Genomic DNA, 142,654 nt, shown 5'->3' with positions numbered 1-142,654 from the left:
GGCTCAGTAGGGTTGAGCATCTGACTCTGGATTTCGGCTCAGGTCATGATCTCACGATTCTCGGGATGGAGCCCCATGACCGGCTCTGCACTGAATACACGGAGCCTGCTTGGGATTCTCTCTCTCCCTGTCTCTCTGCCCCTCCCCCTGCTCATGTGTGCACTCTCTCTCTCTCTCTCAAAATAAATAAACTTAAAAAAAAAGAGTACACCTGTCACGATCATGATGAGCACTGAGTAATGTATAGAGTTGTTGAATCACTATATTGTACCCCTGAAACTAATATAACACTGTACATTAACTATACTGGAATTGAAATTTTAAAAAACAACTTTAAAACCAGGGGATACCTGGATGGCTCAGTCAGTTGGGCATCCAACTCTTGGTTTCTGGTCAGGTCAGGATCTCATGGGTCATGAGTTCAAGCCCCACCTCAGGCTCCACACTATCAGTATGGAGCCTGCTTGGGATTCTCTCTCTGCCCCTCCCTCACTCTCTCTCTCTCTTTCAAAATAAAAAAATAAACTTGAAAAAAATTTTTTTAAGTTTTTAAAAAGGCATTATGGGTCCATGAGTATTCATTATATTATTTTCCATTTTGCCTAGATGTTCAAATATTTTATGAGATTTTTTTAAAGCTTTATTTTTAAAAGATGCACATGAATTAACTACGTTTTAATCTAAAACATTTAAAAAATAAAATAAGATAAAGTAAGAGAAAAGAACTAATGAAGAAAAAAGCCAGGATTAATGAAATGCAAAGCGTATATGAGTCTAAACATTTGTTCTTTGAAAAATGTAGTAAAATAAGAAATCACCTGGCATGACTAATTAAGTAAAAAAGAAATAAGGTAAAAAAAAAAGAAAACATTAGGAATTAAAAAGACAATGTAAAACAAGGAGTGATTACAAGAGAATTTCATGTGCTATTCCGTGTTAATAAATTTGAAAACACAGATGCAGATATAGGCATAAATGTTCATGACCTTACTTTTTTTTTTGAGAGAGAGAGAGAGAGAGAGAGAGAGAGAGAGAGCATGTGCACAAGTAGGGGAAGGGCAAAGGGAGCAGGAGTGAGAGAATCGTAAGCAGGCTCCATGCTTTATGAAGAGGAATCTAGAAATAGCAGATCAGAGGGAGAAGAAGGGAGAGACAGGAGGAGAGCCCTGAGAAGATAGAATATATCTAGAATACTCAGCATGGAGCCAAGATGCAGGATGGGAGAGAAAGGGCAATGGGAGGCCTGTGTCAATGAAGAGAATGGATCCTGCTGCAAACTTTTTTCTTTTTCTTTTTTCTTTTTGAGAGAGAGGGCATGAGCAGCGGAGGGGCAGAGAGAGAGAGAGAGAGAACACTGAGAGCCTGACATGGGGCTCAATCTCACAATCGTGAGGTCAGGACCTGAGCCAAGATCAAGAGTCGGATGCTCAACCAACTGAGCCACCCAGGCGCCCCTTCATGACCTGAAATTAGACAATGGTTTCTTAGATATGGTACCAAAAACACAAACAGCAATAACAAGAACTAGATATATATAAATAAAATTAGACTTCATTGAAATTTAAAGCATTCATGTTGCAAAGGACACCACCAAGAAAGTAAAAAGGCAACCCAGGAGTGGGAGGAAATATTTTTAAATCTGATAAGGAACTTGTACCTAGAGTGTATAAAAATTCTTGCAACTCAGTAGTAAAATCCAACCCAGTCAAAAAATGGGCAAAGTGTCTAAACAGACATTCCTTCAAAGAAGATATTGTGGTCAATAAGCACAAGAAAAAATGCTCAATATTGTTACTCATAAAAGAAATCAAACTCAAAATCACAATGACCTATCATTTCATACCCACCAGGACAGCTTTAATAAAAAGACATAGATAATAGCAAGGGTCGTTGAGGATGTGGCGAAATTGGAATTCTCATACGGCTGGTGGGAATGTAAAATGGTGCAACTCTTTTGGAAAACAGGCTGGTAGTTCTTCAGATGGTTAAACATAAGGTTTAGCCAGCAATTCCAATCCTAGGTGCACACCTAAGAGAAATGAAAACATATGTGCGCACAAAAACTTGTGCATGAATGTTTATAGAAGTATGATTCATAATAGCAAAAAGGTGAAAACAGCCCAAATGTCCATTAAGAGATGGACAGATTGTTTTTTTAAATGCACATTTGAGCAATGGAATATTATTCAGCCACAAAAAGGAATGCTACAGTATTGATGGACCTTGAAAACATCATGCTAAGTGCAAGAAGCCAGCCACAAAAGTCCACATATTACATGATTCCACTCATATCAAAATCCAGAACAGAGAAATTATAGAGGCATAAAGTAGATTAGTGATTGCCAAGGACTGGGGAAGGAAGAAAAGGACCCAGGGGAGTAATAGTTAAAGTGTACGGGGCTTTCTTAAGGTAATGAAAATATTCTAAAATTGACAGTGGTGATGGTTGCACATATTGGTGAATTTACTAAAAGTGATTTAATCGGGGGCACCTGGGTGGCTCAGTCGGTTGGGCATCCGACTTCGGCTCAGGTCATGATCTCGCAGTCCGTGAGTTCGAGCCTCACGTCAGGCTCTGTGCTGACAGCTCGGAGCCTGGAGCCTGTTTCGGATTCTGTGTCTCCCTCTCTCTCTGACCTTCCCCCATTCATGCTCTGTCTCTCTCTGTCTCAAAAATGAATAAAGGTTAAAAAAAATTTTTTTAAGTGATTTAATCATACACTTTACATAACTGAGTTGCATGGTGCATGAATTATATCTCAATAAAGTTTTTTAAGAAAAATTCTCTCCTGGTAATTTATAAGATAAGTAGGGGGAAAAGTCAGGGTAAAGAAGGTCCAAACAACACTATCAACCAACTTTTAACCTAATTGACATTTATAGAATACTCCACACTACAGCAGAGCTCTTTCTTTTTCAAGTGCCCGTAGAACACTCACTAAAGACAGATCATATTCTCACCCATTAAAAAAAAAAAACTCAACAAATTTAAAATGTTTGAAATCATGTATGGTATATACTCTGACCACAGTGGAATCAATCTAGAAATTGATGACAGAAAGATGTCTGGAAAAAAATCCCTTCAAATATTCAGAAATAAAACAATATAGTTCTAGGGGTGCCCAGGTAGCTCAGTCAGTTGAGCATCTGACTCCTGGTTTCAGCTCAGGTCATGATCCCAGGGTCATGGGATCTAGCCCTGTGTCAGGCTCCATGCGGATCTAAGCTCCATGCGCTTAAGATTCTCTCTCCCTCCCTCTGACCCTCTCCCCTGCTTGCATGCTCTCCCTGTCTCTAAAATAATTTTTTTTAACAATAATGAAACAATATAACTCTAAACAACTCATGGATAAAAGAGGAAATCATGAGGTGAATTAGAAAATATTTTAATTGAAGAAAAATGAAAATACATGTAAAACCCACGGGACATAGCTAAAGCAGTACATTGAGAGAAATCTATAGCACTGAATGTTTATATTTTTAAAAAAAGAAGCATCTTAAAACAATGGTCTAAGCTTCCACATTAATAAAGTAGAAAATAAAGAACACGCTAAATCCAAAAATAAAAGAAAGAAATAATAAAGATAATAGAAATCAATAAAACAGAAAACAATGAATGAACTAGAAATTGGTTCTTTGAAACCATTAGTAAAATTAATAAATGTTTCACTAGACTGATCAAAATAGCAAGAAAATACACAATTTGCCACTATCAGGCATGAAGGAGGGGTCATCACTGCAGATCCTGCAGACAAAAGAATTTATAAAGAACTTAATGCCGATAGTCTGGTAACTTAGATTAAATAAACAAATTCTTTGAGAGACATAAAATACCAAAGTTCACTCAAGAAATATTGTGTCTATTAAAACATTTGAATTTGTACTTTAAAATCTGCCCACAACAAAAACGTGGGCCCAGAAGAAATTACTAGAGAATTCTACCAAATATTTAAGGAAGAAATAATACCAATTCTACACAAACTCTTCCAGAAAATGGAAGAGAGAATATTTTTCAACTCATTTTTATGGGGTCAACATTATCCTAATAATAAACTAAAGATACTTCAAGAAAACTATAGAGCAGGGGCACTTGGGTGGTTCAGTCGGTTAAGCATCCAACTTCAGCTCAGGTCATGATCTCGCAGTTCATGAGTTCAAGCTCTGCATCAGGCTCTGTGCTGACAGCTCAGAACCTGGACCCTGTTTTGGAATCTGTGTCTCCCTCTCTCTCTCTGCCCCTCCCCCACTCATTCTCTGTCTGTCTCTCTCTCTCTCTCTCTCAAAAATAAATAAACATTAAAAAAATTTTAAAGAAAAAGAAAACTATGGACCAATATCCCTTACAGAAACAGTTTTTAGATTTTTAACAAAGTATTAGCCAATTGCATCCAGAAATATATAAAAAGGATAATGTATCATGACCATACAGGGTTTATCCCGGAATTCAAGGTCGATTCAACATTCAAAAGTCAATCAAAGTAATTTGTCATATGAGCAGACGGAAAAAGAAACAGCTATAATTATCTCAACAGATTCACAAAAAACTTTTGATATAACCAATGTCCATTCTTAATAAAAATTCTGAGCAAAATAGTAATAATGGAAAAGTTCTTGACCCTAATAAAGTATATCTAGGAAAAATCTTTGGTTAACATTATATGTAAGGATCAAAGATTGAAATTCCTCCCCTAAGACTGGGAACAAGGCAAGGTTGTCTGCACTCACTACGTTTATTCAACATTGTACTAAGAGCCTAACCAATGTAATAAGGCAAGAAAAAGAAAATTTAAATGTAATCAACACACCAAAATGAATTATATTTCTATATCTTATCAACAAACAAGTAAAAATTAAATTTTAAAATACCATGTACCATAGCATCAAAAAACATGAAATAGAGATAAATTTAACAAAATGTGTTCTCCAATCTACAAAACATTGCTGAGAGAAATAGAAGACCTAAATAAATGGAGCACCATACCTTTTTCATGAATTGGAAGACAACTATATCAATAGGTCAGCTCACCCCAAATTGGTCTACATCTCCAATGCAATCTAAAATTCCTACTAAGCTTTTTATAGAAATTGACAAGCTGATTCTAAAATTTATGTGGAGAAGCAAAAGTCCTGGCATAACCAAAACAATGTTGAGAAAGAACAAAGTGTGACTCAAAACAATTCAGTCTCAAGATTTACTACAAAATTATAGTTTCAAGATTTACTATGAAACTATAGATAGTGTGATATTTGTGTACGGGTAGGTGTGTGCATCAGTGAAACAGAACAGAGTCCAGAAATAGACCCACACATACATGGTCAAATACTTTTCAACAAGAGGGCCAAAGTAACTCAATGGAGAAAGAATTTTCTTCTCAGAAAATAGAACATGGAACCTTACTTTACCCTCTATATATGCCCATGTTCTACCTGTCAAGGAGTGGGAAAGGTAATATCATATCCCCCTGCCCCTCCAAATAGAAAAGACGTACCAGAGATAGGATGGCCAACAGTCCCAGTTTGCCTGGAACAAAGGAGATTCCCAAGATGCAGAAGTTTCACTTTTAAAACCAATAAAGGCTGGGCCAACCAAGACAAGAAGGTTTACCCTAAGCAGAGATATTACCAGTTTACCCATAATATCCAACTTCCCTTCTAGCTCTGCCTTCCATAGCTCACCACTCTGAAAAGTAGCAGCCTTACCTTCTCCATGACCCCAGCTTCTTAGCTCACAGATGTGAACGAGAGCTGGGCCAATCAGATGCCCACTGAAAGGAATCTAAACTAAGACAAAAAGGGTGGGGTCATTTGATGATAACAGATCTTGGAAGTGGAAGGCCACCTAGAATTCAGACCTGGGATAGCATTAGAAGGGTTGCGTCCGCAGATGAATAGCACTGGGAGGTGGCCTGTAGGAGCAAGTGTGCAGAAAAAACACCAAGAACCCAGGAGAAAAACAACTCTGGCTACAGACAGCCTTCTGATTCCAGATCGTACTTGCCATTCTTGGATCCTGAGGGGTAGCTTGCAAGGATCCCCCTTTACCCAGCACGTCCTTACCAAAGTGTCTGGCCACCGCAGCCACATGGAGGACTTCTAGCATCTCTCACAGTAGATGCACACAGTAGGTGTTTACTACATGTGGGTAGAATCAATTATAAGCTGTGATGGTTAATTGTATATGACGACATGGATAGGCCATGTGCCCAACTGTTTGGTCAAGTACTAGTCTAGGTGTTTCTGTGAAGTTTTTTTTGTAGATGTGATTACCATTTACAATTGGTTGACTTAAGTAAAGCAGATTACTCTCCGTATATAATGTGGGTAGACCTCACCCCGTCAGTTTAAAGCCTTAAGAGCAAAAAACAGGTTTCCCCAAGAAGAAGGAATTCTGCCTCAAGACTGGAACATAGAAATCCTGCCTGAGTTTCCAGCCTGTCCGTGTGCCCTACAGGCCTGCCAGTCCCCACAGTCAGTAGCCAATTCCTTAAAATAAATCTAAATAGATAGATAGACAGACTGATAGATATACAGATATCTCTGAAGGGTAGGGCCACTTCTGATGAAATGGTGCCTTTCAATGAATCCTACACGGAGGTGGCTGCCCCAATAGCTGGTGCGTTCTCTTTATACAGGTGCTTTTTATCCTAAGCTGTGAACTTTAATCTTCTGGGAAAAACATACAAACAAACAGAAAAGAGCTCCACGAGGTGAGAAATGTGCTTTTGCTAATGTTTATCAGGTACTGGGAGCAGCTCGTTTCATCTTGCCCACAGATCTCTGATACAGGTCCTATTGCCATCACCCCCAACGTACGTAAAAAGAAACTGAGGCTCAGGAAGGCTTGAATAACTTGCTAAGGTGAAATTAATAAGTGGAAGACACCTGCCGTTAGACATTGGTCAGAGCCGCTGAACTCAGGCCCTGTGGCCGCCGTACCACTTCCGGCACAAAGTGGTGAAAGAAGGTCGTGAAAGAAGGTCGGCATGGTGTGGGCATAAGGTACGTTGTCAATAATCAGGCTGCTTTATGCCGTATTCAGAACTGGGTCAGCGACACACTTGGAGTCAGGTCACACTAAACCCACACACACAAACTCGCTTTAAGCTTGTGAGTGTAAAATGGCTCCTGAAGTAGCCCCCCCCCCCCCCCCCGCCCCAGGCTCCAGGCCACATTCTTTCAGAAGGCTTGCCCCCTGCTGTGAGAAGAATAAGGGGCAAATCCAAGAACTTCCACCAAGACCATAATGCCCCATGTATGTTAGGACTTGGTGTCATCGTCACTGGGAAATCCGTAATGCCCCACCTTCAACCCCACCTCCCCTCAGTACTGACACAGCCCAGCCAATGTGCTAGGGAGGTCTCTGGACCCGAGTCTTACTTCTGTTCCTTGTCAGCCACGAATTTTTATCTAGAACAACATCTGAGGCACAAAATAACTTAATTTGTAAAAGGAAGGGGGTGCACAAGTACCGGGGGCACGGACCCGACGTCCAAAATGTTTAGCATCTCACACAGCCCAGCTGCAAGAACCCAACCCTGGTGACCAGAAAATAAACACATCTGTGAAATGATAGGATAAAAATAACTAAGGTCAGGTAATTTTACAAGAACATGGGAGAAATAGGTATGAAAATGCCCTCAAGGAATTTAGACCCCAAAGTCGAATGCAAAATCCGGTTCCAACTGGGAAAACCCTAAGAAGCTTTGTTAATTTTTATGTGAGAAAAACCTGGAAAGCAGTAATGCTAGCCGCCCGGAGAGATTAGCTGAGGGACAGGCAGCCGTCTGCAACCTGTTACTCTGCGCTGGAGCTGAGACCTGGGGTCGGGTTACAGGGAGTCGGGAGATAAGCAGCTGGTGGCCTTTCTCAGAAACTGTCCCTGCTGACCTCCAACCCGGAAGGGGAAGCAGGGAGGTGGCAAGCATGGTCGCCCCTGATGCAAGGGGAGAGAAATTAAACCTGAGCAGCTCGCCAGGCATCCCCCTTTCAACAGGCAGGACAGGGGCTTCCCTCCATCCAGAGCGGAGCCAAACTCCGTCTGCTCAAAGCCCCTGAGTTTTGGCAGCAGCCAAGAAAGGGCAGGGAGCTACCCAGAAAGCCAAGTTCTCTGCTGGGCCACTGACCGCTGGCCGGCTGCATGGCTCCAGGCATTGGTCTTCGTTATCTGCCCCATCCCAGTGGGCCCAAGCTCCTCGGGAACCAACAGAAATAATAGAAAAGGACAGGCACTCTGTCCCTCTTTATACGTCCCTTCAGCCATGTAAGAGAGAATATCTCTTTTCCTGGATCCTCATCAACATTACCACTGTCAAACTTCTTTGACATTTGCCCATCTCATTGTTACAATTTGCACTGGCGTGATTTACTCGTGATGTCGGCCTTTTCCCTTTCTAAAAGTGCTACCACTAGAGACGGGAGGGCCATGGACCCCAGCGCCATTTGCCAGATGGAGCTGCCTCAGTCAGCACCGTATCTCCAGGCTTGGGGAAAGGCAGGGGCCAAGGCGGGGAGCTGCAAAGGAACCAGAGGCCCCCAGCCAGTGCTGTGCAAGCAGAGTTGGCTCGTAACTTTGCACGGTGGCTCCGGCATCCTCGCGGCCACTCGGAAACCCCCTCCCCCATTGCAGATGAGGAACTGAGCTGCAGGGAGGCAGTGTGGCATCTCCACTAGGAGCTCACTCACCAGCACAGCTGTCCCACCTTTCTGTCTGCCGCGTGCCGGCAGGACCTGGGACTAGCAAGCCAGAAAGTGGAGCCCCGTTAGTGCACAAGCCTGGATAGAGCACCTACCGGTGGAAGGCCCATGCTGGGTGTCACCGTTCAGGCAGGTGGAACAGAAAAGCCTGGCCCCAGCGCTCCCCCACCCCAAAGTACCAGCAACATGAATACCATTCCCATACCCACACACATGCACACACGGCTCTCAGAGACCCCTAGCTATTTTTCCCACTGCCTTGCCCAGGACAAGGCCCCATGCCCAGCCACACAGTCACAGCCGGGATGGTCCCAGGCCACACAATGCTGTGCCTCCAGCTATCAGCAGACAACAGCGATTCCCCGCAGACTAGTCCCGCATGCACTATAATACGACGTCTGAGGTCTTTGCCTGATCCGTAGGAAAGGTGTTTATCAGCATCCCAAGAACCAAGAATAAAATAACTGCATTTCCTCTCATTTATCCCGCAAAATAAAACCACACAAGGGGTGATGATTTGACAGGCACAGCCAAGGCAGTACCTCCCTATGGCTGAGACTCCAGAAAAACTGAGGTTGGCCGGGCCGTGAGGCAGCTGGTCCCTAGCCTAGGTCTAGTGGTGGAGCACCAGGAAAAGGCTGAGCCAGTTCCAAGAGGAGCTGCCATCGGAGCTGGGGGGGGGGGGGGGGGGAGAAAGGGGAGGAAAGGAAGGCGAGGAGTATAATTAGGTGCCCGACATGGCGGCAGAAGCTTTTCTCACTTGTCGAAGAAGCTTTGTGAATCCTCCCAACGACTGTTGAGAAAGGGTTGTTATTCCCCTGGCGCAGGCGACTTTCAAAGGTCAAAAGAGAACCAAGATGAAAACCCAGTTGACCTGGTTCCATTCTACCATGCTAGAGGCATTTTGAAAATAACGTCAACCCAACCAAAGTGGGAAGAACTGACTGGTGACTGTTGTTCCCGCCCCCCCCCCCCGGGCACCGCAGAAAACAAACTAATGGAGTGTCCCTTCAAGGGTGAAAATCTAGAAGAATGAACATGGTCCGCCTGCCCCCAAATATACCCCGAGGGCTGCAGGTGCCAACCTTACAGGTCATGGGTGCTAAGACGCCTTTCCGGGCTCAGGTGGACAGCTCTGGGTCACCATACACACGCTTCTCATGACGTTCCTCTTGCCTGACTTCAGGGCTCCCTAAGAGGCTTGTAGCACCCCCACTGCTCATCTGCTACCCGAACTGACCCCTCAGACTCACACTCAGCCCCAATTTACCAATTATCTTGGCACAAGGGACTTTCTACCTCTTGTTTACACGGCACTAACTAGTGTCCCCCGCAGGCTGGACACCCTGTCCCACCCCCAGACACCTCTTCTCTCCTCATCACATATATTCAACCAAAAAAAACCATCAAACATTCCCCTCCCCAGAACTGTTCCTTGAAAATTTACATATCGACGGGAAACATTTTCTTAACAAAAGGAATGGGCACAAATGGCAGGTAATCTGGTGCTGGGAGATCCAAAGGGGAGAGCCTGTCAATGGTCTCCCCAATGCCCTCTTCCCACAGCGCTGCCCTAGACGCTCTGTCCCTGGTACCCAGGAAAGAGGCCATGAGCAACAGCTCCGACTACAGTTCAGAAACCCGGGGCACCCTCTCTCCAGTGATCCTATGTGGTCATCGCCTCCCACGTCAACTGAAAAACTATTGGACCTAACAGAAAAATTCAAGAAGGAAGTTGAAGGAAGTCAGCATGCCAAGATCAATGGGGTCCCACCACATTATGTGAGCAAGAACAGGATGCAGCAGAAGTCAGTGTCAAGCGTGGGTTTCCCTTGATGTTGAGTGACTTTTTTTTTTTAATATGAAATTTATTGTCAAATTGGTTTCCATACAACACCCAGTGCTCATCCCAACAGGTGTCCTCCTCAATGCCCATCACCCACTTTCCCCTCCCTCCCACCCCCTATCAACCCACAGTTTATTCTCAGTTTTTAAGAGTCTCTTATGCTTTGGCTCTCTCCCTCTCTAACCTCTTTTTTTTTCTTCCCCTCCCCCATGGGTTTCTGTGAAGTTTCTCAGGATCCACATAAGAGTGAAACCATATGGTATCTGTCTTTCTCTGTATGGCTTATTTCACTTAGCATCACACTCTCCAGTTCCACCCACGTTGCTACAAAAGGCCATGTTTCATTTTTTCTCATTGCCACGTAGTATTCCGTTGTGTATATAAACCACAATTTCTTTATCCATTCGTCAGTTGATGGATGTTTAGTGACTTCTGTGTGACGTGCTGAGAATCCCCATGGTTGGGGTGTACTGCTGGCTTGGTCAAATCACTTGTGCCATGGGGCGAAGGGGGAATAAAACATTGATCGCTTTCCCCTCAGAGGGAAAAAACATGTAGGGAGTAATGACACAGCTATCAAGTGGACGTAATGTCCAAATAATTAGTTATTATGATTCGATTAAGAAACTCCTATTGCAAGCCTAAAATGTAAATCGTGAAATAATAAATAAGGCAAATAAAATCTATCTCAAATTCTTGATTAGAGGAGCCTGGGTGGCTCAGTCCATTGAGCATCCAACTCTTGGTTTCAGCTCAGGTCATAGGTCATGATCCCAGGATCGTAGGATCAAGCCCCACGTTGGGCTCTGCACTGAGTGTGGAGCCTGCTTGGGATTCTCTCTCTCTTCCTCATTACCACTCTTCCCCGACCTCTCTCTAAAAACTTTTTCTAAAACTAATAAATAAATAAATAAATAAATAAATAAATAAATAAAATTCTTGATTATACCAAGAAAATCATGAAGAAAAGTATTTTAAAGTCCTTATATTTCTCATCTTCAGGACAAAATACTTTAGCCCTGATAAAGATAGATAAAATGGGTTCAAGTACATTTTTTAAAATAAGGTTTTTTTTATATTTATTTATTTAAAATAAATATTTATTTATTTAAAATAAATATTTATTTATTTATTCATTCAAAATAAATAAATATTTATTTATTCATTCAAAATAAATAAATATTTATTTATTCATTCAAAATAAATAAATATTTATTTATTCATTCAAAATAAATAAATATTTATTTATTTATTTAAAATAAATAAATATTTATTCATTTAAAATAAATAAATATTTATTTATTTATTAAATATATTATTAAATATTATTAAATATTATTAAATATTTATTTAAATATTTATTTAAAATAAATAAATATTTATTTATTTATTTTAGTAATCTCTATGCCAAATGTGAGGCTCGAACTTACAACCTTGAGATCAAGAGTCACACGCTCCACCGACTGAGCCAGCCAGGCACTCTCCAAAAATAAGTTTTGAGATGGCATATGCTATTTCATATACATTTTCCAATAGGCTCTCTTAAAACAAAATGGTACCAAAAGGCTGGAGGGAAAAAAAAAAACAGATGGAGGCAAATACACACTAAGAAGATGCAAAGACAGAAAAGGTCATATTGGTCAAACTAAAATCTAAGTCAAAAACCTGAAACAAGGAATGAAACTGAAGTGAGTTCTAAGTCTGAGAAAAGGTGACAGAATTGCCATTACTTCTATGTTATTATAGATCATATTTCAGCTCCTATGTTACTATAGATCATATTTCAGTCACACAAATATATTGTGACTTTCATACTTGCACTGAAGATTCTCGACTTCTAGAGGAGAGGTCACACCGCAGAGCGCACAGGTTTCCATTCAAAAAAGAGACCCTTTAGCACCTGTCCGTCTGGTCCAGCTCTTGTTGACACAGCACATGTGCAAGCTATGCGCCCACGTCCCCAGCCGCGTCCAGATGCCGGCACCAAAGCCAGGAACGTCCGTGGCCTCACGGCGCTTTCAGGCTAACGGAGGAGACAGACCATGAACAAGCAAACGGAAACGTAAGGAAAAAAAAGAAGGCAGCAAATCCATAGAGAGAGAAAGCCGACCAGGGGGTGCCAAGGGCTGAGGGGAGGAGGGGATGGGGGGGTGAGGGCTTCATCCATCGATAAAGGGTTTCCGTTCTGGGATGAAAACGTTCTGGAGCTGAAGGCGGTGGTTGCACAACATTTTGAATGTACTGTCACTGAAACGGACACGTTAAAATGGTACATTTTATGTTGTGTGTAATTCACCACAATTAAAAAAAAAAACAACAACAAACGATATCTGTAGATGCGGCAGGTTCTGTAGAGAAAATTAGGCAGGGTGTCGTAAGAGAGAGAGAGATAGGGATGGGACTCGTGGAGAGTGGGTGATCGGGGAAGCACCCAGCCTCGTGAGGATCTGGGGAGAGAGCATTCCCCGAAGAGGGACACAGATGCGTGGAGATGAGGTTGGAGAGGGGGCAGAGGCCAGCAAGAAGCGTTCTATTTTCTTTGTATTGGAAGCCACTGCGGCGGGAAGATGAATGAGCTAATCAGGTATTGCAAAATTTCTTTGGCTGCTGTGCAGAGAAAGGGTTGCTGGGAGTGAGCGTGAAGCAAGGGGACCACCCGGAACATGGCCATGCGGGGAACGTCTGCAGGAAAGTACAGGGTTCCAGGCAGGGCTGGTTTTCAAGGTCGACATTCCCATGGGGGTCAGGGGGGAGGGAACTCACTGAGGCTAGGAGGGCCCAGGCCTAGCAGGCGAGGTTGCCATGGTTACCAGATGGTTCCCAGGAAACAGGGAGAAGGCAGATGTCCCATGAAAAGGAGCGTGTCACACAGCTGTCATCGGGGCCTGGACCAGACCCACGTGGGCCACCGAGGCCGGGGCAGATGTGCAGCAGGAGTGGCTTAATTCTGAGACACAGGGAGGATGCTGAGGAGGGTGTTCTAGAGCTGCTCCTGGTTGCTGCCCAGGTGAAGCCAACAGAGAGAGGTGGGCCTAGGATGATCCCAGTGGCGGGGGATGAGGCAGAGGGGGCTGGAGCAGACCAGTGAGCCGACACAGGAAGATGTGGGGCTCTCTGGCACGGAGCTGGCCAGGTGGTGAGAACTGCCCCTTCCATGAGCGCGCAGGCTCAGTTCCCAGGGTGGCCAGGGTCGGCCACATTCAAGAAGCAGGCAGGAAGCGGGGGGGGGGGGGGGGGGGGGGGGGGGAAGACATCTGGCTCCCAGACAAAGGACATCCAGATGGCTATGGAGGAAGCACTTGAACCCGACACAAACTGTCGGTCACGGCAGAACGGACAGGTCCAGGTGGGAAGCTTCCTGGGTCATAGCGGCGGTGCGACCACATGTCTCCTGAGTCCTCGTCCCAGGCAACACCCAGCTTCAAGCCTAAGAAACGGGGTGACCGAGCAAGCACGGAAGGGGCCGGAGGTTGTGAGGCTCTACAACCCCTGACGTGTGGCATGGGCTTTTGTGGAGAAAGGGCCCTCAACAGGGGAAGAGAGGGTGAAGGTCATGGTAACATCGGATGGGCTTGGTTTAAATCTAACAGGCACCTAGTGTTACAGCATGCCTTGCCAGAGTCCTGTCAGACTTCGGATTTTCTCAGAAATGGGACAAAACAGCAAACGTGATGGTATAAAGGATTGAAGCTGAGGGTCTGTATCTTCCACAACGGGGCAGAACATCGGAAGATTCTCACCAAAGTATGAAGTGAAAACCAACAAACAAAAAAACGTGCCTGCGTGGTCAGGGGAGTGATGTGTGCACAGCCATGACCGTCACTGTTACCCCAGCTCATTTCCGTGTGGTCCCCAAAGGTGTGTTCAAGGATCACACCCCCCGAGGGTGTGTTCAAGGATAAAACCCCCCGAGGTTCTGTAAAATAGAATGATCCGTATCACCAGTGTTTACTACCCCCTCTCCAGCCACAACCGGATAGTGGCAAAGTTCTCAGGGACAGGGAGCACCATGCCCGGCCCCGCCCTACAGGGCCTGAGCCCTACAAACAGCAAGGTCAGGTCTGCTAGGAGCTGGGAAGTATCCCCAGAAAAGAGATGGTGGGAGGGAGGCCTTAGGGGACAAGACAGGACTGGGGCAATGGGCAGGAGCAGGCAAGGCATCATCTAGACTCATCAGGTACCGGGTAAGTTGTGCTCAGGGATCCCCAAGGGGCACGCACCTCGATGCAGCATAGCAGATCCTTCCCTCAGGACATGTGGGGGTGGGGAGTGGAGGTAAGGAAAAGATCCAGCCAGTGGAACACGTCCCCACTTACTCCTGCCCTGAGCCACCATGAGGCTGCTGTGCCCCAGGCCTCACTCCTGGCACACCAGTCTGCTGTGTTCCCTGTGATCTGTCCACCCCCAGTCTCAAGGGCCAAAGCTCTATGCGGTTCGCCAAAGTCAGCACTTAGTCGCGTTGCACAAGTGAATGAATAAGTATTCACTTATTCACTTACATGAATGAACAAATGAATGCATGCACAGATCATTTGTTGAATTAAAGTCTGAGTTCAGAAGCAAATGAATGGAGGGGGCACCTGGGTGGCTCAGTCCGTTGAGCATCCGACTTCGACCCAGGTCATGATCTCACGGTTCGTGAGTTCGAGCCCCACGTCCAGGTCTGTGCTGACAGCTCAGAGCTTGGAGCCTGCTTCAGATTCTGTGTCCTGCCCCCCCCGCCCCTCCCCCATGCTCGCTCACTCTCTCTCTCAATAAATAAACATTTTTTAAAAATTAAAATTAAAAAAACAAAAAGGAAGTGAATGAATGGACATCAGTCCCCAGACCCAAGGCCAAAGTCAAGGGATGTTCTTATCAACCCCACTTCTTAGCATTTCGGTGACTATGGATGGATTGAGTCACTTCTGTGAGCCGTGGCTTTCCCATCTGAAACGGGGTCACAGGGCTAGGGGAGCATTCAGTGAGGGCAGGCATCTGATAAATGTATGATACTCACAGATCAGATGGGGGTTTGTTGAACCCTTCATCATGATCCCAGAACAGGAAGCAGACACTGTGTGTCCCAGTCCCTGCAGAAAGCTCTGCGACCTTCCAAGGCAAAGCCAGCCCCCCAGAGCCTCGACACGGTCCACCCAGGCCCTTCTGCAGGCAGGACTGAAGCAAAGAGCTGAGATTTGAACGAGATCCTGACCTGGAATACACACAGTCCTCAGTGTGTTTCCTCCTCTTATCCATTCTTTATAAATCAGAAAATTAATTACCCGGAAAAGAGTCTTCTGCACCAGAAACCCAAATGAGTTTAATGTATAATTTACACACGAAAATGTAGATGTCAGTGTGTGACAAATTGCCATAAAAATGTTTTTGCAGTTAAATTTTGAGGCATCTGTCTTCCTCCCAGAAGAGCCAGCCTGCAGACGGTGTGAGGCCCCAGGGCTCAGGCCGGGTGGGGCTGGAAAGGCAGCCTGTCCTCGTCACCAGCTCGTGACGGCAGCTGCCAGCGCAGCCCGGTCCGGAAGGCCCGGGCCTGGGTACCAGCCAGGCGCAGCCAACTCAGAGCTCTCCTCCTTGGGGTCCAAAACAGGGATTTAACTGCGTGCCAGCTCTCTGTTAGACCCAAGGTTGGAAGACAGAATGCAGCCTGCTCTCATGCTCCAGTGGCTTTGGGACCCCTGGGAGAGCCAGGCAAGCAGATGATAAAGGATAGACAGTGTGTCGAGTTCTCGAGCAGGGGCGGGCGCTACACTCCTGCAGAGGAACAAGTTCTTCCCTGCACAAGGAGCATCCCCTAAAGACTCCAGTGGGTGGGGACTCGTCCTGGAGGAGTTTGTCCGGAGGCTGAAGGTAGGGGGGCGTTTCTAACAGGAAGAACTCCTTGTGCTAAGACAGAGGCTCGGGAGAGCAAGCGTGTCCCCATGGGTATGAGCGTGGCCTGTGGCACGTGGCAAGGACTGTCCAGCAGGGAGCCCGGAGTGGAGAGAAGGAGCCAGGCCACCAAGGGGCCTGCATGCCCAGTCCAGATGCTGGACTTGGTCCTGGATTGAAAACTTTAAACAGATCAAGTCTACGTTTCACTCTGCTGAACAGTATGGAGGTCAAGGGGAGGGTTTGGGGGTGGGGAGCGAATGAGAGAGGAGATGAAGGGGCTTGGCAAACCACAAAGTGCAGCGTCCACAGAGAGTACTGTCCCCAGCAGGACCCCCGAGCCCTGTCCCGAGACTCAGCAACCCGACAACCTCACATGTATCTTCATCACGGGGGCACCGGTCCACGGGCGCATGACCACATAGAAGCCACGCGAAAGGCAGGTTGGGCTCCTATTTCTTTTCTGCCGCTGCTACTGCCATTTGGGGCTGGTCATTCTGTGTGCGGGACATTCCCTGACACCCTCACTCCAGATGCCCGGCAAGGCTCGAGGCACAACCCCGAGCATCCTCTCACGCGAAAATAGGGAGGACAGACAGGGTGTGCTGTGCCGGCCCCAGCTGAGAGCCACCGTGTGCACGCACAAGGGAGGGAGGAACTGTGTGGCCCTCCATCCTAGAACCACTGGGAAGGTCAAGAATATGCCCTCTCCCTCACCAGGCAATTACGGAGCGACGTCTGAGCCCAAACCGAGATCCCAACGGTGTCTTCCCAGAACTTAGGCCTCCCACAACAAGACAGAGCAAGTCCCCACTCCCCAACCCCATCAGGGGCTCCGGAGATCCCCTCTGCAGCCTTGGAGCCTCGCAGACTTCGTCAAAACACAGAGGCCGGGTGAATGGGGCCAGACACTCACAGGACAAGGATTTCAAGTCCCCAGCCCTCAGCACACTAGTGCTCGTTTTAAAGAACGCAGCCTGGCATCAGGAGCTTTTCCACCTCCTGGGAGGCCAGGGGGTGACCCCTCGGTGACTCCCAGCCACATACCTCGCTTGACTTTCGGGGGCCTGAGGTCCTCTGCCTCGGCCAGGGCCTCCCAAGCCTCGCGCTCCCTCCAGCGCCTCAGCTGCTCCTCTCGCATTTTGTAGAAGAGGATGTGCTTCTGCACATCGCTGAGCTCGGCGAGGAGTTCAGGGTCGATGTACATGTCATGTAGGATCTGCTGCAGCATGGTGTCACCTGGGGTGCACACACCAGAAGGGCGGCCAGCCAGGGAAGCCCTGCCAGGCAGGGTGCCCCAGGCTACTCCTCACCCCTGGCTCCTCACTCTGGGGCCACTCGGGGGGCCCCCTTCTCTGTGCAGCATCGTCACTCTGCCTCAGCTCCCAGCCAGTGCCAAACTCATCGCCTCTGCCCAGGACAGCAACAGGGGCCAGGCAGCAGGAAGCCAAGAGGCAGCAGGGAACCTGAAGGGGGGGTGGGGCAGGCACCCGGAGCAACCTAGTCCTTCTGACGGGTCACCAACTGCCGCATCCCAGCAGCGCTTGTGTCTCGGGCTCCCCTGGGGTTCAGGGACAATGGGGAGGGTCAAAGCCTTGGCTCTGCAGGGCATCGCGGGACCGGCCCTGCCTGGGCCGACAGGTGTCGAGTGATCTGTTAGTGGAAGGTAACGATGACACCAGCTGTATCGATGACACTGCCCCGGGCCAGCCAGGAACTGATCTCTTCCGCGGGTAAGAGGAGGAGGGGGCAGCTCTGCCTACTAATTCCATGTCTTTTGAGCCAACTTCAAACAGGCCAGAGGGGCCAGCCAGGAGTTTCTAGGCTCCTCAGCCTCTCCCTCTGCCTGCTCCACCTTGCCAACCTTCTTTTCCAAGACATGTGGCATCCTGAGGTAATGCGTTTAAAACTCTGCCTTCTAACTGTGTTAGAGCCCAGCAAGACCAAAAAAAAAAAAAAAAAAAAAAAAAAAAAAAATCGACAGGGACAAGGAAGGGGCTTTCCCATGGAATTCAAGGACACAAAGGAGGCCAACTTCCTCTCTGCTTCCCTAGGATGAGGTCCTAAAGCCATGCGTGTGCCTCCAGGGGTCAATTTGGGTTGCTGTCATTGATCTTTTTGTTTGTCGCAGGTGTCTGGAGATCACCGAACAGAATGGTACCGTGTTTTCTCGGAGCCCTGAATCCGAAGCACCCTGGACAGAGTGGGTGTCCTACCACGGGGTAGGACTGGGGCCCCAGACCCTGTATTCCCACAAGGTAGCTGGGCTTCAGAAGGTAAGTAACCTGCCTGTGGCTACCCAATCCACGAGTTGCCACCTTGGGACTCTACCCAATTTTCAAATTTAACATCCACCGGCAACTGTGACTCTTTCGATGGCTTAAAAATGTTACCCCACCAGGAGAAAACAACAGAACAGGGTCTGGCACCGGGGGCTGGTAGGACTGGTGGCCTTCATGTCCCCTTTCCTCCCCCCAGAGGACCAAAGGTGGATCAGACACCCAAGGGTGACGGAACGCAGGTGTGAGCGGGTCCTCTTCTCCCTCTGCTAGGTTAACACACAACAGAATAATTAAGCTGTTGGGATGAGCTTCAAGCCACAGGGTCAAAAGCAAGTGCGAAGGGCCAGGCTGCCCCGCCTTCAGGTCTAGCCGGCTTGCTGCAGTGTGACCCCGACCTGGCGGCCTCCACACAGAGGCTCTGGCCACGCAGAGCCCTGGGCTCCCACCCCGCCCTCTTCTCTGTGCTCCCGGCTCAGACATTCCGGCCACTCCCCGACCTGTGTCTTGGTTCCCTCGGTGTCTTACACCGACAGCCTTCCCTTGCCTGGGGCACAGCTCTCACCGCCCTAGCCGGCGCTGGGTGGGAGCGCGGAGTCCAGAGCAGGGACAAGGGGGATGGGGCCGCGAAGAGAGTCCAGCCTCCTGCTGGCAGCCTCCTTCTTTCTTCGGGTAGGGGGGAGGGCAGGCGCCTACAACGAGCGGGGGGCGGGGAGGGGCAGGGGGGGCGGGGAAGTACGCAGAGCAGGAAAGGGCTGGCTGCGAGTGCACCTCCGGCGGGGTGGATCTGATGGCGTCCTCGAGGCGGCCACCCTGCCGGGAGAGGGTGGGTGGCGGCCGGAAGGAATGACCCCCGCTAGAGCCCCGTCTCCTGCCGCAGGGGGCACGGTGCTCCGAGGCAATCCCGGGTCGGTGGGGCGGCAGACTGAGCCTCCGAGCGCAGCCCCAGCGCCACGGGATCGGCTTTCTGGAAAGACGCGCTCGCCAGGAGCTGGTGGGAGCCGCTCGGCCCGCTCCGCGCCACCTCTCAAGAGCCCCCTCACCGGCGGAGGACGCCGCTCGGCCCTGCCTGGAGCGCCCCCTGGCGGCCGGTGTGGGCGCCGCGAGCAGCCGGGGAGCCAGCCTGGCTGGGAGCCCAGGGTACCCGGCGCGAGGTGACGCCGGGATCTGGGTGGAGGGGCATCCCTCCCCCACCCCCGACGCCGTGCAGCGGGGACACGGTGGCTGTCAATGGCCGCTACCCCAGGGGCAGGGGCCGCGCAAACGAAAGGAGTACTGGCGACTAAAAACGAGGCGAGGGGCCCCCGGGTCTACAGTTGTCTGACGCTTTTCAACTGCCCTTAGTTTTCCTTGGTCATTGGCCGATGTGATGTGTTTAATATTGCATCCTAACGCAATTCCTTCTGGGGCGGGAGTACACGCAAGCAACGCTGTGCAAGGGACTGGAAACCACCCGAATGTCCCTCTATGGGGTGGGGTCTCCCCAGTACAGAACACTACACCTGTCACAAAGGATGGGTCGAGGATGTCCGCTTTGGCGAGAGAAGATGTCCACGGCAGATAAAACAAAAAGGTGACCCGCAGAACGCTGTGCACAGCGTAAGCCATTGTTTCAATTCTGTATGTGATTACTTTTGTGTAAACAAAGGAAAAATATGGAACACACACGTGGTTTCTTGCTTCTTGGAAGGGGAAGGGAGGCCGCTATAGACCATTCTGTATTGTTTTAAGATAGATGACTGAAACTAAATGTATTTCAAAAGTCCTAAAATGTGGTTCCAAAACATTGGCCTCCATACCCGCCCCCACCCGCAGGGCGGAGCGGAGGCAAAGCCAGAGCTCCCTGACCAGGAAGGCTACAGCGTGGGGATTGGTAAACTGATCAAGTCACCAGAGGTTCCCAAGCCCCTAAACCACTTGGAGGCATTTTCTCAGCTCTGGTGCTGGTGCGGAGAGGAGTCTGGAGAGCAGGTGGCAGGGAGGATAGTCAGCGGACTTTGGCCAAAGTCTAGGAGAGAAGTGATAAGGACTGTACGGGAGCTGCCAGTGGGGACTAAGGAGGGAAGACTTGGGAGACATTTCTTGTCCCAGAGCCTATCAGGTTATCTCCACATCTGCTTAAAGTCCTTTTCAAATTTAAATCAGATTGTGACATTCTCTGCTCAGAGCCTTGCGCTGGCTTCCATTTTACTCAGAGTCCAAGCCCAAGTCCTTATAGGGGCCCACCGGGCCCTCCAGGATCTGCCTCTCCACACCCCACCCCCAGATTAGCCCTCCCACCCCTCTCCCTCCGCTGGCCTCCCCCACCTTCCACAAACACACCAGACATGCCTCTTCCTCAGGGTCTTACCTTCCTTCTGTCCGGAAGCCACAACGGCTCATTCACCTCCTTCACCTCTTTGCTCAAACTTTTAAACTCCTCTCTATACTCTTGCTCGTCTTTTATTCAACTCAGTTTTTTTTTCCCTTATTACTTACTTTGTAAAATACCATTTTACTTGTGTTTTTATCTCTACCTATTAGATAGCCCTCAGTGCCTCTATTACTGCTTAGCATGCAGCAGGTGCTAGATAAATATCTATTGGAAAAGAGAATGGGGACGCCTGGGTAGCTCAGTCAGTTAAGCATCAACTTCGGCTCAGGTTGCTCAGTTTGTGGGTTCGAGCCCCGCGTCGGGCTCTGTGCCGACAGCTCAGGGCCCCAGAGCCTGCTTCTGATTCTGTGTCTCCCTCTCTCTGCCCCTCCCCTGTTCACGCTCTGTCTCTGTCTCTCAAAAACAAAACGTTTAATTTAATAAAATAAGGAAAAGAGAATGAAGGAAGGAACTTACAAGGTAGAACTGATTACAGCCTGTGCAAATCCTGGGGAGGTGTCCAGAACAGCACTCTGAAGGGAGGTTGCTGGAGACTTGGACGTAGGAGACATGAGCAGATTGGCTAAATCTATGGGATATTAGGTAGACTGATTGCTATAGGCCACCTGCCCTGGCTGTCCCCCCATGCCCTAATCACATGGTCCCTTGAAGGCAGAGTCAAGAGATGGCCAGAGAATCCCATCATCTTAGCCTCGGGAAAGCCTGGGCACAGCCATCACGTAAGGACTGGCTACAGGAGGGTTCTCCTATTCTACTCACCTCCCCTGGCACAGACACTTGGGGAAGCTGCTTCCAAGAGCACACTTAGGATCTCAACTTGGTCTCAGTTTTGCAATCCAAGGGCTCAGTGAAAGTCTACAGTAGTTTCTGCCTTGTCACCAGCTAAGCACCACTGAAAAATTGTGGCCATGAAAACCGACTTTTAACTCCTCTAGTAAAAGTGTCCCTGAGAAGTGCAACAACTACTTAGAAAATACAATGTGAAAAAGATCCCATTCACAGTAAGAACCAGAGATGAGATGCTGGCAATGGATTTTACAAACGGATTTGACATATGGGTGGGGACCCATATGAGGAAAAGTAAAACTCCTCCCTGAGGATATGCCTAAGATTTCTGGGGCTATACTGCCAGAAAATGTCTAATTCATCCGTGTCAGTTGGCCTCCAGTGTGGCTCCCAGTGACTCCCTGCTTCCTGGTATTCGTGACCTTGGATAGCATATGACCCCGTAGCATTTGACATATGACCCCACATATGTCAGCATTGGTCTGTGCCATCACTAGAAACCACCAGAGTGGTGATTTGTCACTTTTGACATTAGGGTATAAAGGACATTCTGCTTCCCCTTCGGGTTCTCTTTCTCTCACCACTTTGGGGCAGGCTTGTGAGCCCCACGTGGTAAGGAACTGCAGTCTCCCACCAGCAGTCACGTGAGCGAGGTTGGCAGGGAGATCTGGGTAGGGGAGGCTGCAGCCGGGTCCTGCACTTTCACTGCGACCTCACCAGAATCACCCAGCTAAGTTGTTGCTAGATTCCTGACCCTCAGAAAGGGTATGAGATACATACGTGTTGTTTTGAGCTACCCAACTTTGGGGTATTTTGTTATGCAGCAATGTGTAATGAATGCAATATCAATTTATACATGTCCTACAATTTCAGGCCAGCTCTGAAAATCAATTGCGAAGTGGGGGAGAAGCTTGATACAATAATTCCCAAGTTAGACAAAAGAGTGAATAGATGAGAACAGCCTAGAAGACACAGAGGCATACTGAACTCTGCACTGCCCAATTCAAACTTATCAAGCAAATATCTCTGTTCTGACGTAGGAACAGGCAGATTGAAGTGGGAAAGCCCAGACACATATCCAAATATATATGTAATTATTTGGTACACAATCGAAATGGCAGCTAATAATGGGGGGAGGGAATAATTAATTAGACCAGGAATAATTAATCAGCTAGATCCTTGTCTGTTACCTGGGATCCTACCAGGACATCCCTCAGTGGTCATGAACTCTGGGGGTTCTGTGGCATACGTAAGAGTAATTACTGCAGCATTAGTCACAAGAGCAAACAGTTCAACGTAATTGATGGGTTCAATATATAAGGTTTGGATTAGCAAATCATGGCAGATCTATAGGACAGAACTGCCACTGAGAATATTTGTTGGCGCACAAGGGTGCTCGTTATGTGTTGCTAAGGCAGAAAGCAGGGTGGTATGGTCTCAGTTTTATGAAGGAGGAAAAGAATATTTCAACCCTTACTGCCTTCTAAGAGGAGACTAAGCAGGTCCGGTTGAAAGGAAAGACCCAAGGTGGAAACCTTGCCAGGTCTCGTTCGCCCATTTGGGAGGCCGCGCTGGGGCGAGCCGAGCGGCTGCACGTAACACAGGCCAGACTTCAGGTTCCGCAGGAGCAGAGATGACAGGGGAAGGAAGGAGGCAGACGGCCACACAACCCCAGGCTGTGGACCACCGTGTCTCAAATCATCACCAAAACGACTGAATCCTCAAAAGGCTTGCCGTGAGGGGATTTTTACGGGAAAAACAAAATAATAGACCAAAGAACCCTTAACCTTTATCCAATTCTGTCAGGACAGAGGAGGGACAAAACAGAGACCACTAAGGGGCACAGGAGTTGGAGGCACATGGGAGCGTGGGTCCCTGGCATTAACTGAAATCACGGGGAGGGGCTTGGGGCTTTCTCTACCATGGAATTGGGAGGATCTGAGTACCTCTGAAGGGCAAGGACACCCACGCTGACATTGGGAAACAAAAAGACAACAGTATAGACACAATCACACATTGATAATTACGGCAGGCGAGCCCAGGCTCGCAGCCGGCCAGGCCTGACCTCTGGGGCACTGCCTCTCATTTCCACGACTCATTTTCCTCTTCTGTGTATGTGGAAGTGATCAGGGCGCTACACGGGGCTTCTGTCAGCACTAAACACGTAAGGGGAGTCATGTCAGAGTCGGCCAGGCACACAGGAGGTGACCATGTGAGCTCTGTCTCCCCATTCCTTAATCTGGGACCTGATTCTTCACTAAATTGGGGAATCAAAATCTTAGGTGGCTGTGGAGAGCCGTGGCAGCTAATGCTGTCTGCCCAGCGAGCTGCCCCCAGACCCCTTGTGGTGTCAAGGAAAAGTCCTGAGTCCCAGACCCATGTGTGACTCGGGCCTGGGACTGATATACCCATACTGGGAGAAATGGGCTGACTTTCTGGCACAGTTCTGACTCTGGGCCGCTGGTCTTCCTGCTTCCCCACAGGGGAGAAGGTCTGCGTGCAGTAGGAGAGCACGGGGTCAGCATGCGGGGAGAAGCAGAGATGCTGACGGAGGGAACACCCTGGCCATGTGAAGTCCCGTCCAGGCCCCCAAGGCCTCACTTCCTCTCTTCTCTGTCTGAGAACGTCCCACTGTCCCTCCCTGCCCTGGGCACCAATAAACCCCTCCTTTTGCTTAACCTTGCTTGAGGTGAGGTCCCTGCAACCCATGTGTCCTGACCACCCCAGAGGCTTGGCTGTCTCTGCTTTTGTCTTGCCAAGGATGCTTCAGAGGTGGACAGGACAGGACGTCAGGAAGGGGAGGCACCCGGGGCAGAGCCTCAAGGTCGACTTCTCACAGGAAGTCCTCCCAGACCCCAGCTCCCTCTCTGAATGCAGCCCCAGTCCAACTTCCTCTGTCTCCCTCCAGGAATCTGGTGACGCAGCAGAGAAAGTGGCAGTTTCCAGAGGAGGCCGAGTCCCTCGTGCCCGCACACAGCTAGTGGAGCAGGACACTCTGGGTCCTCGGGGTGGAGAAGGTATCGAGCCAGCTGCTACCTCTGCACCTGCCGTCTGACAGACGGATGACCTACACTCGCCTGCACCCCTGCCCCCTAAATCTCTCCTAAAGCCCCAGTCCTGCTAATTAGAAAATATTCCGCTCCATCCAAATTCCCCTGGAACGAGGCCACTCGGCACAAAAATAACAGATCGGCTAAGTCACGGCCCAGGACTGGCTCTTATTAACTCAAAGGGCAAGAGACAACTCTGGAGCCCCAGATGGCAAACAGACTTACACTTCGGGCAGCTGCCCACGAAGCCCTCCCAAGGTCCCCTGGTGCCTGCTAAAGACCACACAGTCTGTCAGCACTGCCTGGGGCGCCTCTCAGCTGCAGACACAGCCACATCCAAATCACAGGCCCAGCCACACCAGGCCCCGAGACCGCCCTGACCCGTGAAGAGAAGCAGTGTGTGCTTGCCTCGCAAGCAGCTTAGAACTCCAGGTGAGGCTCTCCCCAGGGAACCCTGAGCCCCCACCCCACCCACCCTCAGGCCCCATGCCCTCCTCAGAGAAGGGAAGGGCTGCTAAGATTTCCTACACGCCCACTGGACTGTGCCACGCGCTTTCCTACCCTATCTCCTTTACCTCTCCGAGCAAGATGATGAAGCAGGAAATTGTCTTACCCCAAGGTCAGCTTTCTTGTCTAGGCCAAACAGCTGCCAGCGGATCCAAGACTTAAACCCATCATGCTGAGCCCATAACGTGTTCCTCCCCTCCCGGCCCACACGCCGGGCTCTTGTCCTGAGTTGGACAGTCTTTCGAGGGCCATGCAGCTGTGCCCACACCTCCCCAGGGGTCAACCCGGAGGGCACCAAGAGTTCAGTGTGCCATGTGACCCCCCTGATCTGCTCCCAGGCCACATCTCGGGCCCTGTGGAGCCCACACACCTGCCCAGCATGGTGAGGTGCCCACAGCCTCCAGGCCAATGAGCAGTGAGGTGGCTCAGCAGAGGCGGTGAGCTGGGCAAGGCCCTGGGTTCCTTGCAAAGGGAGATTCTGGAAGTCAGGAAATCCGGTTCTGGTCTTCATTGCCCCAGGCGGTGGGACTTGGGACACAGACCTCCGGTGTCCTTCCTCTTCTTCCTGGGCATGAGGCTAGAGTTTTGCTAGCCCCTTGTTTGTTTCGCTTTAATCTTTTAATTTTTTATTTTAGAGAGAGTGTGTGTGTAAGTGTGAGTGGGGGAGAGGGGCAGAGGAAGGCAGAGAGAAAAATCCCAAGCAGGCTCCATGCTCAGCATGGAGACCGACGTGGGGACTCAATCCCACAACTCTAGGATCATGACCTGAGGAGAAATCAAGAGTCAGATGCTCAACAGACTGAGCCACCCAGGCGCCCCTTTACCAGCCCTTCGTAATTCAATGTGGCACCTGAGTTCTGGCCAAATGGCATGTGAACACAGGTGGTGTGCAGGCCACTCGGGCTTCAGTCCTAAGATTCCCCCTCCCTCCCTCCTCACCCTCTTCCCCCCTCCACCCCCCACCAGCTGACCAGAGATACTCCAAAGGATACTTATCTTTCAAAGTCACCAAAGTTCAGATGCTTGCTCTCGTGTCTAGTCTCTTCTGACTCTACCCTCGTGCAATGGTCCTCAAACCTAAGCATGCATTAGCATCACCCAAGAACTGGTTAAAAAGATTACTGGAGGGGCACCTGGGTGGCTCAGTCGGTTGAGCGTCCGACTTCGGCTCAGGTCATGATCTCGCAGCTCATGGGTTCGAGCCCCGCGTCAGGCTCTGTGCCGACAGCTCAGAGCCTGGAGCCTGCTTCCCCTTCTGTGTCTCCCTCTCTCTCTGCCCCTCCCCTGCTTGTGCGCGCGCACTCTCTCTTTCAAAAATAAACCAACATCAAAAAAAAAAAAATTTTTTTTTTAAAGATTACTGAGTGCCATTCCCGAGTTTCTGACTCCACAGGCCTGGAGTGGGACCACAGAATGTGCACTTTTGACAGGCTCCCAAGTGATACCGCAGCTGTTGGTCGAGGGACCACACCTTGAGAACCCCAGCACCATTGCCTAAGCTGCGGTGGAAGTAAGATCCCCAGTTCACCGAGGACACGGGACCGGTTCCCGGCCCCTCCATTAGCGCTGTGCTGCCCTGCTGATCCATTACGGAGCAAATCGAGAATACCACCAGGGCCCGCCCACTCCCTGCAGCTTCCTAGAATCACTTTGAGATGCACAGGGAAGGGAGGTAAACTCACTTCAAAATGCAGTTATGCTTGAAAAGAGACTCAAATGTACACCTTACAAACAAGAGGAGTCCCAGGAATTGTGCAGAAGAAAAAAAAAGGGAGAAAGACACTGAAATCTGCCACGGTGGTTGTTCCAGGGAGTGAAGCATTGAAGATGGCCTCCTGGTCAGAGGAGGGGTTTCTTTTACGACGGCTGACCTTGGCTGGCCAGCTGGCGTTCTGTTGACTGCAGGGGAGCTGATGGCATGCTCAGAACCCAAGTGATGCCCACCCTCTTGGATTTGGCTGCTGGGTGGGTGGCGGGGCCCTCAGCTGAGATGGGGGAAAGTGGAGAACAGTTTGGGGTGTGGGCGGGACTTGGTCCTGGGGGAAGAAGACTAATTCAGTTTTGGACGTGGCTCCCGATGTGTCTGCAGGAGTGGCCGGGGAGACGGGCTAAAGCAGCTTTGCTGACGCGTAGGCTCTCAGGGCAGCAGACACGGCCTGAGGACCTGAGCCAGCCAGCCAGCCAGCCATCGCTGAGAAGGCAACCCGTGCCCCCAGGACGCCTCCCACAGTGGCTGACCTTTACTTAGGGCATGTAGGAGATGCTCTAACCCCCAGAATCCATTTCTCACAGCGAGAGATTGGCTCCTTTGGATTCCCTGCCCGGGTCCTATTTTCAAAAGCGAGCTGTGCCAGAAAGACAAGAGGCGCAAGGAAATCTTTTTTGGAATGAGGGAAAAAAAGATTCTGGGCGTCTCTGGCAGAAAACCCTGCCTTGTTTAGAGCACAGTCGTCCAGTTATTTGATTCTAGGCTTTCATTACCTTTGAGCTGCTTTACAACTGTTATGAGTTAACACAAAATACTTCTTGTCTACGGACGTGCCTAACTGTACGTATGAGAATGAGGCCCAAGAAAAGCCAATCCCAAAATTCCTTTACTCCATATAGATCTACGTGATTTCTCTTTCAAACTGTTAATCTTACCAGCTTCCTCATTTAAATAAAATTTTTGATACGTGCATATGTAATATTATATAAGTAATGCTTTTGGGGGGGGATTATCTCTAGCAAAAGGCACACTAAAGACCACCGCCTCTCTCAGAGATGGGAAGACTGATGGTGGTCCATGCAGCACAAAACCCATTCTCAGTCCCACCCGTATCACCCCTACCAGGAGGTAGGTATCCAGCCTGGGCTCACATACCTCCAGGGACAGGGTGCAAAGTCCTTCCTAGAGGCCACTCCATCTCTTTCCATATAGGACAACAGCTGTGATTTTAGAAAGCAGGGGGAAAAAAAAAAAAAGGATCTAAAACTACAGGAAAACACAAGACCTGGGCCCAGTCCCCACAGACAGATGAAGGGCTGCGTCCCAACAACCATCTACAAACAGGGCCGGCAGTCCTGGCCTTGCAGAGGCACAGAGAGGCTGAATCAGCTGGGCAGGGAGGGTGAGGGCTGCCGAATGTTTTTTGATGCAAAGATCTCCTGGGAGCAAGCAGAGCAGGGGCCCATGCACTTGACTTACATGCACAGCCACATCCCTTTTCCCTGGCTCCTGGTTTCCATCCTGCTGAGGCTGCCCCACCACGTGGAAGAACACCCTCACGTGTCAGAGGTGGAAGGGACACAGACAGCCTCCTGGCCTCGGGCACTCGCTCTGAGGCCTCGGCGGGCCCCAGAGTTTCCCTGGGTGTCTGTTCTTACCAGAGTGGGACCAGATGGGGTCCAGCCCATCCAAATGTGACGTCCTGCCGTGTGTGCAGCTTTATCTCCTGCAAGGACTGCTTCCGGGCACTGTCCTGTTTCCCATCCCAAGCTCCTCGAACCCCTTTCTGCCCATGTCATCCCTCCTGGGCCCCCTGAGGGCAGGCTGCACCGCTAGGCTGACTCTCCCGTGGGGCCCCAGTCCCTGTGAGGGGGAGGGCCGCTCTGCTTCCTCTGGGGGCTCCAGGGACTTCTGGAGTTGTGGTTTCCAGAAGAACACACACTCCAGGCAAGAAGCAACACACTCTCCTTCCCCACCCTGTATGCACACCTGTATGCACAGGAAGCAAACAGACCTTAACCTCCAAATGCCTGCTGAGTCTCCCTACGGCCCTCCAAGCCTAGTTCCTGACAGGACAGAGGGTCGGCAGGACGGAGACAGGACAGGCAGCTCAGCCTGGGGGGTGAGGGCAGGGGTGCACTGGCAGCTACAGTAACTGTAGCTTATCAGCAGTAATTTTGGAGCCACACACTGAGTAATCCGGACCTATGTTAAAACCCTCACCCACCTCATCTAATCCCCAAGGCAGCCCCGTGTGGGGGTATTATTATCCTCATTTACGAAAAAAAGGGCCCAAGGAGGTTAAGTGACTTGCCCAAAGCCACATGGCTAGTGAACAGTAGGTGGCTGGGGAGTCACAGCTCTTCAGTAATTAACTGAATATTCCGGGACACCCTGTGACATGAAGGCAGTCATCTCTACTTCTCAAATGAAGAAACCAAGGCATTAAGTTTTAGTGGGGTTTTTTTGAGCCCACACTCAAACTCAGGCTCAGCCCTCTTCCTGCCACAGCACAGGTCCTAACCCAAAGGAATCCGGGTCCAGGATTTCCCCTCCTGTCACGTAATGGCTTTGGTTTTATTACCTGGCAGACAGGGGAGATGGAGGAACCCATCCCTGTCTCCACTGGGGATGCACGTCCACAGAGCCAAGACCTCCCCTCTTCCTTCCCCATGGATCTTGGCTTTGCCCCCCAGCTCGTACCTGCCTCTAGGGAAGTGGCCAAGCAGCAGGCGGCACCCAGCGTGGGTACTGCCCTTCTCCAGGAGCACAAGCCACTGAGCCGCCAGGGGGCAGCAATCAGGCAACGAGCTGTCTGGACCCCGAAGCCCTGTCCCAAGGAACCGGGGCATTCAGTGAGATGTGGCTGCCCCTCGACTCTGCAAGCGTCAGGTCACGTCCTAGAGCTTCAGCCAGGCTGGCCAGGTGCCAGGCTCGTGTCTGCCCAGACTCTGCAGCTCCCTCCCTGCACAACCTCAGGGACAGCACTGAATCTGAGTGCTTGTCCTCACTTAACAAGGATGCCACCCAAAAACGAACACTTCCCACATGACCAGCCATCTCCCGAGGCAAAGACGGATGCCTAGGGCTCCCTTGCCCCTCTTGCTCAGCCTCTCCGTAGGGCTTGTGCTGTTATAAGGCCACAGGCTACTTACTCGGAGTCGTCCTTGGAGAGACATCAATCACCCCCCCCTTCCATCTACCCCCTGACCCAGAGCCAGGACCATGCTGGCATGCCCCAGCCCCCAGGACCCGATCATTACAGTATTAGTCCACCTCCCTGGAGAACTCCTTTAAAAACATGTTTTTCTTGCAAACCCTTCTAAGAAGTTATTCTAACAACAAAATACCGTAGAGTTTTTATAAGCCCTTGTAGTAACAAAATACCATACCAACTAAAACATCTACCCACAGAAGCGTCATGACTGTTGGCGGCCTCCTCCATGCTCACCCCCTTCCACAGGAGTCTGTCGCCCGGCCAGATGGTTTAAGTGGGAAGGACAAGTCCAGGGGGTCCTGGGGTGGGGATGGGGGGCCTTCCCTCATGGCTTCACCACCGTGTCCCCATGACAGTAGGCCCGAGGGTGTCTCTGACGGGTCTTCCCTCCCTCTACCTTGGCTGATGGGGGCACCATGGAAGGCACAGGAGAGAATAAAAGAAACCAGATCCTGTCGGCGTCACTGAGCCACTTGGATCAAAACAACCCCGAAACTCACCCCACCTCTGGACTTTCCAGCTTCAGGAGCCAAAAACCTCCCCTCATTGTTTAAACCAGTTTGAACCGGGTTTTCCGTTACCTGTGACTGTAAACCTACTCCCCTGGATGGAGCAAGGTTCATTCACACGCTGGCAGTCCCCTGATGGGCAGTGCGACCATGAAAATGCACCGTGGCTGGGCATACACTTGTGGACAAAGATTTCTGAGATATATTAGGTAAATCAGTTGTGAATGCTACATAAAATTGATTCTCATTTGTATGAGAAAAGATACTTGACCATGCATAAACATTTTCTGGAAGGGTACTTAAGAGTGGCACACACACACACACGCACACACACATAATGACTAGTTTTAAGGTCGTGGGAGGTGATAAAAGTATAGTCCAAGGTGATCATTTATTTTGCTACTTATTAAACCATGCCTTTGAAGCCCCTGCGGAAATACGAGATGCAGAGCACAGGAAGAAAGCGGAATGAAGAAATAATGGTCTCAGACCTCTGTGAGTTCTGCTTTATTTTCCTCCTCCTCCAAAGCTGGGCTCTCTAAAATTGGTAACTTCACCAGGCCAGTATCCACTTACAGGTAGCCTTGACTTTTTCTAAGTTATTCCACAGTCCTTATTCTACACCGCCCATTGCGGGTTTCCCTGGGTCACCCCGGAGACCCCAAAAGCACTCTGAGGATGAACATACCTTTCCACTGCAGCCTCAGAGGAGGAAACGCCAGGTCTCGCTGAGTTCCCAAAGAGCCAAAATGGCGCCAAAGGTATACGGTTCTCTGGATTAGAGAGCGCCCAGATGAATGAGAACTGCAGGAGGCCCAGTCAGCCCTGGAAGGCCAGGCAGCAACCTCTTGAGGAACAGACACAAGCCTGTGGAAGCATCTTTAGCAAGATCCATCATTTGGGACAAGTCACCACAGTTTAGGGGCAGACAACCCTGTGGCCCGACACCAAGCGGGACCCTAGAGCTGGAAACGCCCACCCGGGAAGGTCACACAGCCATTCCACTCAGCCGGTACAGCTGAAGGCACCGCACCTCCAGGTGACAGGGCCAAGCAATTGGTGCCTGGGCAGGACCTTCCTAGGACAGGAGGGTGCCTTGGGTGCTGGGACTGTTGCAAAGCACCTCCCCTTTCTCCCTGCCTCTGCAGTCCGGTGCTCCGATGCTGCTGACCAGGGGCAAGCAGGTGGCCCCGGCTACTGAGACTGAGGCCTTCCCTTCTCTGCTGGCTCTGACCCAGCCTCCTCTTCTGGGAAGCTCTCCCCCCAGGCTCCCTAAGATCGCAGAGGCCTACACTCACGCATGCCCATTACCACCCCAGCAGCAGCTCCCACATAGTATCCCTTGGAGAGAAGGCCATGTCCGATGCCTCACTGCCCAGCACAGAAAGCCCTCTGTGGGCCTGTTGGGTGGAGCAGCTCTGGCCTTACAGAGAAGGGAGCCTGCTGCCCATGGCCAGGGCCTCAGGGGCAAGGTGGGGCCGAGCACCTGGAAGACCTGTACTTGCATAAGGCTGAGCACCACATTCTCCCAAATCCAGGTGTGGAAGCATGAGCGAGCACTCCCCTGCCTCGTCCAAACGCCTGTTGACCTACGACAGAGCCCCGCTAGTTTGGGCAATCTTCAGGAAACTGCTCCTTTCCGGGCTTGCCCTTGGTGTGATTTTGCTCAGCAGGAGTCGGACATTCAGCCAGACATTCAGAAGTCGGGGCTGGTAGACGCCAAGCCTATTTTAATAGGTACAGGTTCTGGGGGGCAGGTTTCCAGAGTCTGAATCCAGACCTTCCAGATCCTCAAAGGGAACTCCCCTTTCTCGGAATCTCACATGTCGGGCACAAAAATGGCTTCCTCAGAGCTGTTCTGGTGACTGAATGAGTTTTTTAACCGTTAAGTACCCGGAGCACTTCCTGTGTCCCAGGACCCATTAACGTTTCGTCATTCATGCAGGGAAACGGAGCACAGGCTTCCCACGCACCAGCACAGATGGTTTTCCTGCTCAGCTCCCAGCCCTGCCCTTTGAGTAGTGGGAACGCCCGGAGACTGGTGAGCTGGGCAGTGGCAGGCGAGGCTGGCTGGAGGTGTGATGAGAATGGGCAGGAGGGGGTCAGAGACCTGGCGAGCCTGGGCCACAGAAGCGGACGATGTTGAGAAGGGGCTGGTCCAGAGTGCCGGGAGCCGCAGAGGCCCGTGGAGTCTGGTGCCTGGGCGAGCAGCCTTCAGTCAAGGAAGGGAGCGGTGGGGAGGGGAAGGAAAGGAAGGAAGGCGAGGGGGCCAAGGCAAGCTTTCTGAGACGGGGAAACATGTAAGAAACGGTGTGCGAGGGAGATGAGGTGGGAAAAAAAATAACGCAGCGAAGTCCTGCAACGGTGTGAGCAGGAGGGGGGCACAGGAAGGACAAGGAAAGACCCGGAAACCTTAAAGTGGGAGTATACGGGGGGTTAAGAGGGGGAGTGCAGAGGTCACACTGGCCTCTACGCAGCGCGGCAGGGCAGGGAGGGAGTAGGCCGTGCGGGGAATGACCAGGAGGCTGCGCTGTGGCTTCGTACAAGTCGTTTCCAGTTCACTGGAGACCGTCACGCATGCACCACTTCCCCTGGTTTCCTTTCTCTCCTCTTATCCAGCTACCCCGAGGCCGAGGAGATGGCTGAAATGGCCAAAGAGTTTTGTAAGCTAGTCGAAAACCAAACTGAACTTTGAAAAGTCATGGCTAGACTTCCCCCTGAACTGGGCTGTGACCTGTAGAGACTCACAAGGGGTCCAGCCACCAGGTCGACCTGGATAGATTGGGGGGGGGGGGCAGGCACCATCGCTCCTGGGTGTCCACGCGCCAGCATCGAGGGTCTGGCGTCACCGTCTCCCCCCAGGGCAGGATGGGTCAGAGGTACGTGGCCAGGTGGGCAATGCTGCTCAACCTTCACAGACGGGCCAGCGGGTCCAAGACAGCAGTGCCCAGATTCCGACCCAGCGTCCCCAAGTGCGTTTGCCTGGATCGTGCTGCCGGGGGGGGCGCTGCACAGAGAGAGCCTAATGCTTTTTCTCCTGGCTCTACAGAGTCAAAGCTCTGCCTCTCGCTGTAAGCAAGCCACAAGCCAGCTCGTTCCGGTTATAACCTCCATATAAAGGATGACTGAAAGCGGCACACAGAATCTAAAAAATCACAGGGTGCCTGGGTGGCTCAGTCAGTTCAGTGTGTGACTCCTGATTTTGGCTCAGGTCGTGATCGGTTTGTAAGATCGAGCCCCACGTGGGCTCAGCGCAGAGCGTGGAACCCACTCGGGATTCCCTCTCTCTCTCCCTGCCCCTCCCCCACTTATGCGCGCTCACACTCTCAAGGTAAATAAACTTTAGGAAAAAATCTAAAAAATCACTTGACGGAAGTTATTTCAGAAGGTGCCAACCATAAACTGGCTTTACCGTCCACCATCCTGTCGTGCCCAGCCACACCCAATCCCCCTGGTTCCCGCAGCAGCCGAGCTTACCACAGAGGTACTTAATGCCATCATGATGTCACTCAAAACACAAACAGCCAAGACAACAGCATTAATACAAAGATATATTCCATAAAAGAGTTTGGCGGTCAAAGAAAAGCATTACACTTCCTGAAAACACAAGCATCCTTCTTCCTCTAGTCTACAGAGAAAACTGTAAAAAAAAAAAACAAAACAAAAAAAAAAAAAAAACTGTATCATAACATCATCAACAAACATCCACCAGGATACACCACACTAGCATGTACACTTCTGCGAGTAAGTGAAGGTAGCACTCGATCCCTGAACAATGAGGACAGAACGGGCACGAGATCCAGAGAAGCGTTAGAAAGTAGCCCAGAGACGCACAAATGCCCCAGCTGTCCCTGGGGGGGGAACCATTCAGTACATCAGACAGACTTCATTTCCAAGAGCAAGCCCCAGGATAGCCCTGCCAGGAAGGGTAGACACGGTCACCACAGATATCCTGTTTGGGGACAGTGGGGGGAGGTCATCACAAAAGTTGGGGGGGGGGAACCATCCCGAGCTTCTACACAGCTGCAGGCTGGGGTCTGCGGCTCCACGCAGGAGCCGGGCTAGATTCACTCCAGGGGGAGGCAAATGCCAGGCCGGCCAGCGGCCCTGACCACGTGGCCTCGAAAGCTGCCCTGGTCAAAGGTTCCGGGCCGGCTCTCTCTGGCTGGGGCTCCTTGGCCTCGCAGCGGGGACGGGGGGAGGTCAGGATTCAAGTTCCGGATGACAGTTTCAGTAGCACCAAGACCAGAAGACAGTGAGGCCAAGCAGGGGAGGGGCGCGGGTGCGTGTGCTGGGGGGTGCACGGAGGAAGGGGGAGCGCGCGTGTGCACCTGGGTCATTAGGGATGAAAAGGAGAAGCTGATGGGGTTGGGTCTTGAGACACTCAAAGGAACTGAAAGGGATGGCTTCAGTCCCAGACACCGCGTAAGGCTGCTTAGAGGGAATGCCAGAGGAAATGAAGAAATGGTGTGAGAACATTCTTATCCCTATAAATAAACTATTTACACACTTTAAGAAAAGAAGAGCCGACTCTCAGAGGAGAACCCTGCCCATGCACCCGTGCCATCTGGGCATAATGCTATTGAGACGAGGGGCGGTTCCTGCCCTGGAAGGGGCGGCAGAGGAGGTCCTCCGTGGCACCGGTCCACACATGGCTCAGGCTTACTTGAACGTGGCTGAGGATCCTGCAAACATCCCCGAGTCGTGCAGACACCACAGGCTCCGCTGGCATGGTCCACTTGTGTCCCTTCCCCTCCCCAATTACAGGCAGCACCCTTCTGCTGCTGGGAGAAGCCTTGTCCGTGTCTTCTGGTCCACCCCCACCCCCCCACTCATGTCCCACTCACAGCAGATGGCTGCCCTCCGGGCCGGCACCGATAACATGAGTGGGGCGGTCAGGATGCCCTGCAGACACAGTCAGTCTCCAGGAGAACTGAGTCAGGCCCCCTTCACAGCCACAGGAGCCTTCTGTCCCTCAGTCGCCAGCCCCGCTTAAAGACATGTTCTCCGTCTCTGGGTAGACCCCAAGTGGTGGCGGGGGGAGAGCGTCTCGGTCACAAGTTTGTGTGGGTTAGAGGGGGGGGCCCCTCAGTCTTCAGCACCAGCAAACAGAAGCAGAGAGGTCGTGTCACGCTGATGCTGAAGACAGGGCGCCGGCTCTGGCTGGGTGCATCCACTTCCTCCCTCTGGACATGGAGTTGACAACGGGGAAGGGCTCTGGCCTCCACGGCGTGGCTCAGCTCTGCTTGCTCACCTCTGTCCCTCAGAAGTGATGGCCTGCCTTCACTGCCTCAATGTCCGAGATCAAGGTCTTCGCCAGGAAGATGCCAAATATCTGAAAGCAAAGCCGGCAGAGGCTGTCAGTGGTGGGGCCCGATGGGGGCGGGCAGGTGCAGAGGGCAAGGCGGGCCCTGCCGTGCACATCAGTCCCACGTCCACTCTGCAGAAGCTCAGGATGCGGCAGAGAGACAAACAATTGGGCCTGTGGCAAAATAAGACCAGCCCACCAGTAAAAACGGAGCCCTGAGGTCTACTTTGCTATATCCCAAGGGCCTAGAAGGGGTCAATGGCAGGCACCACAGAAGCAAGACGGACAGTTCACCCTGCCTCCAACATGACCATGCATGTCACATCCCATAAGCTGGGACACACTTTGTACCCAAAGTTAAACAGAGCCACCTGACTGGATTTGATTCAAAACAATAAATCTTGACATTTCCTGTAAAGCTGGATTTCATAATAAAAACAAGGTTCTCCCTGATTTTAGCTGTGCTGATATCTGACCTTGGTGACTGGCGTAATCAGGCGGGAAGACTGTTTTTCTACCAGGAACAGACGAATGTGAACTCAGAGACCTTCAGAATGTTGCTTTTTATTTCCCCTTTAAATTCTCATTATGGTTTGGATTTCATGAGCCAGCCTTTCTGAAGTCTGACTTCTTTGCTTGTTTTGCAAGTACATTTGTTTTTTCCTCTTCTAGATGCTTCTGTGTCTAAGCTTCCCTTTGAGATCATTCAACACACACTCGCGGAATGAAGGAGGAAGGAGTGTGTGGACAGCTAGCGGCCCCGGGGCCACTTCAGTCACCCTCTTCATGGCAATGTCAGAGCCAAACATTTTCTAAACAATGCACTTTCCACACAGGAGCAGCAGCCGCCCCAGAGGCCACCTGGGAGCTGCCAGCGTCTCTTCCCAAGCCCTGCACACCCCGGGGAACTCCTGGTTTCTCTGATGCGCTGAGTTCTTGGCTTTCCCCCACCCGTTCTCCCGGCAGCCACGAGCCAGCCTGCTCACTGCCTGGCCACCAAAGTCTTTCCAGGCCTAAAATCTGGCTCAAACGAACAGGCACAGCCCACAAGGACAAAGGAAGCCACAAAGGGCAGGGAGAACGCACCTGTAGCAGGGAGATGGCGATAAAGACACCGGCCACGATGTAAATATTGCGTGGAAGCCAGCCCTCCAGTGCCTGGATGCACCCTTTTGTGAAGATGGACTCGTCCCACTTGCTCTTCAGCTGCAGGGAAACACCACTGACCTGAGCCCAACACATACCGGACGTCCCCACCCCGGCTCCCCAGAGGGCTCCTGTCACGGGCAGGGCGAAGTTCGGTGGGAGCCAAGGTGCTGCAAGGCGGGTGCCAAGGACAAACAGAACTCTCCGGGAGAAACGCACCTGCCTGCCTCGGTCTCTGCCCCCTCCTCGGGCAGTTTGCATTTTTCACCCTGCCCAACCGAAGACTCCCCGGCGGTGGCCTGCACCCACTCCTGTCAGGGCCTCCCCAGACTGAAAGACAGACTGGTTTGGCACCCCTCCAGAGCCCACACTGGAAGGGCGGGGAGGGGTCTGAAGGCTCCGAGAAGGAAGACGCGCCATTAAAGAGAAAACTGGAAGGATGTTCAGCATCTTCTGAGTCAGAGGAGTTGGCCGGAGAAGGAGGGGACCGTGGCTTCCCAGGGTGTGGCCCCCACCCAGGGAAGCTTGGCTCCGCGAGCCAGAGCCAGCAGGAACAGTCATAAGCAAAGGGGCGCCTTCCAATACTGACCCCTAGTGGAGGCTCAGTAGGCACACAGGATGTCTCCACAGCACACACAGCACGCCCTCACCCCCACCCACCCACATACAGCCTCACCCATAGCAACACTGATGGAAAAGTCATTCATTTCAGCGGTGGTAGGGGCTGACCTGTGGCCCCCTAAAATGCAGATATTGAAGTCTTAATCCTCAAGCTCTCAGAATGCGACTGCATTTGGAGACAGGGTGTTTAAAGAGGTAATATAACTCGTAACCCTTACCTTAACCCTAACCCTAAACTAACCATCTGGTGAGGTCTCTGAACTGCACATACCCTCACAATGTCCCTAACCCCAACCCTAACCATTATTTTGGCCTGAAACCCAACCCTAATCCTAGATCTGAGGAAAGACATAGGTAAATAATTATGTATAAAAGACATACGTATATCTATACATCCATATAATTGGAATACTATTCAGCCATAAAAAAGAATGAAATCTCGCCATTTGTAACAATGTGGATGGAGCTAGAGTATTATGCTAAGCAAAATATGTCAGAGAAAGACAAATACCATATGAAAAAAAGCAGGGGGGGTGGAATACATTGAAATGAAGTTATCAGGGTGGGCCATAATCCAATATGACTGGTGTCCTTATAAAAAGAGATCAGGACACCAAAAGACACAGAGGGGAGACCATGTGGGGACACACACAGGAGACAGCCACCTACAAGCTAAGGAGAGAGGCTTCTGACCAACCCTTTCCACACCTTGATCTTGGACTTCTAACCTCCAGAGTTCCAAGAAGACAAATCTCCATTGTTCAAGGCACCGTCTGTGGTACCTGATTATCACAGCCCTGGACCCCCCTGAAAGCGGCATTGAAACTGACAATGTGGGGAACAGGCCCATCCCTATGCAATAGAGGTCACTGTGGAAGGGGCTTCAGACCTCCCAACCTGGAGGGACACATCCCTAGTGTCCATGGCCAACAGGAGGGGTGCCTATGGACTCCCCAAGGTCCACCCTCCAGAACTACAGTCATCCATATCGCCAAAGGCCACTGAGCAAGGTCTGGGGGGAGGTCAAGGGGAGACTCCCTTCTCTTCACATCCAAGTGCACACCCGCTGTGGCCTGAAGAAAGCTCTGGAGGACTGAGCCTTTCTCCCACCCCGAGACCCGTCTCCCTCCTTATTATCACCACCGCCTCTACACGGAGGTTAAGCCAAGCCATGTGCTCGAACTCCTATATGACAGACACCTTCTGGGACTCCAAGGAGCCATTAACAAATGTTAGCGTTTGTTCCCAAAACTTTCATCTGATCTCTTTCCCCTCATGCAGCAGCTGCTAGATTTTGTGACCGTGGTTGCTGGGGCTTGGCATCATGCCCATCACCGTTCCCGTGAGTCCTGCCATCAGCGAAGGAGGCTCTTCAGCTCGTTCCCAGCTTAGATGGCACCTTCCCTAGATTCCTCACTCCAATTTGCACTTGTGCTAAATCAGGAAGTTGGACCATAGGGGATAAACCTGACAAACTCAAAGTTGTATGCATAGGCGCTCACCTGGGTCCTGACATCATATCCGCACTGCGTGTTCACAACTTTTTGCTGTAAGAAAAGCAGAAAAACACTGGTCATTTTTGTTCTCTTGAGAAGCCAGTGGTAGAAGGCTCTAGAAAAGTCACAACCAAATATCAGCAAACACCTGTACAAATTCCACCATAGCTCACGGCCTGCAATCCCGATGCCAAGTAACCTTTCATGCTAGGACAAAGGTTGCCAAACTACGTGTGAAGGGTTAGATCATTATTTCCGACCCGCCTACGTAGCAACTACTCAACAACTCTGCTCTTGTAGCAGGAAAGAAGATGTTGACGATATATAAAGGAATGCGTATGGCCGTCTTTCAATAAAACTTCATTTATTATGGACACTGAAACTTCAATTTCCTACAACTTTCGCCTGCCACAAAATATCCTGCTTTTATTGATTTTCAACCATTTGAAAATGGCTGAAACCATTCCTGGCTCACAGATCACCTGAAAACACAGAGCAGGCCAGACCACGGGTCATAGTTTGCCAATGCCTGCGCTAAGGGGTAAGAGTTCCACTTGCTCAATATTTCACCATCACAGTGGAGACCTCAGGCGCTGGCCGTGCAACCTCAGCACACCGGAGCCTCTCCTGGGCTGGGGGCGTCGGCCATGTGGTCGCGAGGATGCCCTGCCTGCTTGGGAGCCCCGGGGCCCAGTACCAGGCACACGCACCCAGTACCAGTGCACCAAGAGCTGTGAAAGACTCAGTTCTTCTCAGGCTCAGTTCAGGCAAACATTCGGTGCTCCTTCACAGGTCACCCCAGGAGCCCCCATTTCTGGAACCCAGGGACAGGGCCACAGACCGGGAAAGGAAACAGGTGAAGAAGAAAGAAACGGAGAGAATTCTCCACCACCCCCAGATGGTGAGTACTGCCCACCGCCCCCGTGGGCTTCCGTGCACTGGGCAAAGTTTTCTCCAGAGAACAGTGAGGAGCGCGGCCCAGGGCTCACCACGCTCGTAGCATTTTGTCCAGGCACCCTGAGTGACAGCCCCTCGAGGGAGGGACACTACTGGTTTTCTCCTGCCTCACTCAGAAGACTAGAGCCAGGTGGGCCATGCAAAAACGCTCCTGGGACTTTTACACAGAGGATTTCAGAGCAGTGGTGCATGGACAGAGCGCAGGGCACTCTCTTCAGACTGAGTCAGGAACCGCTCCACGCGCCCCGGGGCAGGCCAACTCACCGCAGGGTCCGGCACGCAGCAGGAGAAGGGCACCCCACACTTCTCGCGGCTGTAGCTGGCGCCGCTGCAATTGAAATAGACGTTGAGGTCCCAGTCTTCAGGGCCATAGGCACCGCAGCACTGGTTCTGTGATCACAAAAGCAGAGAGCCATCACGGGCTCTGAGCTGGGGTTGTGGCCGCCCACGGGGTAGCAGACGTGAGAGGTTAAGTGTACCTCCATGTAACACGGAAAAATCAAGGCCCGCCCCACTGACCTCCTGCATGCACCGAGATGCCCAGCGTGGTGACCCAAGTAGCCCTTTAAGAAGGAAACCAGGAAACCTTGGCCATGATCCCAACATGCATGACTGGCTCCCCTCACCTCGGCACGGCACTCAGGTCCAGACCCTCCTCCCCTGGACCTTTCCCCTTACCTCCCCTCAGCCCAGAGCAGAGTCCTCACTCTCCTGAGGCCATAGTCCCTCTGCCGTAGTTCTCCCGGGGGCGGGGGGGGGGGGGGGTACCAGAGAGGGAACCCCTCCTTGTGGGCAGTGAGTGTGTCTTTCTCCCAAGGAAATTTCCAAGCTGGCCCTCGTTCCTTTGTGTGCCTCTTTACAAAAAACAGCTGCTGGACGTCTATTCCCAAGGACAGAACTGTGACTGGGGTCGGCCCCTGACCTGGGGTCTCTGCCCTCGCCTCCCCCACCAGCCCCCATTATCTGGTGTTCTCGCAAAGACCATCCCCACTTGTCTAAAAAAAACGTAAAACCAAACATACGGAAAACAGCTCGGTGAGGTCGATGGCATCCCAAACCGAGAGCAGATTCTGTTTTTACACGTGTCCTTATTGCTGACGTGGGTGTGGCGGTGATCGCCACGCACACAAAACCAGGAATTCTGGTTGTCTTTATGTCTAAGATGAAATCCTATGTCCCCCACCCTCACTCTGCCGTGGTTCCAGCTGCTTTAACGATCACCGTGTATTTCACGGTGAGGAAGCTCTGTGATGTACCGAATCCCTCCGGATAATTGATTTTCAAGAATTTGCAAGGACGGCAGGGGCGAACACTACGATGTCTTTCAGGCCAGTGCAGGGTGAGAGTGCCCCGCACACGGGACAGACACCGGCACACCCGCGGCGATGTGACAACGTCAACACCGCACAGTGAGGGACAGACAGTAGGAAATGGCTGGGATGTGACCTTGCAGACAAACGCAGGCCACTATTACAACACAGGAAGGGCCTCTGGTCACATCAATGGGTTTTGCCGGATCCCAGGACACATGACATGGGGGTAAACAAGTCTTAGTTAACGTGAGAGTAGACTATGGTTATTTTTAATGCTTTCTTGATTATTCTCTTCTCAGAACCAGAGTGTTCCATATGAAGTCCCTGAGGAAGCGAGGTTTTCTGGCAGAGCACAAACAGATCAAACAACAGCCCTGCATAGGCCTGGCCGTGGGGAATAGGTTCTTCCCAGAGTGGGGATGGCTGTGGTCCAAGCCTCCAGGTGTGGCTGCACACAAGGGGACTGAATGCCAGATGGAGTAAAGGCCAAGGCCTGGGACAGCTTAAACACCCCCCTGGAGACATATTCCAGGGAGGTTACATTCCTCTCCATCTGGGGAAGTTTCCTCCAGGCAGCTCTGCCCTCTTAAACAGGAAGGGGAAAAGGTCCCCGGGAGGAAGGGGACAGGAATAGCCTCAGACAGTGAGTCATGGGCCGGTGGGGGGAGACGCTCCACCCCTCGGTACCCATAGCGCCTAGGGACCTGCGGCCGCCTGTGTGGCCAGGGCTGGAGAGATCTGGGCCCCTGGGGGAGGGTGGCCACTGGAGCTGCTGGACTGCCCATCCGATGCAAATGGGGGCGAGCACCCTGCGAACGCGGCTGAGCCGCCAGGCACCCATGAACAGGCAAAGCTAAACCGACCAGAGGCAGGAGCGGCACCTCCCAGGGCCTCCCTGCACTCCCCCCCGCCCAGCCCAGCCTGCACCGCAGGCATAGGTGGGGAGCCCGTGCTCTACTGGGGAGGCCAGCATGGGTGGTGCTTACAGCTTTCTGCAGGGAGTCAATGAGGTTCTGCAGGTCAATGTCGTCCCGGTAGGATCTGATGTTGCTCTCGAAGAACTCCCGGAACCGGTCCCGCACCCAGTCCTGGAAGAGGAAGGCCAGCACGGCCACGGCCAGCTCCAGGAAGAAGATGAGCACGATGGTGCCACAGAACTGCATGGGGACGAGCGTGGGAGAGTCATCACATTTGCAGCCTCCAGGCCAGGCGCGAACCCTCGTCAGACCCAAGGCCACCGCCTGCCGCCAGGAGACCGGCGCTGGAGCCCCAGGGAATCCCATGTTACGGGCTGGCAACCCCGCCCTGCCTGTACACAGAGATAACGCATCCCTACCCACATCCCCGCAGCAGGGTTAAGAGTCAGGTGAGGGAAAGGAAGAGACAGCTCCAAGCCGGTGTCACCCACTTCCCGGGAAGGAGTCTCCCTCTCCCCCGCAGGAAACCCCATCCCGGAAACGAGTGGCTAACCTCCTCCATCAGGCAAGCAGCTCCTTTAGGGCACAGCCTGTGCCCCAGACACAGTACCTGACCACTCTCTTCCCACACGCAACCAACCACGTTGCTAGAAATCTAACCCGTCACCCGCACTGTAGGGACACGGAAACTGAGGCTCACTCGGGCGTGTGGCTTGCTTGAGAGCACACTGCTCACGCAGGACACCTGAGTTCCCTGGCAGGTGTCTTCACAACTCCGGAGTCGCCGACGTTACCACTACCTACTCCGCCCGCGTCAAGACTTCTCCAGAAGCGCAGAGCCCCTGTCTGCGACAGTCGTGGGGCATCCTGCAAGGGTCCACCATAGCCCCACACCCCTCCCATCAGGCAGACCTCTGGCCCGCGGCGTGCGCACACTCCCCCGGCCATGATCATCACTGGTCACACTGAGCTCATGCCACAGTGGATGAAGGTCTCAGAGTTAAGACAGAAGGGAAACAACCGCACACGCACGCATGCACCCTTGCACACGCAGAAGGCCCTCCGAAACCCAACCTCCAGGCACACAGAGGGAAGATACTAAATGCAATATTTTTAATAGAAAACAAAATTAGGGGGAAAAAAACAAACCAACAGTGTTCTGCTTCTTAAATTAAGCCCAAGAAAGAGATGCTTGATCTAATCACTTCGACAAATAATATATTGCAAAACACGATTAGGTGTTTTCCCCACCAGGTGCTATTTAATTTTAACTGAATGCACTTCAACATGAATTTGTATCTAAATATAAAACCAAATTCTTAGTAACTCGCAGTGCTGCCAGGAAATGAAGGATTCTGCATCGCACATCCCAACAGATTCACACACCCTGGAGGAGGGAAATGATTTCCTAACTTTACTGGCAACATCGTCTGATCTTAGCCAAGAAGGGTGAAGGTGAGCGGCGAACAATGCCTTTAGAACTTCTGAGGGAAGTAAAAAGCAAGGGGGGGGGGGGGAAGGAGCCCCCCACTTGGCCATCTCTTCCCTCTAGGAGCTGAAAACCAGAGCGGCCCAACTTCTCCAGGTATGAGGAGCTAGGTCATCTGAGTGCTCCCTGAAATCTTACCATTAGGTGACACCAAAGGTGGCCTCCTGCCCGCACTGCTGGGCCCCCTCCGACCAGATAAGGTATAAGCTTGCCCAGCAGAGCCTGCACCCCTACCTCCCAGCCCTCTCCCACCCCTGTATCCGGGGCCACTCACAAACTTGAGCAGGCAGATGTTCTCCCGCAGGGCCCCCACGCAGCCAGCGAACCCCAGCGTGAACATCACCACGCCCACCATCAGGACCAGCACGACAGGGTCGATTCCGTGCAGCCGGGTCACTTTGGTGAGGTCGGACAGCACCCCCTGAAAGAGGCAGAGAAGGCAGGGCAACATCAGCCTCGGGGAGTCAGGGGTGCCCTGGGGGGCTGGGTGGTGTCCAGAGAGAAAATGAGGGCAGGGACCTGTCTGAGAAGGCTCAATCCTCCTATTAAAAGCCAGACCGGAGCACGCAGCATGACCCCTGCCCACCTCAGCTCCCAGGACCCTCACATGGAGCGTTCCTGGGCTCCACCTTGGCTACGAGTTCCTACCAGGCAGACCCCACGGTTTTTTTGTAGCTTGCAGGGTGCCTATGCCAGACCTGGAGTGGGGAAGGGGTGCCGGGGAACCCTATGGCCTACGGTCAAGGCACCTTAGGGCCAGACCCTCACCCTGGCCTCTGGCCATTGGCAGATTACTCTGCACTCAGTTCAGGGAGAAGCCCACTCTCCTGACATGAAAACAGCTTCAGTATGAACATTCTTGTGGAAAACACCTGCCAAAGGCAGACGAAGGCAGCGCTGTCCACAAAACCTTTGGTGATGATGGGAGGGGTCCTACATCTGCACTGTCCAAAATGGTAGCCACTGGTCACCCGTGCTATTGAACACCTGAGTGGAACTGAGGAACCAAGTTTTCATTCGTGTTTCATTTTAACTAATTTAAATACATACAGTCACATGTGGCTAGTGTGAACCAAAACGGACAGAGCAGTTCTCCAGGATTCAGAGGAGGAAGAAGAAAAGAGCAGGGGTAGCCAGGCCTCTCTGCTCAGGGCTCGGCCAGGGGAGCTGCTGCTGTGCAGGCGGGGGCCACACGGTGGCGCTAGGAGTCATGGTTTGCACCGGCTTGCAGGGTTTGTCAGTAGGGCAAAGTGACATTGCACCTCAGCCCCCGCCCTTCAGGGGTTCACAGGCCACCTTGAAGATGCCCAAACCCAAAGGCAGGCCATATTCAGTTCCTAAGGCCATGGCAAGAAAGCCAGAGATCTAAGCGCCCTGCCTCCTTTCCAGAAAGCAAAGGGAGGTTCCACTGAAGCAACAGAGGGTTCTGGGCCTGAGCCTCAAGAGGATGCCTTAGTTCCCAGGCAGGAGCCTGACCCAGTCCATCTTGCTCCTACTCCCTCCCCTATTCTGCCCTCCCTGTAGTGAGGATCCTCTCCAGCTCTCTTGAACCCCCCCAAGCACACACCCACCCACGGAGCAGAAAGTGGTACCGCAGCTCACGGGGTCTCGTCCCCCCCCTTCAAAGTTTCAACTGTCCCTGTCCTTCCCGACAGTAAGAGCCCACTCCCCCTGCCTCACCTCTCTTGCACAGGCAGGGCGAGGAGGTTCACAGGTATGTAAAGACCTGCCTCTGCCCCACAGGGCACCCAGGGGGCGTGTTAACACAGCCCTGCTCCTTGATCTCAGGACAAGAACTTCAGGAATAAACACAACTGTGTTCAGGGGCCTGCTGGCTACCAGAGGCACAGACAAGAGCAGAAGGTGGCCCCAGGCCGGCCCTGGACACAGCTGCAGACAAGCCCCCAGGGCCATCTGAGGTTTCTGGGAACAGGAGAGAGGGCTCCCCACACTCATGGAGCTCAAATACCCAACCAGCCCAGTCCTGGCCTTGAGCAGCGACCCTACCATGGGGAAGCAGAGCCAGTCACAGGACCCCAGGAGTTTTCGTCACAACTATCTCTAAGAGCTGCCTGTGTGATGATTAATGGCTACAAACCATTACTGCGTGCAAGAAATGTTTGTCGGGGAGGAGTCTGGAATAAGGAACAATTTAAGCTGAACAAACCTGGTCTGGGCTACCTGATGTCCAGGGTCCCAGTAACGGGGATACCTACCTTTTCGCTCCATGCCCACAGTCCGACTCCAAGGAAGACAACTCCAGCCAACTGCAGGGAGGGGGGAAAGGAGGGAGAGAGGGAGAGAGAGTCAGTTAGGTCCGAAAGCAGCACCATGAACGTGCTTCTTAGAGGAGCGTCCACACTGCTAATCAAGGGATGCTCCCGGCTCATATCCATGCAGGCAGTACGAGGGTAAGGCAAGCCCTCCGTCCCTGCAGATGACAGGAACTGCACCCGGGGGCCAACGGATGGCAAGGCATTCTGGCTAACCCACACCTACCTTCCCTGAACATCTGGACAAACTTCAACCCCAGTGGCCCCCGTGCTCCAGAGAACAGAGGTGAAGATCTCAGAGCAGAGTCTGTCCTGGAAAAACTATGCAGTCAGAGACATGGGGCCCTGCCCTGTTTCTTCCACATTCTGAAAGCCCACCAACTCATTTCAATGCACAATCGGGTGTAGAAGACGACGTCGCCCTCTGTGACAGCTCCCCAGGTACGTTCACAGGTCCCCGGAGCAGGTGAGCCTCTCTCCAGAGGACCGGGCACCGCTGTGGGGGACGCAGAGCCCGGGGGCACAACTGTGCTCCGTGTTATTAGTTACTGGGTATTCGTTACTGAATTAAAATAGGCCTGTGCTAAACAGTGCATTCACCCCAGAAAGGGAGCACCCCCCAATCCCACGGGGGCTAGGCTGCCTCACGTGTACGAAGAAAGAGCCCCCCCACCCCCCAGGCACCACACAGGTTCCTGAACCAGAGAAGATTTTTCCATATAAAACAAAACACCTGGTCTCTGAAAATTAAGCTGCCTACTTTTCTGCTTAAGTACTTTATGCTGGCATCCGGCTGCCAGTCATTATTACCTCACGATACACCACAGGGCTATGTCTGTCTAGAACCCACCTTTCCGAGGCATATTCTCACACTTTAAGACACTCCTGCCTCCTATGTTCACTGCTGGCCCCAGGAGGCTGGAGTGGGAAGGAGAGGCCCTTTAAAGAAAGCCCCGGGAGGTCTCAACCTCTGTGGAATCACAGACCACCTTCAGAAAATGCTTACGCATCCAATATTCTGGATGGAATTTCAGAGAGTTCACAGGCTCCTCGAGGCTGGGTCCCACAGCAGTCTGTGGGCCCCCTGTGAAGATGCCCTGCCCGGACCTGATCTGTCTGTTTTACAAAGCAGAACACAGGCCCCAAGAGGGCCAAGATCAAAACACCACGCAGTGCAGAAGGGCCTAGACCCCACGTCATTCAACTAGTATCGCGTGAGTATATCTTCAGTGCCGGGCACCGTCTCAAGCTCTGGGGCCTGCAGGCAGAGCCCCCCTGCCCGGCTGGGGCTCGCACTCCAGGGAGCGACACACAGTCCTGTGTATACCACACGCCGGCTTTCCTACTTTTCAGTCCTCCCACTGAATTAACTAGTTGCTGGAATTAACTAGTTCCTTTCCCTCCCCAGTATCTATGCTGCAGGGGCAGACACGCCCAAAGGTGACACATCACTGCCCATTGAATCCTGCAGACTTCCCTCCCCGCCATTCTGCCAGGTCCCCAGTGACTGACCCTCTTGCCAGAGCTGGAGGTCAAGTCTTTTTTTTTTTTTTCTTTTTTTTTCACTTTATTTGACCTGACCAGACACAGCTGGTCCTTCCCTCCTACGCTAAGGCGCTCAGCTTTGGGGGCACGTAATGCTGTCACTCCTCAGCCTCCCCTGCTGGCTCGTCCTCCTCCAGGCACATCCACACGCTGGCCTCAGCCTGGGCCTCCTGTCCTCCCCGGCGTCCTCTAGGTGAGGCCATAAGTCACATGGCCTGACATAGCATGTCTACACAGCTGACCCATAAATCCCAATCTCCAGCCATAGCGGCTCCCGGGTCAAATACCCTATGTCCACCTGACTTGTCCACATATGATGGGTGACAACCCTTGCTCTCCCAGCCCCAGCCCCTGCCAACTCTTCCCCTTCTCATTAAATGGTACCACGGCCACCTACTCCGTTGTTTAGATCAGAAAACCTACACCTCTCATGCCTGATGCCTCTTTCTACCCGACTCCCATTCACCCTGCCCTCTGTTGGTTGCACCTTCAAAATACTTAGCGCATCCGACGCTCTCTCCCTGACTCTCTGCTCCTACCTGTCCATGCTCCACCCCTGCAGGTCTGGATCCTGCAGGGGCCTCCTCACAGGTCCCTAAGCAACTAGAGCAGTCCTTTAAAAACATACATCGGGTAACTCCCTTCCTCAAAACTCTCCAACTCACTTCCTTTTACACTTAGAATAAAACTCCTTGCCATGGCCCACCAGGGCCTAGGCAGCCAGGCTTTGGCTCATACAACTCTACTCTCCAGGCCAGCCTGGCATTGTTACTGTTTCTGGAACTCGCCAAACTCGTCCCTTCCCTCAGCCCAGAATGTTCCTCCATGTCCCTTTCGGGCTTCCTCCCTCACTTCACTCAGGTCTCCTCATTTCATCTCCTCAGAGACCACCCGAGGTGGACAGCTCTCCATCTTTCAGTCCTGACCTCCTTTTCTGCTTGATTTTCTTCACGGCACTTCCCGTGGACCACATGAGCTGTATGTCTGTCTACTGTGTCTCTCCCACTTAAGCCCAGAGATGTTTTCTGTTTTGCTCAAGGTTGCATCCCAAGAACTTGGAGAAGGACTTGGCTATGTTAGGTACAGACTAGGCACAAGTGAGTGAGTCACCAGGGCTCCAAGACCAGGGTGGTCCTTGCCCGCAGTCTCCGGCTCTCCTCCCAGACATGCTCCCAGGTCTAATTCCCTCCAAATGCATTCAGAGCAAACGAGGGTCAAGCAAAAGCCCAGTGTGGCCCAAGTCCATCATCAAGTCCTACAGAGGCATTAGGATCAGGACAGGGCCTGGAGGCTTGTCCTTCCCTGTGCCCCTGCCTAACCACTTTCCACGACAGCCTGCCTACCACCTGGCACAATGGAGGGCAGTGAGAGAATCCTGCCATCCCCCACCCCCCTGCCAACCCCCGAAGACCCCTGGCTGAGTCATGGCCAGCTCCCTCCACTGAAGCACAGATTTCCTTCTCTCACAACAACTGGGCACTAAGAAAAGGGCTCATGGTTTGTTCCATTCTGTTTTAAAGAAAGAACTAAAGTTAACTTGCATCAGAAAGACAGGAGGAACCGGCAGCGTGGTGGGATCACATGTTAGATCATGGGTTCTGTGAACACTGGCCCCAGGCAGGAACTTTGGGGGCTGATAGTCATTCTAGAGATAAGGAGACTGATGGAGGACCAGACAGGGGAAGTGGCCTGTCTGGGAGCTCACCCGACAGCCCCGTGGAAGAGCCAGGACAGGGCACTGGCCAGCTTAACCCAGCTCCCAACGGGGCCTCTTCTCTGGATCTCTCTGGGGCAGATGGTCCACGGGGCAGGGCTGTCGTCCCTGGCTGCCAACCATCTGGGAGTGACAGTTCAGCTGGGTGCTTTCCAGATTCCGAGTAACCTCCTTTGTCTCTCTTTTATGACCTGATCAAATTCCCTCCCAAAGGATGGGGCCTAATTCCCGCTAAGCCCAAAGGGAGGCCAGCCTTGGACCATGAGGTATGCACACCACTGTGGTCACCATGGCAAGCAGGACCGCTCTTTTCTGTGTTAAACACTTAATACACTGAAAGGGCCCCTTCCACACCCCATAATACTGGCGCTACTACCCCATCTTTCAAGCAGGAAAGCTCAGAGGCAGAACAATTCGGTTCTTTGCCCGAAGTCACACAGCTGGCTGGTGGCAGGGTTAGAACCAGACCCAGGCGTCTCTGACCCTCCTGCCAGCACGTTATCCCACTGACCCCCAGGCCAGAAAGAGCAAGCGGCAGCCAGAGCTCTCCACCACAGGAGCAGGCACGGGGGCCCGATGGCACGGGGGTTCCACAGAAGGGGCTTTGGGCCGTGCAACTCTGAAGCCAACCACCCGTATCCTCGGGTGGTGAGGCTCATTCTGTGTCCCAACTAGAGTGGGTGGCCGGGGAGCAGGGCCTCTTTGGGTGTCACTGTAAATGCTACGGACCTCTCCACCCTAGGCAAAGCCCCCCCCCCACCCCCCTCCCCCCACGGAATTAGGTGAGGGCACCTCTTGGGGCACTCCTGGGCTGGGAGCCACACAGAATCTGCTCACCATGTGAGCAAGCCTGTGGCACCTCACCCAAGCACGTTCAAGTGACAGTGGAAGTGTAGACACCTGGCCAGGCCCGGCTGGACGGGAAGAGGGTGCCAACACCAAGCAGCTCAAAAGCAGCCCCTGATCACCCACAATTTAGCGGCCTTAGCCTCTTGCAAGACTGCATTTCGGTGTGTGTCAACGTACTCTTAGGCAATTCTTGCAGGTCCCAGAGGCCTCTGTGCAGTGAGTTCAAGGCAAACCACCAGCAGCAACGCAACCTTTTCAGGCTCTGCCCACTGGCCTGTGGTTCTTGCAAATCCCCCGGCTGTCAGAGGCTGACATTCACAGGGATGCCTACGGGAGTCCTAGAGAAAAACCCAGAAGGACACTCGAGAGGAAGCCAAACTCAAAGCAGACCAGACCAGTGCTGAACAAACAGCACAACAAGCCAGCTGGTCCTGGTTCTAGTCTCCACTCTGCAACTTCCTGGAGACAGGACTTCATGCCAAGTCCAGGAGCTCTCTGTGCCTATGACTTCCTCTAGAAAATGGGGACGACCCCTCCTGGGTCATAGCAGGGTTCTAAGGATCACACGTGACATGCTCACCCCAGGGCATGGAGCCAGTCCAAGTGAGCCTGGCCCTCCTGCAGGGGAGGGGAGCAGAGCAGAGGCATGGGGGGGCCTTCCAGACGCCACCAGCCTTTGGACTGAAGAGTCTCTGTGCCCAACCCCCAATAGCTCCCAGCTCGAGACTTTGTCCGAAGACAAAGTCCTCCTTTCCAGAGGCATCTCTTTTATCGGGTCTCAGGAGACAACAGTGAATTAGAGTTTAGGGAAACAGGGTCTCTGGAGGCTTTTGAAGCAAGATAAGAAAGAATGATGGAAAGAAAACAGGACAGAGAGTGGAAGAAGCCATAAGAGAATCTCAGCTCTGTTTCTAATTCACCCTGTGGCTTTGAGCAAGCCATCCCTCTCTTGGACCTCAGTTTGCCAATCTGCAAAACCGAGCAGTTGGGAGGCCAATAGTCTCCAAAGGCCTGTACACCTCCCGCTGCCTAAGCTTTGCCATCACAAATCATGCCAGGCAGAGACCTGTGGTCCTGGCGCTCTCCAGAACAGGAGACTCTGACCCTAGAGCCGGAGTTCCGAGAACACCAGAGATGTTCCAGTCACTTGAAATGCTAACAATACAAGTTATTGGCCAGAAAGAATGCCAGAGGGCACACACGCTGGACCCAACCTCACCCTGAGAGCCCAGGTGGCTGAAGGGGAGTCTCAGGGTCATCTGTGGGGTTAGGAAGCCTCACCCCTCTAGACTGTAGCCACTCTGAACCGTCACCAATGCAGGGGATGCCTCCTTCAAGTAGTCCCACATTCAGAGAGTCTGAACTAAGCCACTTCCCAGTGGGAGTCTGGAAGGTCTGGGAGCCGGAAGGGATGCTGGAGCCCAGCTTCCTCATTACAGAGGGAAACAGAGCCCAGGGCAGGATGGTGCCTTGCGCAGGGTCACACAGCTATCACACACCAGCTTTTCCTCTTGCCGGAAGGGCGGTTCTGAAAAAAAGAAGCATGTGTGCCCTTCCCAGCACAGCCAGCAAACACATGCCAGGGGCCCCAGTGAGAAGTAAGGACTACCCAGAGGACTCCGGGGGCGGTTTCCACAGATGTCTCTGAGTTTCCCGATAACAGACAGCCCACCCCGAGCCCCACCCAGGAATCAGACTGTATCAAGGTCTTTGAAAGGAAGGAAGGAGGAAGGGCAGAGTCATCCAAGGGAGGTTATAGGCTGCTCTCCAGGTAACAGAGAGAAGGAACCCCAGCCCAACCCAGCCTCAGCCTCACCTTCTCCCAAGGTTCTGCCCTTGCTGGCACAGTTCAGTGATTAACAGTGGGTAAAAAACCAAAATACTAAGGCCAGCAGCTGACATTTCTGTAAAGGGCCAGATAGTAAATATTTTCAGCCTTGTGCTGGGTGATCTCTGTTTCAACTACTCAACTCTGCTTTTATAGCAGGAAAGGAGCCATAGATAATATGTAAACGAATGGGCAGGGCTGTGCTCCAATAAAGTTGTATGTGCAAAAACAGGCAGGGAGCCAGGCCTGCAAGCCGTAGTCTGCCAAATCCTGCACTAAACTATCACACTAAAACCATCTGGACCTCAAGACGAAAGACAGGATTTCCTTTAGCTCGGCCACACAAACCCCAGAGCATCCCTATAATTCTTGTCTCCAACTTGGGATAGTTTTTATATTACCTGAACAGGTCATAGTAGCCTAAAACTATAAAAAATCCCAAACGATACAGCCCCACAATGGACTATTATACAACGAGAATCAACAATCTACAACTACATACAACAGTGTGAATGAATCTTACACGCAATATTTAACAAAAAAATGTCAGATTCAGAAGATACTACACTGTTAAAGGCGGTGTCACGGACTGAATGTTCGTGTCCCCCAAAATCCAATGTTGATGCCCTAATTCCCAATGTGATGGGAGTTGGAGGTGGGCCTTTGGGAGGTAATTTAGGTTAAATGAGGTCATGAGGATGGGGCCTCCATGATTAGTATCCTTATAAGAGGAAGAGAGACAAGAGCACCCTCTGCCCTGTAGACACAGCAAGAAGGCAGCCGTCGGGAAGCCAGCGAGAGACCGTTCCCCAGAACCCAAGCATACTGCACCCCAATCTCAGACTTGCAGCCTCCAGAAATGTGAGAGATTAATAAACTTCTGTCATTTAAGTCAGCAAGTTTATGGTATTTTGTAATGGCAGCCTGAGCGGACCAAAACAAGAGGAATGCTTCAGAGGAAAAACTACATCTAGCATCTGATCAAAAGCTACTAGACAGGAGTGCCTGGCTGCCCCAGGCAGTAGAACGTGCTACTCTCGATCTCAGGGTTGTGATTTCAAGCCCCACATTGGACATGGAGCCTACTTAAAAAACAACAACAACAAAAACAGTACTTACACGGGCAAGAAGGGAAAATAAATGTGATCTATAACAAGGAAAAATATTCAGTAACTAGAAAAAGACACAAACATTACAGGGGAGATGGAATTAGCTAAGACTTTAAAAACAGATATTTTAGGGGCGCCTGGGTAGCTCAGTCAGTTAAGTATCCGACTTATGATTTCAGCTCAGGTCACAATCTCATGGTTCCTGAGTTCAAGCCTCGTGTCCAGCTCTAGGCTGGCGGTGCAGAGCCTGCTTGGGATTCTCTCTCTCCCTCTCTCTCCCCAACTCATTCTCTCTTGCTCTCTCTCAAAATAAAAACTTTTTAAAAATCTTTAATAAAAAAATTTTTTTTAATAACACAGATATTGTACATATTCTTGAGGACTTAAAGGGAAACATAAACATAATGAGGAAAAGAAATAGAAAACAGAAGATCCAAATGGAACTATTAGAAATAGAAAATACAACACTGGACGTTAAGAATTCACTAGATGGGTTTAATAACAATTGGACACTATAGAAAAAAGGATGAGTCAATTTAAAGACAAAGCAATAGAAATTATTTGAACTCAGGGGCAGGGGTTGGGGCGGGGGGGGCGGGTGGCAATGAACAGAGCCTCAGTGACCCATGAGACTATAAGGGGCCTGAGAAGAAAAAGGGGAGAGGTGTGTATTTGAAGAAATAATGGTCAAAGGAGTCCGAAATCTGATGACAACTATAAACCCACAAATCCCAAAAGCCCAATGAACCTCAAACAGAATAAAGAAAACCACACCAGCCCATATCATAATAAAACCAAAATCCAGGAATAAAGAGAAAACTGTTGAAGTGAGCCAGAAGGGGGAAGACAGGATACATTCCATACAGAATATGCATATACAAGGTATTTTAACCAAACGAAATGAAAACATATCGAAATGTGTGGGATGCAGAAAACAGAGAGCATCAAATACCTATACTAGGAAAGAAGATCTAAAATCAATGATCTAATTTTCTGCCTTAAGCAGCTAGGAAAAAAAAAACAACCAAGTAATCTTAAAATAGGGGAAAGTGAGGAAATAATATAAACAGGAACAGAAATCAATGAAATAGACTGGAAACAGATGGTGGGGATAGCTGCACGGCAAGGTGAATGTACTTAATACCACTATGCATGGAAAAATGATTCCAGTGATACATCATTATATGTGTCTTACTACAATTTGAAAGATAAAATTTTAAATAATTTTTAAAGGGACGCCTGGGTGACTCAGTCGGTTGAGCATCTGACTTCGGCTCAGGTCATAATCTCGCGGTTCATGGGTTGGAGTCCCATGTTGGGCTCGGTACTGACAGCTCAGAGCCCGGAGCCTGCTCCAGATTCTGTGTCTCCCTCTCTCTCTACCCCTCCCCCACCTGAGCTCTGTCTCTCAAAAATAAACATTTAAAAAAAAATTGTAATACAATAATTTTAACATCTTTAAAGACATTAATGAAACGAAAAACAGAAGAACAAGGGAGAAACATGACCTAAACTAAAAGAAATCAGATAGATAAGAGAGAGGGTCCATTGTAAGAGGGACAGGAAGCAGATGGACAGTGGCCTGAGGAAGGGGTACAAGGGAATGACAGCAGAGGAGCACAGAAAAGTTTCTGAAGTGCTAGAAAGGTTTTCTATCTTCGCTGGGATGATGGTGGTCTCAGGGAGTATACAGCTGTCAACTCATGGAACTGTACTTGAAGTGAGTAAATGCCATTCTATTGAATTTACACCTCAATAAAGGGGATATTTAAAAAGTATTTCTGGGGGGCGCCTGGGTGGCTTAGTCGGTTAAGCGTCTGACTTCGGCTCAGGTCATGATCTCATGGTTCGCAGGTTTGAGCCCCGCGTCAGACTCTGTGCTGACAGCTCGGATCCTGGAGCCTGCTTCGGATTCTGTGTCTCCCTCTGTCTCTGCTCCTCCCCTGCTCTCAACTCTGTCTCTCTCTTTCTCTCAAAAATAAATGAAGATTTAAAAAAATTTTTTTTTTTTAAAAAGTGTTTCTGGGGAAAAAAAGAAGGTACAACCAAGATAGGAATAGGGCACTCCCACACACAAGACACGGCAGTAGACTGGGGCATGCCAACTGGGGAAGGATGCCCTTCCATTTACTGGGGAAGGATGCATAGTTATACACACCACCAGCTACCCAGATTTGACACTAACCTGTGAGCACTCAGTAATCATATGTGCTGGGCAATGACCATCGCAGAGCCCCATGAGCGGCCCTTCCTCAAGCCTGCCACGTGCTCAAGGGAGATCAGGAGCTGAAGCCCTACAGGGAGTAAGCATCAGGGTGTTCTAGTGGAATCTCTGATTAAGCAATCTTGCCCTCTGACTTGGCAAGTGCAAATGTAGAAAAATACACACTCACACACCCCATGTGCCAAGAGATAAGGCAGTCTATTTCCTATGAATTGGGGCAGCCCTTCGAGAGAAGTAATTTTGACAGTATAAATATGTCAGTCAGGTCAAAACAGCATACACACCTTCTGACCCATTTAATCTCACTCCTGGGAATCTATCCCAGCAAATAATTTCCCTGCCTTGCCCGAAGGGAGGAATCTGTATTACACTAACCAGTCACTGCATCCTTATCTAGGATAGTGTAAAAAAAAAAAAAAAAAAAAAAAAAATATTGGAAACAACCGAAATGTCCAATATGGGAATTTCCAAAAATACAATCAAGAAGACTCTGTGGCGACCTAGAATGTTCTAGGCTAGCTGATGCTGACGTGAAAACGCTGACCTCACGACTACAAAGATTCTCTCACAAAGATGGGAGACCACGTGCAACTGAAGACAGAACAGAGCCTGAGGAGGGAACTCGGTAAAGCGGGGTACCTTGGGTAAGCTTCTAGAATTTCCATGCAATTACAAAAGTTTGTTAAATAAAACTTGAAGAGAAAAAAGGTACCACTTCCCAGGAGTGGAAGTGAAAATACACTACACATATTATTAAAACACTAGACTTTCCTTTTTTTTTAATTAATGTATTTATTTTTGAGAGAGAGAGAAAGAGCAAGGGGAGGAGGGGCAGAGAGAGGGAGAGGGAGAATCCCAAGCAGGTTCTACACCGTTGGCACAGAGCCCGACGTGGGGCTAGAACCCACAAACTGTGAGATCATGACCCGAGTCAAAGTCGGACGCTTACCCGACTGGGCCACCCAGGCGCCCCTGGACTTCCCTTTTTGATTGACCTAATCACCCAGAGACAGAAGCAGAGAAACCACATGGACACCAGGGGTCAAGCCTTGGGGTCTGGTGTTACATGGACAGAGTTCAGCTCAAATAAGGGCAAGTCTCCGTCAGTCAGAGGGATCCAGAGACATTAGCTCTGCAGGATGTGGGGAGTCTGCTATCAAAGGAGGAGCGCAGTCAAGTCCAGACACAGAGAAGACAACCCTCCACCCACACAGATGCTGGGGGGGGGGGGGGGAGGGAGCTGCCGGTTCAGTCCTTCCCCAGCAGACTCGCTTTGCCTCTCTGCTTTGCCTCTCTCGAGTAGGGTGACCGCACATCCTGGTTTGCCTGGGACAGTCCTGAGATACATCCGAGATCCGTCTGAGAACTCTTAATAAGCTCTCTTTCACTCTTAAAAAGTTTCCCGACTCCAGCCATAAATTACATATTCACCCGTGTCAGGGGAGGCCTTTGTCACTTTGAAGGAAGGCACCTGAAGCCACTCTGGTCACAGCACAGATGCCCACGACTCTCCTCTCACCTAGAAACAGGCTGCCCATTGGGCTCGGAGGCCAATTCCCGCACTTCGCAAGCAGGGAAGCTGCGGCGGAGACCTGCCCGAGTCGCTACAGCGGCCGGCCAGTGGCAGGGGGACTCTCTGGCCCGTGTAACACAGGCTTATTGTCTGTGCCACAAGGGGCCTCAGTTCTCCACTTTTAATCCATCTCTGAAATAGATCCAGGCAGGGGCTTTATCTGAACCTGTGCAGATTGAACTCAATGCTGTGGTGGGAAGCAATCCTGGGGTTCAGACATCATCTGAATGATTCCCTCCAGAGGATTCACTCAGCAAAACCAAGAGAGCTCAAATTCTTTTTGGAACCAGGTGGGGTGAAAACAAAGAAAAGGGCTCTATCCGGTGCCACCTCCACGGTATACCTGACAGCAGCTGCCCCTCCCCTGCAAGTCAAAGGAGACTGCTTTTTCATCTGAATTGTGGGCAAGTATACGCAATATAAAATGTAAACTCCGCAACCATTCGTAAAAGTACGGCTCAGTGGTGCCCAGTACACAGTGTTGTGCACTGTGCATTGCCTCCACCTTACAAAACCAGCGCTCGGTACCTACTCAACCCTAACGCCCCACTCTCCCCTCCCCGGCCCCTGGCCACCACCATTCTACTTTCCATCCTGAAGCCTCTGACTACAAGGTTCTGCACACAGGTGGGATCATACAGTATCTGTCCTTTTGTGACGGGCTTATTTCACTTGGCGTATGTCCTCGAACTCACCCATGTGGTGGCGTGCGTCAGAATTTCCTTCCTTTTTAAAGGCTGAAAAATATTCCATTGCACATACGGAGCACATTTTGTCGATTCATTCATCTGTCGGTAGACGCTCGGGTTGCTTCTATCTTTTGGCCGTTGTGAAGAACGCTGCTATGAACACACGTGTGCAAATAGCTCTCTGAGACTCTGCTTTCAATTCTTTCGGGTCTATTCCAAGTGAGGAATTGCTGGATCATACGGTAGTTCTATTGTTCACACTATGAGGAACCTCCCTACTGTTTCCCAGAGTGGCTGCACCAGTTTGCATTCCCACCAACAGTGCACGAGACTTCCAATTTCTCCACATCCTCGGCGACATCTGCCACTTTGGGGTGTGTGTGTGTGTGTGTGTGTGTGTGTGTAACAGCCATCCTAATGGGTGTAATTTGGTATCTCCTTGCGGTTTTGATTTGCATTTTCTTAAGTCAGAGTGATATTCTGCACTTGAAACAGGTCTCATTAATACAAGCAAAGAATGACTATGATTAAAAAAAAAAAGAAAAAGAAAAAGGTAGAGGGGCACCTGGCTGGGTCAGTCGGTAGAGCATGCAACTCTTGATCTCAGGGTCATGAGTAGAGCCCCATATTGGGCATGGGGCCTACTTAAAAATAATGAATATGTACATACATACAATTTTTTTTTGTTTTTTAAGTAGAAAGTGCTAGTGTCCTTGAATGCTGCACTGTTTCCCGGACAGCCCCGTGAGAAGAACCGCATGAGGCCCAACCCCATGCTCACTCTGTACACACACATCGGCTCCGTCCACATTTCTCACCCCAAGCAAATATTAATGGTCCCTTGGGGAAAAAATCTCAGTCCCGAACTGTAGGTAGGGAGCTTTAAAAAAAAATAAATAAATAAACCCTGTTCAACTGTTACAGGTGTGTGCTGGTACACAAGTAATTCTGAACGGGGCCAAGTGCCCAATAAAACCTTGTGTTTGTTCCAGCACCTAGAATCGGGCACAGAAATGACAGGTTGCTTCTGCATATTTGAACCTGCCTGCTGGGCCCAGGTCTGCCAGCAAAGCCGTAGTCCCATCCCGCTGTGCACTGCGAATTCATCGAAACAAAACAAATACAAAAACACTCTGTGCAAAACAACCTATGCTTTGCTTCAAAATAATCGAGGGTGACAGGGGAGGATATAAATTTTCAAAGACTGGCTAATGAGTTGGTAACTGTTGAAGCCACGTGATGGGAACATGGAGGTTTGTCAGACTGTTCAATCTTGGTATTTGCTCTATGTAAAAAAAGAATACTTTCTCGGAGTCTCTGAGGAGGTAAAGCTTGGCATAGGGTTTTACACATTTTCAGCAACCTCGGGAGGCAGCCAGCAGGCCTGTGCCATCGATATTTCACAATGAAAACGCGAAGACTACTCAGTATCACTCAGAGCGGGTCAGAGTCCAGACTGGCACTGGGGTGCCCCCCGCTGCACCCACCATGCTCTTCCCTGAAGGCTCTGTGCCCCACTTCTCAGGCCTCACCCCACACTTAAGCTCCTGTGCAGAAGACAGGAGATAACTGCTAGGGACCCAGCAGGGAGGCGTCTGGCCACCCTCGCACTTTCCCAGCCAAGCTCTCTCGTGCCTCGTTTTCCTGGCTGTTCCTTTTTGTCCCCTCCTGTTCTGCCCCAGTGCACAACAACTGAGAAACAGACTCTCGGCCACACATCGGCAATCCTGCAGAACGCCGATAACACTGCAGCCCTTTTCAATCAAGCAGAGTACAACTCGGAATTCATGAACTCTCCTATTCGAATCTGGGGCTGCCGAGGTGTTACTGGGCAAGTTGGTAAAGCTTCCCAAGAGCCAAGAGTCGGTTCTGAAAAGAATGTGAAGAAACAGGGCATTAGCGGGCCCTCAGTTACAGCCGCGGGAAGTTTCGCTCTAGCTGAAAAATTCAGGATGACCTTCGAAGGTCAAGGCGCCAGACCAAGCAAGCACAGCCTGGGGGGTGGGAGAGAACAACACGGACAACTGGGCGTACAAGTGTCCAAAGTGTCAGACTGCCTGTCTGCCACCTGGCCCTCCACCATACACCTGGCCTGTGGGTGGGGCCTCCGGGTGGGGCCAGGCCGGGAGCCCTGCAGATCCAGGGAGCCACACACTGCGAGGATGAGGCAGCCTTCGTCCTCCCATCAGGAGAAGCCCAAAGGAAACCCATCGAATGTCCTGTATTGCCTTATTTCGAGGAAAATGACAAAGTTGCCAGAGACAGACAGGCTGAGCACAAAGACGTGGGGTAAACAGCCACGCCACTGAATCCCACCCTGTTTCTCCAGGACAGACACATACAAAAAACCCCAAAACTTTGAGATAAACCATCAGGAGATGATGCTATAATATCAAGGGTGAAAGCTGGGAAGTCTTAACGCAAGTCTGCCTTGTTCTCAAGAGTTCGAGTCCAAACAGGGCATGCCAGAAATTCACAGGAGAGGCAAAATGTGGCATCACGGCCACTCATTCTGTCCCTCCCTCTGCACATGCCCCCACCCAGATACTGATAAGCAATGCTTGCTTAAGGTGTAAGATCGCGTCCCCGCACCCACCTGCATAGACTCAGTGTCTGCTTCTCCTGGACCTACCCCCCTGGCGACACACACATGCTAGGATACCTCCCGTAATGCCTTGACCATCTCCAGCTAGTGATCGATTTTTCTGCTCTTCTTTAGGGCAGAGCCCTTGAAAGATCTGTCATGAGTCATAGTCTCCACTGCCCCACATCCCACTGGCTCCTTGGCCAGCTCCAGGTGGGTTTCCATCCCCCAGAGCACACAGCAGGTCTGGTCCAGGTCACCCACAACGTCCACTGTGTCAAGGCCAATGCCAATTTTCTGTCCTCATCCTACGTCACGCCCCTGTGGCACAGCTGACTGTTCCTCTGTCCTTGAGAGGCTTCTATGATACAAAGTCTCCTGTCCACCCACTCACAGGCAACTCTGGAGCCGACTTTCCTCTTCAGGGTCCCCTCTAGCACCCCAGGACTTGACCTTCACACCCCTCCCTCCTCTTCTCAGTCAGCACTCTCTCCCTCAAAGACCTCATCTAGCGCCCCCGCCACCGCCCCGATGGTAGCGAAGTCTTTCATCTCTAGGGTGGTCGCAGACAGGAAACGAACATCTCCATGTGGCTAAGAGACCATCCTCCCACTTCTGTCCCAAAATTCTATCTCAGAACATGAGACCCCCATCCATCGCTTCACTCTACAGAATCATTCCAAAATCAGATCCAACTTATAACCTCAGAGTTACTGAAAGTAGAAAATAATTCCAACTACCTACTGAGAACTGTAAGTCCTACATGCCCTGTCTCCTTCATGACTCTGTCCTCCCTCGTGTCCCCTTCTCCTTTGTACTCGCTGAGCTCCAGCCACAAGGCCCAAGTCCCTTGCCCCTGCCAAGCGCAGTCCTGCCTCAGGGCCTTTGCAAATGCTGCTCTTCTTGCCTATAGCTTTCTTCCCAGACCCCCACCGGCTGCCTCTTCACTCGTACTCTGTTCTCAGTCCTTAAGTCATCTCCTCAGAATGCCCTTCCCTGACCACCCTAGCCAAGGAGCTCCCTACTCTGTTGCTCAGTAGGCTACTGCCATTACGGGTTACACACAAGCACCACAAGGAACAGGGCTTTATTGCCTGTGTCCACTCTTACCTCCCAGAGCCTAGAACAGGGCCTGGCCCACAGTCAAAAGGGCACTAAGTGCCCTGCTACCGACGTTTCATGGGGCTCGTTCCCAGGCAGGGAAGCGGGAAGACAGACATGCGTGTGGGCCAGAGTTTCAAACGTTCCTAAACCTCCAAGGCTCAGGTAGGGGCCCATTAACCTGGTTTTCAATCACCTTGGCCTTCCCTGTCACTGTACTTAACAGTCTATTTTATAATCGACTTGTCACTGGTTCTGCCAGCGGCCGGGGAGGGGGGGGCAGGGCTCATTAACCCTGCCCACCTTCTCCTGCACAGCCTCACAGGGGGCCTGGCAAATCAACAGTTCGTGAAGAATCACGATCTACTGAATAAAAGACTAAGCGGCCACTCTCGATAACTCACCCAGAAGACGATGTTGTAGCTGAAAAGGAGGTACTTATACCAGCAGCTGACCTCGGCGTTAGAGTATCTATAATAGTGCATCTTCCGAGAGGCAGGATCTGTGGACAGACATGGGAGCAGTGAGATGACAGGGTCACTTACAATAACATCTCCCCCAAACCTGCTCCCCAAGAAAGAGCAAAGGTGAGGCTCATACACAGACTCCAGAAATCTACCCAAACTGTCTCCCCGTGTTCGTGCACGGGTTCAGGCTTCAGTTTACTCTCAATGCCAGCTATATAGACTGGGCAACAACCACATTCCTTCAACTCTCCAAAAACAGCCCCGAAAATAAGAAGAGATTTCTGAAAGAACGCAGAATGTCGGTGTTCAAAGTGTCCCCTGAATTCCAGGCCTTCCCAAACATCTATCTCATCTCTCCATTGGGTGTTGCTGGTTCCACTGCTTGGCAGAGGAAACAGGAGTTAGGAAGGAAGGTTGTGGGACTTGCCCAAGGATAAGACAAAAACACCCGACAGGGCCCAGGATCTGAACCCAGGACAGCGGGGTCCCCAGTCCACGTCCTCTCCACCCACCACTACCCACGGCAGAGGGGCCAGGAATAGAGGGAGTCACCAAAGAAACGGGGGCACTGAGAGGCACGTCTGGGAAGGAGAGATGAAAGGCAGGCATGATCTAACCGAGGCCAGTAAAGAAGCCAGAATTAAGGCTCCGTATTCGTTCATCCAACATTTTCTGAGATGACCTCCCAAGCTCTGTCCTCACAGAGGTGAGAAAGGTGGACAGACCCCAGGAGCATACAGCAGCCAGCATTCACCCATGCCTGTCTCCCCTCCCTCGCCTGCTTAACCTGCCCTGCAACTCGTCCACCACCGTTTTGGCCTCCAGAGGCTGTGGGTAAAAGCTCAGACTCCAGAATGCTCTGTGAACTGCACAGAGGGTGAAGTGGGGGGCACTCTTTTTCTTTTTCATCCGTGTTCATCCCCCAAAGCCCCTCAGAGAATCCTACAAAAAGGAAGGTGCCCTCAAAAGGGAAATCTCAGGACCTGGCCCGCCTTTACCTGATGGGAAAGGTGGGGGGGGGGGGGAGTGGGGGAGTCTCAAGCTGACCCTCAGGAGGCAGGATCCAGGGTTCACCCCCAGGCCCCAGTTCACCTCCCACTTCCTGGGGTGAGGGGAGGGGCACATCATAACAGGGCCCAAGGCAAAACCAAACAAGGCTACTCCAGCAGTGAGGAGACAACCCACTCACAACTGCCAGGAAGAATCCAGCTACTGCCGCCTTGCCGAGGAGTGGCTGCTGCAAAATCCCTTCCTGTGAGGCAGCCTCAGTGGCCTGGCCACGGGGCTCGTAATGTTCTGAGAAAGTGGTGCCAAGCAGGGACATGAAAACCACAGCCCTCTGGAGATGAGTGCTGTGCCGGCTCAACCCTCCTGGCCACAGAGCAGAATCAACAGGCACCGAAGCCTGGACACCACGGTCTGCTCACCTCCTCCCTCCGGGAGGGATGGGCGAGTCTGGCCTGTCGGGCCTCAAACACCAGCCAGGAAGGGGACAGCAACCCGGCAGCCCCCTGTCCCCACCGTCAGAGCCGCGCTTGCACAAAACTCCCCTCCGAGGATGAGGATGAATGTGATCCCAGGTACCGAAGGACACCACTGGGGACAGGGCACACAGGAGGCCTGAACGCAGCCTGGGCCACGCAGGGCGGCTACAAGGAGACCACCGGGGGCTCTCAGGCCGAGACTCCTTCCTTCGGCAATGCGACCCGACCCTGGGCAAGTTCCTGCCCTCTCAAGGCCTCAGCATCCTCAACTGAAACTGATCCCTGATGTCACTGGTGTTGAGAGACCCAGCTGACAGCATCAAACGACTTATCCTAAACACAGATCTCAAGGCCTTACCCTCTGCACGTTCTGATAAGTGGGGCTAGGCTGGGGCCCAGAATCTGCATGTTTGACAACTTCTGACTCGCCTAACGTACTATCAGCCCGGGCACCATGGACTGCGGTCCCTCTGGGGATCCTACAAAGGCAGAAGGACCCTGCTAGCTGTAGGGACACAGGACAGACTAGGGCTATGGTAGCGACGGCTCTTGGTAGGCAACTAACTAAAAGGGAACCAACATTCACCCATTTGTGTTTCACAGATTACAAAAACCTCAAAGCACTAAGTTTTCGTCCAACTTCAGATGACTGGCTTCATGCATATAGAAAAAAAGAACAAAAACAAAAACTTTTTTAACCTAAATCTCAGGTAAGTTCCTCACAGTGAAACAGTCAACTTGGCTGAAAATGCCCCAGAAGGCAGGAAAATGTTCGAAACGGTAGAAACCCTATTTCTTTTTATGGACAAGACAAGCCTGCTCCTTAGAACTGTCAAATACAGTCCCCTCTTCTTCGTGGTTCCTAGAGACGCCTGGAAGGTGGATGGCCATATGCTCCATAGAACGGAACCCCAGAGACTGGGGAGGGCTACTCGGGCATGGTACCCAAAAGTTCAGGAGTCCTCGAGAGTATTCCTTGGACACCAAGGAGGGTGGTCAGAGAGAGGGAGACACAGAATCCGAAGCAGGCTCCAGGCTCTGAGCTGTCAGCTGTCAGCTTTAACCCAACCATGGTAAAGCTCTTGCTCAAAAGCTTTGGAGCAGTAAACAAAGCCAGTCCCCCTTCTTCCTCCACAAAGAAACCAGCTAATTAGCACAAGTCTGCATGTTTTCCAAGGTAGTGGCAGCCTCATCCCTGCCCTCTGCTTGGGGCCTTTGGGAAATGATTACTCTGAGGTGAAACAGAACTCTCAACCTGGAGCTCCCTGTTCTTCAGCTCCGGCCGGTTAAGCATGACGAACATAGAAAGGTCACAGGAGGGGCGCCTGGGTGGTTCCGTCAGTTAAGCGTCCAACTTCAGCTCAGGTCATGATCTCGCGGTCCGTGAGTTCGAGCCCTGCGTCGGGCTCTGTGCTGACAGCTCAGAGCCTAGAGCCTGGAGCCTGCTTCGGATTCTGTGTCTCCCTCTCTCTCTCTGACCCTCCCCCGTTCATGCTCTGTCTCTGTCTCAAAAATAAATAAACATTTAAAAAAAAAAAAAAAAAGAAAGAAAGGCCACAGGAATTCATAACCACGCAGGCCCCAGAGGGGAGAGTTCTCTGCAGGGCACCTGGCCTCCCTCACCACAGGTTTTACCCTCTTTCACTGTGGCCCCCGAAGGCCTCACTCCACAAAGACACACAAGCAACCGGAAAAAGCTCTGCTTTCACAGACGTCAGGGTCCAATCCCACAGCCAGAGAGTCTCAGCAACCATGACGTCAACTCCAAGCCCGTACCTTCCTGGAGACTCAGACACTTGGAACTGCACTAGCCAGGTCCACACCGGGGAAGGACGAGGAAGCCCCTGATCATCCATGACACCGTGCACCACGCTCAGACACGTCCCCTAAACGCCTGTCATGCACGACCCATTGCACCACTTTCGTTGGACCAAGATAACCCTGTGAGGTCTAGGCGTGGGGATGTCCCAATGACACCATTTCCCCATCCAACTCACAAAAGAGGAAACTGTTGAGGGGAAACATTTCAGTCTTTTGTCACCCACTTGTTTATTCCTCCCCGTGGGAAGAAAAGGCACTCAAGTAACCACAGGCGGGGAGAGTGACCCCACTTCCCCACCCCCAGGGAGCCTAAGGAGCAGAAAGAAAGGCTGCCCGCCTCTGCCTCTCTCTCTCTCTCCCTCCCTCTCTCTCTCTCTCTCTCTCTCTCTCTCTCTCTCTCGCACTGCAATCTGCCCTGCTGGCCTCCGGCTGTAGAAGCAGGTCCCTAACGTCACTGTCACCAAAGATCTCTGAATGTAAACCAAAGGAGGTAAAGGGAAGATCTGTGTGGACCCCAGTCCAAGCCACGCCTCCGACACAAGCCCCTGGGGCCCTCAGTTTGGGGAACGAAGCCAATGCTGAGCTCCAGTGGGTCTGGTTCAGCCACTTCACAGCCTCAACGCCCTGGCCACCCCACCTGAGGGTTACCCACGCTGACACAGCACCCCGAGAAAGTGACAAAGGCACTGGTGCCGAAACTAAAGCCCAGAGCTGACCCAACATGCAGCCAAATGACCCTGAAGTAACCGTGGTCCCTGACAGCTCATCTTATTTGCTAAACCAAGTCATATCAGAGGAAGGCAGAACTCCGCTCTCTACCAACTAAGGAACTTAATTAAAACCAACACCATTGAGGGACGCCTGCTGGCAAAGCCTGTAGAACATGCAACTCTTGATCTTGGGATTGTAGGTTCGAGCCCTATGTCGGGGGTAGACATTACTTAAAAATAAAGTCTTCAGGGGCGCCTGAGTGGCTCAGTCGGTTAAGCGTCAGACTTCGGCTCAAGTCATGACCACATAGTTCGTGAGTTCGAGTGCCACGTCGGGCTCTGTGCTGATGGCTTGGAGCCTGGAGCCTGCCTGAAATTGTGTCTCCCTCTCTTTGCTCCTCCCCTGTGTGCACTCTGTCTCTCTCTCTCTCAAAAATAAATAAACATTAAAAAATTTTTTTTTAAGTGAAACAATGTTTTCGGCAGCCGCAGCAATTATGACAAAGGGTAAAAAATCTACAATGTCTAAAAATCCATACTCAAAAGACTCCAGTTTTAGACACAAGGACAAAAGAGACGGACATTAAATGAAAGGGAAGGACAATATAATTAACAGATGAGAAAATGTTCAACATCACTGGAAATGAAACCGAACGACGATCCAGAGATGCTATCTCCTGTCACACTTTTTTTTGACAAAATAACCACGTAGCTACTGCTGGCAAGCCCGTGATGAGGATGCCAAGTTCACACCTTGCTGGCAGCAGAGTAAATTGTTACCACTCTTTGGTAAGCAATATGGTTACAGACACTCAAAACCAAAAAAAGAAAAAAAAGAAAAGAAAAAGAAAGTCATACCCTTAATCCAATAAAGTCATGACTAAGAATCTGCCTCCAGAAAATAAACCAACAAAAGAAAAAGAATATGCATTAAGTATGAAATCTGAACATCATGGTTTGCAATTACAGAACAATTTGTAAGCATGTGGTTGAAGGCCAAAATGGAATATAAAAGTGTGGAAATGGTTGCATGGGGGGGGGTAGACTGCTAAGTGATTTTCTAGAAACTTTTCCACTGTTGCACTTAACCATTACCACCTCTGCATTATAAATGTAAATTGGCCATTGCTGGGGGGAGGATGTGCCAACCTCCAAGGATGTTGGCCCCCCAACGTGATGACCTCTACGGTCCTTGTAGACAGGGCTTGTCTACTTTGGGATTCTTTCAGCCTGTAAGATTCCTTCCTTCTCCCTCTCCCCGTCTTATTGTTAATTTGAAAAAGTAGCACGTGCTCCACTGTAAAATACGTGAGCAGCTCAGACGTATGAGGAGTAAACGGGCAATGAGAAACCAGCAGACGATGGCTTTCACATTTTCACCATGACCCACAGTAAGAAACACATGAACAAAATCAAGCCAGTGCACACATATTCATGTGCACAACCGAGCTTCATGAAAAAATACCTCCCCTTTTGTGCCCCATGCATTCTAGATTTGGGGTTTCAAGTTGGTTTGTTTTTTTCAAAATCATGCCTGCACAGAATCGAAGCAGCAACTACCATACACGTTGTGTTGAGAAAAAGCAGCTTGTAGGCCCTTCCCCTTCCAAGGGACCCTTTCAACTTTCCGGCTGATCTTGATAGCTATACCCCAAATAGCTCTTAGAAATGTCCGTATGTAACACGCTTGTGTTACTAGTCCTTGGCTTTTCAGTTTTAGATATTAGCTACCTACTTCCTACCCTGGAAGGTGACGATGTAACTTTTTTTTTTTCATGTTTATCTTTGTGTGAGAGAGCGAGCACATATGCACTGTATGCACACACACACACACACACACACACACACACACACCCTCTGCCCCTGGCAGAGGGACAGAGAGAGGGGGACAGAGGATCGGACACAGGCTCCACGCTGTCAGCAGGGAGCCTACACTGGCTCAAACTCACGAATCGTGACATCATGACGTGAGCTGAAGTCAGATGCTTAACCGATGAAGCCACCCAGGCACCCCACTCTATTTACTCCTATAGAAACCACTTGCCCCCCACCAAGCTCCCTCATCCTTCTCCTTTCCTGTATCTCCACTCCAATTACAGTTAAACTCTAGCAATGGCTAGAGTGACTTTCAGAGTTTATATTATCATGACCACTTCTAACATCAGGGAGAGCCATATAAATCATAATTACTTTTCCTGCACAACTTTTTGTTCTCTGGAGTTAACGATTCTCTTATTTTTCTGTTTGCTTAATTTCCTATAAATTTATCCACAGTCAACCCCAAATTCAATGCCAGTTGTCCAAGTCTCCTCTCAGTAAGTTTGCTAACAGATGTTCTGTTTGTATTTCTTCTTCCAGAAGAAAACTCTCCTGGAGCTTACGGAGCTGCTTCGATCTGGACTGGTACCCAGAATTCCCTTTACCTCAGTTTGGGACACAGCCCACGAGAAATCCAGTCTTTGCTCACCTTGGTGGAGAAAACTTTCAGTGCAAAAGGCAAGTTTTTCGAACCCTATATATCTGAAAACAGGTTTATCCTACCTTCACTCTTGAACAAAAGCATGTGAACGGAATTGGGAATCAATTTCACAGAGAATGACAAGGCATCACTCTACATCTTCTACATTCCAGCGTATTGAGAAGCCGTGAAGCCACTCAGGTTCCCCATCTGTGTGTCTGATGCATTTCTTTCTCTGTATGAAATTGTAGGATCATCCCTTTCTCCCCAGCATACTGAAATTTCAGGGTACTGGTCTGGGTTCACCTTCACCCACTTGGTTCAACATCCAAGGAATCCTTCCAATATGGAAACCAATATCTGCCTAGGAAATTTTTTTTCTTGATGATTTTCCCATTCGTACTTTTTTTTTCTCTGTTCTCTCTCTCTAACTCCTATTAGTGGACACGGAAACCCTGCGTGATCCTTCACTCTGTTATCCATCTCTTCATCTTTTTCGTTTTCTGCAAGAACTCCTTCAACTTTATTCTCTAATTGTTCTGATATTTTTGTCCTGCCCTCATTTTTTAAACTTTTAATAATTTTGTTCTCAAAATATTTTTTGTAGCAGCCTGTTCTTACTTCATGGATACAAAATTTCTCTGATCTCTGAGAAAATGTCTAATTTTTTTCAAAATGTTCTTCCCTGTAAATAGCATGTTTCTTCCAAGTGGCCTTTTTTTTTTTCCTATTTGTTTTGCTTCCTTTCACGTTAGGCACCTTCTTCAGATGTTAATAATCCTTAGTAATCCTCATGAGGAAGAGTAAATGCCTAAAAACTAACTGGAAGCACTGAGTCCTGGGGCAGGTGAGTTTTCATGAAGATGATCGGGCTGGGCCATTTGCTGGGGAAACCTTGTTGTTGGCATCGTTAATTCTTTCCTCTGCGGCCAGTCAGGTTCCCCAGTGAGGTCTCTTTTAAGCTCCTACCTGGAAGGAAGGGGGCTGGCTGTCATCAGTGTTTGAGAAGCCAAATGGAAGTAGAAGGCTGGGGAATGAATGTGGTCTCCATATGCACCTCCAGGAATACCTGGGGTTTCACAGGTCCCTGGTTTTTTCTTCTGCAGAATAAATCCCCAATGTCCAGCTAAAGGGAAGAGGGCATCACCAAGCATCACGGAGGAAGGAAAGCAATCCAGGTATCCAACCACATCAGCCACTTTCAAAGAATTCTTACATTTAGCCACCTCAGATGCTCCTCTGCACCACGCCCGAAAATAACAATGTGGGTGATGACACCAACTTCTCTCATTATTTTTTAATTTTTTTAATGTTTGTTTATTTTTGAGAGAGAGAGGGCACGTGCTAGTGCCAGCTGGGGAGGGGTACAGAGAGAGGGAGGGGGGAGGGGGAGGGGGAGGGGAGAGGGAGAGGGAGAGGGAGAGGGAGAGGGAGAGGGAGAGGGAGAGGGGGAGAGGGGAGAGGGGAGAGGGGAGAGGGGAGAGGGGAGAGGGGAGAGGGGAGAGGGGAGAGGGGAGAGGGGAGAGGGGAGAGGGGAGAGGGGAGAGGGGAGAGGGGAGAGGGGAGAGGGGAGAGGGGAGAGGGAGAGGGAGAGGGAGAGGGAGAGGGAGAGGGAGAGGGAGAGGGAGAGGGAGAGGGAGAGGGAGAGGGAGAGGGAGAGGGAGAGGGAGAGGGGGAGGGAGAGGGAGAGGGGGAGAGAGAGGGGGAGGGAGAGAGAGAATCCCAAGCAAGCCCAACACTATCAACACAAATGCCCAGCTCGGGCCTCAAATTCACGAACCATGAGACCATAACCAGAGTCAAAATCAAGACTCAGGCACTTAACCAACTGAGCCACCCAGGTGCCCCCCAACTTCTCTATTTTAAACTGGGTCACTCATCCATTACTGGCTTGCAAATTGTTTCTTGTTGTTTCCTTTCCCTCCCTCCTATCCTCATACAGATTTTTTTAAAAATCCCCTTTATCTTAACTTTTGTGAGATTCTACGATAAAGTAAAATTAAGCGTGTCCACTCGACCCACCAATTTTACCCAGATGTCTAGGAAGACGTCAAAATATTTTTAGTTGCCATCTTTTTACTGAGCAAAGTGAAAAACCAGGAAGCATAACTTATCACCGTATAAAAGAAAGGGCAAAAGAAACTTTGCAGAGGTAACTAAGACTGACTGATCAACTGACCTTAAAATAGTGAAATTATCAGAGTGGGTCCAATGGAATTATGTGAGCCCTTAAAAACAGAGCTTTCTGGGGCGCCTGTGTGGCTCAGTCGGTTGAGCGTCCGACTTCAGCTCAGGTCACGATCTCACAGTTCGTGAGTTCGAGCCCCGCGTCAGGCTCTGGGCTGATGGCTCAGAGCCTGGAGCCTGCTTCCGATTCTGTGTCTCCCTCTCTCTCTGCCCCTCCCCCATTCATGCTCTGTCTCAAAAATAAATAAACATTTAAAAAAAAAATAAAAAAAAAAAAACAACAGAGCTTTCTACCAGCTGAGGGCAGAAGTAATCTGGAAGGTTCCAAGCATGAGAAGGACACAGTACATAATGCTGGATCTGAAATCCAGGAGCCATGTGCACAGAGCAGGAGATAAGGGTAACCCTGGCTGACAGCAAGGAAGCAGGACCTCAGTCCTACAACAGTCAGGAACTGAATTCTGCCAATAACTGGAATGAACCTGGAAGTACATTATTCCCCAGAGCTTCCAGAAAGGAACGCAACCCTGCCAACACCTAGATGTGGGCCATGTGAAACCCTAAGCAGAGATCTCAGCTGAACTATGCTGTACCTGGATAGCACTGTCCATCCATAACCTGAGCTGGAAGGAAACCTGCCCTCTCCACCCCACCCCCATTACCCTTGCTGTCTCCTCTCTCACTCATTCTCCAGTCAGCCATTCACCAAGACTCAACTTTTCCACCAGGCTTTCAAGTCACAGGCCCATGCCAGTGAAGGGCAGCCATATTCCCAAGGGAGCTGGGGGCCTGGCTGTATCTCCAAGTAGCACACCTTAAGCCTCAGACATTCCTACCACCCGAGAAGAGAGTCCTCAGAGCCCATTGGGTGCTGGGGAACATTCTCGGGCCAAAGAAACAGGTAGGCCTAAGGTGACAAGTCAAGGATAGGAATGGTGACTATGGAAGGGGAACAGGTTCCAGTGAGACAGAGGATCACAAAGGTAGGCCAGAGTAGGCTGCCTCATTGTCCACGGGAATGAACCTGTGACCTCAGCCCCAAGGCACAGCCACCCACTAAGGGGAGGAAGGCTCAGATCCACGGAGCTCAACGTCTCGGAGTCACCCTCAGGGTCAGAAGTGTCTCTGTCCTACTCTACTTAGGACCCAACTCCTCATGGCCAGGGTCTGCCAGAAACAGTGCAAACTGGACACAGTGGCAGCAGCCATTCAGAGGTATCCAGAAGTCTGACTCTTCCTCAGGGGAAGACACTACAAAGTCACACAGGGGTAAAGGTGGGCCACCCTCCCTTATCATGGCATCACAAGCACTGAGCCCCTGGCACACAGGTGTGGGAAAGGGAGATTCCCAGAGTTTGGAGACCAGAGGCCCAAGGGATGGCCTCCACGTGGAGGTCCAAGAAAGCCTAGGCTACCAGCTCTGAGCCCCAGCAGGCTCCCCCATGGGCCTAGGGTTCTAAGCGCCTGGTTTCCTGTATGAAACCTTGAACTTAGCAAACAGCATTATGAGTTTCCACCACCAAAACCCACAACCCAAATCCTGCTGAGTCTAAGGAGCGCCAAGGGGCCTCCTCGTTGATCTGGTGAGAGGAGACCTTTGTCTACACCAGTGCTGTTGCTGGGAAAGAAGCAGAGGGAGGGACAGAAGTGGGTCAAAGGAGGGAAGCAGGGAGGCAAGGGCTCAGCGGGAAAAGTGCTGGGCCTGGAATGGAGGTCACCTAATCCAATGATTTTCAAACTTACTATTTTTATTACTTTTTAAGCTACAGGAGCTTCTGTTCAAAGAAATTCTGACCCAGAAACCCAGCATGAAGACAGGCAGAGCAGGTTGCTTGTCTCAGGTGTCTGGGAAGAAAGAGGAGGTTCCGTGAGGAGCACACTTGAAAATCATGGGTCTCGTCCAGCTGATCCCAGATTCCAAAGAACATCAGAATCACTCAAGGAGCTTTTTCCAAACCGCACAGGAAGACTAGTTCAATAGAAGTGTGGCAGACCTAGAAATTAAGAGCTGTCCTTCAAAGCAGTTTGGAGGAACTCTCACTGGCAAAATGTGGAAGAATCTGAGCATCAGAATAAACGATAATAGTAATGGATTTTTAATTCGTTGAGTAAAATAAGAATCCTTGAGTCCACTCTGATATATATGAACGGATAAATAAACAAGTGGAGAAGAGAAAGCTCTTTTTTTAAAATAAAAAAAAAAATGGTTTTTTTTTTTAATTTTTTTTTTTTTTAATGTTTATTTTTGAGAGAGACAGAGACAGAATGTGAGTGGGTTAGGGGCAGAGAGAGAGAGGGAAACACAGAATCCGAAGCAGGCTCCAGGCTCTGAGCTGTCAGCACAGAGCCCGATGCGGGGCTCAAACCCACGAGCTGCGAGAGCATGACCCGAGCCGAAGTCAGATGCTCAACCAACTGAGCCACCCAGGCGCCCCTAAAAAAGGTTTTATTTTTACGTAACCTCTCCATTCAATGTGGGGCTCCAACTCACAACCCGAAGAGTTCAAGAGTCACATGCTTAACTGAATGAGCCGGCCAGGTGCCCCAAGAAAGCTCCTCTTTAGCAGAATGCCAAATGACAAATGCAGAAGGAATTAACGGAATTAAAATATCACCATTTGGCAACCATGACATAAAGATCTGTCAAGAATCTTCCACCAAGGATCATCAGTGGGTTCTTTTTTGATCCGTTCCAGATGCTGCAACAAAACAGCACAGGCTGGGTAGCTTACAAAGAATGGAAATTTATTTCTCATGGTTCTGGAGGTCCAAGATCAAGGTACCAGTATGGTCGAGCAAGGGCCCTCTTCCTTCCTAGTTCAAAGCTGATACCTTTTCACTGTGTCCCCTACACGGTGGAAGGAGCAAGGGAGCTCTGTGGTGTCTCTTTTAAGGGTGGTAATCCTCTTGAGGATGGACTCCTCATGACCTAAGCACCTCCCAAAGGCCAGCCAAATCGGACATTAGATTTCAATATGTGAATTTGGGGGATACAAACATTCAAGACGGTGAGAGGCTCTAAAATCAGTTGATAAAAGTTTGATGAGAAACAGCATGTTTACATTATCTCAAAGCATCTCCCCATCGGACACTTATAAATTACAGAGAACATAATAGTAACTCAGCAGTGGAGAAACCCAGCAGATAGTACCTTGTTAACTAAGTCATCACTTTTTTCCTCACCAGTCATGAGTCAAGCCAACATCCATCCCGCCTGAGGGGAAACACTGAGAAGGACACCTCATTCTTGTGGTATTCCTGATGAAAATGCATAACATGGGTCCAATCATAAGGAAGAATCCAAGAAATTCAAATTAAGGGAGATTCCACAAAATAACGGGCCTCAAGTCAAAGCATAGAGCTTGTGGCCATTTTCCTTAAAAAACGAAACAAAAACAAAAAACACAACAACAACAACAAAAAAGAAATAAAGCACTAGCACAGAAAGCAAGTCTGGGGCCCCGAGATCTTGAACATGATTCATCAGGCATTCATCCAACTACAGGAGCACCCGCGAGGTGGTGCAGGCCCACCCAGGTGAGGCGGGACTTAGTCACCCACAGCTGCTGCCCCCGCACCTTCTCAAAAAGCTGGGTGCAAGAGGCCTGGCACTTTCCTGCCTTCTCAGTTGCTCTGCCCTCTGCCAGGGAAGGTGAAGCTGCCAGCTCACAGGATTGGGGGGGGGGGGCCCTGTGCCCCGCGATCATCACGGCAGGCCTATTTCTGAAACCCTAACTGCATTTGAAACGCCTACACCCAGAAGCCGGTTGCACACAAGATGTGGAGAATCTGGGCCCAGTTCACAGAGACATCTTCAACGTGGACAAGAACCCAGGAGGCCAACACGCTGGGCCCTCTGTCCACTGTGAAATTCTCAACTAAGGGCCTGAGGCAAGGGCTCCCCAGACTGAGGATGAGGTGGCAAGCAATCCATAGGTGCACAAACTCGCTAGGCCAGTCCCTCCCGGTGAAACGGCTTTTGTTGTGGCTTTTGTTGTGGAAGACACAACACTTGATTCTACGTGTCTGGACACCTGCTGCGTGCGGGGCACCCCGAATGAGGCCGTGGGGGTGAAGAGCTCACAGTGGGGCGGGTGCCTGACTCAGGGGACTTGGGCCACACTTCCTTCTACCAGGGACGGAGTGAGTCAGGTAGGTGCTGAAGGGCAGGATCGTGCACAGGAAGGAAGGACGAGGTGGGAAGCTGGTCAGGAAAGGCACCACAGAGCTGGTGGTTTCATCGTGAACGACAGGAGGGCTCCACATCTAGACAGTCACCAACTTGCCCTGAGATGGGGACACCACACCGCCACGCAACACAGAGCGACCAACTGTCTCTCACCCCCAAGACGGTCCGAGGCGATTATCAACACAGCCCCAGGTGTGTCCCCAGCTCTGGGCCAGGCCCTGCAGATGGGATCAAGACACGCCAGAGCAGCTGCCCCTGCAGAGGGGAAACAGTTGGGGCCCTGCACGCCACAGATGTTCCGCGTGATGAGTGGGTCCCCTCGCAGGGAGAAGTCACTTCTGCTCCCATAACGGAGTCTCCAGCGCCCTTAGGGGAGCTGCTCCAGCGCGCTGCAAAGATTTGACCTGCGCGTCCAATGCAGACCTGAAATGTTCTCTGTGGAGTTTGCCCCACCCCCACCTGCGCTCCCCCAACAAAAAACTATGTAAGAGAACTCAGAATGACACACACTGCCTCCTTTTCCTCCCATTTTCCATGCCTGAAACACAGAAAGATTTTGTTTCTAAAATGTTTAAAAACCCCTCTACGAAAAATTGCACAGCCCACGCTACAGTATGCAGTGTTTTAAGACGACCAACCCACTTTTCTCCAAGGACAGCACTGGGAGCACCCCGTAATCCTGCTCCCGGCAGGGAACGCTCCAAGGCCAGGGCAGAGCCTGGCTTCTGGCCTCCTCCCAGCAATGCAAACAGCCGGGGGAGAAAGGTTCACAGAGCAAAGAAAACAAAACAAACTTCCCAAACAAGCTAAGAAAAGTGAAGCCTGCTAGAAAAAAAAAAAAAAATAAAACGTCATGCATTGAAAACATAGAGGAAAGAAATGGAGGGGGGGTGGGAGGAGAGATTTCTTTTTTAAAAAAAATGCAAATCAATGGTGGGACACTGCTGAAAAGGCTGAGAGGGGTCTGAGATCAGCACTCAGTCCCTACACGGAGTTCCTGAAGGCCAGGGGGGGGCCCGGCAGCTGTGCAGGGAGCCCATTCTCCCCCAACCCAGCAGCACTCACCCCACACACCCCACCAGAACACAGGAGGTGGGCAGGCGATCCTAGCGACATCAGGAAGGCCAGATTCAACTTTTCTCTGCTACAAAAAAAAAAATTTATAGTCCCCTTTCTGGAGTACTGCTTTTAACTTCGACATACACCAAAACATCTTTCTGTGGGATGTTTTGTGTTTCTACAAGAAAACAACATTTACAACCTGATTCTGATCCTGTCGTCCAGCTGGGACAGGCGGGGCGGGGCAAGTGGTACCAGATGGCTGAGAGAGGCTCCCTGCCACCCTTTCACAAAGGAGGGCTCCAATTACCCCCTGGGCTCTGTGCCCCAAAGATGACCTCGCCAGCAAGCTTGGGGGAGGTGCCCACAGCTGCCAGCCGAGGGGAGGGGGGCTTTCTCGGGGCCCCAGCCCTCCCTCCGAGACACCCCCTCCCCGCCCCCCGCTTCCACTGGCCTCCCCACCCCGGCCTCCCCACCCGGCACCCAGGGATACCTCCGGAAACTGCACACCCCAGATGGCAGGAGCTGGGGAGTCGGAGTTGCCAGACTCGTTTCAAGTGGACAACTTTCAGGAGGGCAAGAGGGTGAGGTCTGCAAAAACCACAAAACAGACTAAGGAAGGTGCTAGAGCAACAGGCAGGTGCAACAAAGGTGTCTGAGCCAGGGCTTCTCAAACTTGAAAGTGTATGCAAATCACCTGGGAATTTGGTTAAAATGTCAAGGCTGCCTCTCAACAAGCTCCCAGGTGCTGCCACTGCGGCCCAGAGACAGGCCTGGGGGCCGTGCTTTGAACAGAGAGGGTGTGAGGTGCCCATCAGAAAAACCACAGCACTCAAGAAGGGAAACAACCATTAGGGCAAGTCCGGGGAGGAGAGCCCGGCCACCTTTACTGGGAGTACGTTTCGGGGACACGTCCGCGTTCCTGGAGCAGTGCGTTAATTCTGCGATTTGTGCGGTATTTTAGTGCATCCCCCTGGATCCGCACAGGTTATTTTTATTCCCATTTCACAGCTGTGGAAGCTACGCTAACCAAAGGACTTGGTGAAGCCGGACTCCCTGCCTCTTGGGCGTCTACCAAGACCGAAGGCCTCCTGTGACGCAGGGCATAAACACAGAGCCTAGGGCAGTGACACAGAGGCTGATCCAGGCGTGGCAGACAATGGGAGGAAAGCCACTGGGCCGGCAGGCACAAGAGGCCCAGGGGATGTTGGCTGGATGGGGAAAGGCAGATAAAGGGCCAGGAACCAACCCTAAAGGGGCACCAGTGAAAGGATGGTGTCGCCTTCTGGAATCTACAACAAAATAAAGGCAAAATTTAAACCTAGCCGCACCCCCCCCCAGATGAGGAAAGGGGATATTTACGTACAGAAGGTGTCTCTATCTCAAGCGTTTTGTTTTCACTTTTATTTTTAATTTTTGTAATGTTTGTTTATTTTTGAGAGCGAGCACGAGCAGGGGAGGGGCAGAGAGAGCAGGAGACACAGAATCTGAAGCCAGCTCCAGGCTCTGAGCTGTCAGCACACAGCTCGAACTGTGAGATCATGACCTGAGCCGAAGTCGGAAGCTCAACCAACTGAGCCACCCAGGCGCCCTGTTTTTACTTTTAACAGGCTGGCCCCATTGAAGGGAAGGTCAAATGAAGAGCATAACTTTCCTCCTCCCCCGACAACTCCCCTTTCACTGAAGGGATGTGGCCCTTCCAAGAGAAGAGTTACTCCCGCCCTGCCACACCCAGCCCCTGAGAACAGGCAGTGTAGGGCAGGCCTCAGGGTGAGTGGGTTTCCCTGTGAAAAACGATGGACATCTGTGGGGTGACTCCCTCAAGAACCTAAGGAAGAAATGGCCTCCTTAATCCCATCTGGTAACATTTCTTCCCCAAAAGATCCCGAGTTGGCAAGAGGGGCTCTCAAGGTAGTGAGCAGCCATTTTGGATTTAGATTCAAAGAATTCAAAGAGTCACAGCTAAAAAGTTTCCAGTTCATCTGTGCAACCCTTCCATTTTCCAGAGACAGGCACCCATGGAAATGAATTGCCAAGGTCACCTCAGAAAGAGCCAGTGGCACAGGTGGGACTCAACCCCAGCCTTCTACCTCCATGTGCTTTTTCCAGAGCACTGTGCCCCAATCGTGAGCTTTCCCAACCCTGCCCGGGTCCAGCTACGGGAAAAGCAGCGCCTCTGTTTCAACGCATTTGAAAGTTAACTTCGCTCTTTTTTGCTGAGTCTTGTACAACATTTGCTAAAATGATACTCCAAAGTGCAACCCTGTCCAGGGCTGGAACTCACATCCTAAGTTGTGAGACTTGGCTAATGAGGGACAGAGCAGAATCTGCCACCCCGAAACTTGCCTCTTTGGCATAAGGATTATCTTGATCTTGTTATTTTTTTTAAAACAGCAGGCACAGGAGAAGGGCTGAAAACCGGAGTAGAAGTTACCGAAGGGAAATTTACATTTACAAGGGAAATCTCCATTTGGAAGGGTGTTTGCTCTCAGCACCAGGAAGATAAAGGTGACACTAAATCACAAGATATTCTTATCAAAGGAGACACAAACTTAAATCTGCATAACAACCTTACCCTGTTTCCAGGTCTTCCCCACCCAACCCCCCCCCCCCCCACAACACACACACACACACACCCCAGCCCCAACCATCTTTCTTGTGTCTTAAGCTGAAAAAGGTGATGGCATGGGCCATTTCGGGAAGTTCCTCAAGTTTTCCTGGATCTCTCACGCATGCAGGAGGTGGACGTGTTACTAAACTTGTTTGTTTTTCTCCTGTTAATCTGTCTTTTATTACAGGAGGTCTCAGCCAAGAACCATGAAGGGCAGGGGGAAAATTATTTTTCCTCCCCTATAATCAGCCAGGCTGATCTCAAGGATGGATGGGTTTTCAAAGGGTAAAATAAAATACTAAACAAAAGAAAAACAGAGAAAGTTACTAGTGCTCATGCAAAGCAACTCTACTTCAAAGACAGGTGACTATTACAGATTCTGGCTGTGGTTGAGTTTAGAAAGCAGGAGATTTCTGGTTTGGGGTGGGCACAACTCCAGGAACAGGTGCCAGGGAGTAGCCCTCAGCTCTGCCTGTTAACTCGACACGTGGGTGAGACCAGCCCCCCAGGAGGAAGCTTATCGTGCCAACCAAAAACTGGGGAGAGTGAGCCACAGGGACAAGGGATGAGTCCCCTCAATTGGGAGAAAAATCCCCACAAACATACAGAGACCAACCACCCCTGCCACTAAATGCCAAGAGCTCTTCCTCCACAGACTTCATCAGAGGGTGCCAGGAGGTAAAGGAGGACCACACCTGGTATCTGGGAGTAGCTTTTTCTGCCAAAGACCAGGAGGCTAGCATTCCCAAGGCGCTGTGTGTTCTCTCCCCCCCCTCTCACACCCGCAGTGGCCACAAACAGGTGGGACCTCTCTCAGTCCCCACTGTACAAGTCACCATGATACTGATCCAGTAAGAGGCGGTGACCTTCTCTAACCAAACAGAGATCTCAACACCCCTGGGGAGACAGGGGTGCAGCTGGAGGAACTGAGTGCAGCCAGGGGATTGAATGCCTTTGGCTCAGTGGAAAGACTCATGTCGTAAGGGCTTCCGCTGGTGCTGCACACCCACCGCCTGCCGCCGGCTGCCTGCCCAGCCTGCCGCCTGCCTGAGATTCAAGAGTCCGGAGACGGCAGAACAAAGGAAAATGGCCGTGGCTCAGGCAGCGGGAAGGCTCCAGGCCAGCCAGCTAGCAAGCAAGCTTTTCTGCATCTGAGTGCTCCAGGGAGGAACAGGGGACACTGGGCCGAGCACTGAGGTACAAAGGAGAGGGGAGCCTTCGAGACTGACAGCATCCCAGGCATGCACCTGACCCCCATCCAAGGGCACAGCTGGGCCAGGAGAGCTCAGGCAGGACCCACTCCCAGAGGGGGCAGGCAGGCAGGTGGCTGATGGGACAGCGACCAGGCACCCCCACTCCTTGCCCAGCTGCTCAGAACTCTTCCCAGGGAGGGGGGTGGCTCCGAGCACAGCATGGAGACTTGAGAGAGGGGAATGGAGATCCTGATGGAGGTACCCAGAAAGAGCAGGGCCCATCCAGACCTCCAGGGATGGCGAGGGGGGGGGGGGCGGGTTTGGAGGGAGCGCTGGGAGAGGGCAGAGTCCAGGCTGGGCAGCTCAGCCAGCATCACAAAACACAAAAGGGGTCCCGGAGTGGCTAAGATCAGTCTACCAAAGACTTCTGTGAGCATAATGGGCTCCTGCTGCCAGCAACAATAGCAGCCCTGGCCACCCCCTCTCCTCCTCCCCTCCCCTGCTCAAAAAATTCACAATGGGAGGCAGCAGGAAACCAGGGCAGAGCCTGTGAATAGCTCCACTGTCAGGCCCCAGGCCCCACCTCCTTAGCCCTACAGGTCAGCCCTAGCTGCCACCCGGCCACAATAGGAACTTCTGTGCTGCCCAGGCCCCGGAGCCCCATACAACAGAGCTGTGGGCATGGAAAGCTCTGGACTTCTCATAGGGGCAGCAAGTAATAGCAATGGTGAGAGAGACGGGGCAGGGGCACAGGCATCCAACCCACCAGATCAGGGTCACAACAGCCACCTTTCTATTTAGGGAGGGCTATCTGCCAGCCAGCCCTAAAACTTCCCCACTTCTAGCCCTGCCCAGCCAGAGCGACAAAGGGAAAAATTGTGGTCACTTCGGAGGCACACAGTGGCCACGGGGATGGGGAAACAGCCAGAGAGCTCCCAGAACTCCCAGGAGGATGCCAGGGGATGGCTCTCACGTGCACCGTCTCTCATATTCCGCCCTCCCTCTCCCCAACCCAAGCCAGGAGGAAACACTCAGCTGCCCTCACCGCGCCCCCGCCCCCCCCCCCGCCGGCTTCTGCTCTGAAAGGATGGCACCTGCTCCAAAGAGAAAGCCCATCTATTATTTACACCAGGTGCCTTACACATAGGCCTTTAAAATCACAGGGTGGACGAAGCTGGGGCTGCAAAGCAGGTAGGAGACGGGGATCCCAGAGCCACAGAAAGTCCAAGGAGGCCACGACAGGATGCCTGACCCTCACAGCGACCCCCAAAACTGAGGGAGAAAGCAAATGCCCAGCCCCCGCTGGCTTCTCAGCCAAGACTCCAGGCTCACGCCCCCAGCCCCCCACCCAAGTCCCGCACACTCCTGGGCCTGGTCATACCCACATATTCGAAGTCTCTCCTCCCTCCCCACACCTCATCTGGCACTGGCTGCCTCCTCAAACTCTTGTATCACACTTTTGGGCGCGCACAGGGCACAGCCAACGGACGCAAACAACAGGTGCTCCGTGGAGGCTGGATAACCTGAGCTGAACCAAAACAGACTGCAGTGGAAACCAGGACACCAGCACCCCAGTCTCCCCTCCAGCCCCGGACTCTGTCTGCAGAAGTAAATACAAGATCCCTCCGAGAAAGAAAAACTCGGAAACCTTCCTTCCCCCCTCTCCCGAATCAAAACAACATGCTTCCTTTCTTGTTAAGCACCCAGTGCCTAGACTCCTCCTCCAGTGGCCTATTACAGACCTATGAGCATGTGCAAGGCATTCCTGCAGCTCGGCTTCTAGAAGCCAAATTGGTACTGAAAGCAACTTCAATGTCCATCCATAGGAGGCTGACAAAGCGAATCACGGTTTACCATGCAGTGGAAGAACAGGTCGCTGTTAAAAAGAATGGCTAAAGCTACACTTTAGAATAAAATTCACAAAGTACAGAACAGAGGAATTAGCATACCAGCAAGGGGATAACGGAGGGAGGAGGACAGGCACGCTCGCCTAGGCACCCAACATGTGACAGAGGCCTCAGGGGAGCAGAACTAAAGAGGTCAGGCATGGAAACGCTCATTTTCACTGTATATCTTTATGTGCTTTTTTATCATGTATACATTTTAACTAAAAGTTAAACTTAAATTGACATTTAAAATCCCTAGGGGCGCCTGGGTGGCTCATGTCGGTTGAGAGTCTGACTTTGGCTCAGGTCATGATCTCATGGTTGATGAGTTCGAGCCCCACATCAGGCTCCGTGCTGACAGCTCAGAGCCTGGAGCCTGCTTCAGATTCTGCTTCTCTCTCTCTCTGCCCCTCCCTCGCTCATGCTCTGTCTCTGTCTGTCTCAAAAATAAAATAAACACTTAAATAAATAAATACATACATACATACTTACATACAATCCCTGAAGTTTGTGGCTGTAGCCACACACACACACACACACACACACACACACACTCACACATGGCACCTGTACCTCTCCCTGCATGCAGCTTCTGGCATCTCCCTAGAACAAGGGGCTGAGGAGCAAAGTAGGGGAAGGGGTGCCAGCGTCTGTGATCCAGAAAGAGTAGCACCACCTCAGAGAACTCCCTGCTCACTACTCCGCCCCAGGTCCCCACATACATACAAGCTTTCCCAGGAAGACCAAGAGCAGATTCTGACAAAGGCAGGAAGGAAACCAGAGGTTATTCCACAAGGAGGGCCACCTGTAGGCAGGTGCACTCTGCGGTGAGACCGTAAGCCCCCAAGCTTCAGGCCTGTGCCCGGAGGAGGCTGAACTGCAGGCATCCCAGGCCTCCAGCACGGACCCTTCTGCAGGGCCCTCCCCAGCCATCAGTGAGGCTCAAGATCCTAGTGGTACGAACCCATCCCAATTTTAGCAGTTAAAGAAAGCTATTTCAACAGATTTCTAGGCCTGGCCCAACTCCAAGTACAGGCTAAAAACAGTTTCTCCAAAATCCCAGCTCAAAACCCCAATCCCTTAGCTACTAAACCATATTTTGTATATATATATATATATATATATATATATATACCTTTCAGGAAATAGGAACTGCAAAATGGAGTCGTGAAATAGGTTTGTACATTTATTCCTTACTAGAGGGATACATATATGTTGTTTAAAAGCCTCCTTTCACTGCATGTCAATAAATACTCTGCACTCAGAAGCGCTGATGTATTTCCTCCAAGTGATTTTCCCCCTGAGGAACAATATAATAACCATCCCAGTCTCTCCTGCTTCTGAAGGGTATGACACAATGCCTACTGGCCAGACCATTTGGGTGAGACCATCTGGAAGGCAGGGAGTGGTTCGTGAATGGAACTCTTTCTACCTAGCAGAACTAGGCCCCCACTTAGTGCCACCACACCCCCGGCCGCCACAGCAAAGATCTCCTGTTGGCCTCAAGTTCACAGACTACCCAGGCCACAGAGAAAGAAGGCTGGACAGAGGGGAAGTATGTATGTTTGGCTCCCCTATCCCATAAGACGCTCTCCAATGGCTGCTCAGTGTTCATCTGTAGCCCCCCAACCAGAGATTACAAATGAGATTTCACAACGAGCAGAATCAGGCTGGCACTTGGAGCCCTCAAACCTCAGCTGCTAGGAAACAAGTCCCCGCCCCTGTCGATGAGCCCGGAGCAACTCCTCGGCAGCTCTTTCCCCGAAATGCTAGAACCCTCCATCAGACCAAGACCAGCCTCTGCCAGACCTCTGCAACCATCTTCCTGCATGAGTGGGCAAGTTCCCCACCCCGAAGCAAGCACTGATGCTCAACAACCAAATCCTGCAGCATCTGCACTGGCACCTGCCCCACCAACTCACCTGTCTTCCCACAAGAAAGCGGTTCGGTTCAGGGCTACCCGCACCCAGAGGGGCCCTGGGCCACCTCTGCACCTGGGTACACACCACGCCCTCCTCCTGGCTCCCTGGGGAATGAAATCCCCACTGCTACCACCGCAGACTCTGTTGTCAACATGCCCCCTCAAAATGTATCCATATTTATACCATTACTTCTATTTCAGGGGAAGAGGAGAGACATCGACTGTGGCAGGCAGAGAGAGGAAACAGAGGCAGCTTCTGGCCTGGAGCCGTCAGGACGGACGAAGGCCCCGAACCCCCAGCCAAGAGGTTCTATTCACACACCCTTCTCACTCACAACAGCAGGTGGCCTCCTTCCTAAAAAGTTGGCTGTTGAGATAGAAGGTCCCCCAGGAGTAGAAGACGCACCAAACAAGGTCATCAGTGTGAGGACTGACCAAGTAGAGAGGAGGGGCAGAGAGAAAGCAAGGAACGTCACACACAGTTGGCTGGTTGCAGGGACGGGAAGGCCTTAAACAGGGGAAGAAGGCTGGGGGGCTCCCACCCAGAAGCCCCCAGTACACAGCCCAGACAGGGAGAGGAGAGCCGCCCCCCCTTCCCCCCCCCCCCCCAAGCAGCTCCCTGGGCCCAGCTCAGACAAATGAGGCAGCCCAGTCCCTAGGCCGAGAGGAGGGTGATGCACAAAGCTGTCAGACTGGTTTGCCCAGGATGGAGAGAGAGCAAGAAATACAAGGTACGGAGGCCAAGAAACAAGAGTCAAACAGGGAGGGTTGTCGGGGAGCCAAGGGGCTGTGGTCTGGCACCCAACAGGTCCGGCAACAGGAGCCAGTAGGGGGGGCGGGGGCCCACAGGGAGCCCAGCCCCCGGGTCTACACTATTTCCTGGGTGCTCAGGGGCAGTCCAACAGGCTGAGAGGGAGGAGCCAGCAGTTGCTGAAAAGACTCGGTTTCTGGAAACAAGGAGAGCCAACCGCTCCTGAGAAGTAAGTGGGAAGAGCGGGAAGCTCAGGCCAGGCGGGAACCGGGAGCAGGACCAGGGACCGCACGCGGGCTGCTGCAAGCCTCAAACACGGACGCACAGTCTCTCCTTGACCAGACTTAGGCTCTTCCGAGCCCTCCGCTCAGCCAGGCCCGGCCTGGGGCTTCCATCTCCGTCCAGTTTCAGCAAGAATCCCGCTGGGTCCATCTGGCCAGAATCCCCTGCCGTCCGTGTCTGACCAGTTCCTCCTCTTCCAATAACCCTCAGGTAACAGCTGACCCCCTAGCCGGCCTTCAGCAGAATCCTGAGGTCTATTAGCACACCCCTAAGGCAGAAGTCCTTCTGTCTGCTGCAAGTCCTACATCAAGTCTGCTTTACTGTCTTAAAGTGTCAGAATAATCATTTCTTTAATAACATGGAGCTCCAAATCTTCCTGGTCCCCAAACGGGGAAACCACTCGGTCTGGGGCTGGGGCGGGCCTCCCCCACCAAGCTCCAGGGACAGGCCCGTCTGCCTGGCCTAGGGGTAAAGGCCTAAAATAAGACAGCCAATCTGCAGGCTGGTTAGACGTTAGGGAGGTCTCTTCACAGCAACGGTCACTCAGTGGGCAACCAGAGCCTCTCCTCGGAGCAGTTGGCAGCGGCCGGCAGGCCCCAATCTGAAGCTGAGGCGGCTCTTTTCCTTATGGCCAACTTTTAGAGAAGCCCACGTTTCCTCAGTCGCCCCGACGGGCTTCTGAAGCTTGAAGCACAACACCCTGCCTTGGGACCATGCATCCTGGCGCATGCTGTGGCCCTCGGGCCTCTCAGGCTTACCACTTGCCACTCAGACCTCGGGATGCAGAGGAAAGAGATTCAAAGGACACTCGGTTGATTCCAGCTGCTGCTAAGGTCTCTCTCCTGGGTGTCACCACTAGGAATTCCTCAAAGCCTCTTTTTTTTTTTTCAAAGCTCTCTGGGCCCTGCAGAGTAGCTTGGCACAGACACCAGCAGCGGGGACCCACAATCAGGGAAAACCCAAAGAGGTCACCAAACCTCTCTCCTCAGGCTCGAGCCCTGCCCGGTCCCTGTCCTGGTCCACCTCTCCCCCAACCCACAGCCCCGCGGGAAAGCCCAGCCTCAGCTCTGCCAAATTCCAGGAAACACAGTCTCAGGCAGCAACAGGAGCTCACCTCTTACCCAGGATCCCGGGGGCCGCCGTAGAACCAACTGCCATGACTCTTGCCACACAGCACAGGCTGACAGACCCCCAGGGAGAGAGGAGCCAGTCCCTCCAGTTACCTAGCCGATGGACGCCAGGATTCTAAGCCTTCCCTCTGGCTGCTCAGCAAGGGAAGCAGAACGGACAGACCTCAAGAAGTGAAGAGTTTAATCCCAGCCTGCCCAGGCCCACTGAAGCTCAGCTTACCAGGCCTCCAAGAGAAAAACCACAGCACAGCAGAGCCTGGCCCAGCCCCACCCAACCCCACCAAGCCCAAGAGCAGAGGAAGTGGGGTTCCCGGAACCAGCTGCTGGTGAACACCCTGCTGAGCCCCAAACCAGAGTGTCAGGCCTAACATTGTGCTTCCCGGACCTGAAGTGTGCACTTGAGTTTTATAGTAACCCCATGAGAGACAGGAAGGGCAGATTCCTCCCTCATTACGGATGAGAACATCAAGTCCAGGAGGAGGAACAAAGAAAACAAAATCAAAGACGTGTCTACAGGGTCACTCGGCTACAAAGCAGATACAACCCGAAAGCTGGCCTCCCCACTGTCCACCCTACAGGCCGGACAAGGTTATTCGTCTTAATGCTTAACTGGCAGAGGCTCTGAACACTTCCCACCAACCAGGGCCTGTGCTGTTCCCACACAGGCACCTGCCCTTGTCTGAGCCAGAAAACATGCCGTGAGGGAGAAAATGGACGCAGAGGCAAGTATGAGTATCCCACATAGATTCATGGAGGACACCGCTATAATGGAAGAGAAGACAAACCAGTTGCCATTCACCTGGACCGAAGATTCACAGAGCGCGGGTCTACGCAGTACCCTGGGAACTATGACGGCCAGCCAGGAGCAAGCCCGCTGTGGTAACCCACCATGACCTCTCCCTCTTTCCAGGGGTGGGAAAGCAGAGGCTCTGGAAAAGGAGGAAACAGGACGAAGGATAGTAAGTTAACCCAATGCAGAAGAACCTGAGGTCTCAGGCCTCCACCGGTGTTTCCTGGCCCTGCTGGAAGTCACCAAAGAACAAGCAGGTGACAAAGCACAAAAGCAAGTTCCACAGTGTGGTGGGCTCTTTAACATCCTGCAAGGGCGACTTGAGTGGAAAACTGCAGGGAACAGAGGGGTTCGGCCCCCTTCAACAGGCCAGAGAATCACCCCAGCCCCACACCCAATCAAGCTTTTCTCCATGGGATTCTGTCCCTTAGTAACTCACTACCTTTCCTTTCCCCACACCCGCAGGCCTACAAGCTCAGCCCCAGAGTCTCAGAAATGGAAGAGGAAGGTGAAGACCTAGAGGGGTGCCTCTACCTGCTCCTGTTTCTAGAAAAGGTGGTTGACCCTACTAGCCACATACAGGTAAAGCATGGGGAAGGCCAAGAACTCCATGGGCTGAACTCCAAGGGCTGGAGCAGGAGCCAACTTTCCGTCGCATAGACATTAACATCCCTCTTCAAAGGCCACTAGGACTGAGCAGCAGAAAACAAGGCTCATTAACCCAGGTCACAGTCCCTAGTACTGGGCTAGGAGCTGAATATATGCTTAGTAGAAATCATCCATGGCCTGGAACTCACTAGTCCTTGGGCCCATGAATGAATAAATGAAAACCCAAGGAACCCAAGTCACTCGCGCGGGATCAGACCAGCAGGCTGCCTCTGCAGACTACCTGTTCCCACCCTAACATGCTTTCTTGTTCACCCTACCTCTGCCCTTCAAATGTGGCACTTCGATTCATCTTTAGCCTAAACAGTGCTCCTTTAATTCACGATCACTGTTTCTGGTGACACTCAGACCCAGGCCTTGGGAAGAAATCACAGAGGAGGGCACCACGGTAGGCAGATGGTAAGCATTTAGTGCCACTCACCAAATGTTCCCAATCCCCTTCGCCACCCCACCTTGTAGGTGTAAGTAGGCCCACGTGGCTGCTTCGGCCAGTGAAACGCCGCTTCCGGGTGGAAGCTTTAAAGAGCCAGGGTGAGACTGGTCATGAGCTCTGTCCCCCTGTCCAAGGGACCAGGAATGTTCCAATTCATCAGCATGGGTTCCACAGTGAGAACAACAGAAAGCAGATTTGGGACGGATGCGGTGCGAGCAATAAATAAACCTCTGCTGCTTTAAGCCTCTGAGATTTGGGGACTTGTTACCACAGCAAACCCTGATCTATCTAGACAGATAGAGGCCGTGACTCACGCCCCAATCTTCTCTGCATGGCAGTGCTGGTCGTCCCATTCGCTGGCCCAAGGGAGGCTGAAGCTACTTCACCCATCACTCAACAGGGGTTCCGGGGTGCCTGCTACGTGCCCGGACCGATGAGATGCTTTCAGAAGCAGGGGATAAAAGGGCCGCTGCATTGAAGGACCTAGTAGCTCCACTACGGGCCAGGCTTGTGCAGTGTACTAACCAACTTTCTTACGAAGGCACGGTCTACATTAGAAATGAGAAAACCTGCTCACACTGAGACTTTAGGCGAGTAGTCTGTGACCTCTCCAGAACAGTTTCCTCATCTGTCATATGGGGCGTATAACATTATCTATCCTACTGTGTCGTGTCAAGGGTTAAATGAGTTCAAGCAAGTGAAGTGTTCAGGAAAGAGCTTGGCGTCTGTGTCCACCAAGAGTAAGTCTCAGTAAACGCACTGTTACTACACTCTTAAACCGTGCACGGAATTGCTTGCAAACTTGTCCGGAACTTTCACTAGGTTTTACATCCAGCACAGGTTGCCCAGGACTGGCACAATGGCACTCTGTAGGCAAGGCCAAATAGAAAATAAGTCCAATCTCTGAGCACATGGTGACCCAAGTGAGGCCTTAGATAATGTTTCTGGAAGCCCAGAACTCCCTGGCTTCCACTATCACCATGATTTGCAGGGCAGAGTCCCCTCCCCTCCAACACAGGGCATGAGCTTTGTCCTTCCCATCCTCAAAGATGGGGAGGGAGGCACCCTCACCTGTCCTCAGAGATGAGCACAGCTACCCAGTTGGTAAAGGAGGGAACTTCCCTGGGCAGCCCACCCTCTGCAGCCCCCTCCCCTCCATGCCTTTTCTTCCTGAAGGAGCCACCTCCAGAAGCACCAGTGGGCTTGCACTCCCGCTTGCCTGAATAATAATGCTGCCTAAGGGGAGACCAAGTGCAAATCAATAAAACACCACTGAGCACCGACCACCTATGTCCAGGCTGGGCTGTAAGACCACACAGGGCCTACGGTCTCTCAGGGAGTTGTGAGCCTGGGACAGTGCCTGCAAACAGCACCTGGCACGTCTGGCACCCCACAGACTCTCCATCATGCTTTGTTAAATGACCTGAAAGTCACATTTGATGGTCCAAGCAGAGCAGTTCAAAGATGTGGGGATGGAGAGAGCAAGAAATTCTCCAGCTGAAGGTGGGAACAAAGCGCGATGCAGCAGGAGAGGAGGGGAAAATCCCTCTGTGGTGGCCTGTCTCCCAGACCCTAGGGATCATCAGACTGGGACAAAGTTTGGAGACAGCTGAGAGAGGAGCTGGAAGGGTATATGGGGCCAAGATGGAAGAGTATGTGCCGCATTCTGAGGGTCCCAGGAGGATCTCTGGAAGGAAGGAAGGGTGCCTCTGCCAACCACTGGGCTAGTTGAATGTAGAAAGGATAAAGGGGTGCTGGGTGGGCTCTGGTGGCCTAGACCCCAGGTTTCCCTTCACAAATAGGGAAGGGTGGCCCAAGCACTCAGCAGACACTAACTTCCCCTTCTTTGAGGTCAAAGGGTAGTTGGAAGGCTACTTTTGAGGCTTTGGCAGGCAGCTACACCCACTCCTATCAGTCCCAGCCACCCCCATCCGGGAAGGAAGACCTCTACGGAGCAGATCACTGGAGTGAGCACACCAGCAGAGGCTCCACTGTAACGCCCTGCACTTGTGTCTCAGCATGACTTGATGCCCCCCAGACACCAGCACCCCGGGACAGCCGCTCAGCTTGTACACACACACAGCCGCACTCATCGCCGCTGGCAGCCAGAGGCCACTGCCAGTACTGGGGCCATCGCCTTCCCCCTGACTCCCCACAGCAGGGAGCGCTTCTAGCAGACCAACTTCACACGTGTGCCGGAGGTTCCCCTCCCAACACACACACACACACACACACACACACACTTCCTACCCAGCCGCATAATCACCCCTACACACACATACACACTTTCCACCCACCCGCACCACCACCCCTCCCCAGCAGGAGGAGCGGCGCGAGACCAGCCAACTCCACCGAAGCTCCAGTTAGGTCAGGAGTTCGGCTCTGCTCCCAAGCACAACCTCCAACGACGAACGCGGAGAAGCTGGGTCACCACCTACTCAAACTCGGGCCGCCCCAAACCCGTGCAGGGCAGAGCGAGGCGCACCGCCCGGGTGAGCGACTCGGTACACACCCACCGCGGGGCAGGGGAGGGGACGGCCCTCCTGGGTCTGCACCCATCCTCTACCCTCGGCCCGAGCCGAAGGGAGTGCCCCTCCCTGGGTTCGTTACAGGGGACCGGAGGCAGAGCCCCTAAAGGCGGCGGTCCAGCCCCCCTCTCCCCGAGCTCTGCCACCCCCGCGCGACTCCGGCGCGCACCCGTCCGGGAACGCGGACAGGGCGAGGGCTATTGAAGCCCCAGCGCCAGGCTGGTCGCCCGCTGAGGCTCTCACTCCGCCCGGCGCGGGAGTTCGGTTTAGCGGGGTCCGGGCCAAGGCCTCCAGCCCCTCGCGGGCGATCTGGACAGACAAAGCAAGCGCCGCCCGTGGAGCCGCCTCCGGGACAAGGGCGAGGAAGCCGGAGGGGCCGACCCCGAACCTGGGGATCAGTCCTAGTCCCCAGAGGGCCCTCAGGGGGCGGGAGGGGGGGGGTCGGCCTCAGACAATGAGCGGGGCAGGGCCCGACGCTCTAGCGGGGGGGGGGGGCTCCGCGCTCCACTCACCCGGGCGCGGCAGCGGCGGCGGCGGCGGCGGCGGAGGCGGTGGCGGCGGCGGCGGCGGCGGCGGCGGCGGCAGGGGCAGCGGCTCGGCCGGGCTCGGCCGAGGAAGTTAGAGCAAGTTCGGAGGCGCGGGGTGGGAGGGCGCGACTCGGGCCGTCCGAGCGATGGGGGCGGGGCGCGGAGGGGCGGGGCCGGGGGCGCGGCGCCGGGCGGCAGCAGAGAAAAAAGCGCCGCTTCCCTGCGCGGTGCAGTGCCGCCCGCGCTCCTCGGGCCCGCCCCGGCTCCGCCCCGGCCCCCGGAGGGCCCCGCCCCCTGCCCCTCCCCACCCGGCCCCCGCTTGCCCTTCCCCCAGGCCGCCCGGCCTTTCCGCCCGCGCTGCCCGAGCGGCGGTGGGGCCTGGTCACCCGACTTCCCCATTGTCCCATTTTGGGGCCACCGCGAGCGCCCCACCAAGGTGTGCTGCGTCGGCGCCCCCTGCCTTACCTCCTACTGGGCTGGCCCTGAGCTCGGGAGAAACCCGCGTGGTGGGGGCCGAGGGGAAGCAACATCTCTCAAGGGGGGTAGGGGGGTGACCGGGTAGGGGTGAGCGCAGGATTAAGAAAAATGGCCGTATTGAAAATAGGCGGGGCCCCTGGCTGGCTCAGTCCGCAGAGCATGCGACTCTTGATCTTGGGGTCGTGACTTCAAGCCCCACGTTGTGCATAGAGCTTACTTAAAAGAAAAAGAAAATAGGAGGCGCTCCTGCCTGGCTTCGGAGACTGCAGGGGGCGGGGAACTTGAAGAGAAGGGTAGTAAGTTAACATTTTGCATTTTTTTGCACACTGGGCAGCAAAGACCTGCTCCTTCTAGTCTTGGTGCTAAAAATACCAAGCTTTCTTTGGACCGCTTGCTGAGATTTGTTACTAAGTTCTGTCCCGGGGAGATGGCTGAGAGCAGCCTTGAGGAAGGAGGCCGACTCCAGGGATGAATTACAGGGGGGTGGTACTAGAAAGGCTGCCCTCCATGGTCTCCTCCCACCTCTCTGAAATGAGGCACAGGCACGCTAGTGATTCTTAAAGTCATCCAAATGGAAGAGGGCTAGGTGGGCAACAGGAAAGTCACATCTCTCAAAACTGGGCCAGGGAACTAGGTAAACCACATTTTAGTACAAGCAAATCAACAGGTTGAGTCCTATTTAAGGAGGAGATCTTGCAACGGAGATGGTTCAGTCCATTCCAGGTTTTTTTATCAAAGGGGAGACAAGCCTGCTTGTGACATCCCAGGCAGCTCAGGGACATCTTTGGGGAATCTGTCCATTCAGTCACCTTTAAGCAGATAGTGAGTGCCTAATCGAGTACCTGTGCAGGCCCTATTTTGATGCTGAGGATACAGCAGTAAAGAGACAGCTGAGGCCTCCTGCTCCATAAAGTTTACTTTTAGTGGGAAAGACCATTGCAAGTTGAGATAAATGCTGAAACAAAAGCAAGGAGCTGGGATAGAGAATAAGAGTAACTTTGTGTCCTTGAGGAAGAGTTGTTGAAGTCAAATGAGTGAGGGGACAGCCTGGGGAAAAGCCAGGCTGACACATTCCAGGTTGAGAGCAGTATGTACTGAGGCCCTGAAAAAGGTAAACTGTGGACAAAAGTAAGCTCTGGACATGTGAAGGAACTGAAAGAAAACCATGTGGCCAGAATAGCAAGCCTGGGAAGGAGGATTTCCTATTTGCTATTCTGGCCATATGGTTTTCTTTCTCCCCCAAGTTGGGAGGTGGGCAGGGCATGTGAGGCTGTGTCTAGGGATGGAGGCCTTTTATTAAACCATTGAAGGGTTTTATGCGGAAGACTAACACGGTCTGATTTACAGCTGCATGAAGAATACATTGGGTGGGTGGCAGGCAGAAATAAAAGTGTGGAGACAATGAGACTGTTGTGGCAGCCCAGGCCAAAGATAATGGTGGTTTGGACCGAATTGTGGCCACCCTAAGATGAGTAGTTGAGAGAAGCTATTTTGGACGTGGACTCAACAGGATACGTTGGTAGGACTGATGGGGGCCGGGGGCAGGGGAGGAAAGGGAGAAACCAAAGATGACTTTTAAGTTTATGGCTGGAGTAAGCCAGTGGACAGTGTCTCATTGATTGGAGGTAGCCTGAAGGAAAGGACTACGGCTCAGGGAGAAGCATCAAGAATTCTGTTTTAGCCGTGCTGGGTTTGAGATGCTGGTCAGAGATCAATTCACTGGTCAAGTCATTCGGAGGGAGGCCTGGGCCGGAGGTGGGTTTGGGAGGCATCATCTTAAAGTCGATAAAGGCTGTGGGATCTGAGGAAGTCACCTAGAGTGAACAGGTAGTTGCAGAAGAGAGGGTTCAAGAGGCACCCAGAAGAGTCGAAAGAGCCAGAGCAGGAAAGAAGACAAAGAGAGGCTGAGGAGGCCAGAGGAGAACCAGGAGACTGCTACAGCCCAGAGACGAAGAAAGGAAAGAGTTTCTAGAACAGACTGGTCAGCTATGTTAGACGCTACTTGGAACTCAGATAAGATGAGGACAGGGAAGGATCCATTGACTCTGGCAACACAAAGGTTATTGGTAAATGTGATAAGGAGAGTGTTCATGGAAAGGTGGGATGGGAGCCAAACCACTGTCATGTTTGGGCAGCTTGTCTAACAGGGAACAAGAGACCTGGGAGGGGTCTCGAAACGGGTGTGGAATCACAGGAGGCTTTGGCAGAGATTGCTAGGTGACCCTAAGAGCCATTCTCCCCCTGGCTACCTGGCTCCCCAGAATAAAAGCAAGTTTCTCAGACTCCTTTGCAGCTAGGTATGGTCCCATGACTTAGTTCCGGCCCACGGTCAGTGAGTGGAGGCATCCCTATGCAACACCTGAGAACCGGCTTTAAAAGGAAGTCGTGCTCCCTCCTCAGCCCTTGTTCTTTCCTGCTCAGTGGAATATCTAAATATCCCGCTGGAGCTCAAGGAACCATGCCAGACTTTGGAGTGGAAGGCACGTGTCAAGGATGTTAGTGCAACAAGATAGAATAAATCTGGGTTCCTCATGTTTATGGAGTCACCCTACTTTCTCTGGAATACCTGCCTCTTGACTTTGTCTATCAAAGAAAGAAATTTCTGTCCTGCTTAATCCTGTGTTTCCGGATGCTTGTAGCCATGTCTGGTTTTAACTTTTATTAGAATACAGAGGGTTTTGTTGAAATGTAGAAGTTACCAGAGCACATTTACAGAGGGATAGGAGTGATCCAGGACAGAAGGCAGGCGCAAGGATTCTGAAGAAAGGGAGATGGGATGTGGGCACTGATGGAGAGGACACCCCTGATGGAGGGATACCTCCCCCATTATTGAGTGGGGGCTGGAGGCAGAGATGTTTCCAGTAAAGTGGGCATTGGAAAGATAGTCATTCACACTGATGATACCTGCCGAGTTCTGGACGTGAAGGAGGCGTGAGCTTAGAACGAGGAGGAAGGGAAGGGCAAAGCTACCATTATGTACCACGGACTAAATGGTGGGGGTCCTGCCAGCCCAAGTAGCCTTCGGGAGACTGCTCTCTTGTGGACCAGTTGGCCACGCTGCAGCAGGGTATGAAGAGGGTGAAGGACATGTCTACAGAGCCACCGTGGCCTCCACCACCCCCCACTGGGCCTCGCTTGACAGTTATGTATGCCATTCCCAGCTGCCACGTGAGACCCACCAAGCTTTACCTGACCCATTTTTTTAGCAATATGGGTAGCTTCAGCGCATCAGGGATACTCAAAGCAGAGCAGGCCCATTTTATCGTCCTTTTTTAAAAAATAAAAAGAAGGGACACTTGGGTGGTTCAGTCAGTTGAACGTCTGACTTCAGCTCAGGTCTTGATCTCACGGTTCATGAGTTCGAGCCCCTCATCGGACTTTCTGCTGTCAGCACAGAGCCCGCTTCGGATCCTATGCCCCCTCTCTCTCTGCCCCTCCCCCACTTGCATTCTGCCGCTCAAAAATAAACATTTTTAAAAAGTCTTTTAAAAAACAAAACAAAATAAAAAATAAAGAGATGGACAGCCCCAACTCGTAAAAGGACTGGCTGTATTGTAGCCAGTGACTTCGTTTCCAGGCCAATCCCTGCAGCTGTAATTACCAAGTATACAGCTGAATTATAGTGCAGACTGCAAGCCTGGGGTATGGATTATGGGAACAAAAACCAGTACGGGGTGAAGGGGGTGGTTAGAAAAAGAAGCTGAGAGTTTCTTCCCCTTTTCCTGGAGCTGTAGTTGGCTGTAAGTAAAATTTTCAATGGCAGAGCATGGTCTCTATTGTCCTCTGATGTCTTCCTTACCCTTCTGTTTGGTCCAGTTCCGATTTCGATCCCAGTGCTGCGTTTGCTCATCCTGGGCTCCACGCTGCCATACCTCTGTGTACGGGCCAAAGGGTGGGTAATAGGGAGGAAGGAGCTCGAATAGAAGAGGGACTTGGTGGGGCATCTGGATGGCTCAGTTGGTTAAAGGTCTGGCTTTGGCTCAGGTGATGAGCCACGGTTTGTTGGTTTGAGCCCCATGTCAGGCTCTGAGCTGACAGCCTGGAGCCTGCTTCAGATTCTGTGTCTTCCTCTCTCTCTCTGCCCCTCCCCTACGTAAGCTCACTTTCACGCTCTCACTCTCTCTCTCTCTCTCTCTCAAAAATAAACATTTAAACATTTTTTTAAACTTTAAAAAAAGAAGGGCTTGGTGTTTGAGCTCTCCCTATTCTCAGCCTCTTGATGTTGAGCAAAATGCATCTCCAAACCTTAGATTTCTTTTTTGTAAAGTCAAGAGAATTGTAAAACCCACCTCATGAGCTTATAGTAAGAATCAAGTGAAATAATGTTTATAAAACATCTGTAGGCTGTAAGGAACTCTGTTAGCTGAAAATGATGTGTTATTAAGGCCAGACTACTGAGAATCTTCACGTTAGCATGTTTTTGATGGAAAGAAGAAAATCCCACTTGAACTAGCTTAGGCCTAAAGAGGAGAGATTACTGGAAGGATACTCAGGTCGCTCACAGAATCAAAAACAGAACTTGAAACCAGAGTGACTCTGGAAACTGGAGGCTGATCCTGTGGGTTGTGCAGACTGGGAGCCCCTCCAACCCAGTCTGTTTCTCCTAGTGCTCGGTTTACATATCTCCAACACGACTCTACACCTAGAGGTTGGTATGAACTAATCCCAAAAAACTTTAACTAGTCCAGTTCTGGTCATATGCCCACTCCTGGACCCATCAGTGTAGTGAAGGAGGGAAGATTCCATACTTGGACCAGGTCTGGGTCAAATGCACACCCCTGTGGTCCGTGAAGCAACATCTACAGGCCAAAGAAAAGATGGTGTGTGTGAGACGTACCTCACACAATGCCTGATGGAGTTTTGTATGGCTGGTATTCCTTAGGCCATAAGCAGTCCCCCCAGGTTTTACGCAGAATAGTAACATTGTTATATCTGAGTTTTAGGAGCGTCCCTCCGAAGGTAGGTGTTGGAAGAATGCATTGGAGAGAGCAAGATTGGAGCAAAGAACAGACAGGAAGGACACTGTTACAGTGGTTCAGGAAGTTGACGATGTGGTAATGGGAAGAGGTGACCAGGTTGAAAGTACATGCAGGAGGTAGAACTGAGGGGTAACTGGATGGGAAGATGAGAAACAGACATCGTCTTCTGGCTTCATAGATAGGCATGCTGTTCACTGAGAAGGAATCCGGGTGACCCTGAGTGTGTGTGGTGACAGGTGACGACCTGGACGTCTTCCCTTGAAGTGTCCCAGGACAGAGGCAAGAGGTCCAATTTGCTGTTTAGGGTTTAGGAGAGACATCTAAGCAGAAGCTATAAATGTGGGCACTGTTTTGGGGTGTTTTTTAACACTTTTTTAATCCTTTATTTATTTTGAAAGAGAGAGAGAGCACAAGCAGGAGAGGGGCAGAGAGAGAGAATCCCAAGCAGGCTTTGTGCCGTTAGTACAGAGCCCGATGCAGGGCTTGAACTCACGAACCACGGCTGATCTTATGACATGGGTCATGAGATCACGACCTGAGCTAAAAACCAAGAGCAAGACGCTCAACTGACTGAGCCACCCAGGCACCCCTTGGGCACTGTTTTAATTAGAGCCTGTGTTCAGCTCCTGTAGCAGCAACCCAATTACATTGCTTTAACTGAGTGGGTTTTGTTGATGTTTGGTGCTGTACTTGTTGAAAAACGTAATGAAAAGTCTAAAGGTAAGCAGGGCGAGGCCGTTCAGAGTTCCACAGTGCCTTCAGGTCCCAGCTCCTCTCTGTAGGTCTGCTCTAGCTCGCCTTCCTGAGGAAGCCATCATCCGTAGCTTGTGGTCACACATTGGCTGTTCCAGCTCTACTCCCCACATGCATTCCAGACAGGCAGAAGTTACAGCACCTTGTTAGAAAAGCAAAACTTTCCCAGAAATCCCCACAGACCCCTGCTGATGTGATGGCTCCTTGACCGAGTCTGGTCACGTGGCAAGCCTTAGCTCCAAGGGAGGCGGAGAAATGTAATTTTTAAAAACTAAGTTCCCAAGCCTGTTTGAAAGAAAGGAGAGGAGAATGGGTAGTGACAAAGCAGCACATGGATGGTGGCTAAAACCATGGCGGTAGAGGAAATTATCCTGGGACTGGGAGATGAGAAGGGAAAAGACCAAGGCAGAATCCCCACGAACACAAACTTGGAAGAGATTAAGAGGAAGAGGACAGGGATCAAGGAGACTGAAAGAGCGGCCGGTGGGGTAAGAGCAGTGTCAGAAGGGTGGTGTGTGTATGGGGCGCCTGGGTGGCTCAGTCGGTTAAGTGCCAGACTTCAGCTCAGGTCATGATCTCACCGTCCCAGAGTTTGAGCCCCACATCCAGCTCTGTGCCGACAGCTCAGAGCCTGGAGCCTGCTTCGGGTTCTGTGTCTCCCTCTCTCTCTGCCCCTCCCCTGCTTGCACTCTGTCTGTCTGTTTCTCTCAAAAATAAACATACATTAAAAAATTTAAAAAAAAAACAAGAAGGGGTGGTGTGTGGAAGTCAAGGGAAAGGAATGTTTCAGGAAGAAAGGAGGGATCCCCAGTTTCCAGTGGTTGGCCTGTCACCCAATGCCTGCTGTGTTGGTTCCAGAACAATCTATTTTAAAGAATCTGCAAACTTCCAAGGGCCTCTTGCTTCTATTTGCATCTGCAGCCTCAGCCATGGGCCCCCTGCCCTCCGATTGTGTCTCCTACAAGACTGTAGAGATTTGTGGTAGGAACTCACGTGTGAACATGAGGGTCTGACTTGTGTGGTGGAACACACTTTAATGATTGAGGCTGAGGCCATGTTATCTGTGCTGGTGATTGGCTTTCTCACCTCGTTCATCCCATCCATAAACTGAGGGTAGGAGAGAGGGGAAGGTTGTTCAGTAGATGACCTCCCAGTGCCCTTCCAGCCCTGCCTGTGTGCCACCCATACTGTAATTACTTCAGATGGGAGAAGATAATTTTGCCAAAGAGGAAGTCCCCAGATGTGGCCAGATGAGACATTGGTGGGGGGAGGGGGGGGAGGAACAGATCCGAGAGGTTACGACAAGGACCCGTAAGACTGCCTTGGCTCAACCCGCAGCTCTGTCCCTGAAAGCATGGAAATAAGGGATAGACACAAGTGAAAGTCACCTGACGGTGTAGAAGCGTTCCTTCTGGAATAATCTCACATGAACTGGTCTTCATGAAGGTGCGCATTTATAAAATGAATGTGCAAAGTAGTCTCAGGGAGTCACTTCAGCCCGTGAGTGGTCGAACCAGAACCATTGGCTTTATGTCCAATCTTCCACCCAAGACTGTGCCCCTGGAGAGTCATAAACATGGGGATTTGGGGGGGGGGAGCTGTGCTCGGGCCCTGTCCACCCCGCTCCCCACAGAGGACAGGGAGAGAGAGGCACCCACACACACACACCTTCAGCAAAGCAGAGCATAGGTGGATGCAGCAGGCATCATGGGTGCCTCTCCTGGTCCGTCTCACAGCCCTGGTGGGTTTCTGCTGGTCCCATGGGAGACCCTTGCTGTCCCTGGGGAGTTTTGCTGGGCAGCTCCTGCTATGTGCATACACTGCCATCTAGGGGCAGCCAGCTGAACTCAGCTTACCAAGCCACCGCTGAGTGTGCATGTGTTGGGGGAGGAAAGGAGGGCTTTTCGGTCTGTGATGTCACCTTCCTCCCTGGAGCTTTCGTTCTCTTAGCTCTCCAATTTACCCACCCAGGAAAGACCATGAATTGCACTATTGCACACCCAACTCCTTGGAGTATCCTGATCTCCCCGCCCTGTAAGTGTTGCCGCTCTCCCCAGACTCTGCGCTAAGCTCCGCCCCCCACCCCCTTACCTCCCCAGGCTCTGTGAGGTCCTAGCCACTCCTGTGTCTTTAGACATCTTCTGTGCACTGGCCACACTTCATGTTTCTCATCAGTCTTGCTCTCTCTCCTGAGCTCCCACAGCAATCTAGAATGAAAATCTGATCCTGTCAGCTCTCTCCCCTAAACCATGAGAGGTTCTTTTCACTGAATGTTCTACAGAGGCTGGCCAGGTCTGGTCACTGACCAGACCACATCTCAGACCACAGGCCAACCTCACGCTCATTGACCAGCCTGCCACCTCTAGTATAATGGTGGCCACACAGGCCACCCTTCAGGATCAGGTGTTGGAATCTGAGAGCTCAGGAAGGAATTGCCCCTGGCACAAGGAAGCTGCCTCACGCGGGGATCTAGGACCCAAGGCTCTCCAAAGTCCCCTTGCCTCATTTCCGGACAACTGATGAGTGACTCCAGCCCCTGCCTCCCCATGGGGTCCGCTGAGGCCTCCCTTGGAATGGCCTCACAGTTCGTTTACTCCCGGCACCCCATCCTGCTTCCCCTCACTTTCTGCACACAAATCTCTGAATCCACTTCTGTGTCCTGTGTGCTTGGCCTCCACACATGCCATCCCGTCAGCTCAGGAGATCTTCCACCCATTCCCTTCACCCGTGTGAAGAACATGTGGGGGGGGCGGGGGTGGGGGTGGGGGGAGGAGAAAACCACTCGGGCCAGTCCCCTAGCCAGGTTCTTCAGGACAGGCCTGCGGGTGTATCCACATCACCGACTCCCAGAGCATCATTCCCACTCTGACACTGCTGTCCCACCTTGTTTCTACTGCTGCAGCTGCTTCTGGCCAGCTGGTCCCCAACTTGCTCAGGGCTCCTGCCCGGCTTCTGCCCTCTGCCTCCTCTGTGAGTCTTTGGTGTTTGCCCCCACATTCGGGTGCCCCGGCGCGTTGCTGATCGCTTGGCTCAGATGCCACCACCCACAACCTTCCTTGGGCAGAACTTTTGTGCCAGTCTTGTAGATATGCCTGGCCGGCCTGTGAGGTCCTGACTTAGAGTCTGGGACCCACCCCAGGTCCAGTCAGTGTGCCCAGGATGGACGGTTTGTGGCACAGAGATGTGGCGAGGCGCCTCCCATGGGAGGGTAGCATGCCAGCTCTCTGAGATGCCCAGGAGAGGGCAGTGATGGGTGGCACACAGGATGTCTACTCCGTCTGCTGCTGGGAGTGCTGACTACAGATAATAAAGTAAAACAAATTTAGATCCGTGCATTAGCATTTTGTAACCAGTCTTAGTATGAGTATGCAGATCCGGTTTTTGTGACTACTGTATCCTTACTCGATATTTAAAGGCAGTTGAAACATTTATGAGACTCTGAATGGTTAGAATTAGGAAGGGTATGTAATTGATTACATGCAATGTTTAAGTGTTCGGGGAAATCTATCTTGTTGAAGTGATAAAAATTCAGCGTATTAATTGTAGGGAGAATACAGGCATACCTCGGCTCGGGCTTTGCTCTGTGATGTTTTGTAGATGTCGCACTTTTTACAGACTGAAGGTTTGCATCAGCCCTGCACCGAGCAAGTCTGTCACTGCCATTTTCTGACAGCCTTTGTGCCCTCGGGTCTCTGTGTTACATTTGGTAATTCTCACAGTATTTCAGACTTTTCCATTATTATCCTATTTGTTATGCGGATCTGTGATCAGCGACCTTCGACATCCCAGTGTAATTGTGTGGGGCGCCACGAAGCAAGCCCATACACGACCACGAAATCAGTTGATACATGTTGTGTGGCTTCTAACTGCTCCACTGACTGGACGTCCCCCCGCCTCTCTCCCTCTCCCCAGGTCTCCCTGTTCCCTGAGACACAACAATACTGAAATTAGGCCAATTAATAACCCTACAGTGGCCCCTACCTGTTCAAATGAAAGGAAGGGTTTGTCGATGCAACAAATTGCATTGTTGTCTTATTTTAACAAATCGCCACAGGGGCACCTGGGTGGCTCAGTCAGTTAAGGGACTGACTTCGGCTCAGGTCATGATCTCACAGTTGGTGAGTTTGAGCCCTGCCTCGGGCTCTGTCCTGAGAGTTCAGAGTCTGGAGCCTGCTTCGGATTCTGTCTCTGGCTCTCTCTGCTCCTCCCCTACTCTCTCTCTCTCTCTCTCTCTCTCTCTCTCAAATATAAATAAACATTAAAAAAAAAAAAAAAAGATTGGGGCAAAAAAAAAAAAAAAAAAGAAATCGCCATCTCCCCAGGCTTCAGCAACCACCACCCTAATCAGCTGAGCCATTAACACAGAGGCGGCCCTCAACCAGCAAGAAGATTACAACTAGCTGAAAGCTCAAATGATAATAAAGTATTTTTTTAAACAATTGTTTTAATTCTCAATAAAATGAGGATCTTTTCAATTCCATGCATTCTTTGTTTTTATGTTTATTTATTTATTTTGAGAGAGAGAGAGAGAGAGAGAGAGAGAGAGACAGTGCAAGTCGAAGAGGGACAGAGAGAGAGGAGAGAGAATCCCAAGCAGACTCCACGCTGCCAGTGCAGAGCCCAACGTGGGGCTCGAACGCACAAAGCCGTGAGATCATGACCCGAACTGAAACGAAGAGTCAGAAGCTTAACTGACTGAGCCACCCAGGCACGCCATAAAGTATTTTTTGATTAAAGTACATACATTGTTTTTTTTAGATGTAATGTTATTACACCCTTAATAGACTTAAGTAATAGACTATAGTGTAAACGTAACTTTTATCTGGGAAACCAAAAAATTCTTTTCACTTTCTTTGTTGTGATGTTAGCTTTACTGCAGTAGTATGGAACCAAACCCACAGCATCTCCGAGGTGAGCCTACATGTGAGCATTTAGAGAAACGCTGTTGCAATTTTCCTACATTGCACATTAGACAGGTGTAGAGTTAGACATGTTTCTCTTTGTGCACAGAGCCCCTTGGGCATTAAAGAACGCCCCAGGGGGTGCTGGGACCCAGTCAAGGGAGCCAGACCTGCACTGTCTGTGCACCAGGGGATGGGAGGGTGTCTGTCCTGTGCTGTGCCACCTGGTCCAGCTGGGGCCAGTGGGAGGGGGTGGCCCCACGCACTTGGTGGAGGGGTTGACGGCCCCTGCAGCCCTCACCCCATGCAAGCCTGAAGTTTGCTCCAATGTTCTCTTGAGTCATGAAGGCTGAGGGGGAGATGAGAGCCAGATAAAGGCAGCTGAGACCTGTGCCTGGCAGAAGGTTCAAAAGCTCCTTGCTTCAAAGGGCAAGCGGCCCCGCCTACCCTAGAAGCTGGCTGTGTCTCTGGGCCCAGCTCCCCAACCCCTCCAGTTCAAAGGGTGCTGGTCTCCTCCTCCTTCTGTGTAAGAGCAGCTCTGGGGAAGAGCAGGGAGCAGAATTGGCCTTCTCTCCCCCAAGCAAGCCTAGCACCATCATAAGGAAGGCTTGGTACCAACTGGGTCTACTGGTTCCAAAAGAGCAGCTCTCACACGTGTTTATCTGAATTTGCATTCCGCCCCAGGCCTCTGCCCATGCAAACCAATGGGCTTCCCCTGCTCCTCAAACCATACGAATTCTGTACAGTTTGATGTGGCCCGAGTTTCACACCACATCTAGAACCCTCTCTGAGTGGGTGAGGGTGAGGGTGCAAAAACTTCTGGTCACTGAACCAGCTGTTGAGATTTACTAAGTACATAGGGTAGTGCTGTTTTCAGTACTTCGTTTAAAATGTTTACGTGCATTTACATGGAACAAATCAGCGTTTAAAGGGGATATTTTCCTGCCATCTGTATCCCCAGCCACCAGTACCCTGTTCCTAGAGAAATACTCTTACCAGTTTTTCAAGTCTTTTCCTGTCAATATGTTATGGCAGACACTGCTAGTTGAACCCTCAAATCCATTACGTTTTCTTTTTTTAGGGATAGAATCACCAATGTTTAACAGGGTATAAAGCCATCCATGAGAAAGGCTACATTTCCCAGCCACCCTTGTAGTTATGTGTGGCCCTAAGACCTGGCCAATGGGATGTAAGCAAAAGTGATGTGCACCTCTCTCAGGTTATATCTTTTTTTTTTTAAGTTTTATGTATTTAAGTAATCTCTGTACCCAACATGGGGCTCGAACTCATGACCCCAAGATCGAGATTTGCATGTTCCTCTGAATGAGCCAGCCAGGTGCCCCCTTCCAGATTATATCTTATTGGAAAGAAGTATGTTTAGCATTTGACAAAATTCAACATTCCTTCATGATAAAAACTCTCAACAAATTAGGTTTAGAAGGACTGTTCCTCAATGTAATAAAGGCCATATATGACAAGCTTACAGCTAACGTCATACTCAATGGTGTAAAGTTAAAGGCCTTTCCTCTAAGATCAGGAACAAGACAAGGATGTCACTCTCACCATTTCTATTCAGCATAGTACTGGAAGCCCTAGCCATAGCAATTAGGTAAGAAAAAGAAATAAAACACATCCAAATCAGAAAGGAAGAAGTAAAATTATCTTTGCAGATGACGTGATATAAAAAAACATAAAGACTCCACCAAAAACTACAAGGACTAATAAATGAATTTAGTAACACCGCAGATACAATATCATGCAGAAAAGGGAAAAAAAACACTCAGATTATTAGAATCATGAATAAAATAAGAGCCATTATTATAAACTTTTCAGACATAAAGGGATGATAATAGAAAAAAGAAAGCAATCCCATTTATAGTGGCATCAAAAAACAATAAAATATTTAAGAATAAATTTAACCAAGGAGGCAAAAGACCTGTACACTGAAAACTATAAGACACTGATGAAAGATTGAAGACACAAATAAATGGAAAGGTATCCCATGTTCTTATATTGGGAGAATAAATATTGTGAAAATGTCCGTGCTACCCAAAGCGATCTACAGGTTCATTGAAATCCCTACCAAAACTCCAATGATATTTTTCACAGATATAGATAAAACTATCCTAAAACGTGTATGAAACCACAAAAGACCCTGAATAGCCAAAGCAATCCTCAGGAAAAAGAACAAAGCTGGAGGCATCACACTTCTTGATTTCAAGCTATATTACAAAGATATAGTGATCAAAATAGGACAGTACTGGCATGAAAAACAGGCATATAGACAAGTATAACAGAATGGAGAGCATATGACATGCTGATCTATTTGGGAGTTTTTTTAATAGATATTTTTTTGCTGTCAAATTGAGGAAGTTCCCTTCTATGACTATTTACTGAGGGTTTTTATCATGAGTGGGTTTTGGATTTTGTCGAGTGCCTTTTCTCTATCTATTGATATGATTATGTAACTTTTTTTCTTTAACCTGTTGTGATGGATTACATGAACTGATTTTTGAATGTTGAACCACCTTATATACCCGGATAAATCCCACTTGTCTGTGGTGTATACTTCTTTGTATACATTGTTGGATTGAATTTGCTCATTTTTAAGCATTTTTGCATTTATATTCATGAGAGATATTCATTTATCCTTTTCTTTTATTTATTTATTTATTTATTTATTTATTTATTTATTTATTTAACGTTTACTTATTTTTGAGACAGAGAGAGACAGAGCATGAACGGGGGAGGGTCAGACAGAAAGGGAGACGCAGAAACTGAAACAGGCTCCAGGCTCTGAGCGGTCAGCACAGAGGCGTCGAACTCACGGACCGCGAGACCATGACCTGAGCCAAAGTCGGATGCTTAACCGACTGAGCCACCCAAGTGCCCCCATTTATCCTTTTCTTGTACTGTATTTATCTGGTTTTGGTATTAGGATAATGCTGGCCTCATAGAATGAGTTAGGAAGTATTCACTCTGTTTCTATCTTGTGAAAGAGATTTTAGAGTTAGTATATTTCTTCTTTAAATGTTTGGTAAAAATCACCAGTGGACCCATCTGAACCTTGTGTGTTTTAGAAGACTATTAACTATCAAATCAGTTTCTGTAATAGACATAGGCCTATTCAAATGGTCTATTTTTTTTCTTGTGTGTCTCTTATGGAAATTGTTCATTTTGTGTAGGTTATCACATTTGCAGGTACAGAGTTGTTCACAGGATTCCCTTATTATCCTCTTCACATCTGAGGGGCCAGTATTGAAGTCCAGTCTTTCATTTCTGATGTTACTAATTTGTGTCCTCTCTCTTTTCTTCTTAGTTAGCCTGACTAGAAGCTTACCAGCTTTAGTGATCTTTTCAAAGAATCACCTTGTTGGTTTAGTTGATTTTCTCTATTCATTTTCTGTTTTCAATTTCCTGATTTACACTCTAATTTTCATTTCTTTTCTTCTGCTTACTTTGGATTTAATTTGTTCTTCTTTTTCTAGTTTCCTAAAATAGAAGCTTAGATTGATTTTAGATCTTTCTTCTTTTCTAATATATGCATTCAATGCTAGAAATTTCCTCTAATCACTGCTTTCACTGCATCCCACTAATGTTGCTCAGTTTTGTTTTCACTTTCACTTAACTAAAAATATTTTCATATTTCTCTTGAGATTTCTTCGTTGACCCATATGTTAATTAGAAAAGCACTGTTTAATCTCCAAGCATTGTGGGATTTCCAGCTTTGTGTTGTTGATTTCTAGTTTAATTCCACTATGGTCTGAGGGCAGACATTGTATAATTTCTATTCTCTTAAATTTGTGAAGTTGTGTTTTATGCCCTTGGCTGTTTGTCTCGGTGGCTGCTCTGTGTGAGCTGGGGGGGAATGTGTATTTGCTGCTGTTGGATGAAGCAATCTATAGATGTCCATTGTATCCAGTTCGTTGATCTCTGATAACTTTCCTTGCTCTGAGGTTGGCTCTGTCTGAAAGTAACACAGCTACTTTTGTTTTCTTTGCATTCATGTTAGCCTGGTATAGCTTTCTCCACCTATTTACTTTTAATGTATACATGTCTTTATATTTAAAGTGGGTATCTTGTAGGTAACATACGGTTGGGTCTTGCCTTTTAATCCACTGTGACAATATCTGTTTAATTGTTTAATGTTTATTTATTTTTGAGAGAGACAGAGACAGAGAGCGAGCTGGGGAGGGGCAGAGAGAGAGGGAGACACAGAATCAGAAGCAGGTTCCAGGCTCTGAGCTGTCAGCACAGAGCCCAACGTGGAGCTCAAACCCACAAACTGTGAGATCATGACCTGAGCCAAAGTTGGACGCCCAACCAACCGAGCCACCCAGGCGCCCCTGTGACAATATCTTTTCTTGGCGTATTTTGACCATTGTATTTAAAGTGGCTATTGATATGCTTGGATTAATATCTATTATATTTGTTGCCTTTTTTGTTATTGTTCCTATTTTTGTCTTCCACTTGTTTTTGTCTTTTGTGGTTTTAACTGAGCATTTTATGATTCCATTTTCTCTTTCTTAGTAGATGAGTTATCCTTCCTTTTTTACTTTTTTTAATGATTGTCTTAGAGTTTGAAGTATACATTTGCAACCAATACAAGTCCAGTTTCAAATAATTCTTTACTACTTCATGAGCAGCGTGAGTTCCTTATAATAACAAAATAATCCTAATTCTTCCCTCCCATCTACTACATCATTGGGGTCATTCATTTTACTTATACATAAGCATATATAACTGAATGTAATGTTACCATTTTTTTGAACAAAACTATCTATTAGACCAATTAAGAATAAGAAAAATGTTTTTATTTTAACTTCACTTATTCCTTTGATGTTCTTCCATTCTTCATATAAATCTGAGTTTCTGATCTATATCATTTTCCTTCTCTCTAGAGCAGATATACTTGCGAAAAGTCCCTCAATTTATGTTTGTCTTAGAAAATCTTAATTTCTCCTTCATTTTTGAAGGATAATTCACAGGATCCAGAATTTTATGCTGGTGGTGGTTTTCTCCCCCCCAACACTTGAAAAACTATACTCCACTCTCTTGTTGCATGGTTTCTGAGGAAAAGTCCGGTGTAATTTTTATCTTTGGTCTTTGATAGGTAAGGTATTTTTCCTGTGATGTACCAAGATTTTTTTCTTTACTTTTCCCTTTCTGCAATTTTAATATGATATACCTAGGTGTAGGGTTTTTATTGTTGTTTTGTTGTGTGTGGTTTTTGTTTGTTTTTGTTTTCCATTTATCCTGCACGTTGTTCCCTGGGTTTCCTAGTTCTGTGGTTTGGTGCCTGACATTAATCTGGGGGAAATTCTCAGTCATTAGAGTTTCAAATATTTAGCTTGTTTCTTTCTTCTCCTTGTATTCGCATTATGCCTCTGTTATACCTCATTTTTTGCGGTCACACAGTTTGTGGATCTTCTGTTCCATTATTTTCAGTCTCTTTTCTTTGCTTTTCAGTTTGGAAAGTTTCTCCTGAGGAATCTTCACGCTCAGAGGTTCTTTCCCCGGCTGTGTCCAGTCTCCCAGTGAGCTCATCAGAAGCAGTCTCCATTTCTATTACAATGTTTTTTCTCTCCAGTTTTCCTTTTTTATACTTTCCTAGACTTTCTATTTCTCTGCTTCCATTGTCTGTCTGTTCTTGCTTGCAGTCTACTTTATCCATTAGGGTCCTTAGCGTATTAATCGTCGTCGTTTTAAATTCCCAATCTGATAATCCTAACATCCCTACCATATCTGAGTCTGATCCTGATGCTCATTTTGTCTCTTCAAACTTGGACTTTTCCCATTTAGCAGACCTTGTCATTTTTTCCTGATGGCTGGACATGATGTACTGGGTAAAAGGAATTGCTGTAACAGTCCCTTAGTAATATGGTGGTAGTAAAATTCAGTAATGTGTGTGTGTTGGCAGGGGACAGTGTTCTATAGTCCTATGATTAAGTATGATTCTTTTATTGAGCCTGCGCCTCTGGACTGTGGACTTCACAAGTGCTTCTTAGCACATCCCAACCCTCCCCGACCCCCGTAGGTGGCACAGGATGGCGACAGTGGGTCGCAGTGAGGCATTTCCCTTCTCCCACATGGAAACTTAGAGCCTGCTGGAGTTAGGTAAGGTAGTCCCTCCTTTTTGGCAGGAGATATGTTCCAAGGCCCCCGGTGGATACCTGAAACCATGGATGATACTGAACTCTATATATACTGTGTTTTTTCCAACACATACATACTTATGATAAAGTCTAATTTATAAATTAGGCACTGTAAGAGATGAACAATAATGACTAATAACAAACTAGGATGATTATAACACCATACTGTAATAAAAATGCTGTGAATGTGGTCTCTTTCTTTCAAAATATCTTACTGCACTGTAGTCACCCTTCTGCTTGTGATGACGTAGGATGATAAAATACCTATGATGGGATGAAGTGAGGTCAGTGACGTAGCGTGAGGTTTTCTCTTGACTATCTGATGACATTTCAGGAGGATCATCCGCTCCTGGATTGTGGTTGACCATTGGTAAATGAAACTGCAGAAAGCAAAACCACAGATAAGGGGGACTACTGTATTTCTCTTCTCCTGTGTCAGTTAGGCTCTGATAAAACTGCATCGGGTTAGGCTCTGGCTAAATGGTTTTTTCCCCAGTAGTTTGTTGGTCTTTTATTTTATTTTATTTTATTATTTTTTTTTAACGTTTATTTATTTTCAAGACAAAGGGAGACAGAGCATGAACGGGGGAGGGTCAGAGAGAGAGGGAGACACAGAATCTGAAACAGGCTCCAGGGTCTGAGCCATCAGCACAGAGCCCGACGCGGGGCTTGAACTCACAAACCACGAGATCGTGACCTGAGCCGAAGTCGGACGCTTAACTGACTGAGCCACCCAGGCGCCCCAGTTTGTTGGTCTTTTAGCGTTGCTTACAGTTGTCATGCCACCCAAGGTCTATTATTTTTTTTTAATTTTTAAAAAAATATTTATTTTTGAGAGAGAGAGACAGAGTGTGAAATGGGGAAGAACAGAGAGAGAGAGGGAGACACAGAAGCCGAAGCAGGCTCTGAGATGTCAGCACAGAGCCTGACATGGGGCTCGAACTCATGAACCATGAGTTCGTGACCTGAGCCGACGTCAGATGTTCAACCGACTGAGCCACCCAGGTGCCCCAAGGTCTATTATTTTTGAGTGCCAGGCATTGTCCTAGCTGCTGAGGAAACCAGAGTGAATGAGACCAACATTTCTCTGCTTTCCTGGAATGTGCAATTCATTGATCCGATGAAGGATGGAATAACAATACAGAGATCTGGGCAGTGGGTTTGGTCCTGATGATGGAGCTATAGGGCCTGTGGCTACCGAGTCTAGAATAGTCCCTACATGGTACAGTTGGAGAAACAGGCCCACAGAAGGAAGAGACCCGCCCAAGGTTTCGTGGCAAAGTAGTGGTCCAGCTCTGGAGGCTTACTTAGAGCTCTTTTCTGTAAGAAAGCTGCCCCTGACCAGTGTTGAGTCTTGTGTTACAATCTCCCCAGAACTCTGGTTTCCTCCTATAAAGTGAGGGGTAGGATCAAGAATTTAACTGATTTGATCTGTGCTAAGGAGCATTTGGAGTAGGAAGCAGAACCAGGACACCTTGCTGGATGAAGAGTGTGGGTAGAAGCATCGTGTGCTGGGGGCAAAGCTCTGCAGACAGCTGTCCTACAGACACATCCAGAGAGGCCTTTCCGGGGACTTGGTCTCTCCCACTCCCATTCTAATTAGGGCTGGACCAGCCCTGAGCAAGTACTTCCATAACAAGAAACGTTTCTCATCAAAACTTTGGTTACTTTTTTTTTTTTTTTTCTTAATGTTTATTTTGGAGAGAGAGAGAGAGTGTGTGTGTGTGTGTGTGTGTGAGTGGTGAAGAGGCAGAAAGAGAGGGAGACACGACACAGAATCCAAAGCAGGCCCCAGGCTCCCAGCTGTCAGCACACAGCCCAACGCAGGGCTCGAACTCACAAACTGTGAGGTCATGACCTGAGCTGACGTCAGACGCTCAACCGACTGAGCCACCCAGGCACTCCTAAACTTTTATAAATAAAATAAAATAAAATAAAATAAATAAAACAGATACTCTGTCCAAGGCTTAGGCATAAAAAAAGAAATTCCTTGTGCTTCTCAGATTTCACAATTGTTGCTCAGTTTAAGGCAGTGGTTTTCCACCTTACCACCACAGCGGAATCCCCAGGGAGCTTAAAAAAAAAAAAAAAAAAAAGATGCCCTGGGTCCATCCCCAGAGATTCTGGTTTAACTGGCCGAGGATTGGTCCCGAGCAATAGGATTTTTTAAAGGGTAATGCAACCAGATGGTGCTCAACCCTGACTGCACACTCTTTAATCATTCCATGTATGTTTTCACACTTTACTACATATGTATGGAGCTCTAAACAATACTGTTGAACATGTCTTAAAAATTTATGAAAACTGCATCCTTTTGAGTGTACCATTCGGAAGCCTGGTTTTCACCCTAGCGTTGTTTTGATGCATCCCGAGTTGATACTTATACCTCTGGTTCATGCACTGTAACTGTTGTAGCACATGAAAGCCTTTCCTCTACCCCATCATTTTCTGTCCCCTCTACTGCAAAATTCACATGCAGTTAGTTGTTCAGGCCCCACATCGTGGAGTCATCTTTGACTGTCTCTTTCATCCCACATCCAGTTGTTCCCGAAATCCTCTTAGCTCTGCCTTCAAATATATCTGATGTGTGGCAATTTCTCACCCCTCTACGGCTACCACCTGGCTCTACCCACCATTACCTCGCCTGGATTTTTGTGAATAGCATCCCAGTCTCCCCGGTGGAACCTTGGGTCTTCTGCAACCTATTGTCTCAAAGCAGTCAGGACAATATAAATCAGATCGTGTTACTCCACTTCTCAAAACCCTCCAATGGATTCCCATCTCTCTTGGTAGAATTCACGAATTCTCATCGTGACCTGCCAGAACGACGTGGTGTGCATTTCTATTATCTCTCCGCCTACCTCTCCGCACTTCCTCGTGTTGCTCTAGCCACACCTGCTTTCTTATTGTCCCTTGGACATAACAATCCCATCCCCACTGCTGGGCCTTTGTCTGTAGTTGCTGTTTCCTCTGCCTGGAATGTCCTTCCTCCAATATTCATAATACTGTGAAAATTAATAAAAGGAAACCTCACTAAGTAGAGTTAGCAGGCTAGAAGGAGGGGCGGACCGCTCAACATCAATTACAGGAAAAATGGTCAATTACAGACTCGCAACAGAATCCACAAGAGGAAAGAATCATCAATTTCAGTCCCCAACAGGGAAAGATGTATACTGCATCTCCTACAAGAAATTGACTACTTCTTGCAACTCAGCCAATGAGAAACACGGTCACTCTGAGCCCTTGCTTTTCTCCAAGGGACTTTACTTCAGAACAACCCCTCCTAACTTCCTCCTTCTTCTCCATAAAATAACATTCCTTTCTCTTGTTTGTTGGGCTTGCCTATGGCTTTGCCACAGCTTGTGTGTCATGAGTTGCAAGTCTCTACTATTCCCGAAAAAATCCATTTTTGCTGATAAAAACTTATTTTAAAGGTTAACAAGGCCTACTTTCTTACTTCTCCCAGGTGTCTGCCCAGATGTCACTTTATGAAAGAGCCCCTTCTGGCCAGCTGTCTCCAGTACTGCACCCACCCCACCACTCCTTGCGCTCATACTGAATTATGAGAAGAACTGAGTCATACTTTCAAGGAGTTTGTTGGGTTGCCCTGGACCATCATTACATAACCCAGGTATACCAGGGACAAAGCATGACCTTGAAAGGATTCCACCCCCCCCCCACCCCAACAAATCCAAGGATCCCTCCCACGATCATCCTTTATGGTCATTGCTTTAAATACAGACTAACCTCAAAAGAGACCCTTCTCATTTAAACCTAGAAAAGGATTTGAGGGATCAAACCAGAACAAGACAGGCGTGCCTGGGTGGCTCAGTCAGTTAAACATCCAACTTCAGCTCATGTCATGATCTCACAGTTCATAAGTTTCAACCCTGCATTGGGCTCTGTGCTGACGGCTTAGACCCTGGAGCCTGCTTCGGATTCTGTGTCTCCTTCTCTCTCTCTACCTCTCCCCTGCTTCCACTCTCTCTGTCTCAAAAATAAACATTAAAAAAAAAAAATCACACAGAACAAGACAACTTATCCTTCCCCTCCCCTCCCAAATATAAACTCACAAATATATACCTGCCTGCTTGCCCCATGGGACATAAGCAAATGAAAATGGAGGGAAGGTAGCCAGGGCTGAGGAGTGGTGTTCAGTCTGGACTTTCTGATTCAATCTATGCACTACACATACAACCCCCTACAGCCTTTTCCTTGCAGCTCACCTTCCCTACCAGCACCCCCCGAGCCGTCCATCACCCCAGTTATGCCTGGTTCTGGGAAAACAGGCACTGCTTTCCACGTGCCCCTCAACCCCCAGTGAAATAGTTTAATTTTAAAATAGTCATCCATGTAAAAAGAGCATCCATGTAAAAAGAGCAGTGAAAAATCAGTGTATTGGGCAAGAAGACATTGAATCAGGTGAGCAAAACAGATCAGACACCTCCCTGTCCTCCCACACCTACTATGTTCACCTTTCCTCTGGTTACATCTTGGTTCAGGGACTTGATCCTCCCTGAAATGATGTCTTTATCCAAATTTCCACCTTGTGTGTGGGGGGAGCCAGAACCTCCCACATCCACGGCCAAAGAGTCCCTGATCCTTGCCACCTGAAGTCTACTTTCTGAACTCATCAGAGATTATCAAGAGCAGCCTAGTTCTGGGAAGTTCTCCTAAAGGTGTGAGTGCTGGTCTTTCAAACTTGACACTGAGCTCTTTGGGGATGGTTCTCAACCTTGACTACCGTTTGGAATTGTAGCCGGATTCTCACACAGAGAGTCGTGACACCGAGGCTTTTCTTTCCAGGAAGCAACTTTATTCCTGCTGGCACCACTCAGTTGGGTTCGTACCCAAAGAACTGAGCCCCAAAGAACTGAGCCCCGAAAACCACGTGGCGTAGTTTTTTTTTATATATATTTTCGACTTTGTCTCCCATATATGGTAACACACAAACATGTAGTCTGATTAAGTGGTCTCACGTTACAAGATCGTGAGGGATGTTGTCACTTATAGCCAGGTTGCCGTGAGTTTTTGTTTTCCTTTCCTTAGGGAGGGGACCCTACCACAGAATCATCCTGTACCTTTAAGAAATATTGTTGCCTGGGGGCGCCTGGGTGGCTCAGTCGGTTGGGCATCAGACTTCGGCTCAGGTCATGATCTCACAGCTTGTGAGGACAAGCCCCGCATCGGGCTCTATGCTGACAGCCTGGAGCCCGGAGCCTGGTGCCCGGAGCCTGCTTTGGATTCTGTCTCCCATTCTCTCTCTGCCCCTCCCTTGCTCACACTCTGTCCCCCTCCTTCAAAAATAAATAAACATTAAAAAAACAAAACAAAAAAGAAATATTGTTGCCTGGGTCCTAGCACAGAGATTCTGATGTAATGGACCTGGGGGGTGTGAACAGGCATCAGACTTTTTTTAAACCTCCCCAAGTGGCTTTACTGTGTATCCATATTGAGAACTATCAGCTTTCTAGCAAAGACTGTTTCTTGGATTCTCTTGATAGTTTGATTATGGACTGTCAATTCCTTTTCAAATAATGGAAAGGGAACTTGCTAATTAACGCTTGCCAAAAGGCTGCTGAAGTTTCAAAGCCCAAAGCCCTGAGATATTAATAACCTTTGATTTGTAGGGATTTTTAGATTCTTGCTTCTCAGAGTGTGAGCCATGGACTCGGAGAACACCAAAACCATCAGGAGCTTGTTAGAAATGCAGAAACTCCAGGGGCACCTGGGTGGCGCACTCGGTTAAGCGTCCAATTCTTGATCTCAGCTCAGGTCATGATCTCATGGTTAGCGAGTTCAAGCCCCACATCAGGCTCTGCACCGATGTTGCTGTGCCTGCTCTGGATTCTGTCTCTCCTTCTCTCTGACCCTCCCCCACTTGTGCGCTCATGCGCTCGCTCTGTCCCTCTCTCTCAAAATAAACTTTAAAAGAAAAAGAAAGAAATACAGGAACTCCAGCCTCAGCCCAGTCTTGAGAACTGTAAAACTTAGAGCACAAACGATTTTGTCCACCCGCCTCCCCCACTAGGAGACTTGAACAAACACTAGCGTAGTTACTAGCAGCAGAAGACTGTTTCCCTGGGACAACCCAGCCCTCCCTTGAGTCCCTGCCTAGAAATGTTGAAGGCTGACAAAAGAAGATACCATTTGTTTCAGCCAAACACCTGACCATAGCCCTCTGCCCTCCCTTTTCTTAAAACCTTCACTTAAAAAAATTTACAACTGTAAATCCTTTCTCTGTCGCTTTGAGATGTCTGTGCATCTCCTGAAACCCAGGAGTGTCTGTTTCAAGGACCCGAGCGTCATCTCTTTGAAACATAACCATCAACACAGATAAGGCTCCGTCTCCCAGTCTCTGTGGGAGAGCAGAAGTCTAACTTGACGATAAGCTAGCCAGTCAGCAGACACAGATAGCCTAATCACATTGACCAATCCCCACCACCCACCTTCAGTAGCTTTCCACTTCTCTGACTCTGCTCAAGCCATTGTTTGTCTCCTGCCTCGCCCCCCACCCCGCTACATCCCCTTTTAAAATTCCAGTCTCGGGGTGCCTGGGTGGCTCAGTTGGTTAAGCATCTGACTGAGGCTCAGGTCACGATCTCGTGGATTGTGAGTTCGAGCCCCACGTCAGACTCTGCACTGACAGCTCAGAGCCCAGAGCCTCCTTCAGATTCGGTGTCTCCCTCTCTCTTTGCCGCTCCCCTGCTTGTGCTCTCTCTCAAAAATAAACATTAAAAAAAATTTTTTTAATAATAAAATAAAATAAAATAAAATTCCAGTCTCTGCTCCACCTCTGCACAGAGCCCAGTGGAGCTCAGTCCTACATGGAGGCCTCTCCCCTACTGCAGTGGTCACTGAATAAACCCGTCTTTCCTGACTTTAACTAGCATCCGGCTTTTCTTTGTCTTCATTTTAACAAGACTCTTAGGTGATCTCCGTGTACATTAGAGTTGGAGAAGCATCGTTTTGCACACATCATCCCCTCAATGACTTCTAGAAACAGCCCTGAATGGCAGGCAGGAGACATGATACCCACTGCACTAGTGAGGGGGCCAAAGGTCAGAGCTCTGCTCAGTCACCAAGGTCAAGCACAACGGGAGCCGACTTCGTGACTCAGTCATAAAGCCGCGCCGGTTCGAGAGAAGAGCACACTGTACAGGAACACCCGGCAGCAAACAGTTGGGTGAAGGAGTAAGGTTTGTCCTCGTGCGCCCATCCCCGCCGTGTCCTTGCGGGTTCTACTCTTCTTTAGTTGCAAGAGAACTGTGTCAGAATCCTGTGTTTTCTAGACACCGGGGAATTCTCGTCTGAGTGACAGTCTGTGGCTGGGGTCCCAGGGAGCACGGCTTCCGGGGGCTGAGTCACTATGCGGACCCTGGTCAAGTACTGAAGGTGTTATCTCGAAGTCTGCAGGAGCCCAGCCTTTCGCAGGCCGTGTGCACACCGTGCTGCCGCTGCTGCGTGAAGTCGGACCCAGGCACGGCCTCAGTCTCGAACCCACTACCTACTCTGCACTCACTGCTGATGCCCTCCTACTTCCCAGCCGTATCTCTGACCCTGTCTCCGTTCTTGCTCTCCTGGGTAAACACTGACTCCCCTCCTCCTGGCCGGTCTGCTCCCTGGTCCCTTCTCCTCTGGATCCCCATCCCCACCTTCCTACTCCAGGGCAGACTTGGTGCCTTGAGCAGCCACCCAGGGCAGAGCCCCCCTCCGGGCTTTTGCTGACCTCATACTTACGTAACAAAGTAATGAATTAAATTATATTTCGGGGCGCCTGGGTGGCTCAGTAGGTTGAGTGTCCAACTTCAGCTCAGGTCATGATCTCACACTCCATGAGTTCGAGCCCCGCACCGGGCTCTGTGCTGACAGCTCGGAGCCTGGAGCCTGTTTCGGATTCTGTGTCTCCCTCTCTCTCTAACCCTCCCCCCATTCATGCTCTGTCTCTCTCCGTCTCAAAAATAAATACAAACATTAAAAATAAAATAAAATAAAATAAAATAAAATAAAATAAAATAAAATAAAATAAAATAAAATAAAATTAGATTTCATCCTCTCTGGCCCTTCTCCTCTTCATTCACCAAATTAGGCTGAAAGACTATCAGTAGGAAAGCAGCTACCAATGTTAAATACCAAAATCATTCCCCGGAGGACAGCAAAATCACTAACACAAAGGACAGAATGAATTTCTCTGGTGGTCTGCAAACCTCTTAAGAGCACCAGAACTAGAGGAGCTCCCCGCCGACCACCTTTACCCCCATATACATGGAGAATGCTGATTTTTCATGTTCCGTGTTCCATTTGGCACCAATAATTTAAATTCAACCATCATGACAGTGAATAATTTTATTGTTAGGTTTATCAGAAAGACTTGTATTACAGGCAATTTCTGATAGGTAATTTTATTAGAGCCAGAGATGATCATTTCTTCTAGAAAAACAAACCTCTGAGGTTAGAATGGAAGACAATGAAAAACATAGATTTCACTTTATAATTTACTTTTATCAAGCCACCCAGAGCACTTCAATTCCTTTATATGAGTATTACTTTAATGGCGTATAACAGGTCATTAATGGAGAACACACAAGCCCGAAGCCTTTATATCCTGAATCTTTCAGTCAATCAACTTTTCTTAGAATTTTGAAGATGTGAAAATAAAAACCACTGTAAATAACAGCACTCACATGCCAGGTACATTTGTAAGGAGGGGCAGCAGTCAACAGTAAGCCTCATATTCTCCAGGTTTCAGCTGAAGTAACTCTCACTGGTTTCTTGGATTTTTATCAATCCTGTTTGGGGGCTGTTTTGCCTTATTGGGCCTAAACGGAGCACAATAGTAAAATACATTAATGATCTCTACTGAGAACATGGCATGAGTGGGTTTCTAACTCTCTAGGGACATGAGTAGAGCCATAACACATCCCATGACACAGGTGAGTGCCCCTAGTTATCCCTGAGCTGGGCAATTTCATACAATCACTTTGTCTCTGAGGCCGAAGTCTGTGGTTGGATCTTCCTAGCAGCTTCCAGAACAGAAACCAGGTTTACTTTGTCTCCAAATTCTTTTTCTCGGTGCTCAAGAAGAAGGCCCTGAAAAGAAACAAGAGGAAACATCAGTCCTCACTGTGAGTCACTCGTTCATGACACAGACAATGAGCGGCAGCTTGGGCGGCAGGGACTAGAGATCCAAATCAGGCCTGGCTCTGTTCTTGAAGGGTTCCATTTTGGGGGCGAAGACAGACCAGGGAAGGCTACCTCACAATGGCTGGACTGTACAAGCAGCACAGTCAGGAGTGAAGGAGGGAGTCAGCAGTGATTAAACAGAGGGGGTGACCAGGGAAGGCTCTACAGATAGAAGTGAAGTAAACAAACATGCCGGGAAAAGAGAGTTTCCACAGGATGAGCTTCCAGAGAAACAAAAAGCCTCAAGGTGTGGAGGTGGAGCTCTGAGGTCAGGCTTTGGCAGGGGTTGAATGAGCATCTGAAAAGGGAGACAGACCCTCTTTTCAGTTTTCCTAAGAAACCAGAGGCCGCTCCTGATACTGTGAAGCAAAATGCTCTGAGACAGAGGATATACCAAGGTACCCTAAAGTGGTAAAAAACATAAAACAGCGTGTTTGAGATCAGTATCGAGAAATCCTTCTTAACAAGTTCTTTGACCCATGACATCAGGGAACTCAACCCAAACAATAAATAAATAAACAAACAAATATGTTTGCTGTACCATTATTCATACAGACTTTTTTATTTTATTAAAGTATTTTTTTTTAACGTTTATTTATTTTTGAGAGAAAGAGAGCATGAGGGGGAGAGGGACAGAGAGAGAGGGAGACACAGAGTTGGAAGCAGGCTCCGGGCTCCGAGCTGTCAGCACAGAGCCTGACGTGAGGCTCAAACTCACAAACCGTGAGATCATGACCTGGGCTGAAGTCGGACGCTCAACCAACTGAGCCACTCAGGCGCCCTGGTACAGACTTTTTAAAAAAACAGAAAGTTCCACCACACTGTGGTGACCACAGGGAAACAGATTGGGAAGCTCTATTTACATGTTTAATAAAGTGGTATATGCAGACACTACAAATACTAAGAATATGTGATGACGTGGAAAATGTTCATGATACACCATTAAATGAAAAAAAGAGTACCTCGTTTAGTAAGACACCATTTTCTAAACTAAACAGAATAAAAGGCTTCTCAGCTCAGCTCTGTGCTGTTCTAATGGGTTGTGCATGGTGGCTGAGCTGACAGAATGGCTCTCCTCACCTTCTGTGGGGTTTTCAAATTTGCTATGTTGAAAACACATTACTTCTTTAAAGTAAGTGTGCTTTAAAGATTATTATTCCAAAGGAAATCCCCACTGAGTGGCTGCTGGCTCAGTGGGACCGCAAAAACTCTGCCCTCAAGAAACACAGAGGTAGGGGCGCCCGGGTGGCTTAGTCAGTTAAGTGTCTGACTCTTGATCTCAGCTCAGGTCTTGATCTCAGGGTCGTGAGTTCAAGCCCCGCACTGGGCTCCGCGCTGGGCGTGAAGCCTACTTGAACAAAAAAGAAAAAGAAGGAAGAAGAAAGAAACACGGAGGCAAGTCCTGAAGCTCCGCCCGCCCAGGCCACCTTCCACCAGGAAGGAAGAAGGCAGGGCCTCGGGAAGCACCAACAAAGTCAAACAACACACCTAGCAACACAGGGAATGTGCCGGCCAGGCTTGGGGAGTCTGTGAGCACCAGATGAGTCACTGACAGGCAAGAGAAGGCTTCCAGGTGACCTAAGCCCTGCCCTGGAGGCTGAGGGAAGGTAGCGCCAGAGCTGGAAGAAGCTGAGCGACTGAGCCTCTCAGCAAGTGGCCTGAGTGCAAGGGCATCTGGAAGGGGTCTTTGGAGCCACCTCTGAAGAGAGGCTATGGGCAGGGGACCAGTGGGGTCTCTGGAGCAGGACGTATCTGAGTTCCCGAGTTCCATTTCCATTGTACCACTAAGCAGCTGTGTAGCTCTCGGCTGAGTTATTTCAGATCATTCATATTTCACTTCCTTACGTGTAGATGGGAATAAAAATACCTAACATCCCAGATTGCTTGTGAGGAAGATATGAGATCATGTACACGAGGACCCAGAACTAGGAGGCACTTGCTGGCAGCCATGATCACTAAGACACTTTAATATATTTACCAGAAAGGAAGCAAATAGGTTCATGTTAAGTCAGACATCAACCCATGCTAGATTCTAATACAGACAAGCAATAGCAGTTACCAAGGTTTAAAAGAAAGAGATTAGAAGTAAAGCTTAAAAATGAAGGATTTCTATTCCCACTAGCTTTTATTCCTCCCGTATTGAGAAAAATAAGAAATTATTAAAAAAACATTTTTTTAATGTTTATTTTGCGGGGGGGGGGGGGGGGAGCGCGTGCAACTGGGAGAGGGACAGAGAGAGGAGACACAGAATCTGAAGCAGGCTCCAGGCTCAGAGCCTGATGCAGGGCTCGAACTCACCAACTGTGAGGTCATGACCTGAGCCAAAGTCGGAAGTTCGACTGACTGAGCCACCCAGGTGCCCAGAAATTATTTCTTATTTTTCTTTAAATTTATTTATGTATTTGAGAGACACAAAGAGACAAAGAGGGAGAGAGAGACTCTCAAGCAGGCTCCACACCATCAGGGGAGACCCTGGCACGGGGCTCAAACTCTCAAACTGTGAGATCATGACCTGAGCTGAAACCAAGAGTTGGAGGCTAAACCAAATGAGCCACCCAGGTGCCCTGAAGGGTACGCAATTATTAATGTTAGTAGGGAGATTCACCAACGCAAACAATGCCATCTTTTTACAGACGAGGCCAAGTGTTAATGTCATGCCCAAAGTTGGCAGAGACAGGACTTGAGGTCGGGCCACCAGTCAGGGCCCTGAAGCTGCACGCACCTCACCCCACCCCTGCTCTGCATCTGGCAGGCACCTGCTGGCACTGCCTTCCAGCACAGGGGGTCACCAGAGCTCGAGGCTGCCCGTAGTCTCTGCGGAGCACCCAACCACCTGCCTCCTGGGCGCACAGGGTCCCCGTGCTGCCTCTGGATCCCCGGAGCCAGGGCCCAGAGCAGCCTGTCTGCAGAGAAGCCTGTTACGTCTCCGGGGCGGCACCCCACAGGGAAAAGTGCTGTCGCCTCCCACATTTTGCTACTCCCCCTAATTAGGCCGGTTTCTATTCCTTCTCTTCTCTTACTTTTCTCTATTGTCCATCCCCGATGGCCTGGGAAAACTGCAAGCGAATACATTCTTGACAGAATAAAAACTCTGCTTCTGTTCAAGTGCAGACGATAGAACTTGACATCAGAAAAGCCGGGTGCAGGCCCTGGCAGTGCTGATGAGCTGTGCTCCTGCGGGTGCTCACCCGCCCCTCTCAGGCCAAGTTACTTGCCTGCGAAAGTTCCGGACCATCTCAGGAAATCACTGTGATGAGTGAGGAGATTCGAGGGTGAGGTGACTCAAGAACAGATGGGTGACAAATGCTAATTCCCCTCCCTTTCCCCTCCCATGCTCCCTGGTTTTCTGGACGGAAAACCACAAGATTCCAAGTACAGGAAGTCACCACCCCCATCAGGGTCTGGTTCCCACAGACACAGACACCCACAGATCCACACGTGAACACGAGGAATTTACCTGCTTTCCTGGCCCCACCACAAAAACTCCTCCAAGGATGAAGCCTTCGCCCTCCAGGTTTCCAGAGAAGCCTCCGTTCCAGGCCCGGAAGAAGTTGTACCAGACACCCAGACGGACAAATCCCATGAACACCATCTTCCGCTTTTGGGGACCGTAGAACTTTTTCTGCAAGAGCGAGAAAGACAGAGCCCCTGTGAGCAGCCCGTATGCCTGCCGCCCCCCAGGAGAAAAGCTTCCCGACAGGACGTTCTCAAAGGCGCAAAGTCTGCTGCTTCACGTCCCCTCCCCGGCCCTAACACACATGCGGCTCCTGCCCGGCTGCCCAGGGAAAGACAACCCTGCCAGGGCCAGCTTCCAGCTGTGGGGTGCACCCACGCTCGACAAACTCGAGCCCGCTCTGACTCTGACCCCTTGCTAGACATGTGGAGGGCTCTTGTGTCCATAGGGTGGGAACAGTCCGACATCCTGCATGGGTGAGAGCAGAGAGGGGGGGAAACACGGCTGCAGCGAATTAAGGGGCTCGTGCCGGCCCTCACCTGCATGGTGCGAGAGCCCAGCGGGGCTGTGGCGATCTCCTAGGCTTCCATGCCCAGGTCACAATTCAGGAAGGGCTCAAGTATCACCCGAGAGGACACCTGTCAAGTGTCCCATCATGCTCTGCCCAGAGGGCTGGGCGAGCCTCTCTGAGTTCAGGGCGGCCGGAAGGGAGGCCAGCCTCCAACTCCAGGCCAGACATACCCTGGGCCGATGAACTCCCCACACCTGAGCACAAGGCCCACCAGTCCGTGTCCACAGACCCACAGCACACGGACCTTTTCGTCCAGGAAGATTTCTCCTTTGAAGTAAGGCTGGAAGTCCTTCACTTCAGTCCTGATCTGCTCCTTCACCACTGCGTACAGGGGGACTCCCAGCTCATCCAACTTGGGCTTCAGGGAGGACAGGTCCGCAGCCTCCTGCAGAAGACAGGGAACGTCAGGGGCACAAATTCGGGTGGCTCTGCAGCCAACCGACACCCACTTCCCTACAGGCCCAGAGTGTGGCTGGCACTGAATGCAGAAGAACAAAAGTAACAATGCCCAAAACAATTGCGGCCTGTGTAGCCCAGCGTAAGCCTGTCCCAGCTGGGCACGAGGCCTCCGTTGTAGGGTGTTAGGTCCCCTCCTCAGCCCAGGCTTCTGGTTTTCTCCACGGTGGGAAGGAGAGGAAAGCTTCTGTTACAGGCGTCCTAACCATGGCCTGGGGAGCAGCCGATAGCTAAGAGATTGCACCCAGACACGGTCCTCCGCTTGTAGCAGCAACGATGCTTCTCCCCCACCTCATCTCCCAGCCCCTCCCCTGCACTAGACCAAACTAGCGCAGGGGCCTGACAGAAACTCCCCTCCGTCCGGGGGAACAGCTGTCTCCGTACCGTCGCTCAACGGGCTCCCCCGACTGCAACACCCTTCCTTTCTCTCCTGCTCCAATCACCACCCCCAGAAAGCCGTCCCTGCACTGAAAGTTCTCCCTGGCTAGTGGAGCCTGGACTAGAGCCCCAGCTCTCTGTGGGTACCCAATCTCTCGTGCTTGTGGACTTCTTCAGAACTGAGTCTGTGTATATACCAAGTTGGCCACTGTCACTCAAGTTCCTCACTGTGTCTCATAGTTAGAAACTACATCTTCCGTTTCTTGTAGCCCTCCGTGCCCGGCACATGGCTGAAGACGTGGAAGGTACTAGGAACCAGGTGGAAAGATCTGACAGGGAAGGTGGATAGTGGGAGAACACAGCTGAACTGGTAAGTACAGACATCCTGATTCTCACGAATTACATGCTGGATGAAGAAAGGAAACCACGTGCATCATGGAAAATCTTCACTGTTAACAACAAATCCTTCCCATTTGGTGTCAGAATTAAAGAACTAGCAGCCCACTTGCCTCCAATACAAATGCGGTGCCGTATGGTGGCAACTACCTTTAATCTTTTGTTTTCTAGAACACACACACACACACACACACACACACACACACACACACACAGACACAAAGATAGCTAATGAAGCAGAATTCACCATGATTTATCAAGAGCTTCAGTGAGTATTTTCTGCAAACCTTGCCCTACAGTAGAGAGGACTACAGGTCTGCTGTGGTCAAAGACCACCTGTGTGTGAGACGCAAGGGTTTACTCCTTCTTCCTGGGCCCTTTACTCCGGCGTGTCACTGCATGGAGCCAGGATGTGGAAACTCAGTCACACACCTTCCACACCTCCGCTCTGGGCCACTCAAAAGAACCCAGGCTGCCACCCACCACATGTTTTCCACAAAGTGCTCTGCCAGGCGGAGACTGGGGGACAGGCAACCAGGTGCTAATTAGGGAGGGCACTGGCTCTTGGCATCTTTTGGGTTTAACTTGCCTTGGGAAATCAAGTCACAACAGGTCTCTATGTTGGTATCTGAAGGCGTCACAGATTTTGAACCAAAAGCCCTGACTTTGGGTTTCACTTCCCATGGTAGGAGGAATAATACCCTCTCAGGATGTCCACATCCTAATCTCAGGAAGCTGTAAATCTGTTTTGTGACATGGCCAGGGGGGTTAGGGCAGCAGATGGTTGCTAACCAGCTGATCTTAAAGGAGACGATCTCGTGTTTTCTGGGTGGCCCCAACCAGTCCTTAAACGTGTTAGAGGAAAGCAGAGATCAGTGCCACGGTGTCGCAATGCGAGAAAGCCTGGTTGAGTCATCACTGGCTATAAAACGGAGGAAGGGGCCGGGAGCCAAGGAATGTAGATGGCCACTAGAAGCTGGAAAAGGAAAGGAAATGACTTCTCCCCTAGAGCCTCCAGAAGGAATGCAGCCCTGCTGACACCTTCATTTTGGCCCAAGGAGACCAATTTCAGAATTCTGACCTCTAGAACGGTGAGCTAATAGATTTGTGTTGTTTAAAGCTACCAAGTCCGTGATAATTTGTTACAGCAGCAACAGGAAATGGACATGCCTCGCGCAGCAGCGTGGCTTTGTCACAACCTCTGTCCCTCACTTTCTTCCTCTGGGAAACAAGCTGTATTTTCCAGGGATCCCTGGAGGACACACTGAAGTGCCCCGAATGGGAGGAGATTCTCTGTCAGCCCAGCCACACAAGCAGGACAGAGATCGCAAGGCTGAAAGGAAAGCCTCAGGCTCGGGGAGAACAACTGGATGGAGGATGGCGATGTGGACAGGGCCACGGCCACCACGTGAGAAGCGATGCTGTCTCATTCCCAGTTCTCCCCCAGGCAGGGCCGGCCTCAGAACCTGGGTCTTCTATCACTGTGTGACCAGGACAGGTCACCAAAGCACTCTGGCCCTTGGTTTACCTACCTGTGAAGTGACAAAGCTGGGCCCTACCTCCCCACATCAAGCTTCCTCACTTACTGAGCGGGTTGACGATGGCCTCCCTGTGAAGGGCCAACCTGGAGACCACCCGCTCCGTGAGACCCAAATTTCACCAAACTCAGGCCAACTGCACCCACACCGTCGGCATCACCGAAATCCCGCTGGGCTCCCCATCCAGTGCCACGAGCACACGGTGAGGCGGCAGAGGAGCCATGGCTCTCAGCTGTCCACCGGGCACTCCACGTGGGCTTCCCAAGGAGAGGGGGTGGGTGGGTCCCTTCTAAAGGTGCGACCTTGTGCTTCCCACCCCTCCATGTACGTCTGCACCGCAGGTGAGGGCTGACCGTGCCCGTACCAGTGACAGTCCAGACGCCGCATTTCAATAAGCAAGTTCTGCGCTGAGCATTGGGAATACACAGCTGGACCCGGTCCCCATCCCTGATTAAATGAGAAGATGGCCCCGGACACAGATTGTCCATAAAGGCTTGAGGGAGACAAAAGACACTCAAGTGTGTTTGCCAACCCCAAGATATGGTGAATTTTCAAATGAACACAAACAGGGAATAAGTCAAAAGAAATACCTAGAGCAAATAACAGTGCTGATTGAAGGTCAGAGTGGGCCTACTGGCCCTTGGTCCTGTCTGGGAATGTGCTGGTCCCGCTGGCTAGGGTGCTTTTCTCCGCACAGGGCCTCCGTGTACTCACCTCTCGACAGAGGAAGCAGCCTGGCCTGCGTACAGCCATAATCACCGCTCCGTTCTTTTCCCAGAGCTCCTTTGCTTTGAAAGTCCTTGGTTCTGAGGAGAAGAAAAGGCGCTTCAGCACCATCTCCTCCCAGCCCGGCCCCAACCAGAGGCCAGCTCATAAATGGTACCAGCCCAGCAGATGACTTGGAAATACCAAACAGGAAATGGAGGAAATGCTCACCCTTCAGAGGAAAATTAATACAGTGTAAGGGTCCTACTATACCCCCAAAAGGGCCCTCCCTCATAAGAATCTGTTTGCACACTTGAACATTCCAGACCGGAACATTTCTGGAAAACTGGCAAATTTCTTTGCTGGTATCAGTAGACGCTGTCATGATCCTTTAGGACAGACACATGACCAAAACCTGAAAGAAATCTTGCACTTTGATCGAAAAAAACCCTAACTCTTAAAAAAAAAAAAAAAAAAAAAAAGTATTCAAAGGGATTAAGTCAACAGAAATTTCTACAAAAAAAAAATTTTTTTTTTTTTTTTTTAACGAAAAAACTGTTTGACCTAAATATGTTAACTGCAGTATTATTCACAGGACAGGGCAGAAGATGAACGATTCCAACGAGGAAACGCCCCAGGGCAGTACGGTTCTGCGGCTCTGGCTGGTCCGTGGTCAGACAGGGCCCGCATCTGGCCGTGTGGCCTCAGGCACGCACCAGCTCCTCCCGAAACCCCGTCTCCTTATAAGTGTGGACACCTAGCGGCTCCACGGAGGCTGCAGGGGCATCAGAAGGTGGGTAGAAAAGTGCCCACCGTGGTGTCTGCTGACACAGCGTTAGTGAGGGCTCAGCGAGCAGGAGCCCCTGTTGCAGGGGCTCCGAGAAACCTCAGAGGAAACCACGTGCCTCTGGGATGCTATGTGAGGAAAAGGAGCGGGTGGGTCTGCAGTCAAGTGAGACTGGGAGGCCTCGAGTTGAACGCAGCAAACGGGTGTCCCTCTGCAGGGCTTCTCAGCCTTCCTCCGAGGCGATCCCTGTGGTAAGCTTACATTCACAGCTCCTGCCTCCCCGCGACAAGCTTCCTCACTTGCTGAGCGGGTTGACGATGGCCTCCCTGTGAAGGGCCAACCTGGAGACCACCCGCTCCGTGAGACCCAAATTTCACCAAACTCAGGCCAACTGCACCCACACCGTCGGCATCACCGAAATCCCGCTGGGCTCCCCATCCAGTGCCACGAGCACACGGTGAGGCGGCAGAGGAGCCATGGCTCTCAGCTGTCCACCGGGCACTCCACGTGGGCTTCCCAAGGAGAGGGGGTGGGTGGGTCCCTTCTAAAGGTGCGACCTTGTGCTTCCCACCCCTCCATGTACGTCTGCACTGCAGGTGAGGGCTGACCGTGCCCGTACCAGTGACAGTCCAGACGCCGCATTTCAATAAGCAAGTCCTGTGCTGAGCATCAGAACAAGGAACTGCATACACAGTGTTTTTCAAATGTGTTTGACCCAGGAACTCCTTTTGTGAAGCTCCAAGAGACTACAAGAGAAAGCGAAAAACACTCTTGATAAGAAAAAGCTAAAATGTAAAATATCATGTCCAACAAGATCACAACGGCATACTGTGTACACAGGGGAAGGGATGTGCAAAAGTAAAAATGATTACTGTGTGGGGGCAATGGGATTATCGGTAAATTTTAAAATGCTTTAAAATGCTTTAGATTTTTCCTAATGTTGTTATAGTGCCTTTTCAATTAAAACAAACAAACAAACAAAAAAAAGCGAGAGAGAGCCAGGGCCCTTTTATGAGAAAAAAATGAGGAAGACAGCATCCCAGCACCTTGGAAAAGTACTGAGGCCAGTGGGGTCAGGGCTCACCCTTCTCCAGCGTTTTCAGGTCTATGTCCTCCAGATACTCCAGCGTCGCTCTCCGGGATTTGGGCAGAAACACGTCCGTGTTGGCCAGGAACAGTGCCAAGGCAGCCGCCCCCAGGGCCCCGGCGCCAATGGACCACATCCCCATGGTGAAGAAGCTCGGATCCTGGAGGAAAGACATTTCTGGAGATTGAGAGGAAGGAGATGTTACTGCTCTCACATCGAGAGAGAGCTGGAACCTGCCTTCCGGACAAGCCTCCCCCGGGCAGCCAACCAGGAGGCCTGAAGCAGGGGGAGGGGTGCGGCCGTGTCTGAGTCGGGACCAGACCAGGGCCGCGGAGCACCTGTTGGCGCAAGAGGTTGGGGATACAAGGGACACACGGAGGTCCCTGCCGCAGGGAGCTGGCTGGTGGGTCAGGCACGAGAACAGAGATACGACAGCCCTCTAAGATGCCTCTCTGGCTGTTCCTTCTCCCAGGCCCAAGGCTGCAGCCTCCCGACTGTGTGGAGTGTCCGTGCTGGGTCCCCTGGCGGCAGCCTCCTTCCTCATTCCCCTCTGTGTCGGTGCCTGCTTTTCCCTCACAGTCTGGGAATCTGGGCTCCTATCTCCCTGGGGAGGGGCAGCCTTCTCTTCCTTGATCAAAGGATACTCAGTACACCAATCACACTGTTTTGTTATCTTATCCTTCTTCCCCTTTGGTGTGTGACTCCCTCAGAAACAGAGACCATACTATTCCTCCAGCCGCCAGACAGTGCCCAGCAGGGCCTCACTCCTGGTAGACAGGCGATCTCAGTACATTTCTCTCAACGGCAAACAGCTTTATATTTCCTCCATTAAACAGATAAAACAGGCTCACGGTGAAAATAAAACAGAAATCAAAAAAGAATACATAAAACCATAGTCGGCAGCAAAGTAAATATCCTCTGAATATCTACCAGCTATGAAACGACACAGTTTAACGGAGAGGGCCACTACTGACCACCAGTGTCCAGCCTGACGTTCTCCACCCTGTGAACAGAGCTACCCGGATGTCTGCTGAAAGAAGGGGAGTGGACCGAGAGAGCGGGCGTCGTGTAAGAAAGGGCATGGCGCCGGGTGTCTGCTTCAGGGGGGCTGCCAAAAGATGTCTGCGTGGGGCACGGGGCTCTGCAACTGAAATGGGAGTTCCGCTCGGGTCCCGTAGAACCCAGCCTTGTTCCCAGCTCAGTCCCGGGTGCCTCCCTACAGCTTCCTCCAGTTGGGGAGCCCTGTGCTTCTGTGCGGGAGCCCCTGGAAGCAGCACACCCCTTGGGTAGCAGATACCCCAGCTGGCCTCCCTTCTCCTGACAACTGCTTAAAACACCTGTTCCCAAGGTCCTCCTGCCAACCCAGGGTCTTCTACTGGGGCCTTCCTCCCAAAGTGCCCCCATGATGTGTGCCAAGATCACCGGGTATAGACCGGTGGTGTGCGTGCGGCCCACCTAACCGAAGACTTGCGTCTCCCCTACAGTGCTTGGCTGGGGAGGAGATTTCTCCAAAGGACTGAGCGGAGTCCCAGAAATCCACATGCCACCGCCCAGGGGCAGGCTCTGAGGGGTCCACTGCCATGAGGTGGGGTTGGGAGTCCTTTGGTGGTGATGACTGGGAAGACAGGGTAGGCCAGGCTTGTGTTAGGCCAATGTGAAAAGTTCAGATTTGAGTTAAGAAACAAAAGGGAACTTCCAGGCAGGGGGTGGGGGTGGAGGGTGGCGAGGAGGAATGACCAAATGAAAACAGCATTTCCAAAAGAGGAATTTGGAAGGGGGAAAAGAAGGGGAGGCTGGTGTGTGTGTGCTGGGGGAGGGGGGCTGCTGAGGCACCTCTCTCACGAGGGACAGGAGCCCAGAGAGAGGAGTTTCTTCCCGCTTCACCACTCACTGTGGCCCCCTGGCTGGCAGCACTGGCATCACACTGCAATGCAGACCTCACCCCTTAGTTCAGAACTAAGGAGTCATCAAGCGCATTTTCATCAGACCAGGCAGTGTTCACATGCACACGAAAGTTTGAGGAGCACTGTCTCAGAGCAAAGAATTCATGGTTTTGCACTTGGTTGGCAGGAAGCCACGGAATAAAGAACGGTGACAAGGGCAGGCCGGCTTGGGAGAGCTGCGCCCTCCGGTCTCTCAGCTCACTGTGGGGGACAGAGGGGCTCACCGGTGAGCACAAGTCCACGCCTCTGCCTGGAATGTCCTCCCTCATCTGTTCTGCCCCTCAGGACTTGGACGCCTCCTCAAGAAGGCTTCCTGGATGCTCTGCCTACCCTGGCTGCCACCCGCAAGAGATGCTCGGTCCCCCTCACCTCGCCTCTGTGACACTTCCGATGTGCTCCACCCAAGATGTGGACCTATGTACTTTTGACTCTGTCCCTCAGCTTGTGTCTGAAATGCCACGCCCAGCACGGTGCCTGCTTGGTACACAGCGGGCTCTCCATAATTGTGCGCTCGGATGAACTCAACGGAACCGAATGATGACGACAGCGACTTATGGAAACCCCAAGTTCTTGGACCAAGCAGGAAAGAACCTTCCACAGGCTGGCTTCCAATTCTTTTATGAAGCAAAGTTACACATTACTCGATTATAATCCGCAGAACAATTGGGGGAATTCACGGAACCACCACAGCTCTCGCCTGCCTGCTGTAAACAGGAGACTCCCCAGAGCCTGGAACGATTTCTGCACCTTGACGTGCGTCCCAAACATCCCTGGATTTCTGACATATGTGGATGACTCAGGAGCATATGGCATGGTTTCTGATCACAGATCTGAAACCAGTTCTGAACAGTTCACAACCACCAGCTTACATCCCCCCTTCAAGGGACTCGCTTCAACTCTTGAAACACTTCAGTGCACTGCAGGAAGTCCAGGGATCCTTACATTCAGCTCTACCTCCCCCCAACACACCCCTGCTGCTCTTAGAGGCCAACAGGCTCCATCTTCCCACCCACAGCCAGTTAGCCTGTTTGCTTGCGACTGCAAGGGAACAGGACTCAATGAGACTCAACACCTATTTCCAAACATTTATTCAACACCGACCTGTTTGATAAATGGCAATTTGGGAGGACACACAACTAAAAGATACCCAGTCCTCGAGGACACACAGGCCTAGCACACAGATAACAGAAATTCAAGCGGCAAGGTGAGGCAGTTTGGGCAAGGTGTGAACATGAAGCGATGGGGAATGAAAGCCAGCTCCATCCGATCTGGGAAGCCAGAGAAGCACCCAGAAGGAAGTGGCTTTGGAGCTGGCGTAGGACTCGGGGAGGGGGGGGTGGGCAGGATGGAAGGGCTGGGCCCCGTCTGGGCTGAGTAAGCCTGGGAGAGACCAGGCAGGCTAGTGGTGGATATCAGCGCTCAAGGCACACCAAGAAGGCAAACTTCCATGAACCAAAGGCCCCCGACCCCCCTACCTCCAGTTCAAGAGCTGGAATACAAGATGTGGGATTCAAAACCCCCAGGAGTATGGTTTACCCCCCCACCCCCACCTCAGGCCCCCAACCAGGAAGTCTGAGCAGAGAACCGTCCCTTTGAGGAGCATGGACCTCACTCTCAGGCCTTCCAGCACTAAGATGTGAGAGCAGCAGTAACTCCAGAGGGGAGTCGGGCCTCTCCATGAACATCCGCCCCCAGTGGGCCTCTGGCAGCAGGCTCTTCTGCGAGGGAGGGGGGGGGAGGGGGGGTTGTGCTGGAGGAAAGGGTGAAAACTGGCTCCTGGAAACACCTAGGGAATGTGCAGGCCCAGCCCCTCGGCCAAGCCCCCTGAGCTACAAAGCAATCCCCATCCCGGCACGTCTTGGAGCAGGTAGCACTCCAACTCTCTGCTGCGCGAGACTGACTGGGAATCCTGAACCACAGCGATTCCCACGACAAAAAGAGGGGAGGGGGCGGGGGACCTTACTCTCCCAACAGAACAAAGCATTTTCACATGGGCCTCTAAGGCCAGTGCGAGAGATGGGAAAGCCCGTAAACCAGCCTTTATTTAGTGTCACTTGACACTCGTGGCCTAATTCCACTCACTCAATAGTCTTATGATGCAGACATTACCCTGTTTTATGGCTGACAACACTGAATTCAGAGAAGCTCAGGACACTCCGCAGTGTCACAGAGCCGGCAGGCAGCAGTACTGGGACCTGGACCCAGACCGCTGGGTCTCTCGAGCTGCATACGCTGCCTCCCCACACATTCATCTGTGGGTTTCTGAGGGTCAAGGGGCAGGATCCCCTTTGTCTTAAAGAGCATTAAAAAAGATGGACTTTTTTGTTTCAGTCCTCAAATACAGCCAAACCATTAAAGGAAATTTACCACATGACAGATGTCCCTTCTCTGTCCTCCCCGTCCTATCCCCATCCATTAAGGGAAAGGTCAGTTTCCCTAAGAGGTAATAGCAAGGTTGTTTACAGAAGCCAGCCCCAACCTGCCCCGGCTTCAGTACTCCGCTCCCACTGCGGGACTTATCTCGTCCAGTCCTCTCCCAAAGAAGAAGGTGAAGAGTGATAAGCCCACAGACAAACAACAGCTGTGGCAGCCCAGAGCAGCAGCTCTGGTGAGGGAAAGAGCACGGCGGTCAGGGGACAAGACCCAGCTGGGCTCCCGAGGCCAAACTGGGGCCATCCCTCCCTCGGCCCCATTTTCCTTATTCCAAAATGAGGTGGGGGGTGGTTTGCCAAGGTGGGTGCTGAGGCTCCTTAAAGCACTCCAGTGCCATCATGTGGGTCTATCAAAAACAGCTCACTTTGGAGTCTGCACATATCTTGGGTCTGTATCGGAACTCTATCCCCTGCTCCCCCATTTCAGCTTCCAGAGTGTTTCTTCCCTGCAGCCCAGGACTCCACAAGCCACTCCCTGCCCATGGCCCCTTCTCCCCAGCCTCCGTAGTGCAAACCTGGGAGCGGGGCACTCACCATCTGCAGCTTGCACACTCCAGGCTCCTGCCGACAAAGAGGCTGACCCAGCAGGAGCAGGCGGGAATCAGGCTGTAGGGGAGGGCCGGAGGCGGGGCCCTGGAGTCCCGCCTATGGCCCCAAGCTCGCTCACTCACACGACAGGCAGGACCAGGCCACCCAGAAACCCTGGGGCTCCTTCAGCTGTTAATACTCAATCTCCAGAAAACATCATGGAGAGCTGCCAAGGCCCCCAGCCCTTCAAATAGCTGAACAAACTTTGAGTCACTTGCAGTCATGCAGACCGTAACATTTACAAAGTGCCAGCAGACCCTCCCTGCTATCCGGTGCAGACTAAGGAGGTGAAGCCCTCAACGCGGCCCATGCCTCACACTAAATGAAATCCAAGGGAGACGTCCCCTTTTCCACTCGCCCCGTTCTTCACCCTACACCCAGGCGGTCAGCCGGCACCACTGAGGCCCCTCACTAGCTATCTGTCCTCTAGGCCTCCTAGACTTCCCTTCTTGTTCCTCTGCATAGGTGACTCCTCCCACCCCCACCTGTTCCCGGGCGACCTCACCTACTCCCAGCGCTTCACCCCCACCCCTTGTTATTGACTTCAAAGTTCCTATTGCTGTTCCCGACTTAAAGTTTGCACTTGGGGGTTCCGTAGGTCATCTCTGTTATACCACGTCCAAAACTGACATCCACTACAGTCCGTTTTTCTTCTGGAGTTCCCTAGCTCAGTGAATGACGGGCACCCAGCCGACTGCTCAAGCCAGAAGCTGAGAGCCACACTCATTCTCCCTTGTCACCCGCATCTAATCTGGCCTGTGCAACGTGTCTGACGCTCATCCTCTCCTCAGCCTCTCTGTGCTCAGGACCCTGTTACCCTGTGCTGGCCTCCCTCAGTAACCACAGCACAGAACAGGCTTGGCTTGAGCTAGGTCCCCTACCGCTTCCTCTCCATGCTGCAACCAGAGTGACTGTAAAACACTTTGACCCGCTCGCATCCCTGCCTTGCTTCTGGGCTCTCACAACTCCTCGGCACAGCTGACAGGACCCTTCACAGCTTAGCTGCGGTCCACCATGCTGACCACTCCCTGTGCAAGAACGAAAACATGTCTTGTTAGGCCTCCAAACTGTGGCTCGTGTTGTTTCCTTTGCCCAGAATGACCCTCCCCTGCCCCATGCCAACTATGTAAAGGCCCAGCACAAACAACACTCTGTCCCAAAGCGTCTTCCTGAATGCCCCAACAATCAACTGTTCCCTCACCTCTGACTATATAGCATGCATGCTCGTGGAGACATATACAGACCTTTGCACACTGCACAAGCAAACGGACTTAGTGTATTTTAGCTGTTGGTATGTCTGTTTACACAATATGCTGGAGCAATCCGAGGGCAGGGCTGTTGTCTCATTCACTCCCACATCCCCGACATTTAACACAATTCCTGGTAATCAGTAGGTATTCAATGTCTAACGAAATTATCTGAACGCTATTTATTAAACTCCATGTTGGAACTGATTTGGAGTCACCCAATTTCAGCTCCGTACCAGAAAGTAATTTTGGACAGGGCTGGCTTGACCTTAAATAAAACACTCAAGCCTGGGGTTTAGGTGATCTTAGGTTGGGTCATAGCTCTGCCGCTCAACGGCAAGGCGATCTGACGTAAGCTATAAAGACTCTGTGTACAGACAGAGGAAGGAACTAGCAAATCTATGAGGTTGCCCCAGTTCAGATGTCCGAAGACTCTAAAGTAACCGCACAGTTGCAACTCCAGAGCTCTGATGTCCAGAAAGCCATGGAGGCACCTGCTGCTACCGCTCTCCTGCTGGGTGTGCACATTCTCACTCTCTGCTTCCCCAGGCCTAATTCCTGCCTGTTCAAGGAGCCGCCTCTGGGCAGGAACTGATAAAGTCTTCATAAAACAAAGTATCAGCATTGGGTGGGATAATTCATGCCTGAAACAAGTAGAGACAACATATTCTATATGGAGAGGGTACACCTGCCCAGCCCAGCCCCGCCCAGGGAATCCTTCCTCCCCAGAATGGTTCAGCCCCTCCTTCACTGAGCAAATGAGGAAACTAAGGCCCAGAGAAGAGGCTAGCTAGTCCGAGGTCACATGGGGGAGGGCTAGTCAGTGGCTGTGCTGGGTCTGGGTCTTCCAACTCCCAATCCATGATTATTTATCCTCCATTGGACACCCCTGCAAAGCTGGAACAGTGGAGTGTGGGGAGGGGGGTCAGGGTTCAGGAAGGCAGGGGAGCGGTAAGGTTCCTGAATCTGCTTGCTGGCCTGAAGAAGGCTGAAAGCAAAATTGCAACTGAACAGGGCCCGGGAAATCTGTGGCTAGAGAGTATACCTATCCTTCCCAGGCCCAGGGCTTTGCAAGCAGCTTATAATCCAAAGCCAAATGTTTCTGTAAGGGTCACATGGCTCATTCTCAGCTGAGTGGCCACTGTGCACCTCTCCTCCCCACAGTAACAAGGTCCTGTCAATTCTGGATGATACAGGCACAGGCTTGAAAATACCAGTTTAGCAGCCTGGTGACATGGGTACCGCAGGGCCCCATGAGCAGTAGGGGATGCGCTCCCACCCACCCTTGTCATCAAGGACCACGGACCTAGCCACCTACAGTGAGCTCTCGCCTACCTGCCTCAGTCTCCAACTTCCCGCTGGGCTCCTCGGGGTGACTGTCCGCCCAGCTGTGGCCCAGGCGTCCTCGCAGGTGCCAGAGTCAGGAAGTTCTGAATAGATGCTGAAAGCAGAAGAAGAGGATAAAATCAGTTACTGGGAAACTTTGAGACAAAGACAAATCCTCTAATCAGTGACTGAAGCTACAGAGGTGCCCCCAAACGTGTGGCCATTCTGCCCCTTGCTTGCACGGCCTCCTAACTGGGCTCAGGACACCAGCTCTATCAAGTCATATGGGGGTGGCTGGGAGGGCAAGGACGATACCACAAAAGACCCTGGGCTTTTGGACAAAAATCCTGGGTTTTCATTCTTTGAGAGGTCACCTTGTCCCTCAGCATCTCTTTCCTAAAAACAAGGGAACTTTTAAAGAGTTATCAAGAAGAATACACACACACACATACACATATCTACACAATAAAGTACTGCAGAATTTAAGGTATTATCTTTCTCTTCTTTGCAAGGCTCAGATTCACTTGGGTCTGAGGGCAGATCATTTGAAGAACACAAAACACTGAAGGACTTCTCCGGCTGTGCTCCCCCAGCTGTGTCAGTACAGACCTGCCTCCGGGGCAAAGTTCTAGGTCTGGAGGGAAACCTGGTGTGTCTTAGGCCCCTTTGGCCTAACTGCCCACTCTACAGTGCTGTGCCCCTCCTGCAGCCTGTCTGCACTAACAGCACCAGAGAAGGCAAAGGGCACTGTCCATGTGTTACTGTCCTGTGCCAGAGGCCACTGAAATCAGAGATGAGGCTGGGTCCCTCAGCCTCTGGACAGTTATTGCCACACAAGCCTCAGCAGAGCGAGACCTGGAGTGTCTCAGCTCAACATTTCACAATGAGACAAGAACTTAGCTTGCAGTTTCAAGACCCAGAATTCTAATCCTAACCAAATTTTCCGAGAACCAATTAAGGGACACAAGCTGATAAGACAATTGTCAGAAATGTCTTCTGTACCCCTAGGGAACAATGCATAAGATCTCAATGAAAGGGCATACCCTTAAACAGGCAGGGGATATGGGAAGAGCCACACCAAGAGGAACTGAAATCTAAATCAAATTCCTACAGGTTGGAGAACCTGAACAAGGCATTGTTTTCGCAACAATAAAACGGGAATGATTCCAGAATTACCTTCTACAGGGTTGTAAGAATCCAAAGATTAAATGTCCGGATGGCGCTTTGTAAGCTACCTTACAAAGAGTGACGTACATATGATGTATAACTCTTACTCATTTCTTGATTAGTCAACCATTGCCCCAAAAATGCTGTTTGTACATGAATGAAATGGAGGGCTTCCGATGACTGGGTATGTTCCAAGGAGTCAGGGTTTGCACTCTACATCCCCATTCTCAGGCTCCAGGACTGGGCTGGAGCAGAAGCATGCAAACTAGCATCCAAGCTGGCTCCTGGACAATGCTTTTCAAAATAAATCCTAAGCGATTCTTTTCTTTTTTTTTTTTTTTTTTTTAAATCATCTGCCAAGCTCAAAGGAAAATAGATGAAAATAAACAAAACTGAAGTCTAGGTAATTGAGCTGCAGGAACATCATTCATAAGGAAAAAAGGCCCAGAGTCCGCTGGGTCCGAACCCAATCCAGCTTCTGGACTCCCGGGGGGTGGTCCCTCCCCAGAGCCCTTGTCAGGCTGGACCTTAACCATCTTTTCTCCATCTCCTTCACCTCTCCACCCCTGCAACAATCTCGAGACTGTCAGATCGGTGCCTTGTTGGTCTTTTCATTCCTAGACTTCAGCACAGGGATCTTAAATGTACACTTCGGACTCTTCCCAACTCTGTCAGGAGTGTGTAACCTTTAGGGGAAGGAGAGAGCAGGTGTCTCTGAGATTCCGAAGAAAACCGTGGCCCCATAAAACACACGACCCTATGAAAGCACACACCCTAAGGCAAGGGCAGAGCCGGGGTCGCTCACCTGCAGCTGTTCCGCCCCCTACCCCCGGACAGCCCCCAGGTCCGCCCCCCGCGGGGCAAGAGCGCCAGGGCAGAGTCCTTTTTTTCAGGTCTCTGTCCCAACAATTCAGGCGGGTCGGTGTCATCAGCCTTACTCCAAGCCAGGGGCTGGGAAGGGGGTGGGGGAGTCTGCCAGTCAGACCAGCGCCAGTCCTGGCCCCGGGTCTTCGGACCTCCAACACGCGGTTTTTCCGCTGACCGCTGCAAACCGGGCCGGGCGGGAACAGCATCCGTCGCGGGAGCGGGTGGGGGTGGGGGCTGCCTCGGCCCGGCAGGTGCGGCCGCGCTCGGGCGGCTCGGCGGGAGCTTCCCGCGGACTCTGGGGCCGCCCAAGGGGCAGGCCTAATACAGCCGGTGTCTGATCCACCCGCGCGCCGCCGACCGAGCCTCGCTTCCCCGGCCCTGCCTCAGTTTCCTCACCTGCGCCGTGGCGGGGCCTGCCCCCGCGGATGTCACGTGCGCGCGTGCAGCTCGCACCACATTCCCCCGCCCACCTGCTCCCAGGCCCGACGCCTGGAGGCCGGCGGGCCAAGCCCTCCCCCGCCCAGGCGAACGAGCGTTGGCCCCCGCGCCTGCGCTCCTCGGCGCCTGCACCACCTCCCTCTCCCACGTGACCAGCCCTGCTCCTCTGGGAGGAGCACGGGCTCCGCCTCTCCTACGGAGCCCCGCCCCCTGTGGGCGGAGCCCCGGCAATGCTGTCGTCCCATCTCTTAAGGCTCTGGCGCTGCCCCCCCGCCCTCCTGCGCGAAGCTCACCTTTGACCCTGTGCGGCTTTCAGGCCGCTCCTTCTCGGTCCCTTGTTCTCACCGCTCTAGCCTAGTTCAATTCTTCGCGAGTGGTGACCCTTGACGCCCGACTCGTTAGGGGCACTGCCTGGAGCAAAGGGAGGCTCTGGACTGCCTTAGTTGGATCTGAAAGCACCTGCCCTGTAGCCGAGGACCGAGGACACCTTTCAGCTCAGCGAGTTTTTGAGCAGTTTTTTAGATGAACTTTTTGTTTTCCTTTTGGTATAGGGTTGAGCAATCTCTACGATTTACAGTGAGTGTCCCTTCAAGCTTTAGGACAAATTCAGCACTGCTAGCCTCTGACCCCGCGGGGCACACATTCTCTTTCACCTCACAATCCCAGCCATTGGACAGAGGATAGCGAGGGGTGGAGTGTGGCCTGCGCACTGGCTCCTGGGATGTTGCCCGGCTGCTCACGGAGTCTGAGTCACATGGTCTAGTTGGGCCCCCGCTTACTCATCCATTCATTCACTCATTCTTTTACTCATATATTGTGTCCACGCTGTTTTATGAAAGTGTGGTTGGGAGAACACCTTTTCAGAGACAGGAAGAACTGACTCACAATACACTTAAAATATCACTGGGACAAAGGGGTGATGGATCACAGGGCAGTGTGCAATGGAGCCGCAAAGCAGGGCTGCCACGCCCACCTGTCAGAGGTGGCCATCTGCCTGCAGTAACCACCCCAGGTCACCTGGGAACCATCTATCAGGGTACAAAGTCCAAAGGCTTTCCTGATTTACCTCCCTGACCTCGCACTCAGTCTCCAGGTTCTTTGTAAACTTATGGACCTATAGAGTCTATTCAAGAGGTCTCTCCTTAACCAGACTGTGAGTTCTTTTACTCAACCATGGGACCCAGAGTCTGGCCCAGGGCTGGCACCAAGACATGCCTGGGAAGCATTTTGAAAAAGAGGATGTTTCTAGATTGGGGGTGAGAAGGATCAGTTTGCGTGATCATGCAGGCTTCTTGCAGGAGTAGGCAGGTATTTGATCTGATTTGAAGGCCCAGAAATACTTGGTATAATTTGTTACAATATGGGTAGAGTCATAAGAAGGCAGTTTACCCCCCACCCCACCCCACCCCACCCCCGCCCCAGAGGAACTTTCTCACTCCTGCCTCATTCCTCCTTACCCTATGGGGAGGGGAGGAGAAGGAGGCTCATTTTCTCCATCCTGAAATTGGAAATTGGATGTTTGATTAACAGGAAGGCTGCAAGGAAGAAGGGCCACTTAAACAAAACAGGAAGCCATTTCCTTTGGGTATGGGTCCCCAGAGACTGGCCATTAATGACAGAACCATTCAGGGGTCAGGGGTCACAGAATCCTGAGGTGGGAGGCTCCCTGAGGTCTCAGCTGAGATATAGTTACCAAATGCAAAAAACCATGATTGTATTTACACTTCTGTAACATTCCAAAGCTCTGAACTTCAAAAGTCGGGCTAGATCTGATAGCTAATTAACACACTCCTCACACTCCCAATTTGTCCAAGAAAGCACAGGCTGAACTCATTAAAAAGCAGTCATCAGGCCAGAAGACTAAGCTATGGGCAAGTAGGCACAGGAAAGAAAAACTTATAAAGCTCAAGGATTAAAAACAAAAACATGAATCTGCCAAGTTTTAAGGAGAAAAGTAACTCTAGCTTTGTAAAGACCATGAAATAACCTAGATTTTGAATTGAAGGAGGTAGAAATTAAGGTTGACTAGGAGCTTTGTGATAACTTCTGTAACTTATGTATGTTATCCTCTTGACAGGGGCTAGGAAAGTGTTTTCTCCTTCCTGATCTCATAGGCCAGGCAGAAAACATTGCTAGCAGGAGGCAGATGTGGATAAAGACTTGGGATTCTTACAGCATCACAACTGCTTCTACATTCAGCTAGTTTCATCTGTTCTCTCAGCAGCGATCCATGCTTGCGGTATGACACAATTTTTAAAGTTGATTGGTCCTGCAGTGTGTCTGGGCTCAGTGAGAACGGTTTGCGAAGCAGGTAGCATTAAAGTGAAAATAAAGCAAAAATGGGTGCTTGACTTCATTGACTTTCTCAGGCCTAAATTCCCATTCTGTGAATACGTGAAAGTCTGATCAAGATCTGGAAATGTATGAACCACGTAAATGTGCACGTATCAGCTACAAATATCTTTTTACTTGCCAATATCCCTGAATTCCACTCTTCCTCATTTCGAAAAAGTATCTAAAGATGCCCTACTTCCCCAGTGTGCTGCACAGCAAAGCCTTTAGGATCTTCTACATGAAGTCCTCAAGAGACACAACCAATGGTTTAACAGGTGAATTGGTGACTGACTAGGGGCTGAATGGTGGGATCATTCCATTCCCAGGTTGGGGAAGTAAGACTGCCTCACACATCATCATTCGGTCTATCCTTTGACATTTAATGAGACTTCATTTGGCTAGGCAACTTTAGTTTGCAAGAAACAGAAAACTCAGGGGTGCCTGGGTGGCTCAATCGGTTAAGCATCTGATTTCGGCTCAGGTCATGATCTCACGGTTCGTGAGTTCGAGCCCCATGTTGGGCTCTGTGCTGACAGCTTGGAGCCTGGAGCTTGCTTCACGTTCTGTGTCTCCCTCTCTCTCTGTCCCTACCCGGCTCTCTCTCTCTCTGTCTCCCCCCACTCAAAAGTAAATAAACATTAAAAAAAAAAAAAAAGAAAATCCAACTCAAACTGACTTGAGGTGATCTTGGGTTCCATAATGACACCAATGATCCAGGTTCTTTTGCTTCTCTGCTTTATTATCCATGTGTTGGCTTCATGTTAAAGCTGGTTCCTCTTGTGGTCATAGGATGCCCACAAGATCCAGTACAGAGAGAGGGCAGTTAGACCCAGGAGTGAACAAAGCCCAGAGCCTCAATCTGGTTGGCCAATCACTGTGGCCAGGGTACTCCTGCACTCTGATTGGTCTAAGTCTGGGTTAGTTTCTATCTCGTAAATGATTGTGGGCACACTTAACAGGGAAAATAGAAGTGAAATAAAGGTATTAAGGTGTTCCTAAGACAGCATCATATACAAAGTCTTACTCTTCTCTATCATTTTTGGACTCAGAATCACTGATGTTTGCGTTTGTCCCACAATATTATCATTTGGCTGTTAGGAACACTGGTGATGGGACGTTTCTAAAAGAGTGCTCCACTATTGTCTTCTGCTCAAAGTCGGCAAGAAGTTTTGATTAATAGATGTTTGACATCTTAATGATAGTCTTTCAAAACACATGAATTGATGACACCACCTCTCATTGCTTTGGAATTTATCTATTTCAAAAGATTTGGCAAATTTTCCATTGCGTTACAATCCTTTTGCAATGGATTGCGTATCTTGGTAGCAAAACATAATAGATTTTTACTTGTGTGTGTGTGGGTGGGGGGTGGGGACAGCTTTCTTTCTCAGTTTTATAAACCTCTTCATTGTTGCTTTGCAAGAAAATCGGAAATGAAGTCGTTTCTCTGATGACAAATTTCCTTTACTAATATCGAATTTATGTTCTACTGCTGTTCGTATGAATTTCTGCATTCACAATAACTTTTTCATTTCAGTGCCAAATCATAATGTAATCTTTTAGAAGATTTTTATACAGCAATTAAATTCAACTCATGGGGCATAAACAATGTGCATTTGTAACTGAATGCAACTTTGCTAATACAGAAGTCAAATTTTGTAAGGAAACATAAGTGTCTGAGAGCAGTTATGAAAGATAGAAAGAACAATGAGGCAAAATTTGCCTTACCAAATATCAAAATATACCATAAAGTCACTGTAATTCAAATTAATATGGTTTTGTCTAAAAACTCTTCTTTATCTATAGTTATAGCCAATTTCTCAATCCTGGTATGAATTTCCTTCTCCCTTTTTTTGCTGGAATTTAAAAATTGGTAGAACCAGATAGTAACAATGGGATTTAGGGTAGGGAGACCGAGATTTCTCGCATGGGCAGCCAATCAAGTTCACATGATTGAGTCCCAACAAAGAGTCTGAACACCAACGCCGGGGGGAGCTGCTTCCGTTGCCAATACTCTGCGTATATTGTCACCCATCACCCAGTAACACTGTTCATGACTCCACAGTGGGCATCTGGAAGGTCCGAGTCTGATACTTCCTTAAACTCTGCCCTCTGAATCTCTTTCTTAGGCTAATTTTACTGTGTATCCTTTCCCGGTTAAAGACTATAACCATGAACGTAAAAGCTTCCAATGAGTTCTGTGAGTTCCTCTAGTGAATTACCAAACCCAAGTGTGGTCTCAGGGGCTCTGAACTTGCAGTTGGTGTCAGAAGTCAAGGTCACTTGTGGATTGTGCTCTCTCAAACTCACCGTCCTTGATAGGTTTGGGGGCATCTGGGTTATGCTGGCATGGTAAAACCAGTCAAGAACTTTTCTACTGATTCTGTTTATTAAATTATATTTTTCTGAAACATTGCTCATTTCAACTAAGTGTTTTTTAAGTTTATTTATGTTGAGAGAGAGAGAGAGAGAGCGAGAAAGAGTGAGAGCAGGGGAGGGGCAGAGAAAGAGGGAGAACCTCAAGCAGGCTCCACCATGTCAGCACAGAGCCCACATGGGGCTCGAACTCACAAACCCGTAAGATCATGACCTGAGCCAAAATCAGGAGTCGGACGTTCAACCGACTGAGTCACCCAGGCACCCCATCAACTAAGTTGTTTTTTTAAATTTTTTAAATGTTTATTCATTTTTGAGAGGCAGAGCATGAGGGAAGGGCATGAGAGAGGGAGACACAGGATCTGAAGCAGGCTCCAGGCTCCGAGCTGTCAGCACAGAGCCCGATGCGGGCGGGGCTCAAACCCACAAACCATGAGATCATGACCTGAGTCGAAGTCAGACATTTAACTGACTGAGCCACCCAGGGGCCCCAACTAAATTTTAAGATATGCTTATTTAAAGTTTTCCCTAATAATTTTCTGAAAACTCTGCCTTGTATAGTTACATCCTGTTTCTCAATCCTGGTATCAGTTTTCTTATCACTTTTTTTGTCTTGAATTAAAAAATTATTTTCAGCTTTAGTAAAACACAAATTTTTATCAAGCTATTTTGGAGGTAAACTGAGTTTTAAGTGTTCAATTTGAAGAGTTGTGACAAACATATACAGTCATGTACCATCAGCACCTCAGTCATCATAAAGAACATTTCTATCTCCCCCTATAGTTCTCTTATGTCCCTTGGTAGCCAATCCCCTTCCCCAGATCCACTTATCCGCTTTCTACACTTCAGTTTTGCTTTTTGCAGAATCTCATATAAATGGAATCAGGCAGTATGTAGTATTTTGCATGTGGGTTCTTTCACTTAGAAAAATGTTGCTGAGATTCAGCTATGTTGCAGTGTGCCTCAGTACGTTGTTCTTTTTTGTCACTAAGAAGTATTCCGTTGCACAGATAGGCCAACATTTATTTATCTCTTCACCAGTTGATGGATATATTTGGGTTGTTTCAAGGGTTTTTGGCAGTTGTGAATAAAGCTGTTGTGAACATTTGTGTACAACCTTTGCTTGGACGTATGCTGTCATTTCTCTTAGATTGATATGTAGGAATGGTCAAATGCTAAATGTATGCTCGACTTTATAAGACACTCTCAAACCGTGTTCCAAAGTGGCTCTACGATTCTCATTCCCGCCAGAAACATGTAAGAGTTCCGTCTGCTTCACACCCTCCCCAATATTTGGTATTGTCAGTTGTCTGTGGTTTCCTCCACTGACAGCACACTTGACTTTAGACTCTTAAAGCCACTCTCAGTGCTTTAGTGCATAGGGTCCAGTCTCTATGAACATCCTGCAGGAATCCAGAGACTGAGAGAACTTAGAGCCTCCATCATGTT

The 142,654-nt window shown here is 50.5% G+C and overlaps 2 protein-coding genes across 9 annotated transcripts; both read right to left on the bottom strand.

Moving 5' to 3' along the window:
- Window positions 1-34,376: 34,376 nt before the first annotated feature.
- TSPAN14 (tetraspanin 14) lies at window positions 34,377-90,672 on the bottom strand. Of its 5 annotated transcripts, none has more exons than XM_042960926.1 (9): window positions 90,653-90,672; window positions 61,979-62,076; window positions 46,302-46,352; window positions 44,360-44,506; window positions 42,666-42,836; window positions 40,631-40,756; window positions 39,416-39,460; window positions 37,233-37,352; window positions 34,377-36,173 (listed from the first exon to the last, which is right to left on the bottom strand). In XM_042960926.1, the coding sequence occupies exons 2-9, from the start codon at window positions 62,057-62,059 to the stop codon at window positions 36,102-36,104; spliced, it is 813 nt and encodes a 270-aa protein (XP_042816860.1). In that variant the 5' UTR covers window positions 62,060-62,076; window positions 90,653-90,672; the 3' UTR covers window positions 34,377-36,101. The 5 variants fall into 5 exon arrangements, with proteins under 5 accessions (XP_042816860.1, XP_042816857.1, XP_042816858.1 ...); XM_042960923.1 differs by lacking the exon at window positions 90,653-90,672 and adding an exon at window positions 85,708-89,841; XM_042960924.1 differs by lacking the exon at window positions 90,653-90,672 and adding an exon at window positions 86,523-89,841.
- A 25,588-nt stretch (window positions 90,673-116,260) lies between these two features.
- PRXL2A (peroxiredoxin like 2A) lies at window positions 116,261-136,582 on the bottom strand. 4 transcript variants are annotated; one of them, XM_042960927.1, is made up of 7 exons: window positions 136,454-136,582; window positions 134,033-134,138; window positions 126,485-126,664; window positions 124,623-124,714; window positions 121,385-121,525; window positions 120,573-120,737; window positions 116,261-117,022 (listed from the first exon to the last, which is right to left on the bottom strand). In XM_042960927.1, exons 3-7 carry the CDS (start codon window positions 126,660-126,662, stop codon window positions 116,909-116,911), a joined length of 690 nt encoding a protein of 229 aa, XP_042816861.1. In that variant the 5' UTR covers window positions 126,663-126,664; window positions 134,033-134,138; window positions 136,454-136,582; the 3' UTR covers window positions 116,261-116,908. The 4 variants fall into 4 exon arrangements, with proteins under 4 accessions (XP_042816861.1, XP_007095665.1, XP_007095662.1 ...); XM_007095603.2 differs by lacking the exon at window positions 136,454-136,582 and having other exon boundaries at window positions 126,485-126,647; XM_007095600.3 differs by lacking the exons at window positions 134,033-134,138; window positions 136,454-136,582 and adding an exon at window positions 131,397-131,475.
- Window positions 136,583-142,654: the final 6,072 nt, after the last annotated feature.

This window comes from Panthera tigris, chromosome D2 (genome assembly GCF_018350195.1).
Source record: "Panthera tigris isolate Pti1 chromosome D2, P.tigris_Pti1_mat1.1, whole genome shotgun sequence".
Classification (NCBI taxonomy): Eukaryota; Metazoa; Chordata; class Mammalia; order Carnivora; family Felidae; genus Panthera; species Panthera tigris.
The sequence above is the reverse complement of the archived record's forward strand: the minus strand, read 5'-3'. Positions and strand labels throughout refer to the sequence as shown.

Bases quoted from the DNA above. Each gene is read 5' to 3' on its own strand.
- TSPAN14 (XM_015543635.2), bottom strand. From the start codon at position 76,764: ATGGGCACCTCACACCCTCTCTGTTCAAAGCACGGCCCCCAGGCCTGT. The intron at 46,353-61,978 runs GTGAGTTATCGA...CCCTCCCTGCAG, and splicing joins GCTACAACATCGTCTTCTGG to TTGGCTGGAGTTGTCTTCCT. The intron at 42,837-44,359 runs GTGAGTGGCCCC...GTCCCCATGCAG, and splicing joins ACATCTGCCTGCTCAAGTTT to TTCTGTGGCACCATCGTGCT.
- PRXL2A (XM_042960927.1), bottom strand. From the start codon at position 126,662: ATGTCTTTCCTCCAGGATCCGAGCTTCTTCACCATGGGGATGTGGTCC. The intron at 121,526-124,622 runs GTGAGTACACGG...TGTCTTCTGCAG, and splicing joins GCTGCTTCCTCTGTCGAGAG to GAGGCTGCGGACCTGTCCTC. The intron at 117,023-120,572 runs GTAAATTCCTCG...GTTTCTTTTCAG, and splicing joins TGGTGGGGCCAGGAAAGCAG to GGCCTTCTTCTTGAGCACCG.